We start from the raw sequence: 144,179 nt of genomic DNA on the forward strand, positions 1-144,179 counted from the left end.
AATATCCTTCCAAACATTTGTTTACTATCTCAATTTGCCCATCAGATTGAGGATGATATGATGAGCTATGAGCTAACTGAGTACCAAGACAAGAAAATAATTCTGTCCAAAAATTTCCAGTGAAAATGGGATCTTTGTCACTTACAATAATCTTTGGGTTTCCATGTAGCTTTTGAATTGTTTCCATAAATGCAGTAGAAACTGTACTGGCTTTAAATGGATGTGATAATGCACAAAAGTGTGCATACTTGGTAAGTCTGTCAACTACCACCATGATGACACTCTTTCCCTCAGACTTGGGTAAACCTGTGATAAAATCCATTGAAACCTCCTCCCAGCGTTGGCTTGGAATGGATGAAGGTTGTAATAGACCCGGTGTCTTAATTGTTTCAACTTTATTTTGTTGCTCTTCAGAGGATAATCTTTGTTGTAAAAAGTATTTAAGGCTATCATGATCCATTTTTACCTTGAAGTGTCTACCCATTAGGTAGGGTCGCCATTTCTTAAGTGCATGGAGTATTGCCAACATTTCCTCCTCATAAATAGCTTTGCTTAAAAACTTTCCCTTGGTTGGACGACTTTCAAAAGCAATGGGTCTTTCATCTTGCATTAGAACAACACCAATTCCATTTCCTAATACCAAATGTTATGAAACCAGCTCAAGAAAAGATAGAAAAGATAGATCAACGCCTTAGAATTCAGCCTCTTCGAGGGGGCAACCTCCTTTACATTACATAAATGAACAATTCTTGGATGATTCAAATGAAAAAACCCCCTTTCTATATATAGGAGTCTAAAGAGTCACAATATAATCCAGCCGACCTAACAATAATAATATAAAGCCACAAAAATAACAATAGAGGGATTCTATGGGGCACAGTAATAACAATATGGGGGCAATAGGGGCACAACAATATTAATAAGGGGTATAACTACAATAGTAATGGGGTAATCACTAGTATTATAGGGACCCAACATACCTCCTCTTCAGTCACTGGCCTGTTGAGATTGAAATTATCCTCTCTTGAAACTAGTCTAGGTATATGCCTTGTTAAGTCTCTGATAAAATGATCTATGTCTGCATTGGTCTCCTTCGCTATACCTTGAAAGTGCTGGACTAACGCAGTTTCAATCTCTTCATGGTAATTGCGAAGATGACCTCCCTCGTCCTTGATTGAAGAGATCCTATTGTGGGATCTGTTCGCCATGGTGGATCTGTGGAAAAAATTGGTGTTTTGTTCCCCTTCTTTTAGCCATTGCACTCTAGATTTTTGTCTCCAATATATTTCCTCTTGTTTACATAAGTTCTCCCAGTCTTGATGAAGTTTGGTGACTTGTTCATCTCTGCCTCTATCAAAGCCCTCTGTAATAAGAGTTTGATTGAGTGTCTGCATTTTATCTTCAACCTCTTTTTTCGCTGCGAAAATATTTCCAAATTCATTCTTGTTCCAGTCTTTGAGTCCGAGCTTGTTGTATTTTAGTCTTTTGTGGAGCAGAAAAATTCTGGTTCCATGAATATGCAGATCTTCTTTCCACCTTCTTGCTATATTGTTGATAAAATCTGGGTGGGTAAGCCAGATATTCTCAAATCTGAAAGGTCTATTCTTGGGGGTTCTAATACCCTGCACCTCCATTTGAACAGGCTAATGGTCCGAGCCGCCAAAGGGGAGAATTCTCACTATCATTTCCTTGTCTGTGAGCATAAGGTCCTCTGAAATAATGAATCTGTCTAACTTTGAGGCTACTTGAGACTCCCCTCCTCTCTTGTTGTTCCAAGTAAAGAGGCCATTATTCATTTTAGTGTCAACTAGCTTCATATTATCTATGAAAGCTTGAAATGCTGTAGAATCTTTGCTTAAAGTTCTTGTTCCCCCTTTTTTTCCAAAAGTGATTTGATCATGTTGAAGTCCCCGCCCATGATCCATGGAACTCCTGCATGTCTATCTCTTAGTTCTACAAGAGAATTTAGAAATCTGAGTTTGTCATCCAGTCTTTGTGGGCCATAAACATTCGTGACCAAATAAGTCTCGTTGTCTCCCACAGGCTGAATAATCACTGATAAATAATTCCTAGATGCCTCAGCATCTATTATGCCAATCTTTTGGGGGTTCCAAAGAGTGACTATGCCTCCTGTTGTGTTATCTGCTTTAACTTCCAGAAACTCAAATCTATTGAGCCATTTGCTATGAATTTCTTTGATTTTTTAAATGGAACATTTAGTTTCCTGGATAAAGATCATATCCTGAGCTTCTTGTTTCATTCTATTGATAAGTATTCTTTGTTTTCTTTTACTACCTAAACCTCTAATATTCCAAGTTGTGAACTTCATTATTAAAGATTTGTGAAAGAGTAATTGGATAGATCTTTCATCTTACTTGAATCTATCATTAGCTTTCCACATTCCATCAATAACTCATTCTGATTTTTCCAGCCTCTTTTCTTTCCTAGGTTTCTGGGAGCTAATCCAGGTGTAGTTTTCATAGTTTTTACTCCTTCGTTGCCCTGCCTTTCATTGGTTCTTTTCCTTTCCAACTCTTTGGCCTAACTTTTCCATAGAAACAATTGTTGTACTCGGTTGAACTCTTCTTGAGGTACTGAGTCTACCCCTCCAATGGTGCCCTGTTTCAAGAATCCTTCCAGATCTAGGTTTTCTCTTTCCAGAATCTCCTGCAGTTCATTATCCTTCGTTTCCATCTCACTCTGAGTCATTTCTTGATCCATCTCAAGTTCCCCATCGCTCAGCATTGTTTCCTTCTATTTAGTAACATCCTGTGCTTGTTCCCTATCTTCTTCTTTCTCCTTCTCCCCTGAGCTTCCTTCCATTACCTGATCTGCTTTTGGTATTTCTTCCTCTTCTTCGAGAACTTGGAACTTGTTCAGACTGGCCTGTTTCCCTTTTGTTTGTTGTTGCTTTGGCCCCCTTTTGCCCCCTTTTCCTCTATGACCCACTTTGTGAAAGATTTCAGTGTCTTTCATTATGGTTGCTTTACTTCTGTTCTCTGTTTTGCTGAGAGGGCAGTCTCTAAATAGGTGCCCATGCTCATGGCATCTGCAACATCTGAAAGGAATATGTTCATAATCTACTGTTTGCACCCATTCTTCATCAAAAACTTCCAAGATAACCTCATCTAGTAGGGCTTCCGATAGGTCCATCTCCACACATATTCTTGCGAAGGAAGTATATTTTCCCCTTCTGGTGGCCTTAGAGGCTTTAACAAAATGCCCTAGTTTATTACCTATGGCAGATAACGGTTCTGTTTGCCAGTAATCAAGAGGTAAGGAGTAGATTGAAGTAAAAGTTTCTCGCTCCGGGACAAAATTCATCATCCACGGCCGCATGTAGAGGCCTGCTGCCGCATAGAAGTAGGTTCCTCCTTCAAACACCTTCTCTTTGTCCTCAATATTTGTAAATACCACAGTGAATAATCCCTTTGACCCAAGGTGTAGGTCTATGCTTCCTTTCGGTTTCCAATGGTATTTAATCCACGTTTGTAATGCCTTTTCAGTGGGCCATAATCCCATGAATTTACAAATGATAGCATAGGTCCGCATGTGGTCCCTATGTGCCTGTAGAGCAGGATCATTTAAAACTACTCTGGGAGTGACCTTAGTCTTGGGTTTACATGGCCCCTTCTGTGCCTTGTTTTCTGCTCCCTGTTTCTTGTCTTCTTCCTCATTGTCTTTCATGCTATTGACCTCCCTTGGTTTGGTAAACTCCTGATCCTCTTCCAGATTCTTTTTCCTTTCTCCTATAGGCCCTCTGACAGATTCTAAAGGTTTCTTACCGCGACTGGCCACTGCCTGCCTATAGGAGGGAGTGGAGCTCCCCCCTTTGCGTGCCTCCATGGAGCTCAAAAACCTGAAACCCTAGCTATTCATCTGTTGTTCGTTGTTCGCTCAAAAAAAAACTTAACCTGATTTTTCTCGTCACAACATTGCCACTTCAGTCATCTTCATTCAAGTCATCAACCGATCTATAATACTGTCATGCATCAACAGATTTTTTATATCATAAAGTCAGACTATATCACATATTTATCATGGTCATATATGTTAGCATCAACTTCTTCACCATTACATCATTATATCAATTTTTCCATCAAGTGTAAATAGCTAATATGAGCATACTTCACGAACCATGACCACAATATTGCTCCTTCGTCACATAACTTAATCCATCAAGTCAATCATTCAATCTTACCATATTTCATAATCAAAACATAACCACGTCGGAAAGAAGATCATGAATATCAATCTATTTATTACACTTCTATCATCATGGCTACCATGCTTTTCATTATCAATGGTATCAAGTCACCATCTATTAGAATTAAGGTGTTAGCCTTCTTTATAAAATATCCAAAATGATAGGTGTTAGCCAAACATCAAGTATACCAATATATCAAAGATCAATATTAAGTAGCTTCATAGAATCAAGAAATTCATCATAGGTATTAGGAATCAAATTTCCTTTCATATGCATACATGAGCCATTTGTGAGGGAGACATTCTCACCATACCTTAGGGCTTACCTTGTCATTCAATATTGTAGCTTAAACATGACATTGAAACAATATACCATACATACCTTAATGTAGTATAAAGATACGTATGCACCTTATTTTACATAGGCAGCGGAAGCACTTTGTCAACTTCCTTGTCATGAGAAACTATATCACTTCTCTTTCTGTATTAGCCATCTTTTCCTGCATCTTATATGATCCTCAAGAAGGATTTACTTATCACATCTCATCAAGAGGTTAGATGTATCAAAATACTCAAATATACATGCAGGAAGTATAAGTAATAATCAAAACAATAATTAGATGAACAAGTCTAAACAAAATTAAAGACATAATTGATCTGGATCATGGGGGGAGGCCCCCCAAGATCTAAAAAATTGAAATGGATCTTGGGGGGGCGGGGGGGAGGAAGCCCCCAAAATCTGAAAAAATTGAAATGGCAAAAGAGAAGTGGAGAACACCCATTAAACAAAACCACATTTTTTTTTATTAAAATAGAGAATAATTGTAAAAACTACATTATGGTGGACAATTTGTCCTTTTACAAAATGTGACTTGTTACTTATAGCTTTTTTTGGTTACAAATAGGTAAATTCTATGGGTGGGTAAATACCAGGGTGAATGAATACCATGGGTTGATGTCACATGCAATACCAAGGGTGGATGACACTTACAATACCATGGGTGGATGAATACCATGAGTAGATGAATATCATGGGTATATGTCATTTTCCATTCGGATCATTGATCCCTCCTTAAAACGAAATGGTCTCCATTGCGTTAATTTCCCTCCTGAGAAGCATTTGTTGAATATGAAGAGCTACTAAAGAGAAATATTTTTTATGGTTAACCCATAATCGTGTTGACGATCCGAGGATAGAGATACCCTGTAATGCTTGTGACCAACTGTGACACTGACAGTGCGCGGTCTAGCAAATGGACTTCGATGAAGTGTGGGTTTGTGAATGACCCATAACCATGACAAACGAAGATCTGAGGATAGAGATACCCTGTAATGCTTGTGACCAACTGTGATACTGACAGTGTTATGCCTAGCAAATGGACTTCGATGAAGTGTGGGTTTGTGGATGACCCATAACCATGACAAACGAATATCTGAGGATAGAGATACCCCGTAATTCTTATGACAAACTGTGATATTGACAATCGGCCTAGCAAATGGACTTTGATGAAGTGTGGATTTGTGGATGACCCATAACCATGACAAACGAAGATCTGATGACAGAGATACCCTATAAAACAGATAATAACTGTAAAGGTTAACCCATAACTGTGACGTTGATTATTGATGAAGTAACAGGTGCCTACATAGCATGGGGTGGGAGGGAACGTCTCCAAAGAACCCAAGCCGAATGCTGCTATGCTGAAACTGATGAATGTGAAGCAGGTGCCTACTAAAGCGGAGTGGGAGGGCACGTCTCCCAAGGGAACTCACTCTGAATGTTGCTCCATATTTAAAATTGACATAACTTTGTCAATATAACTCAAAATCTTTATTATAACCTATTTTTGGAAACATAATTATTGTTATGAATATGCTCGTGTGTTTGAAATCCCTTTTTGGACACTCTAGAAACTCAAATTCACGCTGCAATTGTTCCGTCGTCACAAAAGTTTAGGAAAAAAAAAACTGATTTTAAATCAACGATATCTCCCTCATCCGAACTCCGATTCAACCAATTTTTTATTTAATTTAGGTGACTCTTCAAGAGGAGCTTAGATGTGCAATCATTTTTCTAAAATTCTACATAGAAATGAAAAAAAATAAATAGGATATTTGCCATCCATGAATTGTCGTCTGAAAAAATTATGCAACACATCTTATTTTAAATCAGCGATATCTCCCTCACCCGGACTCCGATTCAGTCGATTGTTTTTTTGAATTCAGGTATTTTTTCACAAGGAATCCAAATATGTTATTTTATTTGCTAAAATTTTCACCAAAATTTTCAGACCTGATCTACAAACTCGTTGTCCAAAAGAATCCTGCAAAAACAATGAGAAACAAAAAATCTTCCCTCTTTGCCCAAGAAAGTGTTATGTGGAGGTCGTAGAACGTGCATGAAGATAGTTGAAGATTTATGCAAATATTTGAAACTAAAATATGTATCAAACGTTCATTCCCATGGAGTCCTAACCTGAAACTGATAACACTAATCTAAATCTTGGGGGGAGGCCCCCAAGATCTTAAAAATTGAAATGGCAGAAAAGTGGAGAACACCCAGTAAGCAAAACCACAAAAACTTTTTTATTAAAATAGAGAATAACTATAAAAGCTACATTGTGGTGGACAATCTATCCTTTTACAAAAGGTGACTTGTTACTTATAGCTTTTTTATGTTACAATACCATAGTAAATTCCATGGGTGGGAAAATACCATGGGTGAATGAATATTATGGGTTGATGTCACATACAATACCATGGGAAAATACCATGAGTGAATGAATACCATGGGTGGATGCCACTTACAATACCATGGGTAAATTCCATGGGTGGATGAATACCATGGGTAAATTCCATGGGTGGATGAATACCATGGGTAGATGCCATTTTCCATTCGAACCAATAATGAAGCATCAAAAAGTACTCATTTTCAATGAGAGGTGATAATCTCCTTCTTGAACCGGCCTTCAAGAGCCATCATTGTCCATTTTCCACTTGTTGCCTTCATTATATATTCATCAACTTCATCAAAAACCAGGCAATATAAATTATCCCATCTAGGGCTTCATCAAATCTGAAACAAGTACTTGAACGTCTTCCCATTGATCATGCTATGGTTTCTAGAATGCATATCTCAAATCTTTTCCATAAAATAGGGTTTCTCTCAAACCCTAACCTCATAGTATCCATCAAACCCTAATACACAAATTTCCTAGGGTTTCCTTCAAACCCTATAATTATTTTAGGTCTCCTCCTTCCTTTCTTGCTTCCATGAATGGTGTCATCATAGGCGTGATCTCCATGACTTTTCTTCAGTCCATCTCTAATACCATGTTAATTTTTCTTAGGGTTATATTTTTCTTTGGTTTGATAATTGCATTTCTTCATTTACACATTAAATTCTCCCCATAACATCATAATATTATTCAAATTTACATCATTATTCGGTAACATATGAAACCATGTAGAAATAACAATATCATCATCATCAATGCAGCGAAACATAAAGGAACGATAGAAGAGAAACATTCACACATAGAGACACCAAGATTGGTCATAGACCACATAAAACCCCACTATGGGAAAAACCCTTTCAAATTATTCTTCTTAATAGATTGTCAATGAATGATTTAGTAAAATAGCGTACAATGATCCATATCTTCTTTAATACAACTATCCAACAATAATCAATTAGACAAAAATCATGAAATGAACCCAACAATGCTCATATTCAAAACCCTCATTTTGAAGCTTGTAACGAATTTTCACTATCTGCGGTCAACTTACAAACGTTGTGGTCAACGAGCAAAAACTTTAGATAACTAAAAAGACCAACATTTAGGTCTTGGTCGCATGGAAGAGGAGTCATGCGTGTGACTGGGAAGGTCTAGTCGCTCCCTTAAGCCTGTAAGCCTGTGACTGTGGTTGGATTCAACCTTTGGAAAGCATGTGACTGTGTCAGAAACCCTAAATGTCAGTCACACGGAGGACAAGTTGTGTGTGCGACTGAGATGCTTCGGTCCTACGGATGAGCTGACTAGTGAGCGACTGTGATTGAGTTATTTCTGTGTCATGCCTGTGACTGAGGCCCAAAACCTAAAACAAAGATGTGAGCTTCGGACCTTGCAGTTTCATCTTTGAGTGAACCGATTCCTCTACAGACGTGCCTCAAACCTGTGCAAGCCAAAACCAAGAAAGAGAATATAATAGTGTCTCATAATGATGTCCAAATGAGATAAAGGTCACTTGTATGTATAGCCTTCCAAGGGTGTCCACTTTTATTTCAGGCCAACCTTATCAAATATGCATATGTGGTCTTATAATTCAAAAATACACTTTTCCTTATCCAAATTATATGATATTTAGGTCAATTTTGGTCCTCTCAAAAAGAGGAATTCAATGCAGTCATTATCTTCATCAAATGAGCTATCCAATGTGCAATTTGGCCACAGTTTCATAATTCAACACAACTGAGTCAGGAACATCAACTCTCCACCCAACCATAGACAAGATCCAGGCAGTTCTAACTTACAGTTGTCACCTCCGCATCAGATTCCAAAGATTGAGAAGGTTTTCTCAAGGGATTGAATATCCGCTGTTGGTTCAAACAGGAACTCCAAAGGTCCTCCCACCGCCACCCACCAAACAAATAGAAGTAAACAAAATGCACAAGGAATCCAAAGACCCACTTCCTCCAACCTCCAGTTGTTCAATGACTAATCAATTTCAAGGAATCGAGAGGCTTCATGTCCACCCAACAACATATACCACAGTGGTTCCACCCAATGAAGGGAATCTAGAACCCACTGTCATAAAACATATAAAACAAGCAAAGGAAACTACGAAACCTCCCTTACTAGGAGTACAAGGGACAAATCTCTACCCCAAGTTGTCAAGGGACTTTAGAGAAAACCATCTCCACCCTTCAACCCCCTAAGGCATGCTAAGATTTACCCTCACCTAGAGAAAATCCCTCTTATACTCATGTTGGTCAACCGAAATATAAAGACCTCTCCCCTGAGAGTTGTAAATGTTTAGAACTTCTCTCTGCTACTGCAGATATTGATTATCTTTAGACAAATGAAATACTCTTCCTTGCTCGTTGTGGTGTTGAACTCCCCAACAGTTTGAATGCTCTGCTCTTGTTCCTCCTACCTTTTATATTTCATTGTTCCTCTTTGTTCCCATCCTTCTTCTCTACTGCGTTGTTTTTCCAACTATTCGAATGATCTTTTCCTTCTAACATTGACCTTTGCATGCTACACTCTTGTTATCCAGTAAGAAGGGTGCCACTTGTTTAGTTGTCCCCTAGATTTGTTTATGTTAGTTAGCTTGTTGCAATGGGTGGTCTGCACATCCCACGAGCCGATTGTCTACAATTTTTGTCTTTAATTTTTCTTGTGCTTATTTCTTTGTTTAACGTTCCAAACAAAGGATGGCCCTCATCCTTTCTCTTGCAACTCCATAAATTATTAAAACATTAGGTGTTATGCAACCAACTCACAAAATAGAAGAAAAGATAGATCAACGACTTAAAAATTAGCCTCTTCAAGGGGGAAACCTTCTTTACATTACATAAATGAATAATTCTTGGATGATACAAATGATAAGACCTCCCGAAATTAGCCCCTGCCACCCTGGGCCTGTTTTTTTTTGGGTTGTTTTTATTTTTTCTTTATTTTAATGTTTAATGTTTAATTTTGTTATTTTTTTTAATTATTTGATTTTATTTTTTTAACTTAACCAAAATATATATATATATATATATATATTTTTTTTTTTTGTGGTTTTTTTTCTTAAATTATGTGTATTTTCCCCATTTTTTTGGTTATGTTGAAAAAAAAAAAAAAAATCATGTTTTATGACTAGTTATTATTTTTTTTTTAATTGTGTTTTTTTTTCAATATTTGAATTTTTGTTTTCTTTTGCATTATTTTGTGTTTTTTTTTCAATATTTGAATTTTGTTTTCTTATATATATATATATATATATATATATATATATGCAAGGCCCATGTCGATGCTCATCTAGTTACTCAATCCCATTATGTGTAATTTGATAGTTGATTTTAAAATTTCCATTATAATAAATCGAGTCTGCCTCTACAATGTGTCAATTTCATGGTTGATATTTAAGTTTTCATTACAATGGGTCGAGTTCACCTACATTGCGTGTCAATTTGATGGTTGATTTTTAAATTTTTGTTGCAATATATCAAGTTGTCTTAGGCTAAGATTTTAAAATCGCTATACATTTAACATTTAAAAAATAAATTACTCTTGGTATAATAACTCTTTCATTCAGGTGTTCATTTTTAAAGTTTTTTTAGTCATAATTTTTTTCCATAATGTCATGCTTGAAATATTTTGAAAACTTAAGATTTTTTTGTAGTCATAATCTTTGTGGTTGAAACATTATCAAAATTTTAATGTTTTTCTAAGTCATGATATTTTATCTTTAATGTTATTGTTGAAAATAGTTATAATTATTTTTTCTTTTGCACCATGCCTGAAAATTGTTGGAATTTTAAGGTTTTTCAAAGACGTGATATTTTAAATTTAATGTCTTGCCTAAAAATCTTGGAATCTTAAAGCTTTTCAAATACGTGATATTTTATCTTTAATGTCATGCTTGAAAATCCTTGGAAAATTAAAGGTTTTCGGAGTCATGATATTTTATTTTTAACGTTATTATTAAAAATGTTGAAAATTTACCATGAAAAAAAAAAAAAGGGGGGGGGGGGGGGGGGGGTGGGGGTAACTTTATTCCAACATCAACATTTTTTGTTTTTATGGTGTCTTTTGCACACAAAAAATCAACACTTTTTGTTTTCATGGTGTCTTCTGCACACAAAAAATTGGTTTTTACTGCCATTTTTAAAAAATGTCGAAAATGTAACCCGAAAAAAAATTGTTATTCCAACATCAACACTTTTCATTTTTAGCATGCTTTTTCATGTTTTTTTGGGGTTTTTGGGCTAGAGTACCCGTTTTGAGGTAATAGTTCTTGTTTGATCGATAACTATGTTTTGTGTGTGTTGCACATCATGAAGATGAAAATATTGCTCCATCTATAATATCCATGTTACAGGATGATACAAGGAGGTCTTATCATGAATATCCATAATATCCACAATATACAAATCTATAACATGGATATCCAAGAATTGTTCATGATAAGACCTCCAAGAATTATATCATCCGGTAACATGGATATTGTAAGAATTCTTATCTAAGGAGGTCTTATCTTGGATGATACAAATGATAAGACCTCCTTGATATTTAGAGGAGTCTAAGGGATCACCATATAATCAGAGCCTACATAACAATAAAAATGTAAGGGTACAACAATAAAAATAGTGGGCTTCTATGGGGCACAACAATAATAACATGGGGGATACACAGGAACAACAATAACAATAGGGGGCTACACTAACAATAACAATAAGGGGAATACACTAGTATTATAGGGACGTAACACCAGGCCATTAAATTTCTCTTACAAGCCTTCAAGACTTGACATAAACAGTTCAAATTTTTTTTCCTGTGGCAAGAAAATTTCCAACATGACAAGCAAGTAACCTCCCCCAGACTCTGGAATTTGAGATTGTGAACTCAACCATTTTTTTCAAATATTTATATAAAATATTTACAATGGATTTCAAAATGGAAAATGATTGAGTTCGTCACAAACCCCTCCCCCTTGTGGGAACATCGTCCTCGGTGTTAAATAACACATATACAACGGAAAATACACACTTGAAAACAATCATATTGTTTCATGGAGCTTTACATACTTAACTCTTTACAGTATTTACAATTTTCTATGCATTTGCTTCAACCAACAAATAAAATATATGATAAACATAGATTTATAATTCAACCATCTTCCAATGGTCCTCCTTGCAATATTTTGATTCTTTAGGCGTGTTCAATACAACTTGGATTTGTTCTTTAACTTGGAGTGTTGCTTGCATTAAATTGTCCAGCACTGCAATCCTTGTGCTCCTTGTTCCTTCAATGAATAATTATCGGCTCATTGTTTCGAGCATACTCCTAATTTGCTTCTGATTCCAACAAGTGATGTTAATGACCAAAAAACAATTTTATTCCCTAGCCTTCCCTTATCTGCTTCCCAGTCCCTTAGGAAATCTAGTCACCCCCTTCCATGTAGTCACTTGCCTTCCAAGTTCAAGCATCCCCTTCTCTGCTTCCTAGGCTCAGGCAATCCATTCCTTAGCAAGGTTTCCTCACATCAAAAGGGTCCCAAAGCCAAGTCATACCTCTGCCTCAAAACTATCATATCGGTGATAACATGCTTCATGGAAATCGATGGACACTATTGGGTACCAGTGTCCCACAATGACCCTATTCTTGAGGTCTTTTACCAACATACTATTGCATGCTCCAATTCCTTTTGTTGTTGTTGCTAACGCTCTTGCAGCTAGCTCCAACCACCCAAACCGGGAAATTTCCATGCCTTCCTACATCAAAGCACATAAATTTTCCATTAGCTTCACCATAAGAAATTATAATAAATTTAAATCATACCTCATTGGTAGCTCATCAATGAGGTGACATTTGCAATTCTATTTGGTTCCTATCACAACGAGTTGAACTAGCCCATAGATCAAATTGTGTATAAAATATCACATTTGGTTAGCTTAAAATCCAACCATCATAAATTAGAACTTTAGATTATGTTCATAATTTAGAAATTCAAAATTGAATGAAATACTAATACTTATCATAATTTTGTTTATTTTGTTTATTTTACCCTTACTGGATCGGTTGTCATACTCAAAAAGCATACAATAGCCTTCACTCTTCTCATACACACATGAACCTGACAAGCACCCAGTGCCTTCTCTTCTCTTCAACCTCGTACACAAACTGGATTGATTGCCCAAGGCAACATGGGAATCCAGAGGCTCACCTCCACCCCATGATATATATATAAGCCCCTTCTATACCCCACGAATATGGGCACTACCAACCCAGGTAGTCAGTGCCAAACTAGGTATCCTTTTGTCGACAAAATATTATCATCAGGAATCCAGAGGCTTTCACACCTCCACATGACTCATTACACAAAAGAAGGGCCTGGACAGTCCCATGCTTACCTCAAACGTGTTACACAACTTAACATAACACATAACAAGACACATGACACAATACACGAACATATGGCACAGTTCCACATATACATAACACATGCACATATATACATGACTCAACACATTGTAATGTATAATCCAGTGACCACACCATCTCTATTTATGTTAACTAGGCCAAACTACCTCTAGTGTCTTACCCACACTTCACTGTGTGCATCCACAATCCTAATCCAAGATCTGTGGTGTTTTTAATTATCCATGTTTGTCTCGACATGCTACAAATCACATTGCTTTCCTTTTGTTGATATATCCTTCAACATTCCCTGTTCATAATATAAACACAATATAATATAAGAATCGTATTCACATGATCATGAAAATTATATATCATCCAGGGCTACTTTTTTCCAGTTGATTCATCACATCGTCAGGAATCACAAACATGCCATCCATTCACATGCTAAATGCATAATCATAATCAATCATTCTTTCACAAGAATGATCCATACACAAATATCTTAATCACAATGGCATCATATATGTTTATTCAATCATCAACATGATCATGAACACAACACAATTACATGTGTTCATAAGGTCAAGGTTAAGAGAACTTCCATATCCATGCAAAACATGTACAATACTGAGAATCATAGTTCCCATCTTGGCCAAGGCGTTTGTTACCTCAATCCCATTTACTTTACCTTTCCTTGTTACTTTTTTCATGGTTGTCCAGCCACTGTCCATTTATCCCTATGGACCCAACCATCCCAACTGGATGTCATATTTTTCTTTCTTGCCTTTGGCTTCCTTTTATTCACGTGTTGGGATTTATCTGGGTCTTACATTGCCTGTTAGGTTCCAATTAGCTCTTCCTGAGCTCCATTAATTTTCCTCTTTCCCCAACAAATTCCCTAGAACCCAAAAACATAGAAGGAAAGAACAAGAAGAAAATAAAGGAAACATAAAAGTCTAAACAACAATACAAAACCATCAACAAAGTGGCATGTCCATGGAAAAATCACAGTCAAAATCATAAAATCAGGCACAAAACCAATCGTGAAACACCAATTTCTCAAAAGTTTCAACATACACAATGACTCGATCCCCATGAATCTTAGTGTTTCCAACAATTCATAAATAAAAGCTCAGCTTGAGACTTCTTCAAAATTTTATAGCAACCTCTATTACCCTGTAATTCCTTCCAACACGCTGCCATATACACACAATTGTTAGTGTATTACTAAATATAACAATATACCAGTTTCCTTTCCCTGTTGTACCAAGCACCCTGACCTACAATGGAACACATATCTTAGTTTACATATTAGTCACATGTCTCAAAATCCATGACATGAATAAGCATATATATTTTTTCTCAACATAAATTTTCAAAAACCAGAATTTCTATATGCACATGCATATATCAGCTCTCAAAGATTTCAATTTCCTTGACGAGTTAAACTATAATTGGAAACCAACTATTATGCCCAAACCAACAACATTAATTTCATTTAGCCTTTGTATTGAGACTAGACAACAATTTAAATTCAAACTTAATACCAAGGCTAGTAATCAAGGCATCTACAACCTTAATGGAATTAGTTAGAACTATTTATCATACCATCATTAGCTCATGTGCAATCACGCCTTTACAGGATTAAAATTCAGCCTTTTCCCAAAATTATTGGCTTTAATTATTATCAATATCTTTACCGAGACCCCTTTTATCATATGTTAAAACTCTTTTGAGAATTTTGGTCTTCTTACTACATCCAATAATCATGGTACTTGTAGGAAATATTAGGTCAACACAACTAATGTCATTATGCCTAAACGATATTCATCTTTGCCTTTAATTATCTTGCACCTAGTTCTTGTCCCTAGTGTTTTACCCAATTCCTATCACATATTCGAACCTTTCCAGGTGGGTTAAACTTCACACAAATAAAACAAAATAAATAAATAAAAGCAACTAATTTTTTCCAAATGATGCAAGGTTGAACCTACTTATACATTTTATGGCTCACCCAACAACCATCCTACAGCCTTAGTAGATTCAACTGTCCCAAAAACTACGACATCGCCACATGCAGATGTTACAAAATTACACTGAAATAATGCTAATTTCAGTGCTAGTAAACAACATTAATAACTTTCATATTTTAAAGCAATGTGTTTCCATATGCATCCTTTCTTCTTTTATTTTGAAATATTGACAAGTCGACATTGTAGTAGGTAAACAAGATAGTAACCTCTAAGGATAATGTTGGAATGTTCTGGGACATTAATGATGCCAAGGATATATCACAACGCTGCTAGCGAATATAACCTTAGCTATGAAAATAATTAATATCATCATGCTCCAACAGTCTAATCAAAATAAACTTAATCCACATTCCAATGGCCTCATCTCATCGGCATAAGATAGAAAAATAACCTTCCTAAATGGACAATTGTGTCCTAAATATTGGCATCATATACAATATAGGAAAATATAAAGAAGGTTTCCTATTATTAAGAGCATCAACTCCATAATCTAGCTCAACAACATGATTAAAATCAACCTCTTATTCAAATCCAACAACAACATGGCAATTCATAAAATTGACAATACGCAGTAGTATTTTCAACATCTTCAACCATGTCCTCATTATCTGTGCCACATTCTCCAATTGCTTTGTCCACTCTACAAGAAGAATACCCCGTATGGACAAAATAAGTAATGATTGAAGAGGGTGATAAAGCACAAGGGACTTCCAGATAATTCAAGATAAACTCTAGTATTGCAATCTCAGTAGAGCTACAATCCTCTATTCACAAGGTCTACATAGGACCCTTGCCCTCGAACTCATCCAACCTAAGTATCGAACATGGATGATCCTTCCCAAAATGAGATAACATCCCTTACAAGCTTCAACCAACCATTTTCACATGTTGCACCCCATTCCTTAAACAAGGAAGACATTACCATGAAGAACAAGCCTTACGAACATCAACATGTGAAAACAATCAACCTCCACTAAGGTTATTGGCCTCTTACCACATGCAGACCATGGGATATCCTCATCCCAACCAACATATAATACATATGTCTATCATTCACAGAACTAGGTGGTGTTATGCAAAATACACTGCTCACACATGGATTTTCTCCAAAATCCCTCATATCGCATGAAAATTCTCACGCATAATCATTCCAAGCATGCAAGATCACATCACTCAACCAATGGTGATGGTATGTTTCCAGTAACCATGCTCATCGCCTTGCAGGGGGTTTTGAAAAATTACTGAAAATGATAATTTTCCGAGGTCACAACCACTGGTTGTCCATCCCTTCGGGATGGAAACCAACAAGTACATGCATTGCCAAAATAACATGTTGAACATCATTGCAGTTAATATGCAATCCAAACCCACACTATGAGTAGGATACCATCACACTCACATTTATATATTACGCTTAGATTTGAGTTCCACCCTCGATTTAGGTATCCACACATTATACAATGCTACATACTTAAGTCACAAGGTGAGCAAATCAATCATGCATGCAATCAATCAATCACAGACTGATTTTTAACTCCTAAACATTTGTTTTGTTAATTTTATAAAAATCAACATGAAACCCCCTTCACGAGAACTCTGTTGTTAATTAACCATGATAGTTCCCATCTAGTCCAAGTGTTGAACTTGAATGCTCTAATACCACTCTGTAAACACACCACCCTAATCTCGAGGATGTGTTCACTACACTAACCTAACTTCCCTGATATAATTAGAGAAATGGGCTAATTAATAATGTTTTTCCCGACTTTTCTCTAAGTTTCCAAAACCTAAAACAGATGGTACTGTTGCACTCATCTCGGTGAGACTTTTCTAATGATATAATTTTTTACTTAATTTGGACTCCTGGATCACAACTTATGATCCCCTAAAATTTTATTAGTTTTAATGTGTCATTTTCTCTTCTTTGTCGTGTAGCACATTACCACTTTGCCACATCACATGGCCGCAAGGTGCACTTGATGCCACGTCCTCGTATTTCCCTACCACTTCAATGGGCATATATATATATATATATATATATATATATATATATATATATATATATATATATATATATATCTGTGTGTGCATAAAGCATGCATCACTTGGCTTGTGGTCTCAACCATCCGATGAGTCGTAATACTTCTATCAATCGACGACTCCCTACTATTGCACTCCCCCCTCAACTCCCGCTAACATTAGGGTGGGGGCCTTTTTCTATCATGGATCCAATGCGTGGGTCCAACAATCAATCTAATGGTTTTCCCGTCTCAACATCCAACGGTGCATAACAAATAATGCTACCCCCCTTACCTGTTGACATCATGGGGAGAGTGTGGCGTAATTGATTTGGACCATTGATTTCATCGTTTGAACATTGTCGTTTGTTGAGGTAGGGCCTCTGCTTAACCATCAATCTGGTGTGTTAAACCTCCACCGTCCAATTAGAGTCAGACTCCCAATATGGTGAATATACAGGAACCAAACCTGACCTTCCAACCCATGATTCGGAGGTTATTTCGACTCAACGAATCCACAAAACTTAGATCTAACCAAGTCCTGACCCCAACCTGGGCGTCCAACCCAACCCTTGACCTGGCTCGACTCCCGAATTGCATGCCTACCCGACTACTCAGCCCGCTCACCTTAGGTTTGGAGTGAACTTAACTGTCTTCAATGTTTTCGTTCAACCTTCGGACCCCCGACCTGGAGAGTCCCACAGGCGGATTCATGCCTATTGGTAGGCCTTTTAAACTTATAAATTTTTCTACGACTTTCAACTAATCTCGTGCAAGTCGAACTTCCACGACTTGTTGAGACTTGGCCTCTAAAACTTTATAGATGCTTTCCACATTCTATGGTTATGGAAGCCATGGCTCGATGTGCCCATGTAATCAGTAAGAGTTACCAAAGCGCATGGGTAATTCATTTCCATAAATCATTGGGACAATACAAAACTTGTGAAGTCTATTTTCCCATTAAATTACATTGAACAGACACCTTAGTTCCCTTCATCGAACCACAAGGAACTCAACCAGTTCCCTTAATCACATTTTAGGGATGTTCATGTTGTTATCGTTAATACACACAACATATACATAGAGATGTCTCCAACGCATGCCATTCACTAATTTCATCAAACCTCACAAATACACATAAATATTTATTAGGACTTATGAACTGAAAACCATTGTTATTCATGTTCACACAACACAATTGTATTAAGCAGTGGATACAACACTCACATCAATCTCTCTCTCTCTCTCTCTCTCTCTCTCTCTCTCTCTCTCTCTCTCTCTATATATATATATATATATATATATATATATATATATATATATATATTAAGAACATTAATGCAAATTCACGATAATAAGGCAGTAAATAGCATTCACGATAATAAGGCAGTAAATAGCAAAATCTGATTCCTTGGATCACAGGAAGCCATGCATCTTTTATGGAAAATACATAACCAACTTAACAATATACACATACATTTCATAGAATATCATACATCTGAGGAAACTTATCTTGAAATTAAAATTGAAGATGGGAAACTGAGTTGGGAACAATAACTCTCCACCCAGACATAGACAAGTTGCAACGAGTTCTCACTTGCAGCTATCACCCCTGAGTTGGATACTAGAGACTGAGAATGTTTTCTCAAGGGACTGAATATCAACTGCTGGTTTAAATAGGGAATCCAGAGGTCCTCCCACCTCCACCCACCAGCCCAATAGTAATCAACCAAATGCATAGGGAATCTAGAGGCTTGATGCCTCCACCCTTCAATTGTTCAACAACTAATCAATTTCAGGGAATCCAGAGGCTTCACCTCCACCCTGCAACATATACCACAGCGATTCCACCTAATGAAGGGAATCCAGAACCCATTGTCAGAAAACAAATAAAACAAACAAAGGAGACTCCATAACTTCCCTTACTAAGAGTCCAAGGGCTAAATATCTACCTCTAGCTATCAAGGGACTCTACAAAAACCATATCCACCCTTCATCTCCCCAAGGCATTCTGAGATTTACCCTCACCTAGAGAAAATTCCTCCTGTACTCTTGTTGCTCAACTAAAATATACAGACCTCTCCCCTGAGAGTTGTAAAATTCCATAACTTTTGTCCGCTGTTGTAGATGTCACAATTATCTTTAGACCATCGACATGTTCTTCCTTGCTCGTTGCGGTGTTGAACTCCCTAGCAGTTCGAACGATTTGCTCTTGTTCCTTCTTCCTTCTTTGTTGTGTCGTTCCTCTCTATTCCACTCCTTCTTCTCTACCACGTTGTTTTCCCAGTTATTCGAATGATCTTTCATTTTGACAGTGACCTCTACCTACCACAGTCTTGCCAGCCAGTAAGAAGGGTGCCACCTATCCCTCTACCTACCACAGTCTTGCCAGCCAGTAAGAAGGGTGCCACCTATCCAATTGTTCTTAAGATTTGTTTCTATTGGTTAGCTTGTTGCAGTGGGTGGCTTGTACATCCCACAAGCTAATATTTTTCCCTTTTCCTCATTAATTTTTCTTGTCCTTATTGCCTTGTCGAACGCTCTAAAGCAAGGATGGACCTAGTCCTTTCTTTTGCAACTCCATAAATTCCAAAACACTAGGCCATTAAAATTCATCAACCAACCTTCAAGAGATGACATAAGTAGTTCATATTTTCTTTCCTGCAGCAAGAAAATATCCAACATCCCAAGCAAGTAAGCTCCCCTAGTCTTTGGAATCCGTGTCCCTGAACTCAGCCATTTTTGTCAAATATTTATATAAAATGTTTACAATGAATTTCACAACGGAAAATGACTGGGGCTATCACAATTAAGGTATTATTTCGGTGTTCCCGTGATGTAACCAAGGTCAAGAACCCAATGAGCTACCTCCTCAAGAATCTTTGAGTTTTAAAAAGCTTAATGGTCCACAATAGCAAGGGACTCAAGATGACAAAGCTCCCTATGGATTTTAAGAGGGATGGCAGAGTGTAATATATTCTCAACCTCCTGCACTTGTGTCTAGGTGGGATTTTGACCTTGGGGGCCACGACATTTTCCGCCTTGGCAATTGCACATGTGTTGTTGAGGCAAGTTTCACAAGGAATGGAAAGGGATAGGGATATAGATACAATACACCAATGGCAAAGGGAAAAAGACAAGGGAGGATTAAATAAAGATTGGAATGGAAAGGTGACAACCAAAACATAAAGTACCAATATAGAGTGCGGGTATAGAGAAACAAGAAGGGAAAAGGAATGCCTTAGACAAGGAAATAATTCAAGCTATTGACAAGACACTGCAAACCATGCACGTAGAACCCAACAAGTATGGTGGACCCATATGAACATAAGATAATTAACTCACAAGGTAAGTAGATAACAACAAAGGTAAGAAAATCAAGAAGTACCCTTGTATGGATGCTTATCTTCTTTCCAACTTTCAATTACAACAAGGCTAGATGTAACGAGATAACCACTGATGCAGACGACACCATTCCTAGAAAGAAGCACCCTCACCAATGAACAACCCCGTCAAAATAGATAGCCTTATCGTTTATTCCTCCTCCACACTCATGTTATAGGCACCAAGCCTTCCAAAAACCAGAGACCAAATCATCACCCAAACAAAAAGAGACCTCCAAACAGCTAATAACAAGTACAGTAAAACTTGTTACAAAGAAAAGCATGAAAGAATTCAATAAGAGAATAGTATAATTGTCATGCATTGGCCCCTTGTCACCATTGGCCTCTACAATAAATCCCACCTGCGATGGAAGCGATGACACATTCGACCATAAATGACACATAGGAAGAGTATTACAAATAGAGCAATAACTTGGTTGAACACTTTCCATGTTAATTAAACGATGAAAGCTTACATACTTTTGCATGAAAGGGGATGGCCACGCCACCACCCTCATAAGTGTTTTGCTCGTCAAAATAGCTAGCCTTATCATTTATTCCTCCTCCCCACTCATGTTACAAGCACCAAGCCTTCCAAAAACCAGAGACCAAACTGTCGCCCAAACAAAAAGAGACCTCCAAACAACTAATATCAAGTACAATCAAACTTGTTATAGAGAAAAGTAGGAAAGAATTCCCTAGGAGAATAATATAATTGTCATGCATTGGCCCCTTGTCTCCGTTGCCCTCTACAAGAAATCCCACCTACGGTGGGGGTGAGGGCATATTCCACCATAAATGACACATAGGAAGAGTATTACAAATAGAGCAATAACTTGGTTGAACACTTGCCATGTTAATTAAATAATGAAAGCTTACATGCTTGCATGAAAGGGGATGGCTACGCCACCACCCTCATAAATTTTTTTCTCGTCAGTGGGGTGGCGGCCTCACTCTTAAACATCCTACCCTCCTTCGATATCCACCCTAATTAGGGAAATTCAAATTTATAATTATAATTATTAGCATTTGTGTATTTTTGAAAGGTTGTCTACTAAAAAATAGTAGAGGAAATGCCACATACAATTCTTCCCAGGACACAAGACCTCGCATTTTGGTGCTTTTGGTTACTTTTAGTTATTTTATTGCTCTTACGGGATATCTAGGAGGCATGGAAGAGGAGTGTATTTGTATTAGGAGGAGTTTTTTCCTCCCGATCCCATCGTTATTCGAGTTCTTTCTTTTGTTAATTATTCACATATCAGTATATATTCAAGTATTGTCTACCAAAAAAATAGAGTGGTGGCTATTTTGGAAAAAAAAAAACTGGTGATCGATAGTGGAATGACCCATTCATGCTCGATGACTGAGGGGATGGATCTTGAAGTATTGGGACTAAGTATAGCACTCAATATTGTCTCATAGATTCAGTTCCTTTGGCAAGTAAATAACTAGAAACAATCACCTTCTCCTTCTCCACATTTGAATCATCTATGTTCAAGAGGGTTTGAGAGAACCTGGTCCATAATGCAAAACACTATCCTATACACAAGTATTGCAAATTTGGTTGGGCTCATGATCTACATGGACACACATCAACATTGATTTAGATTTAAAGGTGCCTGCATGCATTACACTAGCTCTGACAACTTAAGCAATCAGAATGTCATTTCAAGATGGTTCCTCATACTATCATCCATCCATATTATACATTATTATATATTAAATGTGTTTGGTTTGGGCATGCGGACCTGTTTGTAATTATATACAAAAGCAATGATATTAAATGTTATAACTAGGTGGTAGTTTTTAAAATTTTGTTTTAAAATTAATATTTTGATTTGACAATTCTTTTTCTATTAAGCTAAAAATGGTCATATCATAGCTTTCAACCAATAAAAAATCAATATTTTCAGATTCTATAAATATAAAAAATATTTTTAACTTTGACAAAAATAAAATTAATAACATTTTATTTACTAACAATAGAAATATTTATACAATCACTTTCAACTAATTGATAGTCAAAACTATTTGACTGAGAAGTAACTACAATATACATTGCCATAGATAGGTATAAAAAGTACACAATTATAATGTTGGTAAAGTTCTTCAAAATGCAATGAAGAGTTAATTCACTCATTAAACCTATGAACAATATAGAAGGACTTGGACTTTTTCTATGTTGGTGTAATGAGCAAAATCAAAATAATTAAGGTTAATGGTTGGAATTTTATACCATCTAAAATGGATATGTTTAATAGTGAAGAATTTTGTTACAGATGGATTAACGTATAGAAGGGTTTTTTTTCCATGTAGATGGGTGCTTGGATCTATACATTTTGAGGGTATGTATAATCATCATGTTGACCAACTTTATCTTTCCATAAATTTGGGGATGAAAGGCAGTTGATCTGGTCAATTTTGTGTTCTAATGGACCAAACATTGGACTAGAACATACTTAGGAACATTTTGTCAATATGAGACTGTGATCTTTAGCCCACCCAAAATGAACCCAAACATGCTCGCAATAGAGCTTAATAGCGATTTTTGTTGTTATACTATTATGCCAAGATGTTAAAATCGTCATCTTAGAGTAGTGATCAAGAACCACACAAACATAATTGTAACCATGATTGGTTGATTAGGTAAAACTTGACGTAAATTAATGGAGATTGACGGGCCAAGACTTATTTGGAGTGGGGGATTATTATCTTTGCTCCTTTGATTTATCAATAAAAAGCACATATCTCCCAGTTTGAGAGATTACCTTCTTAAATTGCTTGGATGTGATCGAAGAGATTATGTTGGTAGTTGGGGCTACCTCTAGTATCATGTATAATTAATTTCATAAGTAATTATGAAATCGGAAGGCCTAGATTAGTAAACAACGTGTTGCTTCTACATATATTGTAGTCCTAAAAGAACACAACAGATCTTAGGCAAGGCAACATCACACAATACATCATATTTGAAGGGCTTAATTCCACACCGCAAACAACATTAGTGACTAATGTGGATGTCTCATCCCTATATTAGCTAATCAACATGGCATTTCTTCATATTTAATGTCATTGTTAGCTCCATTTTCTTGATAACCTCCACTAAGGTCATGTTCTTCTAGTTGCCACTATCAACAATGAAATATAACAATGTTCTCTTCCATATCTTTGAGTCGAAAATCCATTATCCTTCCTCAAGTTCTTCTAATTCCTCTTACTGGACCTTTGTAGTGGCAATAGTAATTTTAAGTTCCATGCTAACGATCCATTTTCCCTTGTCCATCATCTCTAGTGATGTCAAGGATGAACCAAAATCCGAGGTTTACAACTCAAAAAATCAAAATTGTTAGAAACATTTATCATTTTTGTGCTAAGGGATTTTATGGGTGTCATTCCATTTGCACACGTCCTCCTTCAATTCTACATTCTTCTTCTTTGTATGTTACTCAGTTGGTTGGGTAGAGGTTGGGTATCCTTGTTATGTCCTTTGTTGTGAGAGTAAGTGCTATATTTACCTTTCTTTTGATATGGTAAATTTTCAGCCGCAAACTATTTCTTACCCTTATGCCAAATTTTTTTTTTCATTCATGTCCACATAATTGTGAGTATCTTCTAATAAAGAGGTGTCTATAAACTCCATTTTGATTTGGATGTACTATGTAGGCCATTTTGGTATTTGAAAAGCAAAGTGTTTTTCTAAGTCCTAATACTTATTGTTGCACATTAATTATGGAAGATGTTATTGTACTCTTACATATCGTGATATTTATCCAAAGGGAAGGTTGTACATATCATGTATTTGTCATCATAGTTTCCAATGGAGTGATAGTCCTCCTTAAGAACATCGACCAAATCCCTCCAAGTGGGTTCTACCCATAAGTTTCATAACTCATGTTGCACATAGTGTGTGTTCCACTAATGTTTGACTTAGGGAAGGAATTTCAAGGGTTCAAAGATAATCTTCCTACTTTTAGAAATTTGTGAGCAAAGGAGTAACCCTCTAGCTAATCTAACCATTTATCTAAAGCTTCTACATCTATCTTGCCTTCAAATAAAGGGATATTAGAATTAATTTGTACCTTTAAGGGTGTTGTTCCTTTGAAATGATGTATGGTTGAAGGTTCCTTCAATATTATTTCATTGAAGGAACAACACCCTTCAAGGTGAAATTATTCTTCATCTTGCTCTCGTGTCTCTCAAGGGATACATAAAGCAAAATTGTGATATGATCTCCTACTTAGTCTTCTTTTTTAAGTTCTTCAAAGGTTGCTTGGGCCGATGAGGAAGATATTCACCAAGCTTAGTTAGATTGAAGCCCAAGTCCCTATGTTTTTACCTCGTGAGGAACATGCATGGAAAATCAAGAAAGTGCAAATTTCTTTGATACCATTGCTCTAGATTATGTTGAGGAAAAAATAAAAGATAACATTAACTAGAAATTAACACAAATATAAAATGAAAACAAAATTCTATCATTTAAAGAATGGTCAAAAGCATTATGTAAATATAATGGCTAGAATGGTGGTATTTGTCTATGAGAATAAATGTGTTTTGCACTCATTCCAAAAAGGTCCCTAACAAGATGATTGAAAAATACAATTTTATGCCTAAAAAGCCTAGCTCGACCCAAAAAACATAAAAAACAATAAAAATAAAATAAAAAAATCTTCAGATGCAAGTTCCCTAACCTTAAAATGAAGTTTTGCATAAGGGTGCATGTTGACTTGGATAACATTGGGCCATTTGGAAAAAAAGTGAGTCTTGTTGGCACCACAACTTTTTACTAGCTGCTTTATTTTAGGTATTCTTTAGCTTGTTTTAAAGGTTCTTTTCACATTGATTTGGATACCAAACCATTAGATGTAAGAACCTCAAAAAAACACATGGGAAGGCCCCATAAAATGCATTGGAAGTTTAGGGCGCAAAAGTTTCCAATATCATGCATGTTTATAACTTGTCCTTTTTTACCACATAGATCAAATTCCCATTGTTGAGACCCTTTAATCTAAATAGTCCAAACACAAAAGCACATTAGGAAATTGTTTTAAGAAACCCCAACACTATGATTTCATTGAGAAGAGGGAGTTCAAATTTTGTTGTTGTCTTTAGTAAGATGGACATTCACTTTAGACATGACACTCTAGTTTCAACTACTAATACAAAGAGAAATATTCAACTAAAGGTGGGGATTCCTTTGGATTGACAATGATTGTGCTTTGTTGGTAAGTAGTCAGAATATCATTATTTGATATGCGAGTATCATTATAGAATGAAGTCCACGTCAAGCTTTGGTTCTTGCTTGCTTGAAGTCACCAAAAAATGGGGCACACTCCACTAGGGTTATCATGGATAAAACTCCTCCTTTCAAGGAAAGTTTCCTTTGTTTGAGGAAATCTTGGGGCAATTCCCAACTTATTCCTAGCTTCTCTTCACCCAACTCCTCCTCACTACTGGACAAAGTCCATATCCTATCCTTTTCTATGGAGAAGGTATGAAGCAAGGTGTCGATCCCATCCTCTTGTGTGGAGTATTTTCTTTCTCATGACATAATTTATAGGTTCAAGAACTTATGGCCTTATATGAAAAACATCCACATATGGAAAACAAGATTTCTCATGTCTTTTTTGGAGGATATAAATATTATGTGTCCACATGCAAAATGTTTTTCACTATGTGATTCATTTCTATGTCTAACATAGCACAAGTTGTCAAGAAAGGTGGCCTTAGTTTTTAGATAGACTTGCTTTCTTTATGAAATCATAGTAGCGTTGCTTTACTCCACATACGTAAGCTCTAATGGAAACTCTAATATCAATTATATTACCTCACCTCCATTTAGAATTTAGGTCATGAGATCTCAACAACTACTTGCAATTCTTTAGGTGCGTCCATATCCTTGGCCACAAAAATCCATGAGTATGGTTCTACTACCTACAAATTGATATCCATTTATGCATATTTAAGAAACTATTCTCTTTGAATGCATTGTGTTGAAAAGTAGCAATCAAACACTTGGCTTGACTACTTGACTATATAAACATTGTTTTTCATTGCAAACTTTTCTTTGAGTATGGTCATGTGGTGTCTTCCTCTTTGAAAGCAAAGTCTTCTTTAACCTTGTAAGGAAAAGTTTGAATATAGACCTCTTCGTAGGCAAATTTGAAGATTAATGACCATCAAGTAGAATTAAAAAAACTCCACAAAACTTTGAGCCTATTTCTTTAGTGACTACAATCATTCTAATGTTTAACCTACCCCTTCAACTTGAGAAATCAACTTAGTCATTTAACAATCACAATTGCTCCAATACTTAAATTAATGGAAACATCATTATCATAATCATATTTTAATGAATAACAATAAAAATTGAATTTAAAATTTAAAAATATCATATTAAAATGATTCACTTTGTGATGTGTTTGGATTTACTCAAAAATCACCGAGTTGTTTATTAAATTGACTCCACCATAGTGGAAACAAAAGGAAGGAGTTGCCTTTAGTGCGACTTTTTGGACTCTCCGGTGTCGGAATCTGGTGGAAAAATTTGAGGTGAAATCTTGATTTGTGTTATTTAAACTGGTTTTTTGATTGCATATATGGATTCATCACCTTGAAAAACCCCTAGTGCAGGGGTTACCCATCAAGCTTGTGATTTCAATAAATTCCTGCCGATTTTAGAGAAATTAGACGAGAAAAACCCATCGGAAAAGCTTCCAAAGAGTTGCACTAACGGGAACTCACAAAAGGAAAGTTCATCTTGGAAAGAGAGTCTTCATTTACATCAATGGCATTAGTATATTTTATTAAGTCAACGACACTAAATATTAAATCAATAGCACCAAAAATAATTATTTATATTTACCACTATTATGTGGAAATTTGTTGATGTTTATTTTCTCGTATTTATGGTTTTAGTGGTGTTAATGTTGAATTGGAGTTTAAAGTTGTTTTTTGGCTGAATAACAATTACTCTGCAACATTTGTCATTATTATGTGTTTAAGGCTTTTATGAGTGTTATATATTTTCCCTTTTTTCAATTCCTTCTTGTTGTATGATGCTTACAAAGGACGTCTCAAAGTTGGTTATCTTTACTTTCTCCTTTGTTTAAGAATTAGGGTCATATTTCTATTGTTGTGGTAGAATTTGAGTTCTAAACTCTTTCTTATATCGAGGTCAAATTTTTTCCTCAATCTTGATGATAAAAAATTACCTAGCTCCCAAAGAAGAGATATCCTAAAATTCCATTTTGGATTAGATGTATCTATGTATACCACTATGATATTTGAGAAACAAGTGCCACTCTGAATCCTTGAGACTTAGTTTTGCATGCAAGGCATGGAGTATGTTGTACTTCGACACTTGTTTTCATTGGGAATAGGGCATTTAGAGTTTTGTGAAGTCTTTGAAAGTTGGGTGTTCACGTTGGAAGGAAAACTTAGAGTTCAATTTCCACTACAAAGAGAAGGGTTCATCTAAAGGTAGGTATTCCCTTCGATTATCAATGGTTCTATTCACTTAAGCAAATAGACAATCATTATTTACTATGTGTATATAATTTTAGAAAGAAGTCGACCTTACACTTTGGTTCTCACTTGCATGAAGTGACCAAAGAGAAATGGACAACTTCCATTGGCAATCTTCTAAACACTCCCACCATGACTAAGGTTATTAAGGATTAAACTCCTCCTTTCAAGGAAATTTCCCTTCATTTGGGAAAAGCTTAGAGAAATTCTCAACCTATTCCTAACTTCACTTCACCCAACTCCTCTATACTAGGCCCCTATCCCAGAGTGTGGAGAAAATTGCATTAAATTCAATGCTTAAACTTGAATTAGCATGAGTCAACAAGAAAAGTATTTTCCTACTCACATGTAAACGAATTTTTCACTATGGAATTATTTTCTAAGTTGAAAAAAGCACAAGTTGTCCACAAAGTGCTTTGGTTTCTAGATTACTACATTTTTTTGAAATTTTGGCAACCATGTTTCCAAATCTCTATCTGTGGTCCCAATATTACTCATTCTCCATTTGGATATTGAAATTAAAGGAGTATTTTCTCTCTTATGGAGTATTTTCTTCCTCACATGCAAAAGACTCTTTCACTATGTAGTTATTTTCCAAGTCAAACAAAGCACAAGTTGTTGACAATAGGAGAAGTATTTTCTCTCTTATGGAGTATTATCTTGCTCACATGCAAAAGACTTTTACACTATGTAGTTATTTTCCAAGTCAAACAAAGCACAAGTTGTTGACAATAGGAGGAGTATTTTCTCTCTTATTGATGCAAGAGCATCTAGACTTAGCCAACAATGTGAAGGTTTTTTCACATGTTGTGGCTAAACAAGTTGAATTTCACTGACCTGAATGGTCAAAAGTCAGTTTTAATTGAGAGGGTTAGATCTCTCAAGAAATGATTTGTATTTCATTATTGTAATAGTTAGAAAGTGTCTTATTTTAGATTCAAGGATAAGTTATTAGCATAGGTGTGTAGTGGAGCCAGAAAATAGAGATTTGATTGTTAGATTGTTTAAAAATAGAGATTGAGTTATTAAGCACAGTTGAAGTAGGATTCGACTCATAAAAAGAAGAAAAATGTAATGTAGATGGATTGGCAGAGAAAAGGAGGATTGAGGAAGCGAGAGTCAAGAAATAGAACAATGACTGCCATATTGAAACATGGGTCTTTTAAATTGTTGTAATCGAGCCAGAGGGCAAGACTCTGTAACCATTAATGTAATGAATAATTGATGCCATGAGTGATTATATATATCAACTCTGTGGAACCCCTCGTTTTGCCTCTGTTTATTTGTATTCGGGACTAAATCAAATATTTCTTTGTTTTTATGCTTTATGATATAAAACACAGAGTTCAACGGAAATTGCAGTCCTTAGTGTTAATAACAGTTTTAAAGCCCGCTTAAATCCCAGCCGTTGATCTAAGTTCCAACCAACGGTGCGAAATCTTGCCGACCGTTGGATCACCCCATATCGCATCGCAACATTTGTTTACAAGGGGGTGAACCTCAAGCCTTAAAGAATTGCGAGGTGTGATCGCCGAAATATCGCATCGCAATATAACATTTGTGTGTAGTAGGACCTCAGGGCATAAGACAATGCGATGTGCAATTGTGATCCATCGCATTGCCGCATTTCAGTTGGAAAGGAAATGGGCCTTAAGTATTGGGAACTTGCAATATGCAATGGGTGATGCGATCATTGATCAAATCACATCGCAACGTTCCATATGTATGTGACGAGCCCTAAGCACTTGCCCATAGCGATTTGCGATTGCGATATAATGTGGATTGTCGGATCAAAGGTGAGGAGATCTACGTGTACCATGAGCGGTTCTATTAAAAAGGGGAAATATCAGTGTTCGGTTTATATAAAGGAAGAAATCAGAGTAGCGCAGCTAAAGGTTGGACTATAAAGGGAATAGCAAACGCGAGGACGATTGTTGATACTCTTTGAAACAATTGATTCCTGCGTCACTTATGGAGTATTATCTTGCTCACATGCAAAAGAGTTACTGTGTAGTTATTTTCCAAATCAAACAAAGCACAAGTTGTTGAAAAAAGAGTTTTGATTTTTAAATAACTTTGCATTATAAGGTTTTAACACCCTTTTCTCAACCTATATGCATAAAAAAAACTAGTAATCTTGAATATATGTCAAAATACTTAATCTCCATTTAAAATGTTAAAATTATATGGCAATATTATATATTTTTTACCATGCAAATCTTTTTCAAGTTAAAAAACCCAAATTATTAGCTAAATACAAATAGCTTTACATTATTATGAGACTTTGACCACCTTATCTCAACATATGTTAAAAAACCCAAATTATTAGCTAAATACAGATAGCTTTACATTATTATGAGACTTTGACCACCTTATCTCAACATATATACATATATATGGGTCGAACACCTATATCCATTTAGAATTTAAAATTATGAGATGTTAATAAATCTTGGAAATTATTTTGGACATGCCCATAATCGTATGAGGAGGGATTTTTACCTACATCACATGTATATTTATGTGATAATGATGATAACTAAATAATATAGTCAACGTCTAAGCTTTAAAAAAGCAATGCATTTTGCTGCAAAATTTGCTTTGACCAAAATGGCATCGTCTTCTTTGATTCCAAAGGAAAAAAATTGAAAGATTGCTCGATGGAAAACTACAAGATGGTAAAAGAATTTTTGAAATAAATTAAAATGTTTTCATTTTGATACCAGAAAATGGATAAAAATTGAATAAAGCCAAATAAAACTCCACGAGTCTCTTAACCTAATCCTCAATATATGTGTTTGCCCAAATACTTACCATCGGGTAACAAAAAGCCACTATTAAACCATATTTAAATGAACAACTCCTCTTTTATTGTGTCCTACTCCTAAGAACATAAATCTCTCTACCATAATAAATAAGAGAGATGAATTAAATTTCTCCATTTCTCGAGTGGTGGTGATTGATTATGTCAAATGCTTCCTAACATGGTTTGATCGAATTAAAAACAACTTCAAAAAATCTAAAAATAAAATATATGATCTTATACTTTTCATTATAAGTGTATCAATTTTTATTAATATTTTAGTATAAGGTGTGAATTTTTTTTATAAAATGGTAAATTCTAAAAGGTAGTGTTGAGGTTTTTGATTTTTTAGCATATTTTTTAAGTCAAATTTGCTTGGTAGAGATTTTGTAAAATCTCAAGTTTGAGCAATGTAATTTGCAAAATTCAAGTATTGCAAGGGGTTTTCATGAAATTTAAACAATTTTACAAAGAATTGTATCGTCAAATTTCAATTTGAAAAACAAATATATAAACAATTAACTGCACCAATTATAAATTAATAATGAAATTATTATTAACATAAAATAATCCTAACTTGATTAATTATTCAACCTTTTTTAAATTGTAAACTTCCATAAAAACTTGAATTCAAATTTACTTGGACATGCATGATAAAACTTCCATTTTGTCATCATCAATATATTCTACTAATAACACAATGATAAATTAAAACAAAACAACTCATAAATTAACAATGAAATTATTATTAACATAAAATAAATTTAACTTGATTAATTATTCAACTTTTTTTAAATTGTAAACTTCCATAAAAACTTGAATTCAAATTTACTTTGACATACATGATAAAACTTCCATTTTGTCATCATCAATATATTCTACTAATAACACAATGATAAATTAAAATAAAACAACTCTAACAATCCCCGGCTTTGAGTAAGTCCTATATAACCACTTGGAAAAGTAAATCAAACTTTAGGGGAAAAAATTAAACATTTCCTTCCAAATTAGATAAATATGGTATTAGTAATAAAGTATGCTATATGATTAATTAAACATGGAGAAATCAAATCTATTTTCATTCAAAAAGAGATTTGCTTGTAAAGATATTTAATCGACTGCGAAAACTCCTCAATACTTAAATTCAAAAGAGTGAAGGAAACTCTACTTGAATGGTTCATGAGGCACAATACTTGCTAAGGTTTCGCAAATGGGGTAGCAAGCTAAGTGGGCTTGATTGTGGGAAAACTCATCAGTTAAGCGTGTTTGAGCCAGAGGCGTTATAGGATGGGTGACCTCCGGGAAGTCTTGGTTACTGGGGGCAAACCGGAAATGATTATAGATGAATAACTTAATTAACGCAATTGAATCCCAAAAAATGATATCTAATATAATATAGTGCGAAAACTCCTCAATATATTCACTCTAATGGTTTAAATGAATAACTTAATTAATTTGGAGTTCTTTTTGAACCATCTGCCTCAGTTTATGCTCTACATCCTAGATAGTGGCTTCATAAGCCACCTTTATGTATCTCATGAAGACTGTTATATTATCTTAATATAATAAAATTTCTGCTTTTTTTCTCTGAAAAAAACTTAATTAACTTAATTGAATCCCAAAAATGATATTTAATATAATGCAGTGTGAAAGCTAGTCAATATATTCATTCTTTTGAATCCCAAAAAAATCTTTCTACCAAAAGACTTTGTTTAATTCATTATCACAAAAACTTGAATACAGAAAACTCTTCAATACTTATATTTAATTAATCTAAAATTAAAATAAATCTAAATTAATTTAATTATTAATTATACTTATAATTATTAATTATTAATTTATTTTTATTTTAAATAAAATATTAATATAACATTTCAACATCAACATATTTAAAACATGGGCACCTTTAAATGTGTTTAAATGAAATATTACAAATGACTCAATTTAATTGTATGTAAAAACATTATATTAAAATGAATAATTTCAATTAAAATATGAAATTGTCTCTCTTGGAAAGGTACAGAGATATTTTATTTTGAATCAATAATATTGGTATATTCTATGTGGGCTCCTCCTATGTGGCCATCAAATTCTAAAAAGAAATAAAAGAGCCACCGCCACATGATTACTTGTTGCCCACCTCCTCCGGAACTTCACAAATGTCGCTGTCACATTTTGAAGACACGCCAAAGCTGTTGACAGAAAATTTCCTGGATGTGGAAATTGCACCCTAACTTAACTTGGTATTTCAAATTTAATTAAAACGAGTTTGACTATTAAATGCTTCCTTGACTAAATAGTTTTAAATTGCATTACAGTCTCGTTTGAGTTGTCCATCTTCCGGTGAAAGATTTGACTGGAAGAAAACAAATGTCTCAAATTTAGTTGGCCAGCACACCAACTTCTACCGCTCTCCTTAAAGATTGGAAAGTCAATTTAGCGTAGCGAAAACTATTCAATGTATATATTGTTGATTTAAAATTAAATATCTGATTGTATATACCTAACCATATGAAACATTTAATGAATATTATGTATGTTTAATTGTACATTGTTGAAATGAATGATTTAAATATATAAAGTGTACATGATTTTTTTTTTTTTTTAATTTACATTGAATATAAAAATAATTTTAAATTTAATTATAAGTGTGAGAAAGAAATGTTGTTGTCTACGGAGATCATAAATTATTTCGAAACGTTATTTTTGAGCGAAATTTAGTGATTTTCAAAAAATTTGACCGCTCTAACCTAGAGTTCCCAAAAATTCTCCTTATTTTAAGGGTTAGAATGAAGCTCGTACCAAGTTAGTCTACTGGTTCGCAAGGTTCTAAGTCATTGCAACTGGATTTATCAAAGCAATATACCCCATCATGTCATTACAACAATATTTATAAAGGCATTAAAGTTCATCATATCACTAATATTGATGAAGGCATTAAAGTTCATCATGTCACTAGCAACCATTCCCTCTAAGTGGAAAGATAACAACCATTCCCTCTAACTACCCAAAATAACCCCAATTTACAAATTCAATTTTATATATTTAAATAACTTATAAATTTAATAAACAATTTATTTGTCAAATAATTTTTTAATGAGTTTTTTAAAGCTCTACTTCACATCATCATCATGTTTGATATTTACTTTTACTTATCATTTAAATATCATGTATTTTATTATATATATTTATGTTGGAGATATAAAAATAAATTTTTATTTATATAAGTTTTGTGTTTTGTTTTATCACGAAAATTTTCAATTCTAGCTTGATAATACAAAATAGTTTAACTAAGTAATATTATAAATGTATATATTTTATATTATTTTGAAAAATAAAACATATTTATTTGTGATTTTTATTATCAAATTAGCTAATGATTTGGTACAATTATGTATAATTAATGTTTATACAGTTTCAAAGATTTTACAAATCACATTGAATCATTTTCAAAAGGTTCCAAGTAATTTGGTCAAACTCAATAACTGTAATGTATTTTGAAAAGGAGATGAATAATCGATCTCATCTTTCCATGTGATGAGTTGGAATGAAGAAGGACCTTATAAAAAATAAAACAAGTTTGAACCCACAGTTAAGCACCTATTTAGGAGGATTTTAACATTCAAACATAACAACACAAAAAAGATATAAAAACTCTTGAAATGACATAGAAAAATGTTATTTCACCCATGTGATGAATTGAAATGACAAAAGACCTTATAAAAAATAAAACAAGTTTGAACCCACTTTTAAGCAACTATTTCGGAGGATTCTAACATTCAATCATAACACCAAAGAAAGTACATAAAAACACTTAAAATCAAATAAAAAAATGTTATTGCACCCAAAGAATCAGGAAAAAATAGTTATATTATTTTTATAGGATAGGTCAAAAACTCTTCAATTTGATTAATCTCTAACAATCCAATTTAAAGGTCACAACCAAGATGAATACTCTACCTCCCTACCTGTGACTTCTTAAGAGGAAACATGATGACCCATGAATGTGGGCATGATATATGAATCTTAATCTTGGTTTTTTCTCACAAGTCCAAAGCTTCAAATCATACATACTCTACCTCCCTTTGGATTTGAACCTGCGACTTCTTAAGAGGAAACACAATGACCCATGAATGTGGGCATGATATATGAATCTTAACCTTGGTTTTTTCTAAAGGTCCAAAGGTTTTTCTAATGCACCATAACATGATGTTTTTTCTAATAGGTCCAAGGCTTTTTCTAACATGTCCAAAAACCCACCATGAGCAATTTTGTGTTTATTTTAGAATCTCTTTTATGTTTTTATTTTGATTAAAAAAAATTATTGTATTATTTTATCTTAATTTATCCCTTTCATTATTTATTTATTTTTATTTTCATTTAGTTTATTTATTTATTTTATGTAGTTTTATTTAATTGTTTGTTTTAGGTAGGATAATCATTTAAATAAATTGAATAATATTAATAAATAATAAGGACTGAATAAGTTAATAAATTAAATAATTAATTAAACAAACTAAATTATTAATTATTAATTATTTAAATATGTCCAATTAATTCCCCCGTCAAAGATAGTCATTTAGTTAATTTATTATATGTAAATATATAAAGTATTATATTAAATAATTTTCCCTCCCTAGTTAAATTTAGTCGTTCTTGACTTTTCCCCTTATTTAACTTACTTCTGAGATATGCCTCTTCATTTGCCCTGAAGATGAACCACACTAACTAGTTCGAAACCTGCATGGACGAAATATTCTCAATGTGATTTTTTTCCGAAATTTTTTTATTAAGAAATATATATTTAACTTAAAATCTCAATACTATAAGTTTTTCTTTGCTTATATCTAAATGTTATATTGTAAGCGTGACATTATTTGATATTTATTTTGTAATCTCAATAACTAAAATAGATAATTTCTTTTATTTTCTCAATAATATTTAAAATTGCTTATTTATAAAATGAGTTGTCTTTAGTCCGACTTTTTGGAAGCTTTTCCTGTGGGTTTTTTAGTCTAATTCCTCTAAAATCCGGCAATTTTTTTTTTATTGAAATCATAAGTTTGGTAACTTTTTGGAAGCTTTTCCCATGGGTTTTCTAGTCTAATTCCTCTAAAATCCGGCAAAAAATTTATTGAAATCATAAGTTTGGTAACCCCTGCACAATCAAAGTGCCTTAGAGGTTTTTGAGGGTGTTGAATCCATATATATAGTCAAAAAACCAATTTAAATAACACAAATGAAGATTTCAGCTCAAATTTTTCTGCCGAATTCCCGCACCCATAAAATCACATAAAAACAACTCCTTTATAAAATATTAAAATTATATATATAAATGAATATAAATAAATTTATATATATAAACGAATATTGATAATTGTAAACTCAAGTTTAAAAAATTGAATAAACATCAAATTTTAAAATGATGGGTATTTGATAATTAAATAAAAACTACGGAATTTAAACCATACAGCTAAGCATACACCTTTGATTGGGAGAAATTTAAAAGAAAATATGGGTTTTGAAATGGTCATGGTATATTCTGGCCCCTGGGTGGTCAATCTCCATTTGTATAGTGATTGCAACAGAAATCATGGAAAAACCCTCCAAGTATGGAAAAACCCTAGTCCTCGTGTGCGGAAACTACGATCATGTGCCTCAGCTACCAACAGACATGCCGAAGATTCCCACATTTTGGGCAATCAGGTCCTGCTACTGATATTTTGAGAATTAGGTATTCCGAAAAATAGGGAACAATTTTCCTTTGGGAACAAGCAAACTCGGCAGGCAGTCCACGTGCCGCATTACCTGTCACAGGACCTTTGCACATGTGTCAGCTCACGTGTCATACTGCCAGGCTGTCTGCACGCACCTAGGTCATAAAACGCCGTAGCTCCGAAGGGGCAGCATGTCTAATAACGCGGAGGAGTGGACGGCCAAGCGTAAATATCGTCACCGTTAAGGTTGAACATTGAAACCGTGCATCTATATCTGCAGGGCAGTGGAGGGAGTATGGCAGGTTATGCGGGATCGTTTTTGAATCCTTATGTGCCTGTTTCGAAGATTTCTCTTCTTTGGCATTGAATTCGAACCTGTCTTTGAAGCGATCCCAGAAAGGCTCAGTAAGTTTTGATGCTTATTAATTATGTTTGCTTGATGGTCGGAAATTTATAATACGAGGCCACAATTGATGCTTTCGGACAGTAACGCATAGTTTGAGGGTTTCTTCAAAGAAAATTGAAGAACATCTAGTATGTTTGTTTATGATTGCCTATATTTGATGTTATTGTGTAATAATTTAAATTTTGAGAGCTGATTTCTGAAGCATTTGCTACCGAAAGCAGTGAATGATCCATCCGTCAAGAAACGCTTTTAGAAAATATAAGATCTCGGAGTTTAATGCTTGGAGGAGATTCAGGCGGCTCTGTTTTTGTTATTGCCGGGCTTGTTTCATTTATGGAACCCTCTGAAGCGAAGTGAATAAATGGTGTTACAGAAATGTTTTTCATTTCTTTTCTGAACCTTTTTGCATTTTAAATTGTGTGTTTGATTAGGTCTGCGGTGCCTGTCTTACGTTTCTATTTCTATGGGAAATTTTAAGTCGCCACAATTGGAAGAACGCTATTGGGCATCTTTCAAGGAACTGAAGAAAAACGAGTATATTTTGGTCATCATTGTTTACTTTTACTAATATTGTGTGGAGTTTTAAAAGTTCAGAGTGGAGTTTTAAAATTTGAGAATAGATTTCTGAATCATTTGGTACAGCCGAGCTTATTTGGTTTATTGAAGTCCCCGAAGCCAAAATGAATAAGTGATTTTACAATAGTGCTTCCATAGCTTTTCCTCAACGTATTTATATTTCGAAATTTCCGACTGTTTGATTAGGTACGGTTTTGCCCGTCTTCACGTTTCTATTTCTCCGAGAATAAGAATAATTTAAATTCGTCACAACTGAAAAATTGCTGCCTGAAATCTATTCTTAGGAAGCATAGAAACGGATTTCTTTGAACTCTGTTCTTCGTGTGTGTATACCTTTTTAAGTCTAAATAGCTTCTTAATGACTCCCAATCTTTAGCGGTTTTGTCGGTCCTTTTGCGTTTTGTTCTGATGCACCCTGCATTTGAGAAAATGTAGGGTTAATAAGGTAGTGATTTTTGTTTAAGAAACTACCTGTTTGATGGTGGTTTTTGATAAATTTTTAGTGTATTACCGACTCAGGACGCGCGGCTGTCTTTGTCTTTGACCTCTTTTCTTCAAATATTTTGTTTGATATAAATTTTTCTTTTTGAAATGAGTTGGAATCTTTCGCGCCTTTGTCGGTATTTTTTGACAGCCTGCATTTAGGAAAATGTAAGATTTCCCGTGTAGTCGTGAGTTGTGTTTAAGAAACTGGATATTTGATGGTGGCATATGGTAAATTCTCACCCTATTCTGCGGATTTGTGTCAGCTGCTAATGTTGTTGATTGAATTAAATGTCTATATTTTTATCTTCATTCAATGAATCAATATTTTTTCGGATATTCGCACAGCTTATGTCGGCGACCGGTTTTTCGGTCTCTCTTTCTTGAATGATGCTTCCGTTATGCAATCGCAGAAACGCATTGACGTTTATGTCTAATTATCGTGTATCTCTGTGCTGTGTTTTCAACAAAACGAAGGTCAGAAGCGGCCTCTCAGTCATTTGAGAAAACATAAGTAACGGCCTCAGAGCACTGATTTTGTACGTTTGTAATCGTTCTTAGTTGCACCACACCCGGAAAGAAGAAGAAGCCGTCAGCTTGAACAGTCAACGCTTAATCCAGGCATTTTCCTAAACCAACGCTGTGAAATAACTTCGTATAATTGTTTGTCACATACAGACAGTCACCCTTTTTTTCTGTTGTTTTGCAGCAGCAGAGCGGTAAAATAATCTTTGTTCTTGCAAGAACACTCAACCGACTTCTTTTGTGCCATTCCTTTAAAAGATACACAAGAGCTCTGTTCCGGTTTGGTTTTTGAGATCTGCTGTTTTATTTCTTGCGACTGGTGCTCAAAATCGGACTGCTTGTTAAAAATTCGCTCTGAATTGTGTGTCCTACTTCGAATTATGGTTTGCAACATTTATGGATTGTAAATTAAATATTCAAGTCAATCACTAGTTAGAAAGGATTAGACACAAAGTGTTTCTGACAAAATACTGCCATGGCGTGGCTGCCGCTCTCAAGAAGGATACTCCAGTCAGCCCGTTCAGCGCGCTTGTTATCTGTACCGTGTATTTCCGAGTCTTCTAAGACCAATTTATGGACTTATACAAGGATAGAGAATCGGCTAAATAGTAATCTTAGTCGGTGGATTTCTACATCTCAGCAGAGCAGCTATGGTTCGGCGGAGCGAGTTCCCGTGGTGGAGCACAGTGGGAGTGATGTACAGGATAAAGTGGAGTGTTTACCTGGTTTGGAACCGACTAAGCCCGGTGAGAAGGCTCGGGTCGTAGTCATTGGCACAGGCTGGGCCGGTTGTCGTCTGATGAAAGGGCTGAATACGAATCTGTACGATGTTGTCTGCATATCACCACGTAATCACATGGTTTTCACTCCCTTGTTGGCTTCTACGTGCGTTGGGACTCTGGAATTTCGGTCGGTGGCAGAGCCAGTTAGCAGAATTCAACCTGCACTGGCCAAGTCCCCGAATTCTTACTTTCTTCTCGGAAAGTGCACCAACGTAGATGAACAAAAACACGAGGTATGTTTAAACCCCCTAACGGAAAAATTCCATTTCTTCCAATGATTGATATCCTAACTATTTTCTGTAGAATCTAAGTAACATTATATGCATTTGTTCTAATTAGTCTTCTACATACATAATGGAGGCTGAAATAGTACTTCATCTGAAAGACATTATGCAAACATGTGCACTACACGTCCCAGTTGCAGGAGTGATGATTTTGCACCTTTTTCTTTGGTCCGTTTTGCCACATTTAGAGTCAAATGCTCTCTTGAAAGTGCATCCAACATAAAACACTGATTCATAAGTTTTGAGGGGTTAGCGTTCTTTTTCTAGTATAACGTTTGATCGGTGTTAATATATTTTTATTAGTCTTAATTAAATGAATAAGAGCCCTGGAAATCAAAGATAAAATAACGAAGAAGAATCTGAGAAGAGGGACAGTACACACTAACTAATGAAGAATCCACAAAAAAATTTCAATTCTTCCGAAAACTGAAAATTCAGGAAAGGAAGATTGCACAATAAAGAAATGAAGAATTCACTAAAAAATTAAATTCATCTGAAAACTGAAAAAATTCAGGAATTCTCCAGGTTCATTTTATTCTAAAAAAACTGCTTTTATTTTTCATGAAGTTGGAGCAAGCCACAATATTTGATGGTCATGTTCTCTCTCACACACATATATATATTTCCAAGACACACACATATATATATATATTTCCAAGGAAAACATATGGGAAACCAAAAAGTGTCCCTCCCCACATTTGTGCTTATCGTACCCACTAAACACGTCAACATAGAGATTAGTGTCTTCAACCCAAGGGAATTCAAGCCGGTCACCTGCTGGCACGTAACTAGTCAAATGCCCAACGACATTGACAGCCATTTGTTCAGCTAATCCCTTGACTTGTATTGATCTATATATCGGTATGGGTTTGAGAAAATTTGCAGTCAATGCTGTGGTCTTTTATTTATCTGAGAAAATGGCAGTCAATGCTGTGGTCTCTCATTTGTCTGAAGCATTGGAGGTTCACTGCCCTACCGCAATTCCTAATCTGTTTTTATTTAATTTGCAGGGTCTTCTAACTTTAGATTGAGATCATATTCTTGGTCTCTCCTCAACTTGGTTACGACTCTATTCTGTTTATAATATGGTTCTGCGAGACTCGATAGAATAATGCAATTCATTTTATCGGCTTCATCAGCACTTTTCTTTGAGAAAGTACAAGCCACAATATTTGATGGTCATGTTCTCTCACACACACACAAACATATATATATAATGCAATTCATTTTATCGGCTTCGTCAGCACTTTTCTTTGAGAAAGTACAAGCCACAATATTTGATGGTCATGTTCTCTCACACACACAAACATATATATATATATATATATATATATATATTTCCAAGGAAAACATATGGGAAATCAAAAAGTGTCCCTCCCCACATTTGTGCTTGTCGTCCCCACTAAACACGTCAACATAGAGATTAGTGTCTTCAACCCAAGGGAATTCAAGCCGGTCACCTGCTGGCACGTAACTAGTCAAATGCCCAACGACATTGACAGCCATTTGTTCAGCTAATCCCTTGACTTGTATTGATCTATATATCGGTATGGGTTTGAGAAAATTGCAGTCAATGCTGTGGTCTTTTGTTTATCTGTGAAAATGGCAGTCAATGCTGTGGTCTCTCATTTGTCTGAAGCATTGGAGGTTCACTGCCCTACCGCAATTCCTAATCTGTTTTTATTTAATTTGCAAGGTCTTCTAACTTTAGATTGAGATCATATTCTTGGTGTCTCCTCAACTTGGTTACGACTCTATTCTGTTTAATATGGTTCTGCGAGACTTGATAGAATAATGCAATTCATTTTATCGGCTTCGTCAGCACTTTTCTTTGAGAAAGTTCCGAGTAGTTAATGCCCTCTGAAGGAGAGTTAGGAGCGTCTACTAAATGTCTCTTCAGATAAACCATTTTAATTAAATTAAGATTCCAGTACATTAAAATAATCTTTATATGCAAATCACTTCAATTGGAAAAAAATATAGAAAATCATCCATTACAACAAGAGCAATACACAGAGGAAGGATACATCTTAGAAATTTGAATAATTCTAATGTCCATAAATCGACAAAAAGCATCAATGGAACTGGTAAATAAACAAAGTTCAACATATCTCGATTCCCAAGGTAGAGTAGCGCCTAAACCTCTAAGGCATCTCCAAGCTCGAATAAAACTATTGTCCATGAATCAACACAATGCATCAATGGAACTGGTAATACACCAAGCTTAATATGTCAAGGTAAGGTGGTATCTAAGCCTCTAAAGCATCTCCAAGCTAAAGCATAGAAGGAAACTGCAAACAATTTTTAAAGCATACAATGAGTTAGCCTTGCACTCTCTGTAATGAAGACATCCAGATTCCAAATGCAAGCATGTTGTTGGAGCACAGGGCACCAAAGAGCTCTTTTTGAGGCTATGTTTTCTCATCTTCACTTTTACTTGCAGACCTGATATGTGAAGAATATGAATGTTTTTGTTTCCTTGGCTTATTGCTTGTGGTTTTTAGAGAAGCAGTCGTCAAATAATTGACTTTGTAGGACTGGAATATAGCTTGAATTGCTAAAATAAGCAAGATAATAGTTATTTCTAAAAGAAAATTGTTTTGGATTCAGGTTTACTGTGAGGCTGTCGGGGATAACAATGTATCAACCTCTCAGCAGAATTGGCGTTTTAAGGTTGCATATGACAAACTTGTCATTGCATCGGGGGCTGATGCACTCACTTTTGGAATTCATGGGGTTAAGGAGCATGCTATATTTCTTCGGGAAGTTCACCATGCACAGGAGATTCGTAGGAAGCTTTTACTCAACTTAATGCTTTCTGAAGTACCTGGTGAGTTTTCTATGATCAACTATTTTTATGTTTAAATAGAAACTTGGTGCTACACTTGTACATTAGCCCTGAGACAACCTAAATAAAAACAGTCCACCATTGGAATTAGATGTCGGATTGTTGGATCTCAGATAGGGAAAACACACTATAAATTCCAGTTCTTTTACACATTTATTTGTTGTTTGAATATTCTCTTATTTGGAGTGTTGTGTTTTCTGTTTTAACAAGAACAACCATATTTTGTATTAGAAAGTTGCTGCAGTTGCACTGGTCAGCATAATAATACAAAAATAAAGTAACTATCCAAAAAGACATCCTGAAAATTGTCCAAATTTGGAGTTTACTGGCTAAAGAAACAAAACAATCCTTTGCAAAGGATTTTGGATAGCTACTACTTGTGTAAAGTTATAAACTCAAGGTATGGTGGCTGTAAGTAGGATTTTTGACCAGACTCTCAACCATTTGTTGGAGAGCAATGCACTCAATTTGTCTATTTTGATTGTGTGTAAGGTTTTCAAAATGAAGGCATACTCAGTGTTTCTAGCTTCTTCCGGAAATGATAATTCCTGGGAATGCATCCTATCAGTATTAGAGAAAATTTAATTCCTATTATTAGGGATGAAATCTTCTTGCCTCCTTAGAGCTCTGTGAATATTAGTGGTTTCACATAATGGGCTTTTCCTAGGATGATCATGGTCCATTATAAAGGCACTAGATAACACCTGCAAAACCTCTCATCACTGCTTTTTGCTAACAATCTATCATAACCACTAACTTCACCCCTTTCCAAAATTCCGTTAGGTATCTGATCTACAACCAGCATTTCCACATTCTGCAGCTGATGGTGAACAGTCTCATCTTCATTGACCTCCTCCAGAGTAAACCCAATTGACAGCCTAGTATTTGAGATCAGTGAAATAGGATTGTTGACCAGACTCAACCATCGTTGAAAAGCAACACACTCAATTTGAAGATTTTCAATTTGCCTCTTTTGATTGTGTAAGGTTTCCAAATGAAGGCATATTCAGTGTTTCTAGCTTCTTCCTAGGAATGCATCCTATCAGTAATAGAGAAAATTGAATTTCTATTATTAGTGATGAAATCTCCTTGCCTCCTCAGAGCTTTTTGAATATTATTGGTCTTACATAATGGGCATCTCCAAGGATCCTCATGGTCCATTCTAAAGGAACTGCATAACACTTGTAAAACTCCTTACCACTGCTCACTGCTAACAATCTATCATAACCAATAATTTGACCCCTTTCCAAAAATCCCCTAGGTAATTGATAATAGAGCTGAAGACTATCCCTCTTTAAGATTGAGCCACCAACCCCTTTGATTTCTCACGCAGAGAGGAAGGGGCATCGTAGGCTTTAGGAGTAGATGAATTCTAGGAAGCTAAACTAGGAAACAACCCGCACCAGAACTAATGAACCAAATAGGGTTGAGTGAGCTGGGACCACAAAGCAACTGAATAGAGTTGAGCAATTCAGGATGCATGAAATGAAACTCGAAAACCCACAAAAGAGAACCAGGACCCAATTCAAGGTGAAAGGAAAAGCTCCACTTTGGACCAGGATGAAACAGGCAAGGAACCATACAGCAATAATACACATAAATTCCCCAAATTTCAAATCTGAAGCCAAATCCATTTTGTCACTTGCGGTTAAACTCAAATTTAAGTGCAATATATGATCCTGCCCCCACATTAAATGCTGTGTGTGTGACAGTATTGTGAAGGTAATGCTCCTTGGTCATTGCATGTTATAGTCAAATTGGCCATGCTGATGAATGTGCCCCTGGTTTCTCATGCAACTCCAATACATGACTTTGGATTAAAAGTTAAGGTGGAGGAGGCTGGGGAAATTGAAGTCCCACTTTTTGTTCTTAAGATGACACAGTGCAGCTGAGCAGCATTATCGGCCAGTTGATCTACCTTTTGGTTGTGTCCCCTTAGGATATGGTAGTATCCAACACCTTTGATTTTTTTCCTTATTATCTTAACAATTCTTATAACTAATGTCAAATACCCAATTGCAATAAATCTTTTGATATGACTTTCATCGAGAAACTTCAACCCTAATAATAGAGTCAATGCCTCTGCTTGATTGTTTGATGCTCTACCCCTAGACTTTGTTCAAAGATATTTTCTTGATTTCCTCCAGGATCCAGAACGATTCCCATCCCATTTGTGCCATCCCTTTATTTGGGGTGTTGTTATTGAAACCTTATTACTTACAATTCAATATCTGAATTACTGGTCATATATACTTTGTTCAAATATTCCCACACAGTTTCATTTATTGTTCTTCTGAGGATCAGTGAGGCCGTTTTTAGTATTTCAAATGCTAGAATTCATCATTCTGTTTAATGTTTTTCTTTCTGACAATCAAGTCTAATATTACTAATTAGTTCTAAAGAGAACAATCATGAATGTGAATTTGAATCTTGCAAATCAAATTTAATACCATCTATATGATATAAAGATGGTAATCATTGATGTAGATTTGAGACTTGAATCAGAGTATTCGTTTTTTTTAGATGGGAACATTTAATTCTAGAACGTTTTGTGATGGTCTCATATAACTACAAGGGAGGAAAGAATTCGTTTTGCAGAAAGCATAACGAAATTGCAAGCACATAACATTTCTTTTTTCTAGTAGTAAAGTTTTTTTTTTTTTTTTTTTGTCTTTTCTTAATTTTGACTAGAAAATATTTATTATGTTTTACAATTGGGTTATCTTTGGCGAAGAGCCACAACTAAGTAGTCATAATAATGTGAAACAAAATCCTTAGTAAGGGAAATGGTACTGTGATTTATTAAGCTTAAGAAGGCATTTCGAAGATAATAATCACAGGCAAGGGAGCCCACAAAGCACTCAAGCTCTTATATTCTAAGTCATTACTGGATTAAGGGAATGCTACTGTGTTTTGCTAATGAATCAACCTGGGGATTTGCACCCCAAAACCAGCGTTTCAATTGCAAAACTTTTGGGGTGTGGAGTACTTCATAAGCATCCTTGTTATATAATTGTTCCTACTATGGGGTGTGGAGTACTTCATAAGCATCCTTGTTATATAATTGTTCCTACTATGGGATTATTACACACGACTTACTCTACTTTGCCAAATCTACTTCTTTTTCACTTTTGCTTTTGCTGAGATAAAACACAAGCATGCACACATTGTGCCACAGCCCTCAAAATTCGTGCCTTTTTTCTGCAGTACAAACAGCACAATAAATGCACTGTACCCTGCCTTGATTTTTTTGTGTGCTTCCTGGAAATTCATGCCAGCTGCTTGAAAAATCATGCTGTACCTGCTGTACCTTGGGATTTGTGCCCTCTGCTGTACAATTTCACTCTTGAAATTCGTGCCTCTGCTGCTGTATTTTTCTCCCTTGGAATTCATCCCGTTTGCTGCTCTCTTTCTCTTCAGCTCAGCTCCTCTTGTGTTCTCTCCTTTTCTCCAAGGCTCGCGAAGGAAAACGAAATGAAATTGGTGTCTCTTGCCCTTGACTTTTTGTCTTTTCACAAGGAAACCTAAGATCCAATGGCTAAGATTTAATCTTCGCCATTGAGAACAAGGTCGATATAATCTCTCATTGACCCACTTAATTCACTTAGACTTAATACTCATAAACATAAGATCCAATGGCTAAGATTTAATCTTCGCCATTGAGAACAAGGTCGATATAATCTCTCATTGACCCACTTAATTCACTTAGACTTAATACTCATAAACTCACTTTATCGCCTCATCACCTTTTTCATTAATTAGACCAAAAAGTCACTTTATGACTTTGTTTCTCATAAAGTTTCGTAAAGTCATTTTAAAGTCATTTTAACTTTGTTTCTCATAAAGTTAAATCAAGGGGTCATGTTGGACACTTTTTCCTAGGCAAGACACCATGCCTTAGGAAACACTTGTCCTTGGTACACTTTTTCTAATAGCGACTTTTTCTAATAGCGAATTTCTTGAATAAGCAGATAAATTTTGTAAAGTTACAACTGTGAGTTATGGTGTATCTTGTGCATTCAAATGAAAGTTAGTGCTTAATTTTTTGATGGCCAGCCGTTGATCCCCACTCTATGGGGACAAAAGTGACTCATCGTTGGATTCCTCTTTTCCTCTACAACTATTAGCATCTACAATGACATATTTTTTGAGGCCAAGCATCAATTGTCACTCTGTGGGGCTAAAAGTGACTCATCATTCAAATATGACTCTTTCTCGACAACTGTTAGTATCTACTATCTACAACGTTATAACTCTCTTTCTCTACAACTGTTAGTATCTACAACGTTATACCAATAAGAAGAGCTGGATAAGAATGATGAACCATTCTCTGGAGGCTTCAAGGTTTAATAATGTGAAGAAAATTATCAATTTGGAGTGCTTCATTACATCAAGGATATGTCTTTTTGTTTGCCTATTGAGTTGCTACTACCAGATTTTAAGTGGCACCTTAAAATAAGAACCGTGGGTATTCAAATCAGATGAAGAAATATGAACAAGTTATTCTTTAAGTGCAAGCAACTCAGAAAAAAATTCTAAATGAAATAGCCTTGAATCGGGTGCATTTCCATGGATTGTTCAAGATCCAAAGTGGGTTATAACCCTCATAAACCATTATGAGGTTCCGACAAGAAAAGACTTCACTTTACCATAAATGATAAAATAAAAGGATTGATGTTGGTGTCGATTAGGGATGGGAACCCTTAATAATAAAATGTAAAGATGCTATGAACATTGAGATCTTGTTTAAGATTTATAGCTTGGTGGAGAAGAATCAGATAACAAGGGTGCAACACCTCTCACAGGGAGCAGAGACAACACAGAGTCAGCAAGATAGAGTTAGCAGCATTGTGGGAGGAGAGATGAAGGGGATTCTCCATCTCATCAAGGTTGACATTGCCCTAAATCTATTAGATAAAACATCATGATTCTGCATCCCAAATAAAACTAATTTTGAGAAGACGAAGCTATGTCATTGGCTTCAGGTAAAGTCAAGGAAATATTGTCAAAGGAAGAAAGACTTATTAGGCATGGTGGAAAGGCTGTAGGGATTGAGAGTCTTTGAAACACTCCATGGTAGGCTGATTTGGACATCATGAGTATTACAACTAGCCCAAAGTTTCTGTCCCTTATCTATTTTCTCCTCTATACACATTGTTATTTTGTGAATCATTTTGTCAAGTTCTGGTATAATTTTAGGTTAAGGTCGAGTTCTAAACATATTTTGAAATTGACAGATGGTCATCCCATGCTCACTCAAAGAAATGGGCCAGTCTCTAGGGCAGGAACTCAATAGTGTAGTAAGTGCAGGAACCTATCCATTCTCACCCAAAGACTAGGAGCTTGGACTGGGATGGCCCCTAGTGTGGGAATTCAATAGTCTAGTAACTGAGAGAACCTATGTATTTCCACCCAAAGACAGGAGCTTGAAACAACTTATAGATGCAAAAGTAGAGGAAGAATGCGTACACTCTTGAATTTTCTGTTCAACATTTCAGTTTATGCAGAACCAAAGTTTTGACAAGTGTTTGAGATTCAGCTGTAATGTATAAGTTCCATGACTGCAGATATGCTGTCATGAGTGAAACCTTAACAAGGGGGTCTCATATTACACATACAAAATCTGGTGTGCTGGTAAGGGTTTCACCTTAAAAAATTGCTCTGATCATATAATTTGGTAGCTCATCTCACAGGAAGGATGAGGATGGACAAGTGCAATATCCTCGACCACCTTTGTCGCCAATCTATTTTGCACATTAGCATGATAGAATTTAGAATTAAGTTCCAATGCATATTACCATGGTAGAGCTTATACTTCAATTTGAAAGCCAAAAAACTGAAACCTCTTCGTTATTTTATTACGTTCCATCTTTTGGTAACTATTTCCTTTATATTATTTAACATCCCTCCTTTCGGTCCCGTTGTTTTGTATTCTAACATCCTTCTTCCTGAGCATGGTCTCTATGTCTTCATATGTTACCCAAGCTAAGTATATTTTCGTGGTGGTGTACAAGATCATGTATAATACTTGGTCATTCCGGCTTACTCTATTAGTTCAACATTGTCAGGTAAGATTAAAAAATAAACTAAATGTTGAGATAATAAATTCAGATAATGGAAAATACTCCTGAGGTTATAGTTACCTTTGGGAGCTCAAAGTTTGCACTTTGTTAATAGATGGCTTGGAAATTGTGTGGGTTTAAAAACAAATCTTGATTTCCCTTGCCTTAAGAGTCCCTCAAAATCCAATCCATCTCATCATTCTTAGCATTTGTGAATAAAATATATTTGGCAAATGTTGAAAATATACTAGCACAACCACATTAATAAATGTTTAATAAATGTGGTTGATATAGACACATATCAATTAGAGATTGAACCTCAATATTCATTATCCATTTATATGAATTCATTTAGGTTTAAGTGGCTGAACAAATTCCAGCCATCAATTGTGGTTGAATAGTACGACGTTAGACATCCGTGTCTCTCCATGCCTTCTTTGTGTTTACTAGGTTTTAGAGTTTCTTTGAATCTCTGTCCATGTCTCCTCTGAGAGGTGCCAAATTGCTCAATGTCTATCGATCGGGGATACAAAAGTGATGCAAAATGTGAGAAATCCAAGTTGGACCCATCGGTGGAAATATTTGGAAGATGATAAATGATAGGTTGAGATTTATAATGTTTTGAGTATCTATCCATTTTTGTTGAGTAGAGCCAGAGCCAAATCCCTGGACTTGTATGGATGTGGTATGGTTCCAAAAGTAATACACAATGTGAGGAATCCAAGTTGGTCCACCAGTGGAAAAATTTGGTGACTGATAAATGATAGGTTGATATTGGGATTATTTTGTGGTTCATACTCTCTACTAATCTAAGAAATTGACATGAGGGCATCTTCTATCAACATTGCCAACATAGTTCGTACTCTACTAATTAAAAAAATTGACATGAGCGCATCTTCTATCAACATTGCCAACATATGAAACAACCACTATTCATATTAACCCAATGCAACAACTAATCTAAAAAAATTGACATGAGCGCATCTTTTATCAACATTGCCAACATATGAAACAACCATTGTTCATATTAACCCAATGCAACAACACTGTGGCCATGCCTGTATTCAGGACTATTGTTGAAATCAATTTTATCAAAAAATACTTGAATGCTTTGCAATCTGCAAAGAAATCCATACCTAGTAGTGTTGTCGTAGCCCATTCCATTCTATTGGACTATGTATTGGTAGCTCAGATGATCATGCTTTGGAAATTAAAAGACATGTTAGTTTAATTTATAAAAACCTAAACCCTAATGACATCAATTTCAAACCTAGAAACTTGTGTAGCTGTAAGAAGCCTTCTAGACCCTTGCATGCCAAACTGGATGCTCCACAGGGACAAAAACTAGATGGAAAGAGCTTACAGACTTAGAGTTGAAGTTTTCAAATCATTTCTTTAGGACTCCCCCTCGGCATGTTGTCAATGAAATGGTTCATTCCTCAAATGGACTTATGATAAATAAAACGAAGCTTTCTGATCGAGAATTCAAATGCAAACACATGAATGGGGAGAGTAGTGTTTTTGGAATTCCACACATATTAATAGTGTGGACTCTTGGTGTTTCAATGTTTTGAAATTGTTGAAACTCCTTTAATTTCATCCATTGGATTGTGTATACGACTAAGAATATTCTCCCACAATTAAATCTAAGCCACACATAATCTTTTATTTTATAAAGAATCAAAATTTATGCACCCCAATTCCAATATAGAGCACACTTTGGATTGTGTATATGACTAAGACTATTCTCCCACAATTAAATCTGAGCCCCATCCATAATCTTTTATTTAATAAAGAATCAAAATTCATGCACCCTAATTCTAATCTAGACCATGCCTATTGGCATAATTATATGTGATGACAAATGTTAAGAAAATTAATTAAGTTGTATCAACAAGATGCTTTGGGGTTAGTCCCAAAGTGTCTTTACCGAGCTAGGAGAGTGCTAGGTCTACTAGTCCATTGATGATCTTTCATGGACGTATGGATGGCTTGGGACATGTACTAGTTTTTGACAAAAAATTTGATCTTGATTTCCCTTGTCTTGGGAGTCCCTGAAAATCTAATCCATCTCATCATTATTGGCATTCATGAATAAAATATATTTGGAAAATGTTGAAAATATACTAAGTTGCACGAAACGGGGAAACGGGTACGAGTTTCCGAAACGGGAAGCGATACGAAACGCGACCTCCCCAAATTTTGGAAACGGGGAAACGCGAATATATATATATATATATATATATTGAAAATATTTATATATATATATATATATATATATATATTGAAAATATTTAAATATATATATATTGAAAATATTTAAATATATATATATATATATATATATATATATATATATATATATATATATATATATATATGTGCAATCATAAAGCATAAATGATACATTATAATCTATTACACTTAAACATTAAGATTTAATTTACATCACATTTACTCATGAATGATCACATAATGAAAATAAAAATATCGGAATATCCAAAAGCAACTATATATCCAAATCTCAAAATCAGCCTTTATTTATATTAATATATGAGGCTGCAAGTACAATAAAGACTATAAGGCTGCAAGAGAGAGATCCAAATCAGGATTTTCTGCATCCACATCCCATTCTTTAGAAGGGCCACTGTTGTATTGGGAGTCTCCTCCTACATAGTCGAACGACCTTAGTGCTCTTGATTAAATACACGTTTCATACCCTAGTGCCCTACATGATCTTGATTATTGGGAGTTTCCCCTGCATAGAGGGCTTAGTTCTCTTGTTTAAATACAAGTTCCATACCCTAGTACATGATAAAATCTAATGGAAACATTGCAATCCCTCCAATCCTGAAATCCTGAAAAACAAATAAGTCTGCTGGATTTTGAGTGAGATCTAAAATTCTACATTCTCCATATGAAATCCAATGAGGGTGAAACCACTCTCAAACATCCTGAGTCATTTCATGGTAATGTTAAAAATTTAAGTAAAAGGATGAAAATGGAAAATAAAGGAGAATATCACTTTTACTTTAAGAATTTAACATTACCATGAACTGCATATCCCTCAAACTTCCTGATGAACTGCATATCAACACTAGGGCAAAAATTCACTTTTATAACTTTAAACACGCATCTAGAAGCAACAAGAAGTCACTAACATACCCTAAAAGTAAATTAAAAAACAAATTTAAAAAAAAAAAATTAAAAAAACACAAGTTAATGAGGAAACATGGGTCGTACGGCCCTGAAACGTGTTTCCGGTCGTATTGGCCACGTTTCCGTTTCGGGAAACGTGGTAGTACAGCGAGAAACGCATTTCACGGCCGTACCAAACGTGTTTCCGCGTTTCGTACCCGTTTCCGTACGGAAACGGACCTCTATACCACGTTTCCTGCAACATAGAAAATATATTATTTGTGATGTCAACCTTAGGTAAGAAAATTCAACAAGATGCTTTGCGGTTAGTCCAAAAGTGTCTTTACCTAGCTAGGCGAGTGCTAGGTCTACTAGTCCATTGGCGATCCTTCATGGACGTATGGATGGGTTAGTTAGGTTAAATGCTTGACCCTGTATGGAGTGCCAACATAGGGCACTTACCCAAAAGGTGGTTATACTATTTGACATTATGACCAACCCGTTGGGGGAGTTGGTCGCTTGATTGGGAGATGTGTCTACATAGGAGGAGAGCGTTAGGCACTCAGAGGAGGGCTCTTAGCCCTAAGAGCATGGGACCATGTGACATGGAGGAGTTGGTCGCTTGATTGGGAGAGGTGTCTACATAGGAGGAGAGCCTTAGGCACTCAGAGGAGGGCTCTTAGCCCTAAGAGCATGGGACCATGTGACATGCACCTTGGAGATTCGACACTTGACTTGAGGATGCTTGACAAGTTGACATGACAAGCATACTTCATGGTGGTTGGTTGTGGACTTGGACACATATGTTGAGGAGAAGGCTTGGAGCATAGTAACCACCTTGGTACACATGTTGAAGAGTGTTGGGCACAAAATAACATGTGCACATAGCTATAAGAGGGATCCCTTGCATGAGGAAAAACTTGGGTGGTGAACCACCATGGAAGAGGGAGCATTGTGCTAGCAACATGTGGGAGAGCACACCATCTTGGGGAATGGGTATTGAGCTCAAGGAGAGTCATGCTTGGAGGGCACAACACCTTGGGTATACGAACTTTGCTATCCACTTTGTACAATTTGTTCATTTGCTTCAGCTATTGTTTGAGGTATTGCTGCTACAATAGTCTTGTCTATGCTTCCATCCCATGCTTTATCTTCTTTGAGTTCAATATCCCTACTCATTATCACCTTCTTTGTGACTCGATTATACAATTTGTATGCCTTGGACTGATCATTGTACCCAATAAAGATGCATTTTTCATTTTTGTCATTTAGGTTCCTTCTCAACTTCTTGCACATGAGCATATGCCACATAACCAAATATTTGTGGTGTGCTATACCAACTCATATCTGTCTATGCTTATGAAACTTTATTCTTCACACTTGTAGTGGGAGATCTATTCAAAACATAAATAGATTAAGCTACTGCTTCTCCCCAAAAATCGTTTAAGTGTTTTGTTGTCAACATGCCTCTAAACATATTCGTGATGATTTTGTTTTTATTCTTAGCTACACCATTTTGTTGAGGAGTATATCTTGTTGAAAATTGTCTTTTGATTCCATGTAGTTTGCAAAAATCATGAAAATCATTTGAATCATACCCACCTCCTTTGTTTGATCTTAACACTTTAATTTGATGACCACTTTGCTTCTCTACCAATGCCTTGAATTGTCTGAACTTGTCAAATGTTTTGGATTCCTTTGCAAGGAAGTACACCCAAGTTTTTCCATCATAATCATCTATGAAAGTCAAGTAGTAATAACTTACTTCCTCCTAGTGACTAGGTCTACCTTGGAGCACACAATTTGTATGAACCAACCGAAGTTTTTCTATCATAATCATCTACGAAAATCAAGAAGTAATAGCTTACTTCCTCCCAGTGACTAGGTCTACCTTGGACCACACAAATTTGTATGAACCAACTGTAAAAATTTCTGTTTTCCCACCCCGGTTTTCAGTTTCTCCTTATTTCTCCCATGTAGTTAAATGTCCATTTCCATAACCATACATTTAACAGACTGAAAAAAATAAATATTGCTGAAAACACAAATTCTGGAAATTTTTCAGAATGCTGGAAATTGCAGAATTAAAAATCAGCAATTAAAAACAGCCATTAAAACACATTAAAACACTGATATTTTTGGTCAACTTGACCCTGGAAAAACCCCCTACAACTCTTGGGGAAAACCAGTTTGAGAGCTCTTCTTTATTTCTGAAAATTGTCTTTTTACAGTGAGAATTATTCAGCAAAAAATCAGCAAGCAAATTTACAACTTATCTCATTTCCCGTGCCTCACAGCAATCTGGAAATTACAGCAAACAGGACAGCAATAAATGCTGTACGACCTCCGTTTTGTGTGCAGAAAAATCAGCAAACTGCTCCTCGATTTTTGTGCAAAAATCTGCCTTTCACTATGTGCTGAATCAGCTGTACAAATCTGCTCAACTGCTGCCTTGGAATGTGTGCCAAGCTGCTGTCTCCTTCTCCTTCCTGCTCAGAAATCTCTCTTGCTCTCTTGCTCTCCTTCTCCCAATCTGCTCATGAAAGAATGAATGACCTTTTCCTCCTTTAATATAACTCCAAGTGACTTTTGGGTGATTCAAGTGACTTTTGGGTGATCTCTAAATCCAATGGCTGAAATAGATTTAGATCAATGGTTGAGATTAAATGCTCATTTAAATCTCACTTTCTATTTTTTAATTCACCCCACTTTAATAAAGACCCACTTAGTCATTTATTTTCAAAGTCACTTTTCCTTTCTAATTTTTCATTGACTTTATAAAAGTCACTTTAAAATTAGACTTAATAACTTTATCACTTAAAGTCACTTTTAAATTAGATTTAACTTTATAAAATTATAAAGTCACTTTAGGAGAAAAATTAAATTCTTTTGGACACTTTTCCCTAGGCCAAAGATCAAAGCCTAAGGGAACCACCTGTCCTCCGGTACCAAATTTCAACACTCCCTCTTACCGAGGAAGGTGTTCCTCACCACACCCATCTTGTCTCTGAAGTAGACATGCTTGCCCCGTGGTAAGGCTTTGGTAAGGATATCTGCAACCTGCTCATCAGTGGAAATATACTCAAGCTTCACAGCTCCCTTCTGAACATAGTCTCTGATGAAATGATATCTGATCCCGATATGCTTTGACCTGTCATGAAATACTGGATTCTCTGTGAGTTTAATGCAACTCTGATTATCATAGTAAATCACTGAAGGTCTCAACGGCTGACCAAATAAGCCAAACAACATCTTGCGAAGCCAGATGGCCTCACAACTAGCTAGACTGGCTGCCATATACTCTGCTTCCGCTGAACTCAGTGCTACTGACTGCTGCTTCCGGCTGAACCATGACACTACTGCTGAACCCAACCCAAAACAACACCCTGAAGTGCTCTTCCTATCAGAAGCACAACCTGCCCAATCAGAATCAGTGTATCCTGCCAATCTCACTCCATCTCCCTGCCTGTAGTCCAGACCATAATCCACTGTCCCCTGCAAGTACCGCAAAATGTGTTTTGCAGCCACCCAGTGAACCTTCCTAGGCTCACACATAAACTGACTCATCGTGTTGACTGCAAAACAGATATCTGGTCTAGTGTTGACCAAATACATCAAGGAACCAATCAGCTGCCTGTACAATGTGGGATCCACCAACTCAGAATCCGAAGCATGAAGCTTCTTCCAGTTGGTGATCATCGGTGTCGACATGGGTCTACAATCCTCCATGTGGAATCTGCTAAGGATGTCCACAATATACTTCCCCTGCCCCAGGAAGAAATGCCCCTCCTCCTGCCACACCTCCAAACCCAAAAAGTAATGCATCAAGCCGATGTCCTTCATCTCAAACTCCGCCGCAAGATCTCTCTTGCAGTGCTCTATGAGTCTCTCTGCACCTGTAATGATCAAGTCATCCACATACAGCACCAGAATGAGAGGCTCCTCACCAATCACAATAAAGTAAAGGTTCGGATCTGCCTCACTCTTTGTGAAACCCATCCCCTGCAAGTATGCATCTATCCTGGAGTACCAAGCTCTGGGAGCTTGCTTCAGGCCATAAAGGGCCTTCTTCAATCTGCACACATGGGACTCCTTCCCATGCACCTCAAAGCCCTGTGGCTGCTCAATGTACACCTCCTCCTGTATGAAGCCATTGAGAAATGCGGTCTTCACATCCATCTGGTGGATCTTCCAACCCATCTTTGCTGCTATCGATATAATGGAGCGGATCGAAGTATATCGAGCCACGGGAGCGAAGGTCTCCTCATAATCAACTCCCTCTACCTGGGAGAACCCTCTAGCCACAAACCTCGCTTTAAATTTCTCAATGCTGCCATCTGCAACATGCTTTACCTTGTAAAGCCATCTGGAAGTAACCACGGATTTGCCCTCAGGCCTCGGCACCACCTCCCAAACATCATTCTTCATGATAGAAGAATACTCCTCCTGCATGGCCTCTCTCCAGACCTGCTGGCTAGCTGCCTCCTCATAGCTAGAAGGCTCAGAGTCAAGGATGCTGGTAACCATCGCCATATAGCTACAGAACCTCTCAGGTGGTCTACTCTCTCTGACCGGCCTCTTCGGCTCAGCAACAGATGTGGCATCTCTCAAGGTGTCCTGAAGCCACTTGGGCTTCCTCTTCCCTGAGCATGCTTCTCCCATAGGAGAATGCAACTCCTCCTCCTCATCACCATCAGTAGCCTGAACTCCTGACTGTCTGTCTGCTGTCCTCCTGCCTGCACCTGAACCTGTAGAAGCTGAGGTACCGTGTGAACTGTCCATCAGTGGACTCCCTAGTGAACTGCTCTGCATGCTGCCCGGAGCACCACCCCTCTGGCTCAGCGAGCCACTGCTCACTGATGGACCTGACATTCTCATAGATGTACCTCCAGATCCTCCTGATCCCTGCCCACTGGATCCCTGCGACTGACTCAACTGCTGCTGAGGGTCTGGCTGATCCAGATACTCTAACTCCCGTGACCTCCTAAAGGCCCTGTCCTCCTCGAACTTCACATCCCGTCTGACAACAACTCTCCTCTGTGCAGGAATGTAAATCCGAAAGGCCTTTGAGGTCTCACTGTAGCCCACAAAGATACCCTTCTCTGCGGTGGGCTCTAGTTTGGTCCTCTTCTCCTTGGGTATATAGGAGTATGTAATGCATCCAAAGATATGAAGATGACCAAGATCAGGCTTCTTCCCAGAGAAAGCCTCCTCCGGAGTCATGTGCCCCAAGGCACGATGCGGACTCCTGTTCTGCAAGTAAACAGCTATGTTGCAGGCCTCTGCCCACAAGAATAATGGCAACCCCTGATCATGTAACATAGCTTTGGCAGCCTCTATGATGGATCTGTTCTTCCTCTCCGCAACCCCGTTCTGCTGGGGGTTGTAAGGAACAGTGAACTCCCTCCTAATGCCTGCCTCCGCACAATAATCAACAAACTCTCCAAGGGTGTACTCTCCTCCATTGTCCGACCTCAGGGACTTGATCTTTCGACCTGTCTGAGTCTCCACAAGAGCTCTGAACTCCTGAAACCGCTTGAAGACCTCACTCTTGGTCTTCAAAAAATAAATCCAGGTCCTCCTGGAGTGATCATCAATGAATAAAACATAGTACTCATATCCACTCAAGGAAACATGAGACATCCGACCGCTCACATCGGAATGAATCAAATCAAGTATCCCCGTCGCTCTGCTGTCACTGCTGGGAAAAGGGGATTTGGCAAACTTGCCCATCGCACAACCTCTGCAAGTATCAAAGTGATCAGTACTGAAATCTGGCACACCTGTAGTGATCTCCCGCAATGTCCTCAAGGCTCCATGATACATATGTCCCATCCTGCGGTGCCAAATCTCACACAGCTCAGAACTGCTAGCTCTGCTGTCGGTACTACTGCTCAATGCCAAAAGGGGCTGAAATGCAAACTTGTACACTTTTGCATGGCGTACACCTATCACTCTAGCTGAATCAGCTGGAGCGCCCCTGGGATACATCAACACCTGTCCTCCCCTGAACAGTACCTCATATCCTCTGTCCTCCAAAGCTGAGACGGATATGAGGTTCTTCCTCATCCCTGGCACATAAAGAACCTCTGACACTTTCAAGGGAGGTTTGGACTCCCTCTGAAATGTCACTGTCCCCACCCCGACTGCTCTAACAACTCTGTCATCACCGAGTACTACCTCAATATCAATACCACTCTCTGAAAGCTCTGAGAAGTACTCACGGACTCCTGTCATGTGACGTGAAGCCCCACTGTCCACATACCAAATACCTGTAGATGCTCCGCTAATCGAGGGAAAAGCATGCTCCCTCTGAACCTGTGTGGCAGGTGATCCTGCACTAGAGGACTCACATGTAGTGAACGCAAACTCTCGGTCAAAACGACCAGCAAAGTCCTCAATCTCTGCTGAAGCTGCCACGTCCTGGTTCTTCCCCTTCTTCTTCTTCTTCTCCGGACACACAACTGCATAGTGTCCCATCTTTTGACAATTCCAACACTTCACCTTGGAATAGTCCTTCTGTGAGTTCCCCGGTTTACCTTTACCTTTGCCTTTGCCCCCACCACTGCTTGTGGAAGCCTGCTTCTTCCCTTTGCCTTTCTTGCCTCCTGCCACCAGTGCTACATCCTCATCCTGCTCAACTGGCTTGGCTGCCCCAAGCTGTCCTTTCCTGATCTCTGTCTGAATACAATCATCCCAAAACCTCTCCCATGTGGGAAGGGTCTCACGTGCACAAACCCCATCAGCAAAGTTCAACCATGAACGGGGGAGGCCATTCACTGCAATACGCACCAACTCAGTGGATGGAATGGCCTCTCCAATCGCTGCCAACTCATCTCTCACATTGGTAATCTTTGTGAGATATCCAGCTGCACTATCATTACCCATCTTAATGTTCTTCAGCTTCTCCTTCAGGACCATCTTCCGGTTCTCATTGGTACTCTGGTAGAGATTGGACAATGCTGTCCACATCTCATGGGCATTGCTCTTTCCTCTCACATGAGGAATGCAATGGTCTTTGATTCCGTCTAGAATCAACCTCTTACCCTTATTGTTCTTCTTTTTATACTCAGCCAACTGAGTAACATCAGTGGGCACAACAACAGGGTTCTGTGCGGTATGCACCATGATATCCCAGACTTCTGCCTCTTCAAAGATACTCTGCATTCTCTCCTTCCAAACGCTGTAATTTATATGCCCATCCAGCCTATCCTCCACCCTCAATCCCAATGACATCCTGCTGTCCTAAAACTGAAAAATAGCACTGTTGTAGTAAAGATAAAACTGCTGTTTATGAAAAAATCAGCTTGCTGGAATTTTCTGAGTGAAAAATCAGCAACTGTAATTTTTCCTTTTGCTGTCCCAAATTGCCCTTCAGCACTCAAGCTCTGATACCATGTAAAAATTTCTGTTTTCCCACCCCGGTTTTCAGTTTCTCCTTATTTCTCCCATGTAGTTAAATGCCCATTCCCATAACCATACATTTAACAGACTGAAAAAAATAAATATTGCTGAAAACACAAATTCTGGAAATTTTTCAGAATGCTGGAAATTGCAGAATTAAAAATCAGCAATTAAAAACAGCCATTAAAACACATTAAAACACTGATATTTTTGGTCAACTTGACCCTGGAAAAACCCCCTACAACTCTTGGGGAAAACCAGTTTGAGAGCTCTTCTTTATTTCTGAAAATTGTCTTTTTACAGTGAGAATTATTCAGCAAAAAATCAGCAAGCAAATTTACAACTTATCTCCTTTCCCGTGCCTCACAGCAATCTGGAAATTACAGCAAACAGGACAGCAATAAATGCTGTACGACCTCCGTTTTGTGTGCAGAAAAATCAGAAAACTGCTCCTCGATTTTTGTGCAAAAATCTGCCTTTCACTATGTGCTGAATCAGCTGTACAAATCTGCTCAACTGCTGCCTTGGAATGTGTGCCAAGCTGCTGTCTCCTTCTCCTTCCTGCTCAGAAATCTCTCTTGCTCTCTTGCTCTCCTTCTCCCAATCTGCTCATGAAAGAATGAATGACCTTTTCCTCCTTTAATATAACTCCAAGTGACTTTTGGGTGATTCAAGTGACTTTTGGGTGATCTCTAAATCCAATGGCTGAAATAGATTTAGATCAATGGTTGAGATTAAATGCTCATTTAAATCTCACTTTCTATTTTTTAATTCACCCCACTTTAATAAAGACCCACTTAGTCATTTATTTTCAAAGTCACTTTTCCTTTCTAATTTTTCATTGACTTTATAAAAGTCACTTTAAAATTAGACTTAATAACTTTATCACTTAAAGTCACTTTTAAATTAGATTTAACTTTATAAAATTATAAAGTCACTTTAGGAGAAAAATTAAATTCTTTTGGACACTTTTCCCTAGGCCAAAGATCAAAGCCTAAGGGAACCACCTGTCCTCCGGTACCAAATTTCAACACCAACTCTAGTAGCGCCTTTGCTCTATAAGACATTATTTTAGGGAAACTATCCCTATGTTGCTTTTCTAGAATACAATTTTCACATGAACTAGTTCCCTCTTGAATGGGAGCCAAACCTTCAACCATCTTGTTTTGTTGCATAGTTTTAGGCCACCAAAATGTAGATGACTAAATCTAAAATGCCATGACCAAAATTCACCCAAACATGTGGCCTTTTCGGCAAATGAGTCATTTGGTCTAAACATATTTCATGGAAGATGATACATCCTATTCTTTGTCATAGTCACTCTAACTTCCAAACATGTTGCCTTTTCTTCACATTGAGTTATTTGGTCTAAACATATTTCATGGCAAGATGATACATACTATTCTTTGTCATATTCACTCTAACATCCTATTCTTTGTCATATGTGTCATATTCACTCTAGCAGGGAGTTGCACTAGGAAGCTTGGCATATATAAAAGATTCATTTTGCATTATACCCTTTTTGGGTAAGTTGGCTGACACTAATGAGGTTATGTTGCAAACATGGGGCATGGTACACATTTGTTATGTGCCTTTTCTAACCTTGTTTGGTCAATATGTTGACCATTCTTTTCCCATAAAGTTTAGAATATTGTCCGACCCCAGCTTGACTTCAGTCTTTATTGAATCGCCCATATTTGCAATTAAGTTTCTGTTTCCTGTCATATGATTTCTACATCCACTATCTATAAGCCAAATGTCATTAAGAGTCTCTTAGCGGCATTACAATTAAGGAATAAATGCGTGAATAATTTGCATCTTGTCTATTAAGGTTAACCTTTTTCTACCTACATGCATGTGCATAATTGCCTACATTTTTGCAAGAAAAACACTTCACTATGTATTTATCATACCTTTAATTTGGATGTAAGCTTCTGTTGCTGTTTCTGCTTGAGGTATGAGAATTTTAATTTGATCTCCTTCCTTGTTTTGAAGTGTATCTCTCTAGTCATTCTTCAATTACTCTTTCCCTTGTCTCTTGGCATTGATCTTCCTTTACCTCTTGATATAGAAACTTGAGATTTGAATGCATTCTCTAAAGAGGAATCATCATTTATGTTTAATTTGGATTTATGGGATAATAACGATCAGTTACTCTTTCCCTTGTCTCTCCCTTGTCTCTTGGCATGGATCCGCCTAACTTGAGATTTGAATGCATTTTCTAAAGAGGAGTCATCATTTCTGTTTAATTTGAATTGATGGGATAATAATGATCCCAACAACTGATTTACTAATAGCTGTGTCAAGCCCTTGGACTTCTTAGGCAAGGTTTTAAGGACCTTCTACCACTTTCTAATCTGGTATTTCTTCACCATTCATTCTTCGTTGATTTACAGTGTTCTTGACTTGGGTAATGTACTGGTTTATTGACTCCCGACTCCTTCATCTTCAAAATTCTCAAAATTCCTCCATAATATCCACAACTTGATTTTCTTTACTTTAGAAAACCTTGATAATTGGTTTCTAAAATGTCCCCAGCTTTCTTTGATAACTGTGTTGCTAAGATTGTGGAAAAAATACTTTTATCCAAGTTGTTTTGGATGAGATGTAGTGCCTCTGTATCCTTCTTTCTATTATCTCTCTGAGTTGATTTTTTTGAGCTTTTGACAAGGCTTGCTTGGCTACCTTCTCAGTTGGTTCCGGATAACCATGAACTACAATATCTAAGACATCCTTGGAACATAATAATGTCTTCATCTAGATTGATAAAATTCATTATTTTCCCCTATGAAAATGGGAATGTGGCTGTACAAGGCTACTACTTGAATCCATATTTCTCCTCTTTTTTTACCAATAGGATTAGGGTTTGAAGGGTCCGACGGGCAAGGTTTTGAGAATGGGAATATGTGGTTGTAGAAGACTACTGCTTGAAGCCATATTTCTCCTTTGTTTCCCAATAGGATTAGGGCTTGAAGGGTCCTATGGGCAAGGGTTTGAGAATGGGAATATGTGGTTGTAGAAGACTATTGCTTGAAGCCATATTTCTCCTTTCCTATTTTTGCAATAGGATTACGGCTTGAAGGGTCCTATCCTATGGACAAGGGTTTGAGAATGAGAATATGTGGCTGTACAAGACTATTGCCTGAAGCCATATTTCTCCTATCCTACGGCTTGAAGGGTCCTATCCTATGGACAAGAGTTTGAGAATGAGAATATGTGGCTGTACAAGACAATTGCTTGAAGCCATATTTCTTCTTTCCTATTTTTTCAACCGGATTAGGGCTTGAAGGGTCTTGTGGAAAAGGGTTTGCCTTATGCTATAGCTCTTTGATATACTGGCAGGTTCCAATAGTAGTATTGAGCTCAATATCTCAGAGCTCTAAGTAAGGATGATCAATTGTACGCTTGGTTGTACTATTCAATTACCCTGGTTCTTGGTGACACTATAGTAGTCAGTTAGTCAAGCAGTTGATTTAGGGTTGGTTTCAGGATACCTATAGGACTTCCGATATACTCGTGTATATGGAATGAGAGACTCGAGTGTATATGGAAGTGAGATTTCTTGTACAGGTGTTGTCTGATGTGATATTAAGGGATTGATGTGATATTAAGGGATACATGCAGGGGTTACAGAGGTTTCTAACAAAGTGAAACCATGTGTAGTTTTCTTTCTCGACCACAATTTTACATGCTTAATGTGATAGATCATTGTTGTTCTTTATAGACATCAGAGCACATCTCTAGCTTGGAAAATTTTCAAAAAATTGCAGAGGAAAAACTAATTTTTGCATTAGGCTATGAAGTGGAATCTAAACCTTGAATCAATATAACAAAATTCCTTTAGGGGAAGAAGAAATACGTATTTCACAAAATCAAGTTGTTGAACCCTACTACTCATTTAGATTAGGGCTTGCGTACCTTGCTATACACATTATAATTGAATCACTTGTTAACCTCATTGGCAATTTTTGGCCTCTTTAAGTCGTAGCCTTTTTGAGCAACAGAGAAAAGTAAACTTCAAGAATGGGTTCCTCCTGCAAGTAATGGTGGCGACCGTTCTTCCTGCGTGATGAAATTTAGGCAGATTCAATAGCAGTAACTACTCTCCCTAATAGAGGCTATGGTTTACAACGATGAATGATGGCTTCTATGCAACGCGTCCCAACTTCTTTAGCGTGTTTTGAAACCCTCGATGATTATACTCCCTAACCTCTTTCTCTAAACCTCTGCTCCATACCAAAGTAATGGATGGAAGCAACAAATTACCTATATCTACAGCTGTTATCAACTCAAGAAAAAACACACTTAATTCACCCCGAGAGAGCTGCGGCTCATAAACTTTGATTCACATAATTCCTTCCACTAAGGAGATATAAATGCACAAAATTTTTCTGGAGAATTCTTCCATAAGGATCTATATAAAAATAGATAAAGATGACTTCCTGAGCTTTCTGCAACAGAAGGATCTCTATTGATCTAACAAAGAGTCTTCTAGAACTATCTCCAACTAGTGGGAGTAATAACATTCTAATGATGGTTTCAAGCTTTGGCAGTGATGAATTTGTCTCTGATCCTAGACAATTTTAGCTTATGATCAACCCCAATTTTTCTATGGCCCAAAATATGCTTCAAGACTTTCTCAATATGAGGTAGATGTGTAATTCTTTCCATGTTCAACCTGGAGTTGACATGTTTCATTTAAAAAAAAAAAAAAAAAATTTACTATAATTAAAAAAAAATATTATATTTGGTTAGTTTTAATTAAAAAAAATTAATATTATATTTGGTTAGTTTTAATCAAAAACATTATAAGACATTAATATCTCACTTTCACTGTGTTTGCTATCTGAAGTTGACATGTGGTATTTAAAAAAATATTTCACTATTAGACATAAATAAAGTATTTATATTCCGATCTCCATATTAAGCAACATAATTTTATAGCAATTCTCTTTTAGATAGAAAAAGATAAAGTAATTGAAAATATGAGAAAGATGTGTAATTTTTTTTACTTTTTAAAAATATGTCAATGTAGGCCTTACATACAATATTTGAATATAGATTTCACTAAAATATTTCAATATTAACTTCATATATATATCTATGTCCTTCTATATATATATATATATATATGTAATGTAAATCCATCTCAACTCTGATCTATGAAGTGCCGAGTGGCATCAAAGTTCTTGAGGTGCAAACCTTTTTTTCAAATTTTATTTTGCACTCTAAAGGAGGTTTGCACTTCAAAAGATTTGATCTCTCTTGACACTTGATAGTTCCATGCTACTATTAGGATAGATCTTCGTTGGGTTCCAACAATTTACATGCAACAACTAAGCATTCAGATTTCTAGGCTTCGAACCATTTGCTCTCTCTTCACACTTGATAGTTCCATGTTAGGATAGATCTCCGTTGGGCTCCAACAATTTACATGCAACAACTAAGCATTGAGATTTCTAGGCTCTGAACCAGGTACCAGTTACCAATATGGCATGCCCTGAGTTTCATCGATATTGTTTGTGTACATGCTGGCGTCACTTGGCGACAGGCAGGAGAGACAGGCAGGAGAGAAGACGAGAAAAAAATTAAATAAACCTCAGAGAATGCAATTATTCTTTTTATGGGTGCGTTTTAACAACTTTGTGGGCCTATTTTGTATGCTATATTAATAATAATTTGTTTCAATACAAATACAGTTTAATACAATCAAGGTGAAAAAAATTAAATAAACCTCAGAGAATGCAATAATTCTTTTTATGGGTGCGTTTTAAGTTTTTAACAACTTTGTGGGCCTATTCTGTATGCTATATTAATAATAATCTGTTTCAATACAAATACAGTTTAATACAATCAAGGATACATTGACTGTACTGAACTTGAACTGGAGCAATTTATTAAACCGAAATGAATTTTCGGCACTTTTCTTACCTGCACTTGCAGCTTGACCAAATCTGGTAACTATGATTGCAATCAAGGATACATTGACTGTACTGAACTTGAACTGGAGCAATTTATTAAACTGAAATGAATTTTTGCCACTTTTCTTTACCTGAACTTGCAGCTTGACAAAATTTGGTAAGTATGATTGCAATGGTGGAAGGTTGGGCAAATTTGGTAAACTATGGTTGCAATGGTGGAAAATGTCCATTCAATACTTTGAAAATCATACTTTTGCTTCAAAGTTTGTCTGCTACTGCTCTCTAACTGCATGTCTTAATGATAGTTGTATTTTCTTTTGTTTGAGGCATAGTTTTAAAAACTGGAATCAGGTTTTGAACCAATCCTTCTACCTCACTAGGATTGAATCGGATTTGAAAAAATATATAAAATAATTAATTTTTAATGAAAAAAATAATTTTATGATTTCAAACCATGATTCCAAACCATTAGAAACAATATAAGGGTGAATATATCAAAATGGCACCGAATGCAATACATATCAACAACAAAATCCATAATCAATGAAGTTTTATATGGTCTATAGAGTCCAAAAACAATGCTGTACTCTATTAGCCTATTACAAATCACTAACAAACATGATAACTTATCAAATTCATCACTAATTCCCCACTATTAATCACTAATTCACCACTACTAGAATCAGGATCATCAACAACAACTTCATAAACATCATTTGTCCCGAAGTCTTTAGACTTGGATTCCTCAACCTTGGTATATAAAAGATTAAGATGCCTAACCAATGATTTTGGTTTGAGTGAAGGGTTCAAACTTCATCTCCTCAACCTTATAATATGGTTGAAAAAACTTAACATGTCTGTGGAGAGTGAAGGGTTCATCTCCTCAACCGCATGATATAGTAGAAAAGGCTTAACATGTCTGTGGAGAGCAAAGGGTTCATTTCCTTAACTTTATAATATGGTAGAAAAGGCTTAACATGTCTAACCAATTATTTTGGTTTGAGTGAAGGGTACATTTTTGTTAAGGCCATGGCAAAGGAGTTCAACAATCAATGCCACCAACATCAAGCTACATAAAAGACTTCATGCTTTGATTAAATGCCAATCCCATACCCTCATGCAGGATAGAATTTAATGAAAATGTTGCAATCCTACCAATCCTAAAATTTTGTGAGATATGAAATTGTGTTTTTTCCATATGAAGTTTGATAAGGTGGGAAGCACTTTCAAATAACTTGAGTTCAACAATCAATGCCACCAACACCAACATCAAGGTACATAAAAGACTTTATGCTTTGATTAAATGTCAATCCCATACCCTCGTGCATGATAGAATTTAATGAAAATGTTGCAATCCTAAAATTTGTGTGGGATATGAAAGTGTGCTTTTTCCCTATGAAGTTTGATAAGGTGGGAACCACTTTCAAATAACCTGGATGTTTGAAACAATTAATGATAATGTTAAAAATTTAGAAGTAACCTTTAACAAAAACACAAGTAACCCTGTCGATCGAGAGATGGAGTCGGGGGTTTCAGATTGGGATCCTTTGCAGTTTTGGGGTTATTTAGGTTCTTGAAGCACAAAATTATTTTCAGCTATCGTAATGGTACCTCGTGGCATTTGCTAGCCCGTACGCCTCTGCTGTTACCTTTTTCGCTGTCGAAAAACTGTCGCGGTTAATACCTCCTCTTCGCTGTCTTAGCCTTTCCTTCCCCTTCCAGTTTATACAGCGACAGGCCCCCCAACACTCTGAAGGCAGCTGGTGCGGTTTTTTAGTGACAGTTATGGAGGACTTAGTTGATTATTTAGTGGACTCTTTGGAGGGGGTCTCTATTTGGACACATCCTCATTCAAACCTGGCAGGCGTCTTCTCCTTTAGCTATGAACTTTCTGATGTCGTCAAAGCATTGCCATCAATCTCGGGATCCAAGAGCTCGGTTATTACCCTCTCGGAGGTCAGCCCTACCCTGCCAGAGCTCACGGCACAACCTTTGTCACCTTCTACTCTCCAGTTTGTGGAACATCCTCTGAACCCAAGCAGTGAAACCCTATTGGCAGGCCTTGCCCCTTTTCCTCCCCATAGTATTCAAAACCAGCCTGGCTAACCAGTTACCAGTCTAATTGGCCGGTTAGGAGGCCCACCGATTGGAACCGGTCAAAAAAACCCGGTCAGACACCTTGTTTGGCCAAAAATTGGAGCGCTAACCGGTCCTAACCGGCTGGTTTAGGACAAAACCGGCCGGTTTGTGGTCAAACGACCGGTTTTGTCCTAAACCGACCGGTTTATTGCCAAGGCAAGTATAACCCCCACAAAATGCATTTTTGTGAGTTTTGAAGCTGTTTTGAGGGAAATTTGGGGTTGTTTTCCTCTAAAAATAGTCCCTCCAACAAAAACATGCCTACCCTCTCATTTTCCTGACACATTTCAACCCTAACAATGTTGGCAATTAAAGGTATTGTTAAATTCTTAAAGTAAAAGTGACATTTCCTTTAATTTTCATTTTCATCCTTTTACTTAAATTTTTAACATTACCATGAAATGACTTAGGATGTTTGAGAGTGTTTTCGACCTCATTGGATTTCATATGGAGAAACTAGAATTTTAGATTTCACTCAAATTCAGCAGACTTAATGGTTTTCAGGATTTCATGGTTTGGGAGTAAACAATAAATGCAATCGGAGCTCCAAATGATGAGCAAAACTCCTGATCTGGATCCCATTGTGTTGGACGATATTGATCCAACATCAGAATGGGTGGAGGAGACTGAAGAACCTATGTTTGACGCTGATTTTGATATCGACATGGCTTTAGCGGGGGATGAAGCAGATTATGTGGCGGCATCAGAACCAGGATCAGTAGTGGCATCAAGGAAAGGCAAAGAACCAATGGAAGACACTAGTCATGCAGGTCGACAAACTTGTGCTTCCATTAGGTCCACTTCCTATTGTTATTGGTGGCATTGATACTGAGATTGCAGATCAGGCTGAGGCATCCTCAGACTTTGAACTAGATGATGTCTATGTAGCTCCTGATGATGATCTTGTGCCTAGTAGTGGCGATGAACTTGATGATTGATCATGTGTACACTATAGACTCGTAGTAGGCCAATGGCCTCATAGCTTGCAACATTGTTTTTGGACTTTATAGGCCATTTAGAGCCTCATTGCTTATGTATTTTGCTATTTTGTCGATGATATTTTTCCGGGGAAAATAGAGTTCGTAATTTCTATTAAAAAGAAGATAATAGAGATTACATGTTGTAGATGCCAAAGCATATGCAGTAGTGTGGTAAAAAACCACTTACAATAACCAATACTTCTGGGAAGTATGCAGATACAGCCCTCAGACAGGGCCTCCAGAAACAGGGTATGTAAACCCCAACAGGAGTAAACTCCTACTCTAACAAACTAATAAAAACAGTAAATAGACGAAAGATCAAAAACCCTCAAAACAGGGCAGCAAGAAGAATGGATCGTAAACCCCAACAGGAGGATACCCCAACCCATCTCAAGCCAAAATAAACAGAAAAATAACAATGGCATCTGGAGAAAGTGCAGAAAGTTCGAAATGACCGCCAAGACAAAGAGGAGAGGCACGAAATGGGAAGGGGCAGCCAAGGTAGCCACACCCCCCACCCCCTCAACTCTCCTGCTGTGAAGAAGCCAGAGGAAGATGCCGCCATATTCCAGAGAAGCCATAAGAAAACCAACCAGATACAGCCATTGAAGAGACGGCACGAATCGGTGCAGAAACAGACTCCACACCACAGATCCCTCAACGCTTCCAATGACTGTCCAGGTAAGCCATCGAAAAACCAAAAAAAGAAACCCACTGCTCAGCAAGGAAGCCCATCAGGGCCCAACTAGAGCAGAGGCGTTTCTGGTCCGGGGGCAGAGGCGGCTGGGGCAGCCACCTCGCCCCCACTAGGCCAAGCAAGCCCCCGCCCCCGCAACCAAGGTTCAGCACAGACTAGTAGGGTCCTTCAAACCGAGAGGCCGGAGAGAGCCGAAATCCGCCGAAGCCCAGAAGAGAAAGAAGAAAATCCGCCGCCGCCCAAAAACAAAACACGAAACCGGAGCTCTGCTTATATATAAGTAGGGCGGACACACCAAACCGGGGACAGCAGACAAAGATCAGAGCCGCGAAGTGGAGAAGAGAACCGCCTGAGTGAAAGGTAGCAGAGGCCGAAAAAACAGTCCGCACCACCGGCTACCGGAACCGTTAACAGCAACCCCCCAGACGCAGCAACCCCCAGCAGAGGTGAGTCACCAAGCGATGGGCGACGGAAGCCCCACTTGGGGCAAGCCCAGCCGCCGCAGGCGCAAGCAGCAGAACCAGGGCCGACAAGAAACCCTAGCTCCCCAGCGACCGAAACTCACTCGTTCCTGATATTTCCACTCTTCCCTTTCTTGACCAATGCCTAGTGTGAGTGTGATCTTATGAAGCAAGTTTCTTTTGTCGATGATATGTATTGCACTCGATGCCATTTTGATAAATTCACCTTTACATGGTATATAAATGAACAAACTTTGCATATTGTGTCTATATTGGCTTGGAATCATGGTTTTAAATCTTAAAAATAGTTTTGTTTCATGAAAAGTTAATTATTTAATGTATTTTTCTAAAACCGGTTCATTAGGTGGACCAGTCCGGTCACCGGTTCCGGTTTTAAAAACTATGTTCCTCCCTCGGCTGGCTCTCGTGTCCCCTCGGCTACTCAATCCTGTAAACCAATTTATGCTGCAGACCATCAATCCTCGTTGCCACTTGCCACTCGCCAGTCTGGTAACCTCACCGAGATTTCTTCCTTAACTGGCGTCTTCACCTCGGTGCCTATCTCGGATTCTCCTATCACTGGGACACTTCCCCCTTCGACCGACCCACAACAACCCTCATATGATGATAGGACCAGGGCATCTAAAAAAAGAAGTGTTTGAAACCTAAGGCCTATGAGGTTTTCCTTAGGTTAACCGAGGACACACAATTGTGTGACTCCATGGACACAGCAGATCGGGTCTTGGTGGGCCACGTCAGGGGATGCAACTACAGCGCGTCAAGGCTGAAGCAATGGGCAACTGAGGTATGGGGTCATCACCTGACTGATCCTCCATTTGTGCAAACTTTTGTTAAGGGATGGTTTGCCCTACGCTTTGCCAGGGTTGAACATACAAACTGGGTGCTTTCAACCATCTGGCATATAGAACAAGCATTGGTGCTCCTCTGTAGATGGACTCCCCTTTTTGACCCTGCATGAGAGCAACTTGAAGTTGGCCCCCTCTGGGTCCATCTTCGCAGGTTACCATTACAATTCTAGTCTGAGGATGTCTTTAGACGCATTGGGAATGCACTTGGCACTTATTTAGAACATGACAAATCCTACCTCACTGCAAGGAAGATGGCCTGCGTTAGGGTCCTGGTACATTTGGATACCACTGATAGATTATAGGAGTTTATCACTATACAATGGAGGAATTCCTCTCGGTAACAGATGTTGGATTATGAAGGAGTTCCCTTCAGATGCAGAAGATGCCATAAGGGTCAGCACCTATATCGGGATTTCCCTCTTAATGGCAAGGCTAGTACAGGGGATTCAGGAAGGGCGATCCCACCAAAGTCACCACAGAAGCAGGGGGAACAACCCCTAGAGCTGACTCAGAGGTACAAGCGGATCCTGTTTCAGTAAAGAAGACCCCCATGCAAGTGACCCTGAAGAAGTGTGACAGACCACTTATTTGGCCACCCTCTCCTCCTCTCACAAGGGCTAGGGCGGCTGTCGAGGCTATGGATGCTTCGAGTAAGAACTCTCCTTGTGCTAATCTTTCTCATTTGCTCTCTATTGCCAATTGTAATGTTTTTTCTGCCTCTGGCATTGTTCATGGCTCAGTTAGACTGTCTTTGCCCCCCATCTCTTTGACCTGCCCCCTTAGCCCCCCCCTATCTACTCTCTCTACCACTCCCCCTTCATTTCCGGACCCCCCTGATCACTCCTGCACTTGAGTCTGGGCCTCCCTCCCTGAGATATCAGACCCGATCTAAGGCAAAAAGACAGGCTTTGGACCACATTGGATTAGACCTGATTACCTTCCCTTTCCCCCCTAAACTCCCTCGGGGTCGACCCTCGTCTTTCTCCAAAGCACAAAGCCTAGCTGGAGACGAGATTGCTACTGGCAAACAAGCAACCATTCATGGGGCACTTAGAGCGCAGATCCCCCTGAAGGAGCCCCCCCATGAAGATAGTCTCCTTCAATTGCAGAGGGCTAGCTAGGCCCGAAAAAAAATTAGCACTTCGAAGAATGATTGCCGCAGAACTAGTAGATGTCATTTTTTTACAAGAAACATTAGGAACAGCTGAAGCCATTTCTCACCTACTTGAATCGATGCTCCTCGGTTGGATATTTCTTGGCCTTGATGCTAATGGAAGATCTGGTGGAATTGCCTTGGGCTACAATTCACGCACCATAAACCTCCGCAACAGTTGGGGTGGATTTGGGCATATTGGGGCGGATTTGTTCATAGCTGATGGAATGGAGATTCGGTTTTATAAAGTCTATGGGTCGTGCCATCATCGGCATGAATATTGTGATTACTTCTTGAGCTCTGAGCTACCTCAAAAGGAATACCTTATAATGGGAGGTGATTTAAATTTCTCCTTAGGCCATTCTGAATCACGGGGTCACCAAGCACAGAGGGACCCCCTATTTGACTATTTTGAGAATGCCTTGGAATCACACAACTTGATTGATATCCCCTCTGCAAAGCTGTATCCCACCTAGAGGAATAATAGGATTGGGGATGACAGTCTAGCTCGAAGACTTAATCGATCCCCGATCAAGGAAAGACTACTTGACCATGGTCCTAATCATAGACAATGGGTGGGATCGAGAGGCATCTCTAATCATTTCCCAATATATATGGAAATCTGTGGAGGGCAGGGAAAACCCAAGGGTCCTTTTAAGTTTTTCTCTGCGTGGTTAAAGGATGCTTCCTATATACGCATGGTCAAAGATTTTTGTAAGACAAATCCCCTAGCTGCTGGAGGGAACATAGCTAAAGGTTTTGCTCACAATCTTACCGAGCTGAAGAGGATTTCCAAAATATGGGCACATAACAAAAGGGTCAAGGATGATCAAACCCTGAGAAAGGCAAAAAGTGAAATAGCAGAATTTGAAAATGATTTGGGTGGGGTATATAGAACACAAGGAAAGAATCTCATCTTGCTATGCAGCTAGAGGGAAAATCTTAAAGGACCGTGAAGAAGCTTGGAGGCTGAGGAGTAGGGCGATCTGGCTGCAAGAGGGTGATGATAACACAAAATTTTATCACAAATATGCAAATGGGAGGAAAGCAATAAATACCATCTGGCAGCTCTCGGATGATCAAGGCCTCACTGTAAACACTTTCCCTCAGTTGGCATCATTGGCATCCTCTCATTTCAAAAAGATTTACAGAGCTCCCCCCGATATCAACCTTGCTGAAATAATACAAGTGGCTTAGCTCTTTCTACGCTTAGTGGAACAGAAGGATGCCAGGGAACTGACTATAGAAGTCACTCTAGGGGAATTGGAAGCCACTCTCAAGTGGTTCAAGAAAGATAAGAGCCCTGGGTCGGATGGTTGGTCGACAGAGTTCTATCTAGCTTTCTTTGAGATTGAGGATTCCAGAAATAACGGCAAAATGCATGCTCCTTTCATCTCAACCTTCATTGTGCTCATCCCCAAGACTGATAATTCGACAACCTTTGACGACTACAGACCGATTTCTTTGTGCAACTGCATTTATAAGATCATGGCTAAATTTATAGCCAATTGACTGAGGCCCATCTTATCCAAACACATATCTCTAGAGCAATTTGCCTTCCTACAAGATCGCCGGATACATGAGGCTGTTGGGAACAGCTCAGGAGGTATTGCACTCTCTGCATGTCAAGGAAATCAAAGGTATGATTCTTAAGGTTGATCTCATTAAGGCATTTGATAGAGTTTGCTGGTTGTACTTAAGAATGCTGTTAAACCACCTGGGGTTTCCTTTTGTTTTCATTAAATGGATTATGAGTTGCATCACTAACATACCATTCAGTGTTCTGGTTAACGAAAGCGCTTCTCCTTTCTTTCATTCTGAAAGAGGTCTCCGCTAGGGCTGCCCTCTGTCACCATTACTTTTTCTCCTCATTATGGAAGGGCTCAGTAGACTAGTCAAAGAAGAATTCAGAAGGGGCAGACTGCAAGGCATAAAAATCACAGATGAATGCATCTTGACACATTTGTTATTTGTGGACATGTCTTGATATTCCTCAATGGTGGCATTGGGGACTTGACGAACATGAAAGATACTTTCTCTTTATTCACATCGGCTACCAGAATGACTATAAACTGCACCAAGTCTACTCTGACAGTGGTCAGATGCTCCCAACATTAGATTCACTATGCTCTTCAAAGATTTTGGTTCTCCCTCCTGAGACTGGAGGAGGGTCTCAAATATCTGGGATCACGCTGAAGCCCTTGGGATACGAAATAACAGACTGGACTTGGCTTATTGCAAATATGGAAAAGCGACTCAACATCTAGTATTATAAATATCTATCCAAGGTTGGCAGACTTATTCTCATTAAAAATGCATTGGAGGCTACTCCGGTCTATTAGATGTCCCTGGCATGGATTCCCAGGGGCATCCTCTCCAGGATACATGCCTTATCCTGTAGATTCCTTTGGAAGGGTAGACAGACAAGAATTTTTTTTGTATGGGTCAAGTGGGAAGCTCTAAACTTACCAAAGAAATGGGGTGGCTGGGGCATTAAGAAGCTGGAGGATTTCTCCTCCGCACTGGCAGCAAAACTTGGTTGGCAGCTCATTACAAGTGACGGACTAGCTAAGACTGCCTCAAAGGCTCTCCATGAGGATATTGATCATATGGAAGGCTGTAATCAAGTCTTTGGACTCCATCAAAGCAGGCATTACTTGGAAAATACAATCTGGATCGGCTGTGAGGATTGGGCTAGATCCATGGATTGGTTGTGGGAATGCTCACAGGCTACCAATTGAGCTCACAAACCATCTCAATGCAGCGAACATCACTCACATTTGTCACATTGCAGACTTTGAGCATACCATTTTATTTCAGCAAGCATGGAAATCGGCCCACAGTCTGAACATCCCTCATTGGTGGTCTCAGATCTGGAATGATTATATCGAGGCCCTTACAGAAGCACACATCTGAATAAGTGAGGGCGAAGATGAGGTAATCTGGGCACTTTCGAAGACCGGGAGATACTCACCTAAGGAAGGCTACCTTGTGTTGGCCGAAGCTCGCCGACCTCAAGCCATCGAGTCATGGTGGAAGAACCTTTGGAAGCTCAAAGCACCTCCCAAATGTAGACTCCTTATGTGGACAATATTAAAAAATAAAATCCCCACAAGAGAACCTTCTCAAGCGTTCTCAATATGGTCCATATTAGTGTTCTCTATAAATGTTGCAATGAATCGGTGTCTCACCTTTTTATAGAGTGTACAGTTGCACAAGAACTATGGCAGTCTATTCTAACATCGGCGGCACCACAGTGCAGGTGGACGGAGCATCTATCATAGAGGCATGGTCCGATTGGTGGACTTTTGCTATTCCAACCAAGCTTAGGAATCTACCACTCCTCGTTAGTTGGGCACTTTGGATCGCGAGGAACAAGCTCACATTCCAGAACGTCGTCCCGCATTGGCCCTCCATTGCTGCCTGTGTTTTGACCGACTTTGCCCTCATTCCGAATGACATTGAACCCTATCGACCCCGCATTATAGTACCGGAGACCATTAATCACCGGATACCTTGGGCCTATTTTGATGGCTCCACCCAAGAGGGAGGATGTGGCAGAGGCGCCATACTATATATTTCTGTTTCCCACCTATACAACATACAAATGGGATTAGGGAGGGGAACAAACAACTTTGCTGAATTAACCACCGCAAAATTTATCATTCAATTCGCTTTGGATAAACATTGTAGAGATCTACAATTATTTGGGGATTCTAAAGTTGTATGTGACTGGCTAAACAAAACTACAAGATGCTCTGCATTTTCATTGAGACATATTCTGGATGAGGCTCTGCGACTTATCTCTTTTTTTTACTCTTTTACATGCCATCATATTTACAGGGAATGGAACACAGCTGCCGACAGATTATCCAAAGAGGCTGCGGACAGGCCTCCAGGCACTTGGTTAATACAGGAACAGAGGGATGGCGCTCACTATCAGTACTACCATCGGCCATATATGGATATCGCTGTATAGTTTCGGCTTATTGGGAGCCATGACATATTTACATGTTTTTTGTTAGTTACTCCATCTGTAAATATACATGTTTTTAATTAGAGCTGATCAGCACTCTCAAAGTGCTGGACTATTATCTGGTAAATTATTATGCAGTATATCACCTGACATTGATGCCTCCCTGCGTGGACATAAGGCTTCAAATTTTGAACAGTTATATTCCTGAACCTTTATTTTTGGACAGGCAGCGCCTTTCTTACAGCATATGCATCGTGCATTTACAACATGTAATTTTCTTTCTTAATGAAAATTACGATTTTTCCAAGGGGAAAAAAAGTAACCTTTAACTTCAAGAATTTAACATTATTATCGATTGCCAGCATTGATAGGGTTCATTTAGGTTTTTATTGTTTAGGTTTAGGGCTTAGGAGGAGGGTTGGTTTTACAGCCAAGGGAAGCTGTTTTAGGAGGGAAACAACCCCTTGTTTCTTCCAAATCCACCTGAAAAACTGCCATTGTGGGTCCTAGACTCCTCCCAAACATGCATGATTTGACTAGCCTAGTTTGGAGCGAAACTGGCCAGTTCAAAATGGTTGGTACCGTTTAGGTACCAAACCTTTTGGAAGGTAACCAACCCGTAGTTTCTTCAAAAACCACCTGGAAAACTGCCATTGTGGGTCCCAGACTCCTCTCACAAATATGAGATCTGACTGGCTTGGTTTGGAACAAAACCGGCTTGTTCAGACCAATTGGAACCGATCTGATACTACTAGTCCCCAAACCGGATTTTTCTACTGGGTCATTGGCTGAAGTTTGCTGACTTGCTGGTTTGATCCCACAAATGTGAGATCTGACCAGCTCAGTTTGGAGCAAACCGGCTGGTTCAGACCAGTTGGCACCGATCTGATACTACAGGGTCATTGGCTGAAGTTTGCTGACTGGCTGATTTGATCCCACAAATGTGAGATCTGACTCGCTTGGTTTGTTGAAGCAAAACCAGCTGGTTCGGACCAGTTGGCACCGATTGGATACTACTGGTCCCAAACCGGAATTTTCTACTGGGTCATTAGCTGAAGTTTGCTGACTGGCAGGTTTGACCACTTACTGTTCAAACCGGCCAGTTTTTTAAACTATGGGCCGAAGTTATTTTTTCCTCTTTCCTTTTTGCGTTTTCCTTATTTTAGAAGGATCTATCACAGCAGAGTGTCTTAGATGGACTAGGAATGAATCCTAGATGGTCCCCTCAGTTATTCTATGATGGACCCAGATCTAGCATGGTTTTAGGCAGATATGCAGGAGAGCGAATTGTTACAGCATCACAGGGTAAAATAGCTCATGTAGCCTTTCAGAAAATGTTGTAGTCACTTGATAAATCTCTTTCCGTTATGTAGGTTATCATTCTTTAAACATAGATATTTTCTCCATGTGCGGGGGGCTCTCAAGCTTTGTTGATTACTAATTGAATCCAGTTTTGTTCTCAACAAATGTTTATGACCATGATTTTCACACAGCCAATACAAATTAGTTTCAAACATTTGCTCTACTAGAACTATCTTTTATCAGACTAATCAATGTACATATTTTTATCAAAAGGGATTCGTAATTACCAATATATTCGTAGGCCCTGACTTTGCACATGCAGGATATTTAGACTAGTTGCAAATTTTTTCTTGCATAAATATTTTTGTGAAGATACAATTTCTGTCGGAATGTGAATGTATTTATAAATTAATCATAGGTTGCCAGTGCTCCTGACATTTGTTGAATTTACAGGAATTTTGGAGGAAGAGAAAAGCCGACTTTTACACTGTGTGGTAGTAGGTGGTGGTCCAACTGGTGTTGAGTTCAGTGGTGAACTAAGCGACTTTATCAAAAGAGATGTATATTATAGATATGCTCATGTTAAAAACTACATTCATGTCACATTAATAGAGGTACAAACCCGAGATTCACTGGCTCTTAGGGAGTCGATATATATTGTTTTTATATCTAATCATCAGTGTCAATGAGTGTTTATTTAGTTGTAAAATTTGGTACATAGGGTGTTTATTCATTGCTTACATGATTATTTCCCTTCCACAAGCCTGATTGAACATCTACGCAGGAGATAACAAAAATTTGCTTCTTGCATGAACAGGCAAATGAAATTTTATCATCTTTCGATGTGGGGCTAAGGGAGTACGCTGCTAGACATTTAACCAAGGTAAGAAGAATCTCCTTACATTCTGAGATGCTTTATATGAGATGTAGACCAGTTGATTTGTGTGGGTAATTGAAGACCATGAGGTGTAGACCAGTGGATTTGTCTGGGTTTTAGTCCCCATCGAAAACAATGAGGTGTTTTCGATGTAGTTCAGTTGGTTTGTGTGAGTTTTAGTCCATCGAAAACCATGAGGTGTAGACTAGTTGGTCTGTGTGGCTAGTTGAAGATTATGAAGTATAGATTAGTTGGTTTGTGTTGGGTTCAGTCCCCATCACTTCTCAAGTTCATGTTCAAATCACATGGAAGGAGTTGACGGTGGAAACCAATCGTGGGGTTACACTGTCTCAAGGGTTGTCCAGGTTTCACTGAGTCCCCATAATCCTGGGGACAACATCCTCTTGTTTAGGAGATCATTCTTCTATCTAACAAGTGGGTTGGTCCCAACCTAGCCTCAGTGTAGTATATATATAATACCAGGAGAGGAGCTAGATCACATATCTTCAGTGATGCTCAATTTTGCATGATATGCTTGTGTTCAGACACACACCAGGCTTTCCACACAGAATGTCATAAATTCCCTGCCCATAATGGATGCAAGAATTTGGTAATGGCAGTGTAGGGTCGTATGGCCTTTGGGGGTTAAATTAGTCCAGAGTCTCCATTTAACCATATTGACAGAGAATCAGACTGAAACATTGGTTAGAGGTGATATGCTTTTGTCCATATCTGAATTATGTATTAATAACGTTGGCTTTTGGCTGTGGTTTATTGACTTTGCAGGCAGGAGTTCGTCTTGTGCGTGGGGTTGTCAAGGATGTTCAACCCGAGAAACTAATACTTACGGATGGAAGTGAAGTTCCCTATGGCTTGCTAGTCTGGTCTACAGGCGTTGGTGCCTCTCCATTTATAAAATCCCTCAATTTTCCAAAATCTCCAGGTGGAAGGTATTCTCCTGTCCAAATAAATAAATGTTCTTTGTAAATGTGAAGTGGGCAATTTCATTTCTTTATCATGTGTTTGATTTGTAGTTCTCGGAGGTCTGTAACTATGGGTATTTATCAATTGGCATTACCTAAAATACAGGGTAGGTGTGGACGAATGGTTACGAGTTCCTTCGACAGAAGATGTTTTTGCCATTGGCGATTGTGCAGGTTTTGTGGAAAGCACTGGCAAGCCTACACTTCCAGCTTTGGCTCAGGTCACCTTTCACATCAGCTTTTATCTCAGTGTTGTTTAGAACATTTTCCTTGTACATTCTTTTCGCGCCTAATCTGGAATGAAGTATTCAGTATTTATTTTTCCATTCAATTCAAAGTCTTGAATACATCTTGCAAAGGTCAAGCATGCTTTTTTAACTGATCTTTAGGCCATGATTATTTTATTTGATTTTCGATCCCTTTTCTCACACGCTGATTGATTTCCCCTAGTAAATATGCTGCAATAAGTCACACTAACGATCTACTTTTTGAGAAATCCTTCGAGTGTCGCATTGATTACATTATTTTTTAATGTGTGTGCTGTCTCTAATACTATTTCAGCACTGTAGAGCCTTGTAAGAGGCGTACTTGAGCCTAAGACAGCTACTGTAAAGTCTCCGGTTTCTCAGAACTTCATTAGTATCTGAGAATCATTAATAAAAATAAGAAGCATTGTGCATGTGTATCGAGCTGTGGCACTTTCTATATCGTAATGTCCATTCCATAGGGTATGTAGCCCTGTATGGTCTAAATCCATGGCCTTAACTGTTAAATATTTATAAAATGATGTTTCTGAACCGTTTTATGAAATTATGATCATCTTTCTTATATATAAATCTCTATGGTTGTGATTCATAAGTTTGACGTCATTTTATGACGTCTTCTTCCCTTTTTACGATTTCGCTTAAATGTTCTGCTCGCTTTGTCTTAGCAAGCGATTATGGAGTTTCACCTTTGAACCCTATTGTTTATGACCCTAGTCTGAGGAATACATGTGTTGGAATTCGCTACCCCAAATCAACAACATGCACACCAAATCAGTTGACTATGTAACAAAATCTTTTCACTTTTAACCACATCAGTCACCTGCAACCTGTTTGTATACCTCTCGCACCAATACTCTTGTTCTAGTACTGGGTGGGTTCAACCAAGATATAGGACCTACCGAATATTACTGGACAATATAAGAGCATCGTTTTTCCATACTTTATAAGCTGATAAACACTCGACCTTCAGGTTTATGCGTGCTGTGCCTTGATCTATTTCTTGTTTAAAATTGATGTTCCAAGTTTCAAACTTAAATGATATACTTTGTAATGACAGGTTGCAGAGAGAGAGGGCAAGTATTTGGCCGAGCTTATGAATCAGCTTGCAAAAATGGGCGGGGGGAAGGCAGGAAGTTCTTCAGACAAAGACTTTGGTAAACAGTTTGTTTACAAGCACTTTGGAAGTATGGCATCTGTCGGACGCTACAAAGCATTAGTTGACCTTCGCCAGAGCAAGGTAAGGCATGGTTCACTTTTGTCCCGTTTATAATCTTCCGTTAGGATCACAACACAGGAAAAACAATAAAATGTCGGGTGTCATTGAGTTCCTTCATATTTTCTTGCTAATGTGTCATGATTGTTTGCAGGAGGCAAAAGGTGTATCAATGGCAGGTTTCGTAAGCTGGATAATGTGGCGGTCAGCTTATCTAACACGTGTGCTGAGTTGGAGGAATAGGGTTTATGTGGCAGTGAACTGGGCTACAACGTTTGTGTTTGGTCGTGACATTACGCGTATCTAGTCCTTCAAGTGGGTTTCTGAGATTGTTGTAGAACTGCAGAGGTTTTCTGGCGAAGGCAATATTTTCTTCATTATTTATGCTTATTGTTCATTATTTTTTCGCCTCGCAACTTAGGGTTGGAATTTTCCACATTACAAATTAGGGACGCAGTCAGTTATATTCTGTAGAAGTTTTATAAGTACTCTTTAGTTGCTTTTTATGAACAAAAAAAATTCACCTCTGGACCTTATCCTTGTTTGAGGAATACTGGAGGTAGCAAAAGAAAAGAAAATAATATATAACGTATCAGAGCTGAGATACGTTTATACCTTCTACAATAGGGTGCAAGTTTTGATGCCGCTGTTTCAGGCTTTATTTTGTAAAAATTTATTCAGAAAATATGCCTCTTGAATTTCTATTGCGGGTACAGGCAACTTCTTTTTGGTCAGTTTATGGGTGCCTGTGATTTAAAGCTTATTTCTGAATATATCATCTCTTATGAAAGATGCTCTATTGCAGAGAGCGATATCACTATTCAAAAGCTCTCACGGATAGAATAGAATGGAATAACTTGCTTTATATGTCCAAAAAGCCAAGAAATGAATTTGAGAAGTTGCAGCACGGAAAGCCTAGAGAGTACAATCTTCAAGCCCGATGATCAAATTGCTGTTTAATGAAAAGGCATGAGATTTAAATTGAATATTTGCTGCCTTAGTGAAACTAGATATGGGTTCTCCTTTTCATTCACGGACAATACCTTGAAAGCGGCATTTGTATCCTGTTTGAGCAGCCCACTCGAGCCTGAGCCTTGAACAAAGCACATAATGTCTCCAACATGAAATCTCGCCTGTGAAGAAAACAACAGGCCGAATTAACTATCGCCATTGTAGCCCTCAATACAGGGTATTCATGTTTGAAGTTGTTTCGTATCATGCAAGTTGTCGTTCGCAATAGTACACCTGATAGAATTCTTAACATCCTGTCATTGGTATTTGATCCCAGTTCAATCTTTTGATTCCAAGTGAGATGAGGGATCTAGCAATAAATTTAATCCTTGCAGTACAAAAGTAACTTTAATAGAGAATACACAGTGCAGAGCTCTGCAATAGGAAATGCCCCTAAAGAGGGTATTTACCTTCTGGGAGAGGTTTACAAAACATGGATCCTGAGTAATGGCCTGGTGAGCGTGTAAATGTTTCCCAGCATTCCCAAAGTGTAAATATTGGAAATGACCCTCGAGGGACTGTTTACCTTTCGGAGAACGATTCCAAAATATGGCAATCACTGATAAATGCCTGGGAAACGTTCACCGTCATTTTCTTAAAGTTGAGACTCTGAAATGTCGGAATTCAGTTATTTTGTAAAAATGTGCTAGCATTTTTAAACATCTTTTTGCTTTTTAAAAATATGTGGGGGCAGGCTAACAATGGCATAAGAACATGTGAAAACAAAATGCGTTCAACCCCAACGCTGATTTCGGATTTCATAAAAAACAGGAAAACGTTTGTGTGTTTTGAGACCTGTACAGTATGGGAAGATTTAGTGGTCTGGTTTAAAAGGGTGTATTGGATCAATGAATCCTTTTCTACGGGCAGCAAATTAATGTTGACAACTTAGTTTTCTTTGATCTCGTGTTTGGTATAAAGTTCTTAAAACAAGTGCAACAATAAACATCTTTAAGTGCAACCATAAACATCTTTTGTAAGCATCTTTTGTAATCATAGGGGGATTTTGATTTTTATGTCTTTATTTGTTAAGCCGAGAGGCGCATTCTACAACCGAGTATGATGTTGTTGAGTCTACAGTGTCATTCTACAACCCAATATGAAGTTGTTGAGCCTACAGACTCATTCTACAACCCACCCAATATGATGTGCAAGGATGTCAGTCCATCATCAAATTGAATTGAAATTTCGCTCATGTCCATCAAAATAAAAATGATGAAAAATCTATATATATATATATATATATACAAAACATTTAAATAATATCGGTGCAGAGTCTTCATTTGTTGAGCCGAGAGGTTCATTCTACAACCGAGTAGGATATTGTTGAGCCATATGATGTCATTCTACAACCGAGCATGATGTTGAGCCGTATGATGTTGTTGAGCCTACAGGGTCATTCTACAACCCAGTATGATGTATAATGTTGTCCGTCTGTCATCAAATTGAATTGAAATTTTGCTCATGTCCACCAAAATAAAAATGATGAAAAATCTAAAATTAAATAACTATACAAAACATTTAAATAATATCGGTTCATAAAAATATTTACATGTGCAGAAATTAGATCACCTCGTTCGTAGATCTGTATTTAAAATAGATTTATGCTGGTTATTTTAATACATCAAGGATGGGTAAATGACAATGCTTATTGGTGCCAAAGTAGTAGCTTTAGCTCTTAAGATAGGCTACAATGAAATGGACAAGTCTACCAAGGCAGAGGAATTGTTGGAGCGACCATTTTTTTGTCGGAATCCGGGCCAAACAATTTCAACAAATTTTGTAGAAGCAGTGTTTAAATCATGTTTTTGAAAGCGACAATGGATTGAGCACCATCAAAAACCTTTGAGACACCTAAAATCTTGAAATTTAACAACTTTAACCTGGATCTACAAAAATCCCTGCTGGAATTTATCAAAATATTGTCAAAATTTCCATAACTTTAAGGGAAAAACGCAGTTTACTTGGACTACGGCCAATGAAATTAGTTCCAATAAGAGAACGGCCAATGAAATTAGTTCCAATAAGAATGGACCAACGTTTTACCCAGCGAAAACTTGTGTTTATTTGTTGAATCTCAATGTTCATTTCTTTATGTTTGAATGGGCCAATCCTTTTTAGAAACTTTTAGGACCATCGAAGTCCTTACACCTTTTGATTCGTATTATTTCAGTGAACCTTTTAGGACCATCGAAGTCCTTACACCTTTTGATTCTTATTATCTCTGTGACTATAAAACAAGTTCGCGTTGCACACGGCATACCTGCCAAAAATAGCTTGTATATTAACTTGGATTGAAATAATAAGCGAAGTCGATTGACCAAGTTCAAAAGAAGCATAGGACACATGACTAACAAAGTATTAGTTTCCAGTTTGACCATACATTGCTAGTCTTCCGCTCGGCTGCTTCTTAGACTGGAACTTCATTAGTCCAGTCAATAAATCCAAAGATCCTGCACTTGTGGAAAGCTCAGCACCTGCACCATTTGCAGAGCAAGATGGAGGGCCAGCTAATAGCATAAAAGCAAATCACAGAAGACACAAGACTGCAATGGTAGCTCTCCAAATCTTGTAGAACAACACGAGGTAAACAGTCAGGCTATGGAAAAGCATAATTCGCTGGTAGAATGTTGCTCAATAGGTGATACATTATCTCATATGACTCACTTTTCCCTCGAAGATACACATTAATATTTATATAAATTATCATCTAATAGTAATTTAAGACAGTTTAATTTCGCCTCCCTTAAGGTTTGATAATTCACTGTTTCCATTATACCAAGGTTGCTAACTCTATTCAGAACTATAGTTATACATCTCTATTCTTGCCAACTCCAGGATATAATGTAGTTAACCAACGTTGTATCAATTCTTCGCAGCAAATAATGAAATAAATAACAAAGTTCATTTTTATGTAAAGAATATGATATGCAGTGTCATAAACATTGCGTTCATTCTTATGTTGAGAATGAGAAACCTTGAGACCAGTGCATATGACATATTGTTAAGCTGGTCTGTGTTATTAAGTTGCCCATATCTCACTTCGAATATCTAGTTTTTTATAATTGGTATAACCGGAACTCTAATACAAAATTCAGTTTTGTATAATTGGTATAACTGGAACTCCAATACATAATTTTGGTTGCATATAAGGTTTGGGAGGTATAATGGCCCAACAATCAAGTTTACACCAATTTGTTGGCCAAGAAGAGTGTTCTTTTATGTATTCAAGCATGCATATCCAGAAATAAAAAAAATCAAAAAAATAGCTCCTCATATTTATCCAAGGCCATAAAAATTATGAAATCCCTTGTTTACTCTATGTCATCTAGTTCGTAGATCTGTATTTAAAATAGATTTATGCTGGTTATTTTAATACATCAAGGATGGGTAAATGACAATGCTTATTGGTGCCAAAGTAGTAGCTTTAGCTCTTAAGATAGGCTACAATGAAATGGACAAATCTACCAAGGCAAAGGAATTGTTGGAGCGGCCATTTTTTTGTCGGAATTCGGGCCAAACAATTTCAACAAATTTTGTAGAAGCAGTGTTTAAATCATGTTTTTGAAAGCGACAATGGATTGAGCACCATCAAAAACCTTTGGGACACCTAAAATCTTGAAATTTAACAACTTTAACCTGGATTTACAAAAATCCCTGTTGGAATTTATCAAAATATTGTCAAAATTTCCATAACTTTCAGGGAAAAAAGCAGTTTACTTGGACTACGGCCAATGAAATTAGTTCCAATAAGAGAACGGCCAATGAAATTAGTTCCAATAAGAATGGACCAGCGTTTTACCCAGCGAAAACTTGTGTTTATTTGTTGAATCTTAATGTTCATTTCTTTATGTTTGAATGGGCCAATCCTTTTTAGAAACTTTTAGGACCATCGAAGTCCTTACACCTTTTGATTCGTATTATCTCAGTGAACCTTTTAGGACCATCGAAGTCCTTACACCTTTTGATTCTTATTATCTCTGTGACTATAAAACAAGTTCGCGTTGCACACGACATACCTGCCGAAAATAGCTTGTATATTAACTTGGATTGAAATAATAAGCGAAGTCGATTGATTAAGTTCAAAAGAAGCATAGGACACATGACTAACAAAGTATTAGTTTCCAGTTTGACCATACATTGTTAGTCTTCCGCTCGGCTGCTTCTTAGACTGGAACTTCATTATTCCAGTGAATAAATCCAAAGATCCTGCACTTGTGGAAAGCTCAGCACCTGCACCATTTGCAGAGCAAGATGGAGGGCCAACTAATAGCATAAAAGCAAATCACAGAAGACACAAGACTGCAATGGTAGCTCTCCAAATCTTGTAGAACAACACGAGGTAAACAATCAGGCTATGGAAAAGCAGAATTTGCTGGCAGAATGTTGCTCAATAGGTGATACATTATCTCATATGACTCACTTTCCCCTCGAAGATACACATTAGTATTTATATAAATTATCATCTAATAGTAATTTAAGACAGTTTAATTTTGCCTCCCCTAAGGTTTGATAATTCACTGTTTCCATTATACCAAAGTTGCTAACTCTATTCAGAACTATAGTTATACATCTCTATTCTTGCCAACTCCAGGATATAATGTAGTTAACCAACGTTGTATCAATTCTTCGCGGCAAATAACGAAATAAATAACAAAGTTCATTTTTATGTAAAGAATATGATATGCAGTGTCATAGACATTGCGTTCATTCTTATGTTGAGAATGAGAAACCTTGATACCAGTGCATATGACATATTGTTACGCTGGTCTGTGTTATTAAGTTGCCCATATCTCACTTTGAATATCTAGTTTTTTATAATTGGTATAACCGGAACTCTAATACAAAATTCAGTTTTGTATAATTGGTACAACTGGAACTCTAATACATAATTTTGGTTGCATATAAGGTTTGGGAGGTATAATGGCCCAACAATCAAGTTTACACCAATTTGTTGGCCAAGAAGAGTGTTCTTTTATGTATTCAAGCATGCATATCCAGAAAAAAAAATAAAAAAAAAAATAAATAAATAGCTCCTCATATTTATCCAATGCCATAAAAATTATGAAATCCCTTGTTTACTCTATGTCATCTAGTTATAAAACAAGATTCCTTGAGTAAAATATATAAAAATTAAAACAATCAATTCCAAATGCAACAATGTGAAAAATACCTTTGAGAACAGTGGAGTTTTCTAATACATTCTCATGAATAGCCGTGGATGTTTATTCCAAAATGAACCGTGGATGTTTATTCTAAGGTACAAAATGTTTGACGCATTCATCGAACTTTCTAATATATTCCTATGATTAACAGTGGACACTAAGGGTTTTTTTAAATAGTACTTGCATAGAATTTTTATTCTAGAATAATTAATTACAGTTCAACATATCAACATAGTTGGGCATATACACAATTTGTTTACCAAAAGCATACAACAAACATTTCAACCATTTAGTTTATATGTGAACATAGGAATTGGACATGGTAGGACTTACTTGCCCATTATTGCAGAAGAACAAAGAATTATGCAAGAACTTCAAAACAAATGATAATGTAGAAGAATACCATCGATGGAGCAACGAAAGCCATATAAAATAAGTACGCATTCACTCATGCAAATAGGACTGCATTTGGAGCAAAAGAGAATCTCCAAATGAAGCAATGGGAATGGGAAACTATATAAAATGTTATACATCAATGATGACGAATTGAAATTTTGACGTAAGAAAAACCACTCTAAATGGCAGAAGCATCTGGAAGTGGACTACTAGCACAAAATTGAATCATGGGTTTTCTTTCAGAAAGCACCAACTATTTAACTATTTTCCTAAAAGCAAAAAACAAACCACCAATTGATTTATCCTTCCTCAACTTAAAAGATAAAGAGAAAAAAAGAAACCACCCATTCATTTATCCTTCGTTCTCATGGGTTTTCTTTCAGCGAGCACCAACTATTTTCTTGAAAGAAAAAAAGAAACCACCCATTGATTTATCCTTCCTCTGCTTATTCTCTCCCTCATCTCGAGCCTGCACAAACACAAATCATCATGAAGCACATTTTGTGCAAATTATCATGAAGCACATTACAGATGAGCCTGCACAAACACAAATTATCATGAAGCACCTTACAGATTAATAGTAATTCAGAATTTGTTTGACTTTGTGTCAGGTCTTCGGTCTGTCTTGTTGCCAGAACCTTTCTAATAAGTCTGCAAGTCTGGGATGTGTCTTGCTGCCAGTACCTCCAACCTTCAGTTAAGGTTCGAAAAGAAATATAACATTCTATTATATATATATATATATATATATATATATATATATAGAATTCTTGTGAAACATATGTGAAATAGAGGAAGAGTGAACTGGATTCACCTTTTAAGTCTTGTGAAATGGAAAAGGAAAATGCAAACCTATGAGTTTGTCACCAACAAATCTACTCAATGCTGAAAAGAAGGCTTGAACCTCCAACCTTTAATTAAGGTTCTAAAAGAAATATAGCATTCTATTGTATATAGATATAAAAAATTTAGAAATATAACATTCTATTATATATATATATATATATAAACAATTTAGAAGAGACACATAAATGAACTGGATTCTTGTGAAACATATGTGAAATGGAGGAAGAGATGCATTAAATGGAGCGCATACACACCTGTATTTCAATAAAGTGAAATGGAGTCTTGTAAAAGACAAGTGAACCACAATTGCGTTCAGGCTGCAAGGCCTACATTCCATCTAAAAAAGGAGTTTCCCCCTTCCCGTGCCACCACATAGGTGTTGTGCACAATCGCCCTCCCCTGCTTCTGTCTTAGGAGAATCGTTTATAAGCACTTCTATCTTAGGTCCACACAGAACCATTTCAAAAAATAAACCAACTTCAAGTATGGCCACCACTGCCCCCACCACCATAATGCCTACCCTACATGCAGTCGTCGTGACCGTTCCCAGCGTGACCGTTCTCCCCTCAAACTGATAAATGACCCCATTTCCAAGCGTGATTGTTCTCCCTCGCCCTACTTAACTTGAGCAAATTGATAAATGACCCCATTTCCCAGCACGAGCGTTCTCCCTGCTATGGGCATGGGTAGCGTAAAAAGGGGTAGCATCCATCAAAACTTCTGCATCATCCATCAAATCACAAATGGTTAATAGAAAATAAATTTTCCTATATCTCACACCTCTCACACCTCTGGGACAACGATCTTGCGGGACAGGTTGACCAATTACTCTATGGCTTTCGCTGATAAAAGATTTTGAATTGCACCTTAGGCACCTACAAAGTCCCTGGATGTCCCAAAATTCCATGTTTACTTCTGCGATTTTCAGTCCATTGATTCCAATACATTGTTCCGGACATTGCCTCCATGCCTAGGAGGCGACATGAATCCCGGGGATGAAAAAAGAGCAGCATCGACCGATGAGAATAAGGCTTCCGCAATTAGCTCTTACCCCACAATAGTTGTGAGGGGATCAAATTACTGAAGACTTTTCCGACGGAAAACCCTCCATTTCTGCCATTCCTCCATCAGCGTGCATTGGCTTTCACAAGTGAAGCAGACTATACTACGTATATTCATTTGATTTCCTGCCGTGAAATCCAATTTTGAATATTTAATCTCTTTAAATTTCCGGTTCCTGCTAGCGTTGAGGGAAAAAATTCTCTAGCCTGGAATGGCAGACATATCTACATATCTAGCGGTGTGGTGGGCAATGCCTATCTCACCAATTCAGACGAGACTTGCGGATTTCTTAGGAGCGAGGGCAGAAGAAATAATTTAGATGAGACTTGGTGGATTTTGTAGAAGTGAGGGCAGAAGAAATAATTCCAGGAGGATTCATGTTCTTAGCTCTCTTAGGTCGTAGTTCTCTAGATGTAGAGGAAGAAAGTGGGTTAGGATGTTGCGCTCATCACTTGGAAGCTGCAATTCAAGACCAGGTTATGACCCTGGGCGTCTCAGCTGTAGAGGAAAGCTACCATGTGAAGGGAAGTGACGACATGTGGAGGAGGCAGGTGTTGACGTTGTAGGTGGCGAGGCAGGTTTTGAGGCTACAAGACAGGGGGCAGCATAACTTTGTATATACAAAACAAATGTCACATTAAGTTCATAAATTTGTTAAACTCGATTCATTGTTGGTTACCCTAAGTTTTAAAGAAAATAATCATATAATGGATACAGAAGGGCAACCAAAAACTTTGGATATAGAAGGGGCAACAAAAAACTTTGGATAAGGAAATTTGGCTCGGAATAGAAGGAGGGAAAAACCTTCGACCTTGGATACTCCAAAAACTTTGGATAAAGGCAAAACTTCGGTTAAAAGCAAGTTCGACGTCGGCAATAAGACCCCAAAGCTGAATGGCCAATGAAAACCATCGAAAAATATTTAAATGATTTAAAAAATTCACTTTTTGCGTAAAACTTTGGTTAAAGTATTGAATAGCGGTTGATATTTAAAAAGTCAAACGAAATTAATTAGTAGTCAAAGCGATATCGATCGCTATATACCTGCCGACAGGTATAATAAGGCCAAGGCCAGTGCCATTTTGATGACATAAACAAGGCAAGCATGCTCACGAATCCAGAAAACTCTTCCATAACTACTGTTCTTCTAGCTCATTAGGACATGAAAAATTAATTACTTTGCTACATAAGTCACGCTAAGATTTTGTTACATCATTTTTTGCAAGGCCCTTGTATGTCATAGGTGATCCCATTTGATAGGATGCAAGGCCTTACGCCTCACAAGGGATGGAAGCAAAGGTAAGTAATGCTGGAAGTTAAGGTCCTCAATGAGAAGAGATATTCAAGATGCTCAATCTAAAGAGAAAATTCGCTTTCGATCATGGTAATTTGCAGTAATTAAATCTCTCCTATCCTAATGAAATGAAGTAAGATGCATTTTCAATTAACATGATTTAAAAAAGTTGATTAATTTAATTTTTCAATATTATAAAAATGTTCAATTGGTAATTACGCTGGTGTCTATGTACATAACACTTCAGAAAATGAGACGGGTCAATTAAATAAAAAGTTACTTGTCAATTAAATAAAAATGTATGCCATGACACTGGTAAATTAAACTACTTTGAAACTAATTTTTTTTTTTTTTTTTTTTTTTTTTTTGCTATGTAAAATTAATTCTATTAAGTAGAAGAGAAAGTATTTACAGGGTGACCGAAGTCAGTACAATGCTCTGAAGAAGAGCCATCATTCCAAGAAAAACCAACAAAAGCCTCCCTCCAGAGGCGAAGAAACCCATAACTGAAAACAAAACCACCCATAGAGACCCATACATCCTAATCAAAACCAGGAGACCCGTTCATCAGCAGCCGGAAGAGACCCAGAACCCGGATAACTAAGAAGCAGTCGAGGATATCCAAAACTGGAACAAAAAGAAGGAGGATTACCTCCAGCAGAGGCATGCTACTCATCAGGTTGTTCCTCCACAATTCGAAACCATCCGAATTGCTGTTCATCTTCAGCAGGAGCGTTGAACTGAGCAGAGGGACCAGGATCGGCAGGTTGCATCTCCGTGTCCTGAATAGCTCTTCCTGGTTCCGCTTGTGTAGGTTGTGGCACCATACCAATGCCAAGCTAGAATGCAGGGGGAGGACCATCAGCGACTCCCGAATGCATAGGCCGAGATGCATGTTCATATGCATGTGCTACTATGAAACCCTTGAAATTGCAATGTTGACTTAGTTTATATATCTGCATTGTTCCACATAAGATTATGAGATTATGTACAATTCTTTCTCTGGGAATCTGTAATCCCGCAATTGTAGCTGTTCCACATGTTATCATGAATGGTTACAGTCGCTATTGAACTTGACTATTCTTTTCCACTGGCCGAGAAAGTGAAGGAGTATTTGAAGGATTCAAGCAAGTTTGCAGTTGCTGCTGCCCCAGTGTGGCTTTGTATTTAAAATTCATTATAGTGCATTAATTCCTTGCTTCAACTGCTGCATAAAGAGTTTGGTGGGATGAATGTAATCTTTTATGGAGAAAAGTTTTGTCGGTTGTTTTGTCAAAACATAATGCTGGTCATGAGTAAACTCTTATTTTCATGTACAGGATTGTAATTGGTGCTTGCTGGTTGAACTCTGATCATTTGCTGCACATGTATAAAGGATATTGATGTGTATTGTGAGTAGGTATTACTTTTTTGCACTGAGTAGTAGTTGTAAGGTGTAAATCTGACATTGAAGAAAAAAAATGGCTAGAACCAGTGAAGTATTAGAGTTCCTCAAAACTCTAATGTCGTCTACTACTCATGATACATTAAAAGTCAGCAAAGTTTCTCTCGCAAATATTCAGGTCTGTCTACAAAATGCACAGGAAAAGATTGATTTTTTGCAGCTTGAATCACAACTACAGCGAGAAGAGCTACATCAAAATAGACATCATTCTGAACCTGTTTTTGTTCAGAACATTGGGACAACCACCCATCAGCAGCAAGTCAATAATGTTACAGTTCATTCAAATAAAGTAGCAGTTGTAAATGCAGATGTAAAAACTCAGTCTGCACTTCCCAAGCCCATCATCAGACCTTGGGAACAACTTGTCCACAACAAGCACAGAACTAGTCTTGGATATGACAAGGACTTGTCCTTTCATATTCCAGACTAATCAAAGCCCATTCAGTTTCAGAGTGATGGATTTATTCATGACAGTTCACCTGCTCCTCATGACAGTTCACCTCCAGCTGTTCCAGATTCTACTCCTCTTCCACCGCAACAACAACAACAACAACAGATCGTAAAATGCCAACAATGTGACCGAGTTGGCCATCTGAAAGATCACTGTTTTGATCTTCATCCATGTGAGCACTGTCATAAAACCATCCATTCTTCACACAGATGCTTCAGAAACAAACGTCCTGCAAGAACAAATATTCATCTTGGATGGATCACTTCTTGGCAATGGGCATCAACAGCCAAGAAGATATTCCAAACACATGTCAAAACTTGTTCCATTGAATAATCTTGCAGTTGAGTTTTCTCCATCATCTCACCTTGTATCTGACAGGGGGGGAAATGATGGTCATCTACAAGCTTCAAAGCCACATCAAGCGAGCCTGAGCCACAACCTGCCACACCAGTTTCAGAGTTGTAGCCAGAAACAAAGATGCCCCTGAACATGCCTTCAGTTGGCAATCTGGGACACTTCCTCTAGCAGAAGACTTCAGCTTCTTGCCAGTTTTGGAAGAATTCCAGAAACAAAATTGGGGACACTTCCTCTAGCAGAAGACTCCAGCTTCTAGCCAGTTTTGGAAGAGTTCCAGGAATTGCATTAAGCATTCCAGAGTTGTTGGTCATCCTTAAACCATCACAGGTTGAGACTTCCCTTTTCAGGTTGAAGTTTTCCCTTTTATGCGGGGTGAGACCTCCCTTTTATGGTTGAAGGTTTCCCTCTTCAATCAATAGGAACACTTCCTCTAGCAGAAGACTTCAGCTTCTTGCCAGTTTTGGAAGAGTTCCGGGAACTGCACTAAGCGTTCCAGTGTTGGTGGTCATCCTTAAACCACCGCCCTTTATACCAACATTTCATAGAGCACATTTAGCCTAGTGCTGCCATGCATTTTTGCACATTTTGTATTTCAGCTCTCTTCTTGGACTCATACATAACCCTTCGGATTAAGGGGGCGAATGTTGGACACCTAATCCTCAATGGGTTAGTGTGGAAGCCGAATGGACAAAAGGAGTCCAAGAGACCTTGGGATGTGAAACCCAACGGTCACATATTGTACTATAAATGTATATCTCTTGTTAATAAAAATTGTACTCTCATGATTTATCATTCATATTGTTATTGCTGCCCATGTGTGTTTAACAAATAAAACTACAAAACTTTTAGATAAAAGAAAATTATAATATACATATTACATTAAAATCGATAACATATAAGTAGTCATTATAAACTAAGATCCATTTACCTTATAAATTAAAATAATGATTTTGTAATCATATTTAAATTTAATAAATAAACACATAAAAACTTTAAAATTATAATAAACTTACAATATGACAATATTTTTAGCCATGACCATAGATATTATTATCTTGTAATTTGGTTTTGTTACAATAGCATGGTTCATCAATACCACATGCCAAAAAAATCATCTCTCATTTCACAATCAAAATATTTTATGAATATTTTATTTGAATTTAATTTTATAGCATTTTTTAATTAATGTAAAAGCAAAAAGGTTATAATTACTTTTGAGATATATCTAAACCCTCTATCATATTAAAACATATATGATATAAATTGTAGCTATCAATTGAGATCTATTTTACCATATAAATTAAAATAATGATGTTGTAATCATTTTTAAATTTCATTAGTAAGCAAATAAAAACTTAACAGTTACCATATAACAAGATTTTAAACCATGTATATTATTAACTTGTAAATAGGTTTTGTTACAATATCATGGGCCAATGCCATGGTTCATCAATACCACATGCCCAAAAACCATCTCTCATATCACAATCAAAATATTTTATAAATATTTGTTTAATTTAATTTTATAATGTTTTTGGGCCACCAAGCCAGTAGAGAAGAGATGTTGTATTGTCCTATTATGTTATGTGATCAAATTATATATATATATATATATATATATATATATATATATATATAATTAAAAAATAAAATAAAATAAAAATAATAATGATAATTAGTAATATTAATTATTAAACCAACCTAGATCCATTTTAACTTTAGATCTATCAAGCTTCGAGAGGGATCAATCTCTCGATGTGCAAACCTTTCCTGAAGTTTTTCACTTAATAAAAAGGTTTGCACCTCAAGAGATTTGATCCCTTTCGACACTTGATAGATCCAGAGTTAAAATGGATTTAGGCTAGTTTATGTCCAATCATCAAATCGTACTATTGTTGAAAATTACTATACCATGAAGAAATAGATAGCTAAAAATCTAATGTGCAATAAGATAATTATTGGTTGGTTGAAAACTTCATTTATATGTAAAGACGAAGTGCATAAATTCAACATGAAAAATATTAATGATAAAGCATTAAATTTACAAAATTCTCCACAAAAGGCATTTTTATCAATCCCATAATAACATATCCATGCAAAAATCTATTCCACAAGAAAGTTGCAGCGCATAAAAGATCAAAGCTTTCCCATAGTAGTGCAAAATACTAGCTCACAGTCTGTTATAGTGGAAAATAATAGAATGTGTGATGATGAAACGAAATGAGTGGAGTATCTATTTATATGATACCTAACTCCCACATTTTTACAAAATATACAATTAAATCCCTAATTAAAAATTGACTTGGAGTGTTCCACAACATAGAGGTTATAAACCAATCTCATAGCTCAAAAATATAACAAACGATGCCATAAATGTCGACACATGTGGGAGAAAACCCTCCTCCACTATGACGTAATCCTCCAAATGAGATCTAAATGCCATGAGTGTCATGTGGGATAATGAGTGCTCCATACTCCAATATGTAGCTCTAGGATCATGGTCATGTCTCCATACCATGACGTCATCTCCATAGTTCCAAAGTCACCCTCTAAAGGGCAAGAGGGGTGATGTGGCACTCTCCTACTTAGGCATTGGGGCTAATAAGTGATGTGTATTCCCTCCCCTATCATCTCAAGGATAACCATCACATTTTCACTCTAGAACAAGAAAAACCCATCAAATAGTGTCAAGGCTAGCCTAGGGCGTCCTGGGTCCACTGGAGACATCATCAATATCTCCAACACCAAGCTTCATGGGCCCATTGTTTAAGGATTTGGGGGTACCTGGGAGTGCCAATCATGTGGAGTCATCAAGTAATGCAACACTCTGCTCTAGATAGGTAATTTTTCATCGATAAGGTCACATTCTCTCTTTGGAATGGGTAAAACAAACTTTGCAATGTCGTTGAGAAAAGAAGGAAATCATCCCAAGAGGCCTTTTTTGCTATGATGAAACTACCTGACAAAACCATCTCAGGATCATGTTAAAATCAACAATAATTAGGTATAATAACCATAGATGCATCATAGTGGACCATACCTAATGTTTGGGACACAATAATACTTCACACAAAGCTTGCCTTCAAATGTCTAACTAGATCAAATCTCATAAATAGGTCACATCCTTATGTTAAGGATGATTAGATGGATAACCCTATTAGGTGTTTCCAATTCCCAAGCAGAAGTGATATGTCCCAACTTATCCCACCAACCCATAAATGTGTGTGAGAATGGTGGCAAGGGAGTGCGAATGACTTTAGTGCAACGTGTCATAGCCAAGTGCGTGTTGAAAAATGTAACTAGGTTCAGTGTTCATAATGTATTCTTGATTTTATGTATTTGACGTAAAAAGAAAAGAAAAATTTATTATCATTAGTTTTATAACATGGGTTTCATGCTCAAGGTCAATTTATTTATAGGTAAAGTGTGTGATTCTAGGGTTTGTCATAGAGTCAAGAAGTCAAAAGAGTCATTGTCATATGTAAAAGACTCTATTGGGCATTTTGTATCAAGTCAAATAAATGTATTTGAGTCAAAATTGTGTCAAAAGTCCCTCAAAGACCAAGTCAGCCTACAACAGAACAAGTCGACCTACAAATGATGAAGTCGAGCTCATGAAGGCGATTCATATCCCTTGGAAGCCTATATATAAGTGCATTTAACCTCATTTGAATAACACATCCAAAACATTCAATCAAGCAAGAGAAGAAGTTTGATCATAAAGAAAAGAAGTAAAAAGGGCAAGTGAATTTCAAGGAAGAAGTTGGAATCAAAGTTTTTTGTCTCTCTCTCTCTCTCTCACTCACGTGCGAAGGAGAACTAGGGTTTCTAAAGCTTCAAGGTCGAAGTTCTAAATCTACTAGGTTGAAGTTGCTAGAAGCTTCTAGTTCGAAGTTCTAAAGCTGTAAGATTGAAGTTGTGAAGCTATTAGGTCAAAGTTGTGAAGCTACTAAATTCGAAGTAGCAAGAGAAGTTGCTAAGTCGAAATTGCAGGAGAAGTTGTTAGGTTGAAGTTATAGGAGAAGTTGGGGATCGAAGTTGCAGAAGTAGCTAGGGATCGAAATTGCAGTGGTACCTGGAAGGCTGAAAATATGTTGTTGGAAGTTGTTTTGACTTTGAAGGAAATCTCATCAAGAAGGAAGGTTGACTTGGTCTGGGAGGGAGCTTTGTCTTGGGTCTAAAGGTCTTGGAATTTGTCATTTGAGGATTCTATAAGAAGAGAAGAATTTCTTGTGGGTATTCCTCTCTAGGAGAGGTTTTGGCCTTGGCTAGTAGCCTTTATCCTTTGCCCATTTGTGTCATCAATCTTAATAGTTCAGAATTTGTTTGATGATAATAACTTATAATAATCAAGAGAAGGAGAATCTAATTATAATACTACAAGTTGAAGGAAAGAACATCAGAAGCAGTTATCAAAGTACAGAGAAATCACCCTAATCTAGTTACCCTAGATTTCTCAACATGGTATTAGAGCTAAGGTGACAAAAAGAGGCAAGTTGAAGATCATTCAATTGAAGAAGGATACATATGGACCAAATTCAAGAAGAAGAGCATCAAGGAGGACTAATCAACACATCACACAGACTCTATCATCTTGAAGGAAGAATTGTTAGAAGAAGAAAGGAAGACCTCAAGGACCTTACCTCCATTCAAAAAAAGGACTCTACACATTTGAAGCATCGTAGGAAGTCTCTCACGTTCTACATACAAAGGAAGCAAGAAGAACACCCCATCATAAAAAGAATAAAAGTAATCTCGTTCACATTGAAGAAAGGGTCACATCTCAAGCATCTTTGAAGAAGAACATCTCTCCTTATCTTAAAGAAGAAGCATTGTCTTTTTGAAGAAGGGAGATCATCATCATCAAGGAAGGCACGTGGACATCGTCATCATGGAGGCATCTTCATTTGTAAAGTACTTTATATTTCATGTCTCAATCTACAAACCAAATGTCTACTTTTTTCAAGGAGAACAATAAACTTGTTGGGACATCAAACTACCTTGCATGGAAGAAGAGAATAGATTTGATCCTCTCAGAAAATGAAGCCATTGAATATGTCAAGGGCTCAATATCCAAACATCCAAAAAAGAAATATCAAGCACTATAAAAGTATATGAAAGGAGAACTAAGGGCTCAAAGGATCCTCATTGAATAGATCAAGGATTCTCGGATTCCCTATGTAGCAAAATTGAAGGCATCAAAAGAAATCTATGACAAGTTGGTGAAGTTGTTCTCTGTAAGTACTGCAAGAAAAATAATATATTTAACAACCAAACTATACAAGATGAAAGTATAAAAAGAATAAGGGGTAGCCTCATATCTCATGAAGGTATCTCAAATAAGAGATTAACTACAAGAGCTAGGAGAAACAATGTCAGATCTAGAGATGACCATTCTTGTACTCAATGCACTACCAGATGAATGGGGCAACTTTGTATCAAGTATATATGGAAAGAAGGAATCTACACCATTCAGTGATCTATGGGCATGATGTAATATTGAAGAAACCATATTAAAAGAAAAGAATGGTGTTGGATCAAATGAACAAACACACACATATGCAACTATGGCAAGGAGAAAAGGGAAGTTTGGAAAATTTGAGTCTCAAAAGATTTTTCAAAAGAAAAATGACATGTCTAAAATTTAGTGCTATGAATGTAATGAATATGGGAACTTCAATAGGAATTGTCCCAAACTCAATAAGGGAAACAAGAAAAGAAAGGAAATAAGTGAACCCCATGTGACCGAAGAAGTAGAAAAACTGGAAGAGAAGAAGTGAAAGACTTCTACTATTAATGGTATCACATACATTTAGTTCATTTTCAATTAATTATAGAAGAAATCAATTCATGGTAGGATGCATTACAATCATGATAAGATGAATTATAGTATTATTGAAATGACATCATACTAGAAGCATGAAAGAATAACCGAAGTACTAGTTTGTATGGTTGAATCAAGTCATCTAGCAAGATAGGAAGATAAGAGTTTGCCACACCTCATTGCCATTAGAAAGAATCATTTGTAGAATAAGGATCATCAAGGTCCTACTTTGGAATCTTTGTTAAAATGGTTCACCTCTACTTGAAAGAAGAGAGTGTCACATAGATGGTCTAAATTCCACCTAGTGTGGGATCCATAGTTTATAAGGATGAAGGTATGGTGACAGAGAAGTGCAACATGACAATTTCATCTTCAAGCAAGGAAAACAAAGCTGCTAAAGGAAGTCTATATGATCACATGAAAGAAGTATGCACATGTTTGGTAATAGATAGATGAAGTCATATCATCCCTTGATTGCAGATAAGATGGTTAGAAGACTCTATCTCATGAGCATGATTGAAGGGACTCTTCCTTATGAATGATACATGAATGCATAAATACAAATGCCTTGAAATATTCTACATGATGACAATATGGAATTAACATTACATGACCTCATGAAAGAATATGAGGTGGTTGGAAACAATTGATCCTTTTCATAAGGAGTTATATATGTATAAATATCCCAAGGAAGCAGTATGAGAAGAAATTGAAAGGAGAGTTCGATGAAATGATTGATCAACATCTAATAGAAATTAGAGGAATTAACTATGACATCTGCATGGAGAAGTTATAAAAACCTCGATAAGTATGATGAAGAAGGATAACCTTGATAGTAAATGTCTTGGAGATGGGTTAGAATAATATGCAAGATGTTAATGTTGCAGAAGCTGATATTATGACGAAAGGCCATCATGAAGAGGTAATTTTGATTCAATGATTCACTTTTGATTTTGAAAGCGGGTGTTTGGTTGCATTAGATAAATTTTGAGGTCTGAAATGGGTCTCCTCGGGAATATTATAAAATAATAGTGGAAATAATAAAATAATATTAAATTACATCATCAAATTTTGGAGGGAAAATAGAAAAGACTATTTTTTCAACTTGTATTTTTAAATTATCTCCCTATGATTTTACTCAAATTTTGAGCAGGAACACTCGTTGGGTGTAGAATTAAATTCCTCATCCAAGGAATACCCATGTTGCATATTTTTTATGGACTCTGCTACATGAAAAATGAGGAATACATGAAAATACAATCACATTTTTTCATGTATTTCTCATTTTTTGTGTAGCGGGGTCCATCGAAAATATGCAACATGGTACTCCTTGGATGGGGAATTAAATTTTACATCCAATGAGTTCTCCTGCTCGAAATTTGAGTAAAACCATAGGGAGATAAGTTGGAAATACGAGTTGAAAAAATAGCTTTTTATTATATTTTTACTTTTTTACTCGAAAATTGGTGAATCATTCCCCATGGTTAACATCATCATCTTGAATCCTATTGGTTCTTATAAAGTTGATTTTGGCTATACATTTTTGTTTTGAGGCCCATTTTAGACCTCACAATTTCTCTAATGGGTTGGAACAGGGCTACCAGAAGAGGTTATAGAAACTCACCTACAACTAGTACACATATATGTGGATGAGAAACCCTGGAAGGAACATGATTTGGAAAGAGGTATGAGTATGGAGGATAGCTAGATGATGATGTCGAAGGTCACTTGCCAATGAAAAGAATATGCCATGACTAGAATTATTTGGTTCAATGCTATGAAGAGGAAAGGGAAAGTGATGTAGAAGATCGCTGAATCCCTACGAAGAAGTTGGATCCATGATGAAGAAGTTGAAGTTCATCCATGACATGATGATATAGAAAGGAGGAGCCCTACAAGTAGCTAATAGTAACATGATCTCCACCAAAGAGCAGATAGCTATTGTTGGCTACAAGTCCCTAGTTAAGAGGGAGCTTGGGTATATTCCTTTTATAGGAATGAGCAGATCCTCCCTAGTTAAGAGGGAGAGACAGATACATACTTCTTGTCTTCACATTAGGAAGAAAGAATAGAGGATTGGGTAAGCATATGAAACTAATAGCAATACTCTTTTGAGGATGAGTTAAGGCATCCAATAGGTAAGAGTAGTCGAAGAGGAAATTCCTTGAGGATGTGTAAATCCAAGACATGAATGGTCCTAAAAGAACATACCTTGTGAACATTCAGATGGGGTATGTGTCTCAAGATACAATGATGAAGGTGTCTATAAATCATTTATCTCCCCAACATTGTGCTCTAATGTAGTGGAGATATAGAGTTGTTAGTCAAGTCCTTTCTATATGACAATGTTGGTTAAGATGATGAGATGCGCTAATATAAGTTGAATAGATAGATTATGAGATAGCCTACCAATCTGACTCTTCTTATGAGAATTATTTAGTATGAGAATTCTTTAGTATGAGAATGTCCATGTACCATGTATGTATTATGAATACCTCCCTAGTTAAGAAGGAGAGTTGAAATATGTAACTAGGTTCGGTCTTCGTAATGTATTCTTGATTTTATGTATTTGATGTAAAAAGGAAAGAAATATTTATTATTATTATTTTTATAGCATGGGTTTCATGCTTAAGGTCAATTTATTTAGAGGTAAAAGCACCTATTGTTTTCTTCTAGAGTTTTTCATGGAGTCAAGAAGTCAAAACAATCACTGTCATATGTAAAAGACCCTATTGGTCATTTTGTATCAAGTCAAAAAAAAAATATTTGAGTCAAAATTGTGTCAAAAGTCCCTCTAAGACCAACTTGGCCTATAAGAGAACAAGCTGACCTACAAAAGATGAATTCAACCTCATGAAGTTAATTTGTACCTCTTGGAAGCCTATATATAAGTGCATTCAACCTCATTTGAAGAACTCATCCAAAACATTTGATCAAGCAAGAGAAGAAGTTTGATCATAAAGAAAATAATATGGAAGTTCAAGGAAGAAGATGGAATCAAAGTTTTTGGTCTCTCTCTCTCTATATATATCACACATGCAAAGGAGAACTATGGTTTCTGAAGTTACAAGGTCAAAGTTCTGAACCTGCTGGAAGCTGCTAGGTCAAAGTCTTGAAGCTACAAGATCGAAGTTGTGAAGTTACTAGATCGAAATTGTGAAGCTGCTAAAGTTGAAGTTGCAAGAGAAGATGCTAAGATGAAGTTGCAAGAGAACTTGTTAGGTCAAAGTTGTAGAAGAAGTTGGGGTTGAAGTTGCAAAAATAGTTGGGGATCAAAATTACAGTGGTACTTGGAAGGCCGAGAATCTATTGCTAAGATTTGTTTTGAATTTGAAGGAAAGCTCATCAAGAAGGAAGGTTGACTTGGTATTGGATGGGTCTAAAGGTATTGGAATTCATCATTTGAATATTCTATAAGAAGAGAATAATTTCTTGTGGGTTTTCCTCTTTAGGATAGTGTTGATGGTGTTGGACCCGCCAACATGTTAGGGGATTTCCCTGGTAAGAAGACCCAACTAGACCTCAGACCATTTGGAGTAGGAGTCCCAATAGTGGGTAGTACAATAGTGCCTTGAATGTGGTAGCGCGCAGAGGTAAGTATGATATCATTGTCAGAAGCAAGTGTGTGACCTTGCAACGAGTAAAGTGAGATGCATGGGGGTTCTAACACACAAAGGGAAAAAAGAAAGTGTGTCCCTTAGAAGCTTGTAATAGTACGCAACCTGAAAGGAACACACAAGATGAATGACATCATCAATTGGAATCAGAATAGTTCAGAATCCAAAGTGACGAGTTAATACTACAACACGTCCTCAATAAGATTCATACAATCACATACATAATAGATCATCACAAATGTGTAAGTTAAATAACATACATTGCTAAAGTAACCAGAATAATCGAACTACAATAACAACATATGCATGAAAACGTGTTGGCTCAGTTATATTATTAAGTGAAAGTTCCATCCATACATACACCATTGAGAACCACTAGCCTGAATAGTGGAACATTACAGTCAACACCACCTACTCCTCCAAAGAGATGTACTTTCTCTATGTTGTGGAGAAGCCAAGGCTCATCACAATACTCTCCAAGCCTTCTCTAAGCAATGCCTAGCTAAAATCTTGGCTCCCAAAAGCCTGATCTATGAGTTATGAGGTTATATTTATAGCAAAGTGTGGGGTGACCCTTAACATTCCCCTATGTGACTCTTCATCTACCCTCATGACTCTTTACTTTACATAGTGACTGTTCACATTCCACTAATGACACTTGAAATTTCACTTACAACATATTTACAATAATGTACAAATTCCACATATACCCATGTGGGACAAAATAGGCTAGAGACAACCTAACAAGACAAAACATTATGACTTCGAAGTGTGGGAAAATACTAACTTGACAACTTCCAATTGATGCTACTCGGACACGTACTGATGCCAAGCTTGGTACTGTACTGTGATGTCATGATGTTGTCTTGTTGAAAGTGGACTCTTGCCTCCATATCATCCAGGCATGTGGTCTTGGAACCTGTGTCCATCTCATCTTGAAGCATGCACAACGTTGTCTTGAGTGTGGCTAGACCACCAACGTACTTCTCCATGTTGTCTGCCCTCAGCTACAATAATCACTTTCTCCATGTACCTATCGACCTCCAGCCAGACTTGGTTCTTGTGCCTAGCTTTGGTGAGGGAACCTGCATCTGTTCACTCTATTCTTCAGCTACTGGTTGTTCGAGCTCATCAAAATGTATTAGCATTGTTTATTTGTCATTGTGCCTTGCCTTTTGTTATTCTTCCTTTTTCTGCTTCTCAGCTCTTGTTCTTCCTTTGACTCTCATTATGCTTGTTGCGATCTCATTTCTGCTACCTGAAAGCTCTGCTCTTTTTAATTCCTATGCTCTAATGTCTGTATCATGTGCTTCCTTTTTCTTCTGTTGTCAAAGCTGATTGCATGAAGATTGAATGCACTTTCGCTCTACAACTTTGTTCTCCATTTATTATGTTAGAAACTTCCTCTTTCCCTGATCATGTACTGGCTTGCTGCGTTCCGTCACTGATGTTGGTTTTGTTTCCATGTTATTGTTGATTCCTTTTCTATAAATAGTTGGGCATATGCATATATTGGCAAGTAAACTGGCTTTTTCTCAATTGCTTCCCTAGTACTTCTTTCAGTGGTCGCTCTCGAAGAACCTCTCTTTGGTGCCACAGTACAATGATTGCTGGAGAGAAGCATTTCACGAGTGTGGTACCTGTGGTATAGAACATACACTGATGGAAATAAAACATTAACTATTACAAATATAACTTTACATCATGATCAAGTAGTAGCCAGGGCATCTGGTGAGAGGAAATGCACAATTTTGACTGACAAGGGGTGACTAACTGACTGTGGGAAATGCGCACTGCGCAGTCTCGACATTCATTGTGGAATCTTGCTGACTGGAGCTGCGCAATGCGCAGTTTAGTCTAGGACAAGGCCCGGGAGAGACTGCGCAATTCACAGTCTCAGTGACCAAGTTGGGAGTTTGGCTCTTGGAAATGTGCAGTGCACAGTTGGAGCCAGCCCAGGACAATCTCTGTGCAATTCTAGAAGCCAAGGTAGAGGCCTTAAGCTACCAGATTGTACAGTGCATGCAAGTGAATGTGAGACCTGGGTAGGGGGAGCCCAGATCTGTCCATGGGGAGTGTGAAAACAGGCAGATCTGAAGGATGATGTAAGGATGAGTGCATATTTGACTAAGTGTATATGGATGCATGTAAAACAAGTGCAACAATGGATCAAACTAAAGTAACAATAAGCATGCAAAGGGAGTCACTGCATCAACGATTATTGGTGCAAAAACGGGAAAACTCATGTGATGCTTGGGGAAGGCAATGCATAACTTGAAACAACACTTCTACAAGCTAAAACAAGTTAAAACGCTAACGACTGTTCAACAAAACGAGCAAAACAACACTCTCACAAGCTAAACAAACACATTAGGGGAATTTTGAGGTCTAAAATGGGCCTCCTAAGAAAAATATACAACCAAAATAAAATTTATAAGAACCAATAGGATTCAAGATGATGATGTCAGCCATGGATTCACCATTTTTGGAGTAGAAAAGTAAAAAGATTAAAAATAATAAAACTATTTTTTTAACTCATATTTTCAACTTATCTCCCTAAGGTTTTACTCAAATTTCAAGCGAAAGTACTTGTTAGATGCAAAATTTAAATCCTCATCCAAGGAGTATCCATGTTGCATACTTTTGATGGACTCTGCAATACAAAAAATGAGAAATACATGAAAAAACATGATTTCAATCAAGTTTTTCATGTATTTCTCATTTTTCATGTAGTGGGGTTCATACAAAGTATGCAACATGGGTACTAATTGGATGGGGAATCAAATTTTGCATCCAACGAGTGTTGCCGCTTGAAATTTGAGTAAACCCATAGGGAGATCAGTTGAAAATACGAGTTGAAAAAATATTTTTTTTTCTTTTTTTCCCTCTAAAATTTGATGATGTAATCTAATCTTATCTTATTCTCTCCAATATTATTTTATAATTTCCTTATGAGGCCCATTTTAGACCTCAAAATTCCCCTAATGAAAGCCACAGAAAAAGCAAAACTCATCTCGAGAAGCGATGACAATGCTATGAAGGCTCCTTGATCTCCTAGGGAAGCTAGAGCTTGATGATCGAATGCATAAGTAATATCTAGAGATGTCCATTACATAGATTTGTCAAGAAAATGGAGTTCATGACGGGTATGCTTGAGATCAAGGATAACAAATAAACTTAGTAGAAACTTCTAAAGATGGAAATGTGTAACCTTCAGGAAGCTAATAATAGATTCCCTACTTCCTAGGGATGATTTTTCTCTTAGCTTCTTTCTTTTCGAAAACTCTGCCATGCACTACCTGGAAACATAACACAGTCCTGGGGAGGACTGGGAAACTCTCTGGTTCATGCACTGACAGTTTCTGAGCATAGTATGGTTCTGCACAATTTGTGGGCTAAGTGGCTTTAGGCTGCCTCTCAGGATTTGAACAATTTCCCAGCTGAAGGTAGGATGTCAGCTGGCTCTGCGTAATTCTAGACTTGAATTTTCACTGTGGATTTGGACTATGCAATTCCTGGAATGAAGGCTAGTTGTCAGCTGGTTTTGTGAAATTATGGAGTTGAAGGCTCACTTGCTAGCTTGGATTGCTCTGTGCAATTTCCCAACCGAAGATGAGATGCCAGCTAGGTCTGCACAATTCTGGAGCCGAAGCTCACTGTTGGGTTGCACTACGCATTTCCTAAGAGAAAGGTTAGTTTCCCTCAAGGATTGTGTAGATCATCAAGGCAGTGCAAGAACCGGGTTGAAACCAAGTCAAAGGGCCAGCTTGTGGTTAGATGGAAAATCAATTAAGCAAACACACTTTGTAAAGTGAAAGATAAAAATCAAATGGAAGCAAAAGTACCTGGGAAGTGCAAGATAAGTTGCTGAGATTTTAGTATGGAGGCTACAAAACGAAGCTTAGGCAAAATTTTGGAGGGTGGTTGTAGCCGCTACAACATTGGCGACACACTTGTAGAACTCCAACTCTCTGTATGGACCTTGTCTCATGTAAAGTGGGTCTAACCTTTCCGGAAGTATTATTCGATTATTTGATCGTCATGGATTCTTCACTAGCTTCATTTAAATATGTAGTCATTTCCATTCTCTTGATCGATCAACACACATACCAATCCGAGTCAACTGAGATGTTTCGAATGGGGATGAGGGGTTTATTGAATCATGCACAACTAATATAAACTGTCAGAGATTAAATTTCATCTCTAGTGTTGCTCTGCTACTAGTAGGCCTGGACAGTACCCTGATGAAGTCACTTTAGGAACACAAGCTTCACGCCACTGCCAGTGAGCCTAGACAGTACCCCGGTAGAGTTACTTGCTTCACCTCTCTGTGTAGGAAGCATTTCGCTTCTTTTGACTTTTTATTTTATTTTATTTTTTATTTTTTATTTTCAAAGAACTGTTCATAGGCACTTATTTATTTTTGTGAGGTGGAAGAGGGATTCCGACTTACTGAGAGAAGAAGAGGTTGTCCCTTCAGAGAAGTATGTTAGATATACCTATGACATACTTGTTAAGGTTTTGTCCCTCACCTTACTCTAATTGACTGAGTTGACAAGGGTTAACCGAATATAGAAAAACCGATTAGAGTAGGTGGTACTAGTTAAAAGTGAAAGCGTTTTATTTTCACCAAGACTTACTCTGAACATATCATATTTTCCATCTGGGTGTCATTGACTGAAGAGTGCAAGGTCTTCATAAAGAGAGGGATAGACAGATAACCAAATGTTGATCGTTGTACAGGTCCTCTTGTGCTTCACCCTGCTTGTCTCAAGAGCCAAACACGGTTTAATGTGCAACTAATCCTATGGGTACAAAACAAACAAACAAACAAACAAGCAAAGGACAAAAGCAAAATGAAAGCAAAACAAGTAAGCAAAGCAACCATGAAAGCAAAGAAAACAAGAAAGCAAACACTATTCCTACTCCTAATCTAAATAATGCATGGGCCTACTCATGTGAAGGGATATTTCCAATGCAGCCATCGATGCATTGGGTGGCCCATGTAAGTGAAGGTATGGTTTTCAAGAAAGATGTTCTGACAAAACAACATGCAAGAAAGATAAAACAATGAAAACCAACACACTCGAAGTCTAAATTCATCCACAGAAAAGAACAAAGTAAAATCGCATGACAGACACTCTACGAACGTACCATGGTATGACACTACACTATGCACAGAGGATGAAATTGCACACTCTTTTGATCTTTGCAGACGAGCAAACATGCAGAAAGAAGAAAAAATTTGCTTTGCAACATGACTTGCAACATATCACTCCTCCAATGCATGAGTGATAGGATCGTGAGATTCTGGTGGACTGGTGGAGGGTGTAAGATGTGTAGATTGGATTTATTTTCGATGTGCACGAGAGAGTGATGAGGACCCTAGGGTGTTTTGATAGATTTCTAATCGGGAGTGGAACTAAACTCAAGACAATGAGGACCTGACATAACCATCAACTCAAGCTGAAGTGCTTCGACAACTTGAGGGGTTTCCACTTCATCAATGGGTAGATCATTAAAGATTGATGGCTTGGAAATATCAACAACATGTGAATCAACATCGTGATCAAATGAAGGATTAAAGGGATCACAACAGCCACGATCAGAAAATTCGAGATGTACATCGACATCCTCATGTTCTGACTAATCATATAGAGGGGTTGATGAGAAACATAAATTTTCACCCTCTGAATTTTTAGAAATGAAATATGATAGATTGAGTGGATTTAAAAGGAAATATTTGTCTTCATCGCAATCAAATGATGGATTGACAACCTGTGCATCTTGTGAATGATTGGAAGTAAAAACATACAGGAATTAATTTTCATAAGATAAATCAGAAATGGTAGGATCACGAAAGATGTCAAGATAGAGCGGATGAGGTGTGGACAGAAAGAGCTCATCCTTCAACACAAGTTCTTCTTCAGATTGCCACACATACTCGTAAAAAATGACAGCACGGGTTGGTTTCTCAACACCAAATCCATCCACAACTTGATCCTTGTGAACATCACATGTAGAGTCCAGAATGGATGAACACAAGACAACAAAATTTGGAGGATTAACAAAACGAGAGGATGGAGGTTGAGAAAACAAGTTCACGTGACAACGAACAGGCTCACAGTCCACATCTAGGTAGAAATCCAGAGCAGGTGGGGTGGTAGGATGTGACGGTCCAATAGATGCATTTGAAACTTATCCCACCTCATCTTGCAGAGCTAAAGCTATTTGATGAGGAGTGGAAACCTATGACAACAACTATGTTTGTCTTAGATTTGGTAGCTCTAACACTGAGGTATGTTGGGAGGGGTTAGAATGATTCTAACTTGTGAGGATTTTCAGATATGTGAAGAAGATACTGAAATCATTGCTTAAGAAATTTCCAATCAATTTCATGTTTAGGGATTTGAAAAGCAAGATTTTGGAAGTGCTCCCAAAATTTCCAAAGAGATTTATTAGGTGCTTTTCGTAATTTCAATTTTTTTGTTGTTGAGTACTTGACGGTCATAATGATAGAAAGTGCGAAATAACTCATCAAGCATGTGATCATCAGAGTGAATGGAGGTTGTGGGCAATGTGCAATTCCATTGCTTGACGCACCTTTCAAACATGTAAGCGAATAGCCCACAGACAATGTCATTCGAGGGGACTTCATTCCCATGACAAAAGCCTGCAAAGGCAACTCCTTACCTTAGCATGGTGGATCTACCTTCACCGTCATATTAAAGTCATGACAAGTCATCAATGACGTCCTCCAACACTTCGAAGTCATCTACATGAGAAAAACATGTCGAAGGTATGATTGTAATGTAAGTCATGAATGATATGCATAGATTCAGAACAAACTCAGCTTGTCATTTGGCCCTCCTTCTAGTGCTAGAAATGTTGACGGTGTTGGACCTGCCAACGTGTCCAGGGATCTCCCCGGTAAGAAGTCCCAACTAGACCTCAGACCATTTAGAGTAGGAGTCCCAGCAGTGGGTAGTACAGTAATGCCTTGAATGCGATAGCGCGCAGAGGTAAGTATGATAACTTTGTCGGAATCAAGTGTGTGACCTTGTAGCGAGTCAAGTGAGATGCATGGGGGTTTTAACACACAGAGGGGAAAAAGAAAGTGTGTCCCTTAGAAGCCTATAATAGTATGCAGCCTGAAAGGAACACATGAGCTGAATGACATCACCAGTTGGAAGCGAAATAGTCCACAATCCAAAGTGACGGGTTAATACAACAACATGTATGCAACAAGATTCTTACAATCACATAAAAAATAGTTCATACACAAATGCATAAGTGAAATAACATACATTGTTAAAGTAACCAAAATAGTCGAACTATAATAACAACATATGCATGAAAACATGTTGGCTCGGTTATATTATTAAGTGAAAGTTGCATCCATACATACAACATTGAGAACCATTAGCCCCAATAGTGGAACATTACAATCAACACTGTTTGCTCCTCCAAAGATATGTACTCCCTCTACGCTATGGAGAATCCAAGGCTTGTCAGAATACTCTCCAAGCCTTCTCTAAGCAATTCCTAGCCAAAATCTTGGCTCCCAAAAGCTTGATCTATGAGTTATGAGGTTTTATTTATAGAAAAGGGTGGAGTGACCCTTGACATTCCCCTTTGTGACTCTTCATTTACCCTCATGACTCTTTACATTACATAGTGATTGTTCACATTCCACTAATGACACTTGGAATTTCACTTACAACATATTTACAATAGTATACAATTTCCACATATACCCATGTGGGACAAAATAGGCTAGAGACAACATAACAAGACAAAACATTATGACTCCTGAGTGTGGGAAAAGACCAACTCGGCAACCTCCACTTGATGCTACTCGGTCATGTACTAATGCCAAGCTTGGTACTTTGTTGTGATGTCATGATATTGTCTTGCTGAAAGAAGTCTCTTACCTCCATGGCATCTGGGCATGTGGTCTTGGAACCTATGTCCATCTCATCTTGAAGCATGCACAATGTTGTCATGAGTGTGGCTAGACCACCGACGTACTTCTGCATGTTTTCTGCGCTCAATTGCAAGTCATTAATGGTGGCCTCGTGCATTACTTGCTCCATGTACCTGTCGACCTCCAACCGGACTTGGTTCTTGTGCTAAGATTTGGTTAGGGAGCTTGCATCTGTTCACTCTATTCTTCATATGTCGGTTGTTCTAGTTCATCAACGTGTATTAGCATTGTTGCTTTGTCATTGTGCCTTGCCTTTATGCTTCTTCTTGTTTTTGCTTCTCAACTACTGTTCTTCCTTCAACTCTCGTTCTACTTTTTGTGATCTCAGTTGATATAAGTGGATGTTGGTGGCCACCCATCTATCCCACTTGGACCCCCACAACTGTCTCTTTCAGTTTTTCAATTTCCTTAATTGTAGCACAATTTACTATTTTGGTAGTTTTTTCGGGTCCTGAACTTCTGGAGCCATTTTGAGGCCTAAACGACATTTTTTGGGAAAACGGGGGCCAACATGGGGCATGGTCTAATGTTGGCCATTCAAAATTTGTAGTCCTCGAATAGATATTTCTAACGAGGTATTGTGCACATCAAACAGAGATCGTATGCCAAAGTTACGATCCTAGGAAGTTGATGTACCAATTTACCCAAATGGGGCCCATAGTTTGGTGCTTCATCTCTTAGGCTTAGGTTTTTGGATGTTTATGGTTTTCCATTATTTCTCAACAATAAATAGGCATTCGAGCCTCATTGTAACATAGTTCAGAGGCATGTAGCTTCCACATCTCTCCTAAGAGATAAGCTACCATCGCTCGAGCTAGTTTATTTCCATTTCTGTTTGTAAGCATATTTTAGTATTTTACATTAATGAAATGAAGTATTATTTATGTTGCATCTCTGTATTTATGGTTTTATCTATAATTTGTTGCATTCCTATTTAAATCTAGAGCAATGGTATCAGAGCGGTTTTCTCTTTCTCTATTTTTTTGCATGTCCCCAAGAAGGTCAGGATATAAGGAGTTAGTGCTTGAACTGGTCAAACCTTTGCAAGGCCAGCCTCGCAAATCTTGACGACCTCCCATGGCAGAAGAAAAGAAAGACGAGGGGGCAGGAGATCTTATCAAAATCTTTTTCGAAGAAGCCCTTGAGCGACAAAGGAACACATTGATGGACAAATTTGCCCAGACCCTTCAACGGCTACCCAGGGGTGACGCATCTACTTCCAGCAACTACTCTAGAAATGCCACACCCTTTTAGGTACAAGTTAAATTTTAAATCCCCATATTCAAGGTTCAAATAGATGTAGATGCCGTACGTAAATGGTTAAATGTGCTAGAAGTGTATTTTTCTATTCATGATTTTTCCAGCTGGGAAAATATTACTTTTGCTCTTCTCAAAGCTGCCCCCCACATCAAGGATTGGTGGGAAACCTATTGCGAGCAAAAGGATGAAAGTATGGCCACACTATTTTTAGCCGCACCCACTTGGAATTCGTTCCAGGATGCCATCAAGGAGCAGTACTACCCCATTGGTAGCTATGAGGATAAATACATTAAGTGGACCACGCTGCGGCAGGGAAGGGACCAAGATGTGCCAGAGTTTACCAATATTTTTCATACCATTGGCACAAAGTAGGGTATCAAGGATTCTAAGCGGCATTTGGTACTCAAATATTGTGGCTACCTACACAGGTACATCCAGGATGAAATGGAGTTCCTAGACATCTCCTCGCTTGGCACAATGTACCGATATGCTGTTAAGATCGAGTAGAAGTTTAAACAAAAGAAGCGAGACTTTGGATTTGTGAATCCGAAGAACAAAGGAAAAAGCCAAGGTAGGGTGACCCAAGACAACTCGTTGAAGCTGCAAGAAAAAAACACCACCACAAAGTCAAAGAAGGACACAGGAAAGTGGTGTGAGTTCCACAAGAGCCCCACTCACAGCACAAGTGAGTATCGAGCCAAGCATTCACTAGTGGCTGAGTTGAAGGCTTCAGAATTAGGTGCATGTTTCGACCTTGAGTCAAAACATAACAAGAAGAATGAAAAAGGGAAATATATTATTGATGTGGAGCCCAACACCACTGTTTCCATCGCCAAGATCCATAAGAATGAGCCTAAAGATCTAGAGGAGGGGGAGCGTCTTTTCCACTCACAAATGTGAGTGAAGGGTTCACCGCTAAAATTCATTGTCGACAGTGGCAGCCAAAAGAACCTCATTTTAGCATAGGTCATGAAGCAACTTGGCCTATTGGCCAGACCACACCCACAACCGTACATCATCGGGTGGCTTCATTAAGGACGAGATCTCCGAGTCTTCTAGCAGTTCCGCCTTCCCTACAGCTTCAATTCATTCACAGATGAGGTATTTTGTGATGTTTCTCCTCTTGACATTTGTGATGTATTATTAGGACAACCATACTTGTGGAAGTGACATGCTATATGTGAGTCGAGACCTGGCTTTGTTATTATTTGTTTAGGTAATACATTATACAGGATACTAGAAGTAGCCCCACCTACCGCCAACTCTTTGATCTTTGCTAAGAAATGTACCAAGATCATCTCCCAGACTAGGAAATTTATTTTCTTTCTGGTTTGCTCTCAAAGTAAGGGGAAGATCGTAGCCACATCCATGGCCCCCAGGAAGGGCTCCTCCATGCAGCAGAAGCAGGTGGATATAGTCATGAAAGAATACATGGACATATTCTCCTTACCCACAGGGGTACCGTTGCACTATCAGGTCAAGCATTTGTTCGATTTGACTCACGGAGCACCTCTACCCAAAGGGTCGATATATCGCCGCTCCATTCTGGAAAATTCCAAGTACAAGTAGCGACATGATTAACATCGGGTGCCACACAAGTTTCAAGTGGGAGACAAATTCAAGTTGCATCTGCAAAAGGAACACCTTACAAGAGCCCATCGGAAGCTCAAACCAATCTGATATGGTCCTTACACCATTACCAAGGTTGTGTGAAACAATGCTTTAAAGCAAACAATTCCCCCATTCCTTGGCTTGCACCGAGTGTTCGATGTGTACCCCCCTCGACCATGCTTCCCACCATTATTGGACACATAAGAGATTGTAGGACAACTCACCAGGGACCAAGTTCAGTAGAAGTTTCCCCATCTCATGGAGGCACTCAATGCAATGGGGACCATTGCTTCCTAAGGGGGGAGGAATGATCCAGGTGGATGTTGGTGGCCACCTGCCTATCCCACTTGGACCCTATTACATAACATTTTGTCACTCTCCTTGTACTCCCGGTCCACGATCCTAGAGGACCTTTACAGTGAACCCTACATGCTTTCCCATCATGAAGAAACTCCCAGTATGTCCCTCTTCATGAGAAAAATAATTCCCCTCTGCATAATTTCCCAAGAATCTTCCTTTGCCCCAATTTACAAGACCGACGCTACTTACCAGTTTCCTCCTCACGCCGATTTGTAGAGATTAAAACTAGCACTAGCGTCGTACAGAGTGACTGAGCCCTTTTCCAGTTGCGTCGATCCTATTTTGGCAAGTTTTTTAAATATGGAGTTGAAGCTTCCAGCTCTAGAAGCTTCGTAACGGAAGTCTGGTAGATGGTTAGGTTGGATGGAGCCGAAGAAGCTAGTTTGGGATCCTTTCCCCTATTAGGATGGAACAAACTCAAGAGATAAGACCTTCTCCCATGATGAGAGAAACCATCTCCCATCCATCCAAGCTATATAAACCTCTCTTTTCCCAAGATAAACTAGTTTTGGAGTGAGTTTGAATGATCAACAAGACATCTATAGCTTGTAACTTTCTAGTGTATGTTTGAGGGAGAATAGTGTGTTTTGGTTTGGTTTGAGACTAAAGGGAAGAGGCCTTGAAACTTCCATTTTTGGGGCCATCCATGAGATGCTAGCAGAAGTGTGGGAACCTGGATACGTCGGAGGAGACTAGAAACGTCAAGGCATTGGTTGTAATATCTTCCTGATTTATATGAATACAACTATTGATTGATTTCCTACATGAAGTATTATTTTACATCTTTATGGCTTAATGTTCCTTGACTTGTTAAGTAGGTTGAATATAATATTGTATGCTATCACGTTTGTTGTTGTTGTTTGTTTGATTGTTTCAGGTATTCGAAGGAAGGAAACGAAAGATAGCTAGAGTAAGGAAGTAGGATCATCACCAAGCGGAATAGAGTTCTAATAGGTAGGCCCTCTTAATTGATTCTAGCTTAAGGAGATTTTCCATAGATTGTTTGTTTGTGGCTAGACCAGCTCTCTCAGGCTAGAGGAATCATTTGTGTCCGCACTGAGAATTTACCTGCACCACAAATTGGCGACTCCACTGGGAAGCCAATCCTTCTATTTGATTGATTGTCATTTTATGGTTTTGTATGAAATTTTCTAGTATCACCATTTCCATTTAGTGTTCTCTGCTTTGCCTGGTTTACTGCTTTGAGCCTAACATTTATAGTGGCAAGTCTAGTTTTAGCCTTTGAGAATTTTAATTTTTTCCTTGAATCCTCGGTCAGCGCATTTATTTTTCTGACAATCGCGCCGATCAATGCGCGTTTCTCAAAAAAAATCGCGCCGACCCCCTTCTAGTGCTTTTTGTTAGTTAGGCAGTCACACCAATTCCTATAGGTGAAGATTAGGGTTTCCCCTAGATCATAGCCAGGGTGTCTTGCCCTTCTAATTTTTGTCTCTCAGCTTGTTTTGCCTGTGTTCTACCTAGCTAAAAAGTTCTTTTAGCTTGGTTTATATGCTTGTTTGATTTTCATTTTCTTCACTTGGTTTCCTGAGTTCTTGGATGGTTTATAACCCTAGGGTGTCTAGGTCATCATCCATTCACCTTTTTGTGTCCTCAGCAAGTCAATTCTATAGTCAAGTTACTCCTTACATTTTGTTTGTTAGTCCTTTTGTCGCTTTGATTTCCATTTAACAAGTTTGAAAAGTTTCGTTTGTTGTTTGAGTGTCAATTTTCGAGCATAGATCACATTGCTCATCTTGTTGTTTGTTGAGTCTTTGCATCATTTGTTTGAAAGGAATTCTCCTTTGTGCTTTGCATTTGCTTGTGATTAATTATATTAGAAATATTTCATAGAAGTGTGAAGTGTTTGTGAAGCATTCGTTTTTCTCATTTCGTTGAAAAATACATAATTCTAGTTTGTTGAATAAATATGTTACATTACTTAGCATTATTGAAGACTAGAGTTGCATCATCATTTGCATTGGAAAAGAACTGAATTCTCTTTACTATTGAAAGGACTACTTGAAGCTTGTTTGATAAGAAAGATAAGAATTGGAAATAGTTTTTTTCATCGTTTTTTTTTCAAAAAGCGAAACAGTGAAAAGGTAATTTTGCTTTCGATTGCTTGTTTTGTTGCATTTGAGTGTGTTTCCTACTCTCGTTAGTATAAGCAATTCATCGAATTGAAAGGGTCTTTTCTCATTTAGTTGCATATAGGTGTTTTTCGAGTCACATCAATAAGGCCTGAAAACCGAGACATAATTTCAAGATAAACTCTAAAATGTATTCAATTAACCTAAGGTGCATTTGAAACTTAACAATCACATTTAGAAGGTCTAGGCTAGAGACATGTTTCAGCGTCTTTAAAACTAGCAGCTGTCGTTCGCTTCGACATTAGACAACGCTAGTGCAAACTTCTGCTCCCTGTACTATCGTGTATATAAAGGGAGATCCCACTAGGTCGCAATCCTTTATCCATAGGAAGCTGAGTCTGTTGCCTTGTAAACATGATACACCAAACACAACATTCAGGGAGATTGCCTGCCTGTACTTCTCGGTTCGCCGGGAGGTATTCTGCAGTTCACGATTACCTAGCAATCCTTTTTTCCTAGATCATCCTGAGTATTAATTTTTATATTTTTGACTCCCTAAATATAAAAGATCATCTGAGTGCTTGTCCTTTCGAGCTCATTTCAAACTGAAAGTGATAGAGTCACCTTTGCTTCTTTCTCAACTCTTAAAACATGAAAGAGCACTAGTTTGTTTTTGCATCTTAAAAAATTGTTGCCCACGATCATATAACATCCATGTTAGTCTTTTTCTAGACCACATCGTGAGTATACCTTTAAATACATTTTAAAGCCTTGGAATCAATCTCTCTTCTGGTTATTTGAGACAAAATCATCGTGGTTGAACCAACTGGTTCGCCTAGTTCCTCTTCCTCTCCTTTGTCTAAAAGATTGTTTGAGGAGCCTTTTCCTGAATTGTCGCAGTTGCTTGGGGACCAAGTTGTTGAGCTTGGAATTGTTTTGAGTATTCAACCTTTGTCATCTCATCCTCCCCCTCCTTCATATATTGGGTCACTTTTTATCATTGGCCCAGAATCTTGGGATAATCCTATCCAAACTCGCGAGAGTCTGTCGACTTCTGAAGGTCAGCTTGGACTAGTTGTCTATCCTCTGAATCCTTTGTTCGATCCTGTTGTGATATCACCTTAGCATCCGTACAATTCGTACGATCAACCAGGTATTCTTTTGGACTTATCCTGTCAAGCATATTTGGTAGTCCGTCGTTGTCTAGTTTTCACCCATGGAATCAGAAGGTGAAATCCCAGTCTCCTCTCCGAGTCACTCGGAGGTTTCCACTCCATGCATAGTTGAGGAGCAGGAATATCCTTTCCCTCCCGAAGGTTTCCCTTACTCAGGAAGGATTCCGACTAGTGTTCATCCTGAGTTACGCGTAATTATGTGACTTTAGCTCAGTTGGTTTCAGGCATGCCTACTACCTCATCGCTGTACCACAAACCTATCTGGGCATCAACGCTATGCCTACCTCAGGTCCATTCATTCAAAACCTAACCTCCTAACCGATGGTGCATTCTGCAGTTACTTCAGTCATGGTGCAACCCACCATTCCAAATCCTCTTGTTTTGTCGGTCCAAGTAACCAGTCCGGTTCAACCGACGGTCTCAAGTGATGTCTCTGTCAATTCTTCGATCCCTCCAGTAAGTGGACAAGTTGTGCCATCGCCTGGGGGCAAAGTCCGAATGTTTCTATGATGTCTAGTACAACCAATTTGAGTGGCTCACAAGCTCACATGGTTTGAATGAACCAGCCCTCATCGGGTGCCATTTTAAACCCTGTTGGTCTTGTTGGATCGAGTAATGTTCGGTACCAATAGCTGAACCCTGTTGGTCTGTCTGGGTCAAGTAACATCCAGTACCAACAGCCTAATATTGCTCAGGTTCAGTACCAACCTCCTTATGTTCCATATGGGTCACAAGTGATGGTTAGTCTGCCCTACATCCCTCAGCCTAGACCTTTTGTCCAGCCTGCTTCGTTCATAACACCTTGTGGGTATGGCCAGATATAGTTCGAAAAATTTCAAGGTGTCATTCTGAGAACTGTTCAAGTTCGTTTGCAGAAACAAGGACAACCTTTTGCAGCAACAAGGGAAACCTTTGTTGTAGCAAGAGCCATCCATGCAACAGAAAGGCCAGACGATGCTGTATCAAGGACAACTGCAACAACCGCAGGGAAAACCCTCGCAACCATTGCAGAAAACCATGCAACCACAAGTAAAGTATGTGCCACAATCCTCCTAGCCTATGCCTTTGCAAGGTCAACCACTCCAACCGCAGGGACAACCTTTACAACTGCAAGGTTAGCCCTTGCAACAACAAGGTCAACCTAGGAAGCAGCAACCCTTATACTCATATCAATAGGGTCAACCTTTGCAAGGGCAAGGTCAAGGTCAAGTCCTGCAGCATCAGGCGCAAAATCCTTATGTCCGAGGGCAACAGGTTCAACCTCCTTTTATCCAAGGACAGCAGGTCTAAAATCCTTATGTCCAAGGGCAGTGAGTGTAGAATATTTACATCCAAGGGCAGCAGGTCTAAAACCCTCTCGCCCAGGGGCAGTAGGTCCAAAACCCTTATGCTCAGGGACATCACGTGAAGAATCCATATGTCCAAGGCCAACAGGCTCAACAACCTTTTAACCTGTATGTTTCTTATCAATAGCCTATGACCAGACAATTTCAACGCTTTCAAAGGTCAGAATCCTCCCTACGGGCAAGGTAACTTACAGTGGGGGCAAAATCAAATCCACATGGACAAAATCCTTACCAGTACGGATGGACCCCGCTAGTTGGGCCCCCTTATCGACCTCAAATGCCTTTCAATACCCAATTGTTGTTCTTGGCTACACTGGAATTGCCAGATGTTTCTAGACTCACGAATGACGCGATTCTTCATTCACCATACTGGCCTCCAATTCCATCCACTATTCCGAGAAATTGTTCGAAGTTTCAAGGAAAAGAGAAAGAGCATCCATAAGCCCACGTGATGACATATCACCTCTCGTGCTCCTCAAATTCCTACGTTGATGATTCCATTCATCTTCGAATTTTCCAACGAACTCTTACGGGTGCTGCAACCAAATGGTATATCGAGCTACCTAGAAATACCTATCATGACTTTAACACTCTCACCATGGCCTTTCTCACATATTTCTAGCTGTCGGTTTGCTATGAAACTGGCATCCATATGCTAACCTCACTCAAGCAAGACATTGTGACCCACATCTTTGATCACATCCATGAATGGAGACGTAGGCACCATCTGATTAAGTTTGAGATTGCTGATCAGTTGTTGACTGAGTGGCTCACCAAATCATTCGTCAAAAAAATTGCTGAGGACATTGCTATGGGTGGATGCATCACTGAGGAACAATCCATCGCACGTACCCAGTATCTAGACCTTGTCTATTCACAATCCAACACATTATATGATGTGTTACCCGATGTGCCCAAACCATCATTCGATCTGATGACATCTAAGTCTCCAACTACCCCTCCTATTGATGGAATAATTGGTTCAGTGACTCAGACCCCTGCAAAATCTTCTTCCAAATAGAAGTCAGTCTCCAACACTTCTCCCAATGATTCCTCTCACAATTCATTCGACCCTGGTAAAACATCGAAGGTTCATGCTGTCTAGTCTACTGCATCGCATAAATCCTCTAAAGGTAAGAAGAAAGGCAAAGGCAAGGGTAAATCTGATGCCTCGAAACAGGGTCCTCCTAAGTCATCTGCTGGTGATTCTTTCCAACAGGAACCTAAATATCCATGCCTCATCTATGAGGAGGATCACTATACTAAGGATTGTCCTAGACGGTTTGAAGTTAGTCGTTTGCTCAAAGGGAACCTAGATGTCCTAAAAGAGCCCTTTCCATCCCAACAGACCCAAATGGTAGACTAGCCTCAGTCATCCACTTCCACAAGTTCACAAGTGTTCATGATGAGTACACTGATTAACCTTGCTACCAGGTCAAAATATTATCAAACTCCTACCCCGCCAACAGGGAAAGAGAAAGAAGGTACCCTTTCTTCTTTTGCCCCGTCTGGTTTTGGTTCTCTCCATATAGAGTGACCTAATCCTGATTCAGCCATTTGAACGCCTTCTCGAGGTGTGCTGTGAAAGTCCTCGTACAATCCCAAAACTCGAGTTGCTCAACATTATAATATTGTTGAAGCTTTGGTTCAATCATCATTAACTATTTCTACTCCAGAGGTCCTTCAAAGCTGTCCTTATCAACGAAAATCATTACTGTCAGCTATTTGGGGTATTGATCCAGCTGACTCTAATCTAATTTGTTTTGACCTGGAAAACCACGTTCTGCGTTTACCTCATCAAATTTCCTTTCTCATTCAGGTGATCACAAATGAGAAAACCATTCATAGGACTATCATCGATGAAGGTGCTTCTACCTACATCATGTCTGCCGCTTGTTGGAAGGAAATTGGTTCTCCTACACTGAACCAGTCCCCTAACACTTTGGAAGATTTTTACGGACACGATTCACGACCATTCGGTGTCCTTCCCAACCTTGCCATTACTTTGGAGGGCAAGATAGTACATGCCGAAGTAGAGATCGTTGACACTAATATTAACTACAATCTTCTACTCGGACGGAGCTGGACCCATGCCATGCATGCTGTAGCCTCCTCCCTTTTCCATTTGATTTGTTTTCCCCATCAAGGGAAGATAGTCATAGTCAACCAACTATCCTTCTTTGCCTCTTCCTCCTCGGATGACAATGTTCTATATGTCAAGCACACTGGTGCTCCTTATGAGAGTGTGGGGGCAAGACTCTTTAAAGATCCTGCCTTGATGGGCATTTTTCCACTCCCACCTCTTCATGTTGCCTCAGTCAACATGATTTCAGTCAGGTTTGATCCTTGGGTCATTGCTTCACTGGATCTTGTTGATATGTGGGGCGAGGCTATGCCATTGTGTCCTGCCGAAATTAATTACGTGGAAATTGTTTTAGCTTCACCTTTGGTGTCCTCTGATCATCCTGTTTCGAGAACATCTCTTGACGCGTATTCTCAATCTCCGTGGCTTGGTTCTTCAGAATCTCCCGATCCCTTAGCCGAGACTTTTCTTTCTGATGGGAGTATCATGGAAGTAATGTCTATGGAGGAAGTACCTTGGAACGACGCTCATCATCATTCTTCGTTCTTTCTTGGCCCGACGATCATTTCTACTTGTCTCGAGGAGTTCTCTTCTCAATTCCTGTCCCTACCACTTCAGACGCCGATCATGACTTATGAAGTTTGGTTGGAAGGGAACATGGGTAACATTACCTAAACGATGCCAATTGATATTTCTGTCAAGCCTGGTGTCGTTGAAAATGTCCATATCAGGGTAAATTGTTCTCCAAAAGAGATCAAGCTCTATACTCATTTGTTCCAAGAGTTTTGGGATGTTTTTGCATGGTGATATGAAGAAATGCCTGGCATTGACCCAAGTATAGTCGTGCATGAAATTCCAACTTATCCTCATGCAAAGCCCATTTGCCAACGGCTTCGTCCAGTGCACACTAGAAAAGTGGCCTCCATTAAGGGTGAAGTTGAAAAACTTCTAAAAGCTGGATTTATATATCTAATCCCTCTTACAGATTGGGTGTCAAATATCATACAAGTGAAAAAGAAACAAGGCACTATTCACATTTGCGTCGATTATTGTGATGGGAGTGAATTCTTTTCCTTTATGGACGGTTTTTCTGGTTACAACCAGATAAACATTGCGTTGGTTGATCAAGATAAGACAACCTTTATCTGACAGTGGGGGACCTTCACGTATAAAAAGCTTTCTTTTGGCCTTAAGAATGTAGGGGCCACATTTCAGAGAGTGATGTCTTATGCATTCCACGACATTTAAAACATCGTTCAACCTTACTTGGATGATCTCCTCGCTCATTCTCATAAATGCCATGATCACCCTATTCATCTCCGGCAAATGTTTCTTCGCTGTAGACACTACAACATTCGGTTGAATCCGCATAAATGTGTCTTCTGCGTCGAATATGGATGACTCCTCGGCTTTATCATTTCTAAAGAAGGAATTCCCCTTGATCCTCTTAAAGTCGAGGCCATAGTTAATTTACCCCCTCCATCTTCATTGCATCAACTACAAAGTCTGTAGGGAAAATAAAATTTCCTCCATCATTTCATACCAAACTATGCTAAGCTAGCTTCACGGTTCACCCAGTTGCTCAAGGAAGGAACCCTGTTTGTTTTGGATGAGGCTTCCCAAAAGTATTTTTATGACCTAAAGGTTGTCCTCATCAATGCTCCTTTGCTAGACCCCCTGAACTATCATAGCGATTACTTCCTTTATCTAGCTGCAACTTCTAGTGCCATCGCTATGGTGTTGGTACAGGACGATGATGAAGGCAATGGACATGTTATTTATTACCTTAGTCACAACCTCCTCGACTTCAAATTGTGTTATGCTCGTGTCGAGAAGTTGGCTTTGGGTGTCGTATAGGCTGTTCAACGCTTTCGACATTACATTCTACTCCACACTACCACTGTGAATTCGGAATTCAACCCCATGACCTACATTCTGACTCGTTAATTGCTGGGGGAGGGGGGGAAGTATTCGAAGTGGATTGTCATCCTCCAAGAATTTGATTTGGTGTTCACTACTGCCAAAACTAAGAAATCACTAGTCTTTGCTAAGTTGATTTGCTCCCTTCCCTCCGCTTCTCTTCCTGTTGGTGCAGACAAACAGCTCCCGGACGAGACTCTTTTCTTAATTAACACTCTCGGTCCCTTATATGGTGATATCATCATGTATCTCCAAAAATACACTTTGCGGTCTACGTTGACCAAGGATGATCACTGACGCATTCAACATCAATCTCAACCTTACCATATCATTGGAGATACATTATACCGCATCGGTGTCAATTCAATTCTTCACTGTTGTCTCACTCTCAAGGAGGATGAGAGAGTATTGAATGAATGCCATTCTGGCGCATGTGGTAGTTGTTAGCACCTAAATCTGCCTTAGGCTGAAGGAAGGCAAAAATTAGGGTAACCACAAACCACGCTCAATATGATAGCTAGCCCTACCAGAACAGGAGAGGGCTCTCTCCGAGTCATGCTCAGTGAATAGATAATTGAAAACGGTCTGAGATGACTTACAATGAAATATTTAAATTAGGCTAGTAAGTGAATAGGGATTCGGGAAACAATTTTCATGAATGGCCGAGCTTCTGGGATGGTATGGGACCAACGGTCAGCAAAGAACAGAGAATTTAATACAAAGGCACAGATTATTCCGTGAGGAAAGGTAGGCGGAAAATGTAACAATTTAGTTTGAGGTACCGCGACATGAATAGATTGTTGAAGAAAGTGAAAAGGGCATAGTGACATGAATCCTTTTCAACAGAAGAATAACACTGAACATGAAATTTTCCCACAAGCAGAGCAATAAAATTGAATTCTACCTAATCTCACTCAGAAAATTTCACTGGAAATGAACATGAATTGAATTATGAAACATAATGAAAAACATATGAAAACATAAGAGACACATTTGCTACACTCACAACCACAAGAATCTCATGAAACAGAGCCGCTGCCTTTCATTAATTCTCTGTCAAAAATACGTAGTGAAGAAACAAAGTTTCTTTCCCACAGTCTCCCAGAAGTTACAAGCCAACCAACCCTTTGAAAATAACTTGCATACAATATATAGAATGTGTGAGGAAGAGATAGAATGCCCAAGGGCTGGGGAGTTACTCGAATCATTGCGAAATGGAGCTGGAGAGCCAACCATCAGCTACAGGTGCAACATTGCAAACATGACATTTGGCTTTGGGTGACCGTTTGCCTTCCTTCGCCACTTGGATAGAAGCCAATCTAGAGAAAAAACACTTTAAACGCTGCCTTTGGTGCCAAAAAACCGAAGTGTAGATGAGCAGGCCCACTTGGAGAAGTCGCGACCCGAAATTTCGCGAAACGGAAGCAAATTGGCAATTTTTTTCTCTGTGCGCTGCGCCATTTTCTCTGTGCGTCGTGCTACTTTGGGGCCTATTTTGGGGAACTTTAAGGTGTCCAAAATGTTCCCAAGTGGGCTTGATGGAAAGCCTGTCTTGTCTACTTCCTAGCCCAACTAGAATTTTCAAATTTGGTGTTCATTTGCCCCTCCAAATCTTCATTCTCCCAAGACTGCTTTCTGTGTGTCAAAAAAGTGGCAGAGAGGCTATTTTTGGGTGTTTTTTGACCTTTAGGAGACCCAGATCTTGCCCAAATCTCTTGCTCGAACACCAATAGTCAAAATTTTCGATGCTGAATCCAAATCTGCAAGCCATTTCTCAATTGGAGCCCTAGAATTTTAGCGTCGCGCCACTGGGAGGAAATCCCTGTTTTTTACCCAAAAATTTGCCAAGTGACCAAAATTTCCCCATTTTTTTTGAAATTTGGGCTGGATGTTCCCTATGAAGTGCCATGCTATGCCAAGGAAGCCTCAGCCAAGATTCGAAGCTGATCTTGCTCCTTTGCCTCCTTTACCTCCTTTTCCCCTTTTGTCGCTTTGCTCAATTTTGCCTTTAGGTTCCTGATTCTTGCTTTGGAGCTCATGTTTTGGGCCATGTAGTGGTGATTCATGTGCCTCACCATGTCTTTCTCCCTGTTTGCCTTATCCAATCGCTTCTCCAAGTGAACGTTCACTTTCTCTAACACATACTCCCGGTCCTCGTCTCTTTGCTCCATAGGTCTACCTTGTGCTACCATGATGTGTTGCCGGTTTTCCTTGATCATTTGCAACTCTATCTTAGCTAGCCGATCCTCAAATTGCTTGTTCCTCTACTCCAGATACTGCACGTTCCACTTGACCCTTTCCAAGTCCAGGGATAAGTTCTCAATCACTGATTGCTGCTCCTGAATGATCTCTCCCAGCTCAGCATTTGTAGGTTTTGCATTTGTCTCATCATCCTGGAGGAGAACGAATTCTATCTTTCATTCACTTGATGGCTCACCCAAAGGCCCCTCATCGTGCACTGGCTCCTTTCCTCTACCCTGCTCCTGTGATGCCGATGTCGGAAGCGAGGTCCCTTCCACCCCGGGTGGAGATAACACTCGCTTTGCTGCTGCAAATAAGGGTCTACTGCATTTCTGATAGGTGATGTATACTGGCATGGTGGTAGTCTCATGTCGCTCATACTGATGAAATGGGCCCCCTACCTCATGCTCTGCCTCTGGAACCACTTGTGGAGCGCTGAAGAAGTCACAGGAGATGAAGTCCTCCCAAGCAATACCCTGCAACCCCAACTGATGGTCCACCAAAATCCGGATAAGAGCAAAGTGATAAACGCTGTTGAGCTCTTGTCGAGGGGTCTTGTGCTGCATGAAATTTCTCATCCTCTCTATGTTTCCGCAGACGAAAAATGGGAGGCTCATCATCCGTACCCTGGTAAAGTGCATGAGCAGCCTTATGTGATAGGCATATACGCGATAAAACCTCCCCTTGCAACTGAAGTACTTCATGATCAATTTCATGAGCGGGGCATACTCATATTTCAGAAATCTGAACAGAAAAACTCTCGTGAGGTGGCTCAAACAACTGTCTTTGATGTAAGGCTCATAATGATGCCTCTCCACCTTTTTCTTTTTATGCCACTGCTCTCCAATGTTGGGTATGCCTGTTGCCACTGATATGGTCTCAGGTGTCAATGTGAAAGTGACCCCAGCCAAGATAGACTGTCCTCCATGTAGGTCAAGTGCAAAAAGTCGGGCCAACTCATGATGAACTCTAACATTTGACACCCTCTGACAAAATTCATAACATGCCAAGTGCTGGAAACAAGACATGGCAAGAGGGAATTCCTGCAGCTCAGTGAGGGTGTTTGGCTCATCTCTAAGATGTCTGCCACTCTGGTGATGTCTCCTACGGGCCCTCTCTCCTGAAGATGTGTCATTGTGGTTCCCCTCCTCATACTCTGATGAAACTTCTGATGCCATTACTGCTGTTTGTACCTTGAGTTTTATGCTGCTCTCTGAATCCAATGGAACTGGTAGATGCTCTGAAAATCTGTCACCAAGGGGACAATAAAACAGGGAGTATTAGGAGAGGAATGATGAAATGGGATTAGGGGCTAAAGGGAGAGATTTATCAGGGATTTGGGAGTGTTTCGGGTATAGTATTGATGGGGTAGGGTTTGAATTTATTTTGGTGGGGTTTGGGTTTTTTGATTCATAGGAGGAAGGGGAAAAGGAATATGATTACAGTGGTGTTAGGGTGATGATAAGGGGAAAATGATGTAGGGAAAATGGTGATAGGGGTAGGGTAGGAGAACACTTTGACAACACTATTACTGTAGCAAAAACCCTAGGAGCTTGATTTCTTTGTGTCTTCTTTTGTTTACTAAATTTTTTTTTGCATTAGATTTATACTCATCAAAATCATGGTATTCTTCTCAAGTTTAATGCCAAGAGTGAAGGTAGTTGGTCTACCTCTCAAGTTTGATAGGCATTCACAAAATTTTAGGCAAATTGGTGGTTTTCTGGGCTTATATCTCTGTGCGCCGCGTGCACTGCCCAGTGCGTCGCATGCTCTGAGTGCGCCGCGCCAGTGGTATTTTTACACTGTGAACCAGCTCGCAGTGCGCCGCGCACAATGAGTGCGCTGCGCCTCCTTGTGTGTGCGCTGCACGCTCAAAATTTCACCATGAATTGCTTGCAGGGATAGGGAAAAGGTTATGTAGTGGTTTTAGGGTGGGGTTCTTGGGAAAAATGGTCAAGGGGAGATGAGAAAGATGATGGGTGAGGGGACAAGGGGAGTGGAGTGAAACCTTGGTGCTATCATCACATTTTTGCAACCCCAGCCATTGTTTTCTTGGTGGCTTTTTTTTTCATGTTTGACCTTATGCTTTTGGGTGACATTTAAACATCTCATAAACACCATATCAATAACAAAATTGATGGAGAAGAGGTGTCCACAGGGCCTACCTCTTGTTTTGCTAGCCTCCACCAAGACTTGAAGCGGTTTGGCAATTTTTTATGCCCCTGGCTGTGTGTGTCGCGCGCCAAGCCCAGTGCGCCGCACGCTAGGTGTGCGTCGCGCCCTTGTAAATTTCCCACTGCGGGCTTGCTGCTTGTGTGCCGCGCCCTCTGTGTGCGTTGCGCTCCTTGGTGTATGCGCCGCGCCCTCGAAATCCAACTCTCACTCACTCAAACGCTCACAATTTCACTTTCTCACTTTTGCAATGTCTCTCCAAAGCTTGCAAGAGCACAATGGCTTTGATTTGGGGCAAAACATGTATTTATAGCCTTGGAGGAGACGGGTTTGATTTTTTCCTCTTTGAAAACCCCTTTTCTAATGTTGAGTTTTTCACTTTTTCAATGACCTTCATACACACTGATTTTCACTTTCCCTTTGACATTTTGGCTCAAATGATGAAATTTTCGGTACCTCTTTGCAGGGACTGTATGAGAGAGCATTTGGCCATGTGAATCATAACTGCAACTGAAAATTCAACTGGTGATTTTTTGGAAAATTTTGTCATAATTGACCTTGTTTGACTTTTCTTCAAAACAGAGTTTTGAAGAAGAGTCGATGTATCTCCAGGTGATGATGAAGCTCTCTGAACCCTAGTTGTTTAAGGGCTCGCTCTGGCCTACATGGCTTGTTCTAGACATGTTTTCAAAGACCAAATTGATGAATTCCTAGACCCAATCATAAAAAATGACTTTGTCCTGTAAAGGACCAGACCTGGACTGTCATGAGCTTCGGTGATTATGGAAAAAGACCTGAGCCAGCAGGGGCCAGACAGGAGGGAAAATGACTAGCATGACTTTCTCCGTCAGATCATGGCATGTCCCTAGCGAAATGCAACTGAGTGAATGGAGCGGGACACCTAAAAGTGAAATGCACAAAGAGTTTTGATCTCTGATGGAGGGCTGACTAGACCGACTCTAACATTGGCTCCAATGGGGGATGGTAGCTCCTTGGAGGTGCCAAGAACATCAGATCTCTGGAGGAGCTAGATAGCGCCTTTTGTCCATTGGGCTATGGAGTCATCATTTCGATAAACAACATAGGACTCTGACTTATTTATCAAACTGAAATGACCAAGAAATTGGCTCTGCTTGACATTGCAATAACTCAAAAACTAACTTTACAGACTGAAACCAAACTGAAATAAAAATGGTATTTACAATGACAAAGGAAGCAACGTTAATAGATCAGCAGTGATACGCTTGGGCAGCTGACCATTGATCGGTCCTCCAGGACAATCTTCCCCGTTCATTTCCTTCAGAAGAAAGGCATTCTGACCCCTATATGCTGCAATTTTGAAAGGACCTTTCCACAGATTTTCGAACTTTCCGTGCTTGCCTTTCTCTTCATTCCTTGCATCCCACTTCAGCACCACATCATCCAACTGAAATTTATCTGCTTTTGCTTTTCTGTCATAGATTTTCTTTATCTTCTCCTGCAACTTGGATGTGTTTTTGAAAACTTCTTCTCTTGTTTGCTGCAAGTGGATCATTTGATTCAACCTTCTCTGCATGGGATCTTCTTCGCTGCCGGCCTCCTGAAGAAGTCTGACCACTGGGGCAGCAAGAGTGGCGGGGAATACTGTGTCAACTCCATAAACAAGCTCAAATGGTGACATACCAATAGACTTTTTCTGACTGATCCGATCTGCCCAAAGTGCATGGACCAACCTCTTGTTCCAGCTCTTCTTATTTATTTCCAGCAGCTTCTTGATGATGTTGACCAAAGATTTATTCGAAGATTCCACCAATCCATTGCCTTGCGGATGATAGGTAGTTGAATGACCCAAAATTATGTGATATTTATGACAAAATTCTACCATCCTTTTCGATTTGAAAGCTGCTGCATTATCAGTGATTAATTTGTTTGGACAACCAAAGTGAGACAAGATGTTATTTTTGAGAAATGAGATGATTACCGTGTCTGTGGCTTGTCTGGTAGGGGCTGCCTCAATCCATTTTGTGAAATAGTCCATCGCTGTAAGGATCCATCTATGCTGTCCGGAAGAGGCGGGATGAATTTCCCCAATGAAATCCAACCCCCACTACTGGAAGGGAGTGCTCACCTCAATAGGCTTAAGTGGCAAAGGCTGTAATTTCTGTTTTCCTTTGAAAATCTGACATTTACGACAGCGGTTGACCATCTTATGCACATCAGCAAACAAAGTAGGCCAGTAGTACCCCGCTCTCAAAATTTTGTTCGCTATTGACTTCCAAAAAAGATGACCTCCACACTCTCCTCCGTGGAAATCCTCCATGACTCTCTTTGCCTCCTCTTCCACCAAACAATTTAACAAAATGCCACCGAGATCTTTCCAATACAGTGCAGAATTCAAAGTACAAAACTTGGTAGCCTTCAATTTGAGTGTTCTCGCTTTGTTTCTAGTCATTCCGGGTAGTGGTGATAGATTTTTCAGCACATATATTATATCTGAATACCATGGGGACAAAGCAAACATTTCGGATACCTATATTGACGTTCCTTCCTCATTCTCATCGGACATGGCAGCGATCAGATTTATGTCCAATGCCTGCAAGTTTGACTCGGCCATTAGCTTCGCCAACCCTTGTCCTTTGACCAGCTTTGTAGGCTTTATCTCCACATCATATTCTAGCAAGGCTGCGATCCATTTGCCTCTTCTCCCTTCCGGATCGGTCTGCACTAAAACATATTTTACAGCAGTATTAGGAACATAGGCCAGAATGTGAGAATGTAGGATATACACCTGGAAATCCTTCAATGCCTTCACCAATGCCAGGGCTTTCTTCTCAATGATGTTGTACTTTAAAGCTGCATCCCTTATAGCCCTACTGAAGAATGCAATGGGTATTTCATGATCATCTCTCTTCTGTAATAATACTGTTGCCATAGTGTGCTCAGAAGCAAATGAAAACAATATGAAATCCTGAGTGTAGTCCGGGCTGACTAGAACTGGAGCGGAAGAAAGGGCCAATTTGACCAAGTTGAAAGATTTTACAGCCTCATCTATCCATTTCACCTGGCTGTCCTTCTTAAGCATGTTGGTCATTTCTCTTAAGTGTTCTGCAAGATTAGGCACAAAGCGACGTAGGAAATTCATCTTACCATTGAATGACTATATCTCCTTTTTGTTCCTAGGAAGATCGATTTGCTGAATTTCTTGCACATGTGCTGGGTCTATACGAATGCCATCCTTTGAAATGATGTGCCCAAGTAATTTTCCTTCCTCCATGGCGAACAAGCTCTTCTTAGGATTCAACGATAGACCATATTTCCTGCACTTTTGAAAGACAATTTTTAGGTGATGCATGTGCTCTTCATCAGCTTTGGAAAATACTATCAAATCATCCAAGTACACCATCAAAAACACATCTTTCTCATTTGCAAAAGCCAAGTCCATTGCCCGCTGAAATGTGGCACCTGCATTCTTTAAACCGAAGGGCATTTTGGCATAGTGAAAGGTTCCCCATGGGGTGGTGAATGCTGTCTTGTCTCTATCATCTTCATGGACGAAAATTTGGTTATATCCGGAATAACCATCAAGCAGTGACATACGAGATGCCCCCACTACTCCCTGAAGTATATGGTCCATCTTGGGCAGCGGATAGTTGTCCTTCAATGAGACCTTATTTAGATTTCTGAAATCGATGCATAGGCGGATCTCACTGGTCTTCTTGCGTACAGGCACTAAGTTAGATATCCATTCTGAAAATCTGATGGGCACAATGATACCTGACTTATACAAACTATTTACCTCCTTTTCGATAGATGGCAACAACTTTGGATTTATCCTTCTTAACTTTTGTCTAAATGGTTTTTGGTTGGGCTTGATGGGTATTGTGTGTTGAATAATATTTGTATCATAGGTCTTCAAATCAGAATAATCCCAAGAAAACACATCTGCAAATGAAGCCATCAAACTAATGTATTTGTCCTTCATCTTTGGCGGTAATGCTTTGGAGAATTTCACAAACTTTGGATTGGCTGTTAACCGATGTTGACTTCTTCTACACCTTTCTCCGTTGGCTGCAATGTTGGCTTGCGGGCTTCAAGCCAACATTTTTTGTTCCCGATATAACTTCGTCATTTATCCAAACACCAGGATTGTTGCATAGGAGAAATCTAGCTGTAGTGTCCCTTTCAATTTCGCTACCCAAGACCTGGAAAGAAGCATGCCAAACCTTGGAGGAATATCTGCTACCACCACATCCATCAAAACATTTTTCATAGGAAGCTAATCCAAACTCACAACTAAGTCTTTGATGAGCCCTATACACCTTACTCTGCTGGAAGCGAATGAACAGAGATCATGATATTGCCGGGTGATGTCCAGACCAAGCTTATCCATGATAGCCTTGGGCATGAGATTGTGAGAAGCTCCAGAATCGAACATGGCATTGTGTAACACAAAATCATGCAATCGTAAATTGATATAGAAGGGTGGCACATCGCTATCAGGAGACTCACCATTCGTTGTTGGTCCAAAAATCATTTCAGTCTGATCATCTTCTACATTTACCATGTTGGACATTGGGTCCAAATTCAACATTTTAGAAATCTGTCCTCTATAACTGTTGTTCTTCATTATTTCAGTTAAAGGGATGGATACCTTTAACTTAGAAATCTCATTCTCTAGGCTACAAGCGGGAGTTATTTCTACCTCTCTGACTGGGATTTAGTTCCTTTCCTTCTCTTTTGATGTGGCTGGTTGCTGTGATTGTTTTGCTGATTTTGATTTGCTGCTCTCCGGACCAACCACCTCCTTTCCTTTTCTTTGTGTAGCTGATGAATCATTTTTTGTTGTTTCACTCTCCTTCTTTTTCTGAATTGGTTTGGTCGGCACATCTCTGTTTCTAAGAGAATATTGCTGCTGTTGTGCGGATAGAGCATTCATATACCCCCTTTGATATTCTTCCGATTCTTCTTCCAACACGATGTCGCTAGCTAGAATAAAATCAGTGTCTTGGTGTGCAGTTGAATTCACTGCACATTCTTCCTCTTCGGTAATGTAAGTAGGCAGCTCATCTGGAGTAAAGAGATGGTTTTCTTCGCCTATTACATTCCCGTCCTCATCTGACTCTGGTCCATGCACAAAATTCTGCTGCAAGGGTGTTTGTACCGGCTGTTGTGCTGTCTGCTCTTGAGTTCGCTGATCTCTTTGTCTTATTCTATATTGTGGCTACTGCTGACCACAAAAGTTAGGATTCCTAACTTGTGGCTCTGGCTTGTCAAGTTTTACCCTTTCAAGCATCTGCTCTACCTTTTTGAGAAGCTGATCCATTGAAGAAGATTCTTCTTTCACAGTGGTTTTCTTCTCTACTTTCACTCTAGCTCTTTTGGACAGCAGATTTACCTCAACGTTGACCGCAATTTTCTGCATGTCTTCCATTGTAGCCAGTTCTCTCTCTCTTAATTGGTATGCCATGTCAGAATCAAAACCATCTAGAAACTTCATCATCGCTAGTCCCACAGGTGGCTTTAGATGGTCTGGAATTTTGTTGTATACTGCATTAAATCTAACACAATAATCTTGGACTGACTCATCGACATTCTGTTTGATTTGTTCACATTCGGCCAGAACTTGAAGGGGATTCTTTTTCACTTCCCACCGGTTCAAAAATTGTCTTTGTAGTTCAGCCAAGGTAGTGATACTTGCAGCCGTCAAACCTCTGAACCATTTCCTCACATCACCTGCAAATGTTTGTACAAAGAGCCTCATTGCCATGTTCTCCGCATCGATCTCATGAAGTTCATAGAAGTATGCCATTTTGTTTACGTGTTGCTGAGCAGTAATGCTGTTAGGAGTGCCATCAAAAAATGGGATTTTACTTTGATAATCATTTGATATGTCATCTAGGACTTGGGGCAGAACAAGGGGTGCGAAACGGGCAGCCATCATTCTTGGTGGGTTTGGTCTTGGAGGTGTTGGAGGAGTGTGCACAGTTTCCAAGGGGCTTGCAATTGGAGTTTGGGGCTGTGTTGCAATGTAATTATCAATTAATCTATTGGCTCTTTCTGTTTCAAGGTCTACAAGAAATTGCAGATTGGGGATGGTATAATCAACAACCCTTTCGGATTTAGACTCAAACAAAGATATTTCAAATCGTTCATCAAACTCAAGCTCTTCAAGATACTCAAAAATGTCGGGACATGAATGGGATTTGAACACGGGAGTTATGGTGCTTTCTTGACGAAGGAGTCTTGGGATCAAATTGGGGTTTTCGTAAATATGAGGAGGGTCCGGGTCTGGATTTTCTCTGGTATATCCTCTCGAATCCAGCGTGGTATTGAGAGAAATTACGGGACACAACCAGCTTACTAAGCCTTTCCAATCCTAAGCTCATCATCCGGAAGCCTAGAATTATTATGAAACAAGGGGATTTGATTTTCAACTTGTCCCCAGTGGAGTCACCACTATGTTAGCACCTAAATCTGCCTTAGGCTGAAGGAAGGCAAAAATTAGGGTAACCACAAACCACGCTCAGTCTAGTAGCTAGCCTTACCAGAACAGGAGAGGGCTCTCTCTGAGTCACGCTCAGTGAATAGATAATCGAAAATGGTCTGAGATGACTTACAATGAAATATTTACCTTAGGCTAGTAAGTGAATAGGGATTCGAGAAATAATTTTCATGAATGACCGAGCTTCTGGGATGGTATGGGACCAACGGTCAGCAAAGAACAAAGAATTTAATACAAAGGCACAGATTATTCCGTGAGGCAAGGTAGGCAGAAAATGTAACAATTTAGTTTGAGGTACGGCGGCATGAATAGATTGCTGAAGAAAGTGAAAAGGGCATAGTGACATGAATCCTTTTCAACAAAAGAATAACACTGAACATGAAATTTTCCCACAGGCAGAGCAATAAAATTGAATTCTACCTAATCTCACTCAGAAATTTCACTGGAAATGAACATGAATTGAATTATGAAACATAAAGAAAAACATAAGAGACACATTTGCTACACTCACAACCACAAGAATCTCATGAAACAGAGCCGCTGCCTTTCATTAATTCTCTGTCAAAAATACATAGTGAAGAAACAAAGTTTCTTTCCCACAGTCTCCTAGAAGTTACAAGCCAACCAACCCTTTGCAAATAACTTGCATACAATATATAGAATGTGTGAGGAAGAGATAGAACATCCAAGGGTTGGGGAGTTACTTGAATCATTGCGAAATGGAGCTGGAGAGCCAACCATCAGCGACAGGTGCAGCATTGTGAACATGACATTTGGCTTTGGGTGGCCGTTTACCTTCCTTCGCCACTTGGATAGAAGCCAATCTGGAGAAAAAACACTTTAAATGTCGCCTTTGGTGCTAAAAAACCAAAGTGTAGATGAGCGGGCCCACATGGAGAAGTCGCGACCCGAAATTTCGCGAAACGGAAGCAAATTGGCAATTTTTTCCTCTGTGCGCCGCGCCATTTTCTCTGTGCGTCGCACTACTTTGGGGCCTATTTTGGAGCACTTTCAGGTGTCCAAAATGTGCCCAAGTGGGCTTGCTGGAAAGCATGTCCTATCTACTTCCTAGCCCAACTGGAATTTTCAAATTTGGTGCTCATTTTACCCTCCAAATATTCATTCTACCAAGACTGTTTTCTGTGTGTCAAAAAAGTGGCAAAGAGGCCATTTTTGGGTTTTTTTGACCTTTAGGAGACCCAGATCTTTCCCAAATCTCTTGCCCCGACACCAGTAGTCGTAATTTTTGATGCTGAATCGAAATCTGCAAGCCATTTCTCAATTGGAGCCCTAGAATTTTAGCGTCGCGCCACTGGAGGAAATCCCTGTCTTTTACCCAAAATTTTTCCAAGAGACCAAAATTTCCCCAATTTTTTGAAATTTGGGCTGAATGTTCCCTATGAAGTGGTATTCTGTGCCAAGGAAGCCTCAGCCAAGATTCGAAGCCGATCTTACTCCTTTGCCTCCTTTGCCTCTTCTGTCGCTTTGCTCAATTTTGCCTTTAGGCTCCCGATTCTTGCTTTGGAGCTCATGTTTCGGGCCATTTAGTGGTGAGTCATGCGCCTCAACATGTCTTTCTCCCTGTTAGCCTTATCCAACCGCTGCTCCAAGTGAACGTTCACTTTCTCTAACACATACTCCTGGTCCTCGTCTCTTTGCTCCATAGGTCTGCCTTGTACTGCCATGATGTGTTGCCGGTTTTCCTTGATCATTTGCAACTCTATCTCAGCTAGATGATCCTCAAGTTGCTTGTTCCTCTGCTCCAGATACTGCACGTTCCACTTGGCCCTTTCCAAGTCCAGGGATAAGTTCTCAATCACTGATTGCTGCTCCTGAATGATCTCTCCCAGCTCAGCATTTGTAGGTTTTGCATCTGTCTCATCATCCTGGAGGAGAACGAATTTTGTCTCTCGTTCACCTGATGGCTCACCTAAAGGCCTCTCATTGTGCACTGGCTCCTTTCCTCTGCCCTGCTCCTATGATGTCGATGTCGGAAGTAAGGCCCCTTCCACCCCGGGTGGAGATAACACTCGCTTTGCTGCTGCAAATAAGGGTATACTGCCTTTCTGATAGGTGATGTATACTGGCATGGTGGTAGTCTCATGTCACTCATACTGATGAGATGGGCCCCCTACCTCATGCTCTGCCTCTGGAACCACTTGTGGAGCGCTGAAGAAGTCATGGGAGATGAAGTCCTCCCAAGCAATACCCTGCAACCCCAACTGATGGTCCACCAAAATATGGATAAGAGCAAAGTGATAAACGTTGTTGAGCTGCTGTCGAGGGGTCTTGTGCTGCATTGAATTTCTCATCCTCTCTATGTTTCCGCAGATGAAAAATAGGAGGCTCATCATCCGTACCCTGGTAAAGTGCATGAGCAGCCTGATGTGATAGGCATAGAGGCGAGAAAACCTCCCCTCGCAACTGAAGTACTTCATGATCAATTTCATGATCGGGGCATACTCATCTTTCAGAAATATAAATGGAAAAACTCTCGTGAGGTGGCTCAAACAACTGTCTTTTATATAAGGCTCATAATGATGCCTCTCCACCTTTTTCTTTTTATGCCACTACTCTCCAATGTTGGGTATGCCTGTTGCCATTGATATGGTCTCGGGTGTCAATGTGAAAGTGACCCCAGCCAAGATAGACTGTCCTCCATGTAGGCGAAGTGCAAAAAGTCGGGCCAACTCATGATGAACTCAGACATTTTCCACCCTCTGACAAAATTCATAACATGCTAAGTGCTGGAAACAAGACATGGCAAGAGGGCATGCCTACAGCTCAGTGAGGGTGTTTGGCTCATCTCTAAGATGTCTGCCACTCTGGTGATGTCTCCTATGGGCCCTCCCTCCTGAAGATGTGTCTTTGTGGGTCCCCTCCTCATACTTTGATGAAACTTCTGATGCCATTACTGCTGTTTGTACCTTGAGTTTTATGCTGCCCTCTGAATCCAATGGAACTGGTAGATGCTCTGAAAATCTGTCACCAAGGGGACAATAAAACAGGGAGTATTAGGAGAGGAATGATGAAATGGGAATAGGGGCTAAAGGGAGATATTTATCAGGGATTTGGGAGTGTTTCGAGTATAGTATTGATGGGGTAGGGTTTGAATTTATTTTGGTAGGGTTTGGGTTTTTTGAGTCATAGGAGGAAGGGGAAAAGGAATATGATTACAGTGGTGTTAGGGTGATGATAAGGGGAAAACGATGCAGGGAAAATGGTGATAGGGGTAGGGTAGGAGAACACTTTGACAACACTGTTACTGTAGCAAAAACCCTAGGAGCTTAATTTCTTTGTGTCTTCTTTTGTTTACTAAAAAAAATATTGGCATTAGATTTATACTCATCGAAATCATGGTATTCTTCTCAAGTTTAATGCCAAGAGTGAAGGTAGTTGGTCTACCTCTCAAGTTTGATAGGCATTCACAAAATTTTAGGCAAATTGGTGGTTTTCTGGGCTTATATCTCTGTGCTGCACGTGCACTGCCCAGTGCACCACGCTAGTGGCATTTTTAAACTGTGAATCGGCTCCCAGTGCATCGCGCACAATGAGTGCGCCGCGTGCTCAGAATTTCACCATGAATTGCTTGCAGGGATAGGGAAAAGGTTATGTAGTGGTTTTAGGGTGGGGTTCTTGGGAAAAATGGTCAAGGGGAGATGAGAAAGATGATGGGTGAGGGGACAAGGGGAGTGGAGTGAAACCTTGGTGCTATCATCACATTTTTGCAACCCCAGCCATTGTTTTCTTGGTGGCTTTTTTTTTCATGTTTGACCTTATGCTTTTGGGTGACATTTAAACATCTCATAAACACCATATCAATAACAAAATTGATGGAGAAGAGGTGTCCACAGGGCCTACCTCTTGTTTTGCTAGCCTCCACCAAGACTTGAAGCGGTTTGGCAATTTTTTATGCCCCTGGCTGTGTGCGTCGCGCGCCAAGCCCAGTGCGCCGCGCGCTAGGTGTGCATCGCGCCCTTGTAAATTTCCCACTGCGGGCTTGCTGCTTGTGTGCCGCACCCTCTGTGTGCGTTGCGCTCCTTGGTGTATGCGCCGCACCCTCGAAATCCAACTCTCACTCACTCAAACGCTCATAATTTCACTTTCTCACTTTTGCAATGTCTCTCCAAAGCTTGCAAGAGCACAATGGCTTTGATTTGGGGCAAAACATGTATTTATAGCCTTGGAGGAGACGGGTTTGATTTTTTCCTCTTTGAAAACCCCTTTTCTAATGTTGAGTTTTTCACTTTTTCAATGACCTTCATACACACTGATTTTCACTTTCCCTTTGACATTTTGGCTCAAATGATGAAATTTTCGGTACCTCTTTGCAGGGACTGTATGACAGAGCATTTGGCCATGTAAATCATAACTGCATCTAAAAAGTCAACTGGTGATTTTTTGGAAAATTTTGTCGTAATTGACCTTGTTTGACTTTTCTCTCTCTGAACCCTAGTTGTATAAGGGCTCCCTCTGGCCTGCATGGCTTGTTCTGGACATGTTTTCAAAGACCAAATTGATGAATTCCTAGACCCAATCATAAAAAATGACTTTGTCCTGTAAAGGACCAGACCTGGACTGTCATGAGCTTTGGTGATTATGGACAAAGACCTGAGCTAGCAGGGGCCAGACAGGAGGGAAAATGACTAGAATGACTTTCTCCGTCAGATCATGGCATGTCCCTAGCGAAATGCAGCTAAGTGAATGGAGCGGGACACCTAAAAGTGAAATGCACAAAGAGTTTTGATCTCTGATGGAGGGCTGACCAGACCGACTCTAACAGCAGTCACCTGTCTGGATATGATACTGCTCAAAAAATACTTTGCACTGGTTATTTTTGGCCCTCCATCTTCAAGGGTTGCATCCTTTCTGTTTGCAAGTGCCATGACTGCCAAATTTATCAACGTAAAATGTGCACCCCACTTGCTCACCTACACCCTGTTATTACCTTTGTCCCTTTTGCTAAATGGGTCATTGATTATATGACCTGTAACCCTTGTTCGGCGGGGGGGCATGGGTATATTATCGTTGCTATGGATTATTTCACCAAATGGGTTGAAGCAATTCCTACATACTCTGCAGACGGTAAAACAATGGATCAATTTCTATTCAATCACGTGATTTCCAGGTTTGGAGTGCCTCAGGCCATTGTCACTGACCATGGGTCCCATTTTCGAGATTACATGATGACTGAGCTGACTTCTACGTTGGGTTTGCACCACAATGGCTCAACCCTGTATTACCCTCAGGCCAATGGCCAAGGTGAAGCTTTGAACAAAGTCTTGGTTATGATGCTTCAATGCACCATTGGATGCACAATTCAAATTGGCATCTCATGCTCTTTTCAACTATGTGGGCTTACCGAACCTTGACCGAGGACACAACTAGATTCACACCGTTCCAGCTAGTCTATAGTCTGGAAGCAACTTTACCGATTGAGTGCAAAATTCCATCCCTCAAGCTGGCTGTCGAACTTCTCCCCGAGACCTCACCTCAGGAAGAGTGCCTCTTGTACCTAGATCAATTGGATGAGACTTGTCGTCTTGTTTCTTTGGTCATCGAAGCACAGAATAAGCAGGTCAAGTCCCATTTTGGTGAGTCTGTCTCTCCTCTAGTTTTTTCTGAGGGCGATTTGGTTCTTTTGTACGATTAGGCTAATGATAAGCTGGGAGCAGGCAAGTTCGAACCCATGTGGCATGGGCCCTACATTGTTAAACGTGTGTTACAGAAAGGGGCCTATGAGGTTATTGACTATGAGGGAAATCCCTTAGACAAGCCCCGTAATGGGCTTTATCTCAAAAAGTACTATGCTTAGGTCATCTTGCATGGCTACTTTTGTATAGTGTGGTTTGGTGTGTTGTTTTGCAAGCAACTTTCCAGATGTCGATGTCTCCTCACATGGGTTTTGCTGATGGTGCTTTCTGTAGTACCCGGAATCTATCATCTATGGCATGGGCCATTTATGACCCCCATGGTGAGTTGATTGATCTTCAAGGTATTTGTCTAGGTTGAACAACTAATAACATCGTTGGGTATAGCACAGTTATCGAATTGTTGTCAAAAGCTATTGCTCTTGACATCCGGGAATTGGTTGTCAACCTTGATTCTCAACTTGTTGTCCTTCAACTTAATGGGCAATATTCTGTTAGAACCCCTTAGATATTGAGAATGTATCTACGTATTCATCTATTGGAGAGACATTTTTATTTCATTACATGTCATCATATTGCTAGACACATGAATACATTAACAGATGTATTAGCTAATTATGTGTTGGATAGACATTTGCGAAACATGTAAAAAAAAACATTTGTACCATAGCAAGCAATGAAATATAACATACACACACACACACACACACACACACATATATATATGTCAATAATGTTTGTCATACATCAGAACCCCAAAAAATAATATGTGTGTTCAAATACATTGTGGTTCGCAGGACTTATACATCCACAACTCGCAAGTCTAAAAAATTTGGAATGATCGACCTATGAACCAAACAACATGATTCTGATGGTAGCATGTAATTTCTCGCACTACACGAGTTAGTAGTTAGCAGGTCCGATCTGATACCCCCACCGTATGCCTCTGATACTGGCGTGGGACATCACCCACCCAGGCATACTCTGGGATACCGAGGGTCAACCCCTCAAGGTTCTGCACGATCTCCTCCTCATTATGACTTCCTTCCTAATAATGAGCAAGATCGAACTACTGAGCAATGTGCCTAGCAATCGGGGACATCCCGACAGGACGTTCTGGTCTAACATCTGCATTTATAAAAATCAAAATGTTGTGAACACATATATCTCAAAAATAATAAAAAATAAAAATAAAAATTGATTGTTTTTTACCTCCATCATCATAATCCCCCCCCTATGGGAGCACATATCTGGATCATTATGGAAGTCGATATCGCTGTAGTGCCAATCCTTCACTACGATCAGCTGTTGTCGTAGCCACCAGAAGAAGGCGGGCTTATAGGACATCTGTTGGCCTTCGGTAATCCTAGGCATCAACACACTCCAACGGACCATCCGTGGGTCTTGTGACAATGGCGGTTCCACCTCAACTAGCTGGTAGTGAAACAACGAAACCCGCTCCAGGAAGAAGGTCACTAAAATGGACCCATAGAAGCACTACTTCAGGTTTCCTACCTTAATTTTTGATAGTTGGCACTTCATGTTTACCTTCATGGCTTCCGCCTAGTTTAAGATAGTTGGTGCCGTACAGTCGATAGCATACTGAAACTTCGACTTGTTGGTCAACAATAACACTCTCAGCAAAAGATCCCAAACTGTCATGATCTCGATCTTGCCATTTTTGATTTGAGTGCTTCTGGGTAGTGTTCTGAAAGTAACATGGTCACACTTGCCCCAATTAGCCTTGACCCGTATAGATTGAATGACACGTGTCTTTGGGATAGTCTTGTGATGAAATAATTGTCTGAAGTTTCCAACTCTAGTTCTTGGTCACAGATCATGAAAACTTCCCAATTCACATCCTAGAGATTGATCAGATACTGTAGCAATTCGGGTTGAGCCCATAGACTTGGTGTGAAGAAGAATTTGAGGAGCCCAAAATTCCTCAGAGCATTCAAGCAATTTGGGTCCGCCATTGGTTGAGTGTCAATGTCTTCATGCTCACGTTCCTTCCAATCCACCATTTTTCACAATTTTTTCCTTGCAAAAACCATATAATCAAGTCAATAAAAATCTTTGGCTAGAAAAATTTGGATCAATCGGACAAATTAGGCAAAAAATTGAAAAAAAATTGTTCACAGCGCTGACGCGCTTGACAATCATAATAACCCCCGATCGATGATTCCGTGCCCAAAAATTGCGTCGACCGAGGGTGATTTTGTTTTTGTCAAAATCTCCTCAAAAAATCCAAAAAACGATTAAAAACAAGTAAAATAAGCATGAAAATGGAGATTAAGTTCTTGGCTCTTACTTGCAACTGACGGATCGTCAAATGGCCTCATGGATCTCCTACAATTTTCTCTTGAAAAACTAGGGCACAAATGGGTGAAAAGTTCTTTACACAAAGGTAAAATGGTAAATGGTGAAAAATAATTACTTTTTCCTCCTTTTATTCATTTTTCATGAAATATTAGGATTTTAAAAAGTATTTTTGACCTATTTTTGCCTCAGAAATTGGATAATACATTTACCTTTTGTGCAATGACAAGTGATGAATTACTGATGATGATATTGGAGTCACGTTTGAGCTCTTTTCTCGATTTGTAAAACTCCAATGAAAAGATCACAGAGTATTTTTCCCTTTTTGACTCGTAAAAGAGAATAAAAATGGGGGGGGTCCACTTTCAAGCTCTTTTCCAACTCTTTAAAAACTAAAATATTGCCAAGCTCTTGTTGTTTTGAACTCATTAAGGCATGTGAAACGTCGTTTACCCTTTACACGTTTACCCCTTTTTCAAGCTAGGATAAACTATTTACGAAAAAGGTACTCCTTGATTGAAATGGTCAAGTGGTTCTCTCAAGTATCATTTTATAACTTTTCAGGCTTGAGAGACACAAATGTATGAAAAGGGACCATGTGGAGTTTCTTTTCCATGTCTTTTTCAAACTCTCTAAACATGAAAAAGATACCAAGTTACCCCTTTGTCGGACTCATTAAAACATTCAACGACAATAGATTCGTCACCATGACAGACATGAGCTTCTCCTTCCTAGGGCTCATTAAGCTTACTAGTTTGGATTCGTTCGAAGGATGAACTTACAATGAAAGCACATGTTATCCCTTTCAAGCTTGCGATAAAAAATAATTGGGGTACCTGCCAAAAATGGTGGGGGGAAATTGGAAATTCTATCAGTCATGTCGGTAGCGCACTCTTGAACACGACACTTTATGCTTTGTGTCGAGTTGGGATATTCGGGTTGGGTTATCCTCCTTTTCATCATTGACCTTCCTAGGTTGGGCCATTCATTTTTACCTTCCATTTGATCTCTGACACGTCATCATGACCACCGATCCTATGGATCCAAAAGCTGGATCAAAGTTGTGTCGCCGATATGTTCAAGAGTCAGTCTTTCTGTAGTTACACTTACTCCTGATTCTTTGTATCATCTGAAATCATTTGCATCCCTTTGTCTCGTGTCGATGATGTGGGATACATCATGGCCCTCCTTCGACACGGTCGCTTCCTGTAGACTTTAGCTCATTATCTAGGAAGCTGGTCGAGAGACTCTGTTATGCCCCTATACTACTAGTGTAACCCCTTATTGTTATTAGTACAACCCACTTATTATATTGATGTACCCATGTAGTGCCCATATTGTTACTATTGTGCCCCATAGAAGCCCACTATTGTTATTATTGTGCCCTTATATTATTATTGTTATGTCGGCTCTGATTATGTTATGACCCCTTAGACTCCTATATATAGAAAGGAGGTCTTTTCATTTGTATCATCAAAGAATTGTTCATTTATGTAATGTAAAGGAGGTTTCCCCCTCGAAGAGGCTGAATTCTAAGGCGTTGATCTATCTTTTCTATCTTTTCTTGAGTTGGTTTCATAACAGACTCCCTTATAGTACCTTAGAGGTTACATGGCCTAACAGAAAGTTTCACACTCGACAACAAGTTCAGATCATTGGCTTTCGATCGGGTGATTTCATGGGTGTTTGACATCAGTTCCTTTATTCACATTTCGTGAATTGTGCTACTACTACCTTGAGAGCCATTTTCATTATTAGTGGTTTCTCTCGTGCTTGTTAACGGTTCACATCGTCGACCAATAATCAAGAAACTTTATAGCGTGTTTGACTTCGACAAATTCATTGACATGTTAGGATTTGTACTTTGATCGGATCGTTTGGACCGCAATACCATGGGCTCAGATTACACCAGTCCAGGTTGCGAGGTGATGTGACATGATTATATTAATATACATGTCTCTTTCATATGGATGGTTGCGACCATACCATGAGTTGTTATATGTGATCCTTCTCATTATTGGATGGCTGTGACCATACCTCGGTTCATTATGATCCTTTCTATTGGATGGTTGGGCTGTGCCTTGGATCCGTTAACATGATCATTCACTGGATGGTTGCATCCATACCACAATTCATGTATCATTTCTCATAGTTTTCAGTGACGTATATGTATCTATGCTTGCTTGTAGGTGTTTTGACGATGGACTTCGATTCCTCGCATCCACTTGTAAAGCATTTCACCCCTCCCTCTATTTCGACCTTCACACTTTAGGGGGCATCTGTTACACATCATTTTGTCACTTCCCTTGTACTCCCTATCCACGATGCTAGAGGACCTCTACAGTGAACCCTACATGCTTTCCCCTCATGAAGAAACTCCCAGTATGTCCCTCTTCATGAGAAAGTAATTCCCCTTTGCAACATTTCCCAAGAATCTTCCTTTTGCCCAAATTTACAAGACCAAAGCTACTGACCAGTTTCCTCCTCGTGCCGATTTGTAGAGATTAAAACTAGCACTAAAATTGTACGGAGTGACTAAGCCCTTTTCCAGTCACGTTGATCCTCTTTTGGCAAGTTTTTTAAATATGGATTTGAAGCTTCCAGCTCTAGAAGCTTCATAACGGAAGTATGGTAGATGGTTGGGTTGGATGGAGTCGAAGAAGTTATTTTGGGATCCTTTCCCTTATTAGGATGGAACAAACTCAAGAGATAAGACCTTCTCCCATGATGAGAGAAACCATCTCCCATCCATCCAAGCTATATAAACCATTCTTTTCCCAAGCTAAATTAGTTTTGGAGTGAGTTTGAATGATCAACAAGAAATCTATAGCTTGTAACTTTCTAGTGTATGTTTGAGGGAGAATAGTGTGTTTTGGTTTGGTTTGAGACTAAAGGGAAGAGGCCTTGAAACTTCCATTTTTGGGGCCATCCATGAGATGCTAGCAGAAGTGTGGGAACCCAGATACGTCGGAGGAGATTAGAAACGTCAAGGCATTGGTTGTAATCTCTTCCTGATTTATATGAATACAACTATTGATTGATTTCCTACATGAAGTGTTATTTTACATCTTTATGGCTTAATGTCACTTGACCTGTTAAGTAGGTTGAATACAATATTGTATGCTATCATGTTTGTTGTTGTTGTTTGTTTGCTTGTTTCAGGTATTCGAAGGAAGGAAACGAAAGATAGCTGGAGTAAGGAAGTAGGATCATCACCAAGCGGAATAGAGTTCTAAGAGGTAGGCCCTCTTAATTGATTCTAGCTTAAGGAGATTTTCCATAGATTGTTTGTTTGTGGATAGACCTGATCTCTTGGACTAGAGGAATTGTTTGTGTCTGCACTGAGAATTTACCTACACCACAGACCCTCACAACTATCTCTTTCAGTTTTTTAGTGTCCTTAATTGTAGCACAATTTACTATTTTTGGTAGTTTTTCGGGTCCTGAACTTCTGGAGTCGTTTTGAGGCCCTAAACGACGTTTTTTGGGAAAATGTGGGCCAATATTGCTCGTGGACTGATGTTGGCCATTCGGAAGTTGTAGTCCTTAGATATATATTTCTAACGAGGTATTGTACGCATCAAACAAAGATCGTATGCCAAAGTTACCACCCTGGGAAGTCGATGTACCAATTTACCCAAACGGGGCCCATAGTTTGGTGCTTCATCTCTTAGGGTTAGGTTTTTGGATCTTTAGGGTCTTCCATTGTTTCTCAACAATAATTAGGCCTTTGAGCTTCATTTTAGCACAGTTCAGAGGCATGTAGCTGCCACATCTCTCCTAAGAGATAAGCTACCATCGCATGAGCTAGTTTGTTTACATTAATGAAATGAAATATTATTTATGCTGC

General features: G+C 38.5%; 1 protein-coding gene across 1 annotated transcript; it reads left to right on the forward strand.

Moving 5' to 3' along the window:
• Positions 1-36,817: 36,817 nt before the first annotated feature.
• LOC149210281 (internal alternative NAD(P)H-ubiquinone oxidoreductase A2, mitochondrial-like) lies at positions 36,818-80,868 on the forward strand. The gene is made up of 10 exons (XM_089396670.1): positions 36,818-37,226; positions 38,764-38,907; positions 38,996-39,826; positions 42,488-42,707; positions 77,281-77,441; positions 77,645-77,710; positions 78,491-78,654; positions 78,794-78,908; positions 80,011-80,190; positions 80,321-80,868. Exons 3-10 carry the CDS (start codon positions 39,287-39,289, stop codon positions 80,471-80,473), a joined length of 1,599 nt encoding a protein of 532 aa, XP_089252796.1. The 5' UTR covers positions 36,818-37,226; positions 38,764-38,907; positions 38,996-39,286; the 3' UTR covers positions 80,474-80,868.
• The last annotated feature ends 63,311 nt before the right edge of the window (positions 80,869-144,179 follow it).

The sequence above is a fragment of the Pinus tabuliformis genome, chromosome 1_2 (assembly GCF_031772625.1).
Source record: "Pinus tabuliformis cultivar Carrire ecotype Pingquan chromosome 1_2, CPIR1, whole genome shotgun sequence".
NCBI classification, from domain to species: domain Eukaryota; kingdom Viridiplantae; phylum Streptophyta; class Pinopsida; order Pinales; family Pinaceae; genus Pinus; species Pinus tabuliformis.

Bases quoted from the DNA above. Each gene is read 5' to 3' on its own strand.
- LOC149210281 (XM_089396670.1), top strand. From the start codon at position 39,287: ATGGCGTGGCTGCCGCTCTCAAGAAGGATACTCCAGTCAGCCCGTTCA. The intron at 78,655-78,793 runs GTATTCTCCTGT...CCTAAAATACAG, and splicing joins CCAAAATCTCCAGGTGGAAG to GGTAGGTGTGGACGAATGGT. The intron at 80,191-80,320 runs GTAAGGCATGGT...GATTGTTTGCAG, and splicing joins TTGACCTTCGCCAGAGCAAG to GAGGCAAAAGGTGTATCAAT.